Consider the following 144,179-nt stretch of genomic DNA (forward strand, 5'->3'; position numbering starts at 1 on the left):
AATACAATGTTGTTTCATATTGCATTGAGTTTCCAGGATACATTATGCTCAAACTCTAAAGAAACGTTTAAAGTCATTATTTTCTGCCTCTGGGGTGAATTAGTCAGCTCTGAGATCAGTGTTGATCTGCTGGTAAATACTAATTGCACCTTTAGGACATCAACCATCTTTGAATCAGCCTTGCAGCTCAAACTGAGTCACAACTGGACACTAGAGAGCAGTATGGCATAATATGATACTCTACGGAACAGGAGAAAGTGTGTATAATTAGTCCTAGAATGTTGTTAAGACTGTCATTAATTATAGTTATGCAAAACATTCAAATATCCTGGATACAGTAAACAAAATGGTGTCCAAAGGTTGTGAATACATATTTAAAATGTCAAAATATGGTGTTATTTAATTTGTCCAGCTCAAAAACTGCTAAATTAACACTTCCATTATTTTAATGATGTTTTCGTAACATCTTATCTATCATAAGCGTGTAGCCAATTTGTTATGTTAATAAAAATATTTTGCATTTATATAAAAGACAAAGAAAGACTTGCGTATAAGCTGGTGTTCAGAATCTTTTACACGTCACTAGCAGTTTAGAGGCAATTAAGTACTTTTGAAGTGAAGTAACATTTACAATGGGAAGATGGTGGCACAGTGGTAATAGCACTGGACAAATAATCCAAAACCCCAGTTTAGGACCAAATTAAGTAGAATCAATTTAATTGATTGTCAATTGTCAACTCTGATTTATCTCCACAGATACTACTAGACCTGCTGAGTTTTTCCAGCAATTTCTGATTCGGATTTACAGCAACCTCAGTTCTTTCAGTTTTAATTTAACTTATTAGTTTACTTGTGTCTGAAAAGGTTTAATGATTAATTTGCTAGTATTTTTGTAGCATGGTCATACCTTTTTAAAAATACAGTCTTAGAAAGATTGTTTTGGAGGTTAATGGAAATTTCTTTCCATTAGGATTGTTTACAAGGCTTTCAGATAGATTTTTCTGGAATTATTTTGGGGATAGGAAGCTTGGATATTTTTACTTTTAGTTTTGGGCAGAAGTTTTGCCTGAAGCTCGAAGTGCAAAACAGTTGCGCCTGCGAAAGGTAGGTAATTTAGAACTGTTGGGAAATAGGCTATCTTAGTCTAAACAGTTTAGTTTAAAGCTTGCAAATAACAAATATTTGTTAAAATGCTGAAGGGGTTATTTGACACTTAGAAAATTTAAGTTAACCTAATGAAGATTCTGGAAAAAGACTAGTCAGTTTTTCAAGACACAAAATTGAGGCCACAGTTAAATTAAACTCTATGGATGTGAAAGGAAAAGAAGTTCTCTCTGGTGTGAAGACTGTAGAGGAATGTTGTGATTAATGGATTTGTATTAACAGTATGTTTTGAAATCTTTAAATATGTGTTATATGCAAATAGTTTATTTTATTTTCATTACCTTTGCCTAATAATTGTCTGTTTTATTGTTAAATTTGAATCTGGAGCATCAATTGTTAATATTTCAATGGATGATCACCTTGTTAAAACCAAGAAACAATCTATTGAGCCAGATATCATTTTGATCTTAGTTGTCCCAGAATAACATTAGTTGGGATCATGTTAGTAGTTTTCTGTGGAGACACAACAGACATAACAGCTCAGTTAAATTAACAGCTTAGTTAAATAATATGAATAAGGTCTGAGGTAGCGAGTTTTGAGAAGATTTGTAGCTCAGGTTGAGGTTCTGGATGTGAGTTTGCTCGCTGAGCTGGAAGGTTAGTTTTCAGACGTTTCGTCACCATTCTAGGTAACATCATCAGTGAGCCTCCGACGAAGCACTGGTGTTATGTCCCGCTTTCTATTTATCTGGTTAGGTTTCCTTGGGTTGGTGATGTCATTTCCTGTTCTTTTTCTCAGGGGATGGTAGATTGGCTCCAAGTCAATGTGTTTGTTGATGAAATTCCGGTTGGAATGCCATGCTTCTAGGAATTCTCATGCATGTCTCTGTTTGGCTTGTCCTAGGATGGATGTGTTGTCCCAATCAAAGTGGTGTCCTTCCTTATCTGTATGTAAGGATACGAGTCTGAGGCCCAATTCAATTCATCCTTTGGTTTCTTACTTGGAGCGCACGCTCCATTTATGGTGATCATTTCTGTTCTGAAAACTGGTCTAAGTCAAGTACCCAAACTACTGTATTTTAAAAACAATTCACTGGTTATTTTATGTTTTAATACAAATTCTAACAATTACCACTTATCTGGGAGTTGGAGCAGAATCGGACCAGTGAAGGAGGTGAGGCCTACATTATTTACCTGGGAGTCAGAGTGGGATCTTTCTAAGCAGCTGAGCTTGGAATATCAATAAATGCATTGGGAGGTGAGAAACTATATTAGGGACTCTCTGTAAAACGTTTTAAATTAGAAAACTGTTTATTTTGACAGAAACATTCTAATTAATATCTACCAGGAATAAATGAAAGTCAAAGCCAAGATAATATAATAACATAAGTAAGCCAAAGATGAGTAAAAGAAATAGAATAGTATTAAAGTAAGGGAAGTAAGTTTAAGATATGGTGGTACAGGGGTTAGTTGAATGAAATAGGTAGTATGTAATATGTGGGATGTCATGGATCCTATCAGGGTCCCAGACGATCACATCTAGGAAGCGCTTCCAGCTGCAGAAACTTGACCTTTGGGTTTTCAGAGCTTGAGTGGCTGCTGAAGAGACTGTGGCACATCCACAAGGCTGAGAGTTGTGTAGGCGGCACTTTCAGAGAAGTGGTCACACTGCAGCTTAATCGACTGGAGGAAAGAAGGGAATGAGTAACCATCAGGCTGTCCAAAATAAACAGTGTCAGAATCCTCAGGGTCCTGCTAACAAATTGGTTTTCCATTTTAGAAGCTGATGAGGACATTCATTCCACAGTGGAATGCAGTCAGAGCCACATTGGTGGGGTGTACATTAACTTCAGATGGCATTTGATACAGTGCCACATAACAGATTTGAGAGGCCATGGACAGTAACAACATGGACACAAAATTGGCTGAGTGATAGGAACCAGAGGCTATTGGTCAATGGTTATTTTTCAGGTTGGAGGAAGGCTTGTGATGAAGCACCCTAGGGTTGGCATTGGGACATTGCTTTTCCTGATATGTATTAGTGATTTATGTCTTGATGTACAGGGGACATTTTCAAACTTTGCAGATAACATGAAACTTGGAAGAATTGTAAAGAGTGATGAGGGCAGTATAGAACTCCAGAAGGACATAGATGAGTTGCTGGAATGGTCAGATAGGAGGCAAATGAGTGGGTGGGTAAGTGGAGCTGAGTCCAAGAAAAGATCAGCCATGATCTTATTGAATGGCGGAGCAGGTCTGAGGAGCCAGGTGGCCTACTCCTCCTGTTTCTTATATCCTTAGATGACATTCAATGAAGAGGTGTGAAACAATATAAAATAGAGGGTACAATTCTAAAGAGGGTTCAGGAGCCAAGGGGCTGGGTGTAAATGTACATGGATTACTGAAGGCAGCAAAACAGATCATAAAGCAGACAGGCTTTATTAATAGGGGGAGAGAGTACAATAGCAAGGAGGTGATGTTGAGGTGTAAGATACTTCTAACCCTCAGCTAGATTGCTGTAAACAGTCCTTCCATTTTACAGGAAGGATGGGACCACATTAAGGAGAGTACAGTTGCAGTTTAGAAGAATGGTTCCATGGATGAGGAACTTCATTTAAGAGGATAGATTAAAGAAGATGGGGCTGTTTTCTTTAGAGAGTAAAAGGTTAAGATGAGGTCTGGTAGAAGATTTCAGAATCGTGAGCACACTGAATAGAGTGAGTAGGGATAAACTGTTCCCATTCATAAAAGGAATCAAGAACAATACAGCACAGATTTTGAGTGATTTGCAAAAGGAGCAATTATGATACGATAGAAAAAATTTCACACAGCATGTAGCTCGAGTTTGGAACCTAATGCCTGGAAAGGTGGAAAGGTTCAGTTGAAGCATTCAAGACAGCACTGGATGATTATTTGGCTAGAAATAAATTTGACAATATGGTGAAAAAGCAGGAGATTGGCAGTAGGATGAATTAGAATTAGCTTTATTGTCACATTACTCATGTGAATACAGTGAAAAGTTTACAAGTCACCACTTACAGCGCCATCCTAGGAACCAAAGTACAGATTCTTAAGAACAAACTTGCAGGGAAAACATTAGAAAAGTAAATAAATAAAAACTCCAGCAATAAATTAGAAAAATAGAGAAGTAAGAGTTCAGAATAACAGTCCTTCCAACCCAGACTGGACCAGGCTTCACCTCGAGCGCCAGGAGTCCATGCCGAGGACAAGGGTCCAAATCCACGCCTAGGCCAGGAGTTCACACTGCCTTTCATCCCAGATATTGCAGGTCAGAAGGTAAAAAGAAAAAGCAAGAAAACAAAAACGAAACGGACTGAGCGGATGAGTTCTAGCGCAGGAGTCCTACTCTGCCACCATCTTGGAAGCAATTTTCAGGCAATGATGCTCATTTGAAGCGCCAGTGCGGGGACAACGGGCCAAATGGCCTCCTTCCATGCCATAACACTTCTGTAATCCTTTGATTATTTTGTTTTCACATTAAATGAAATGGAAGACCATCAAAATTATTATCAATTTTTATTTTGCCTAACCTGAGGTAAATTTTCAAGCAAGTTCTTAATTTGTAACTTATTGTTGGAAACAATTAAAATAATGCTACACAGGGAGGGACAGCAGAGTACTTAGATGTTGCCACTGCCCTGGTACAAAAACTGACTGAAGTGTGAAAAATGAATCAGAAGTGGAAATTAATCAAAATTTTCACAATTCAACAGTTATTACTTTTATATACACCATCAATTTGCCGTACTGTGGCCATTCTAATGTGCGATCTTCTGAAACCTGTTCTCAAATTCTAAAAGTCAATAGGCAAGTGTTTTCATTACTGTTATTACTGAATTGAACTCGGTGCTACAGTAAAATAATTATCATAAATCCCTACCATATCATTCAAGGTAAGAGAGATAGAGAAAGTCTACTTTAAAATGTAATGCACTTGCACTTTGCACTGGTTTAATATCAATTTCCCAAAAGCAATATTCACATATAATCTTATTTGCATAAAAATACACATGTTTAGGGAACAAAAATTGCCTTAAATTCCAAGTTGAAGTGTTGGAAACAATTAAATAGGAGTAAATAAAAGCAGAGAAACAAAACTGGCTTCTGGCTTACATTAAAAAGTATCTCATCAGATATCTTTGCTATTGTGGGGATGGCATATTATTAAGAATTGGCAGACAAAAGAAAAAGGACCTGGAGATACATATGTCTGCAGATAAGTGATCATGGAACTTGGCTGTCTCCTTGCTAGTGCCAGAACTTGAAGTGGTGCTGCTGTCAGGTGGAATTTCGTTGTTCTCACCTATGGCTCTATCTTTGTTTTCAAGTCTTTCAGAGGATTTCCCTCTCCCTAATTTTGTAATGTCTTGTAGCTTAACAACATTCTCCCCCGCATTCCAATCACTGGATTTCTCACAACTCTGGCCTATTTATATTCCTGATTTTAATTATTTCCACAATTAGCAGATGTATTTTTCAGCTGAATGGCTCCTAAGGTCTGGAATTCCATTCTTATATCTTTGCCTCTCTATCTAACTTCCTTCTTGTAAGATCCTCCTTGAAAATCTACCTCTTTTGCCAAGCCTTTAAATCAACTCACCGAATATTTCCTTGTGTAGTTTGGTGTTAAATGTTATATAAAACAACTATAAAGCACATTAAGCTGTTTAATTATTGTAAAGGTGCTATATATATTTTCAGACCAAAATCCTGCAGATGCCTAACTGAAAATACTGTGGGAATACCTATTCCACAAGTAGGCAGCACACCACCATCTTCTCCAGTGCAATTGAAGGTATATAATATGTGTTGTTACATACCTGTCAGTAAAACCTATATCATGAATATTAAAGAAAAAGAACTATGGAGGAACAAGGAGATTAAGCATTAGCGTACACCAGTCACTTAGACCAGCAGACCCCAGAAATTGACCTTTCTGTCTACCTGGTCCCACTTCCTATAGAGGATTTTTCCTGAGGCCCTTCTGGTCTGCTGTGAAAATATCATCCCTTTCCTCCCGAACTCCTATACCTCAAACATATATTTAACTAGAACAGTTAAGGATAGCACCAAATTGAAAAACAATACTATGCAACGCATCAAGGATTGGTGGGAAGATACAGGATTGGGAAAAGTTTAAAAACCAATAAAAGATGACTACATAGTAATAAAGAGGAAAAAGTTATATTTTGAGGGCCAAATTGAAAATATTATCAAGGTGGACAGCAAGAGCTTCTTTACACATATGAAAAGGAAGAGAGAGTCTAAAGTTATAATCGGTTCCTGAAGAAGGCAACATAGAAAATTGATGCAGCAGTGGGTCATTTCGCCCTTCATGCCTGCTCCACAATTACTGAACAAAACTAGGAAATAATAATGGGCTCCAGGAGATGGCAGAAGAGTAGTATAAATATATTGCATCAGTCTTCACATTCTTCAGATACTGGTAGTATTTCAAAATTATGAAATAATCAAGGGGTAAAGGAAGAGAGGAAATAACTAGAATAACTATCACAAGTGAAAAGAGGCCAGGGAAATTAATGAGACTAGAGACCAATAAGTCCCCTGGACCTGATGTGATGCATTCTTGAATATTAAAAGGAAGTAGCTATAGAGATAGTAGATGCAGTGGTAGAAATCTTCCAAGACTCCTTGGATTCTGAATTCCAGAAGATTAGAAAACTACCAATGTCACTTTACTTTAAAAATTAGCTTATTGTCTGTCATTGAGAATTTGCTAGAATCTACCATTAAGGATGAAATGGAAAGCATTTTGAAACACATCGTATGATTAAGCAGAGACAGCAGGAAATAGGCCTGACAAATTTATTAGAAATTTTTGAGGCGGTAATAAAGGTGAAGTATTATATTTGCATTTTCAGAAGGCGGTTGATAAGATACCATGCTTTAGGTGACTTAATAAAACAAAAGTCTGTGGTGCTCGAGGTAGTACATTAACATTGATAGATAGGCAGACAGACTAATTAATAGAAGACAGAGGTTTAGGAGAAGGTGGGCATTTTCAGGATGCCAACATGCAACTAGAGGAGTGTCATGGAGAATAAATATTGGGGCCACAATTATATACAATATATATTAATGACTTAAATGAAGAAAATGAATATACAATAACTAACTTGTGGGTGACACAAAAATAGGTGTGAAGACAAATGATGAGAACGATAGAAAGAGTCTAAAGGGGGATACTGTCTGTACCTTCATGATCTCTCATACTCCGAGTCCCACACCAGATTGCCAGAGCCAGTGATCCACCACTGAAAGCTTCTTGATCACATGTGGGAAGTCCTGGCAATTTGCACTGTTCTTGGTGGCACTGCTAGTCCTGGAAGACCAGTGGCATCTGATTGGCTGGCAGCTCTGAGTGGAATGTCTTGTCGCTCATGAGTGGAAACTCTATTGCCAGTCTATTACAAGCTAATTGCCTGAATCTGGCTGTGGGCCAGCTGCTCTTCACCTGGGCTTCTACATTGGCACCCTGTAAAATCTATCCCTTGAACTAATAGCAGATAATTGTGATTGTTGTGCAGATTAGCTATGATCTAATTGAATGGTGGCAGCATCTTGAGGAGTTGAAAAGCTTATTCTACAAACCTATGTCCTATGCTCTAATATGCCTTAGTTAGAAATATGCTGTGTGAGAAGCCACCAACACAATTCACTTTATTCCATTGGTGTAAGTTATGTTGCAGGATTTGGATATTGCAGCACTGCATCACTCAAAGTGGTTAATCCTTAAACAAAACTGCAATGAGCTCTGCACGAGGACATTATTCTTATGTCAAACCCATTAATGAATGGAATATTTGAGATGCCATCTTGGAAAATAAATATTTGTATAACAAATGCAAGTTTTGTTTGAACATCTTGCACTGCCACTACACCCTAAACCATTCGAGCATACATCTTGTAATTCAACACCAACTTAATGGAAGGAACAATTGACAGTAGTAGCATTTTCTTCTATTGCTGCTTTTCAAAGTCACGCCAGCAACATGCACAACAAAATTCAGGCCCATATTCTTCAGTGCAAGGAATTGTGATTATCAAACACTATAACAATATTTATAATAATGGTCTTGTCTTTTTCACGCATAATATTTCTTGAATATAACTGCTCTTCATAAATGTTGTGAAATAAATGATTAAATTATGGAAAACGGACTTACTTTTAACAAGGTTTTTAACAGTGGAAAACAAAGCAGAAACAAATACCATTTAAAATGAAAATGCTGTTTAAGTGATCAATGATTCCTTTTCCAAATCAGTCAATCTTGCAAACTATCCCTGCATCCTCTGCATGCCCACAGTTGGTTTTTCCCCATCCTGAGAATTTGCATTGAAGAATTGTCTCCTCAGTTCCTGTACAAGAAACGTCATCCATCCAAATATGACCAGTGCCTGCAAATAATCAACACATTCCTCTTAATCAACCTGTTTTCATTAAAAATACTTAAACATTCTTTGCAGACCTAGAAGTTAATCAAAATGACTTGATATTTGCAAGTGAACAACTTCGATGATGAAACTATGTCTTTCAAATTTATTTTAAATTTACTGCCTGTATTCAAGTTTGTTATCTGTTGGTGTTCCCATGACATTTAAAGTTGTTGTTTCTGATTCCAAGTGCTGCTAGTTGCCTGGAACAGTAACTGTAACCGTGTGTGCCAGATTTCAGATACTAACATATTTGTCCGGAATATGATAAGCACTGAAGTGAGATAACAAAATGTAGAGCTGGATGAACACAGCAGGCCAAGCATCTTAGGAGCACAAAAGCTGACATTTCGGGCCTAAACACTTCATCAGAAAAGGAGGAGGGGGAGAGAGTTCTGAAATAAATAGGGAGAGAGGGGGAGGTGGATCGAAGATGGATAGAGGAGAAGATAGGTGGAGAGGAGACAGACAATTTAAAGAGGCAGGGATGGAGCCAGTAAAGGTGAGTGTAGGTGGGGAGGTAGGGAGGAGATAGGCCAGTCCAGGGAGGACGGACAGGTCATGGGGTCGGGCTGAGGTTAGTAGGAAGGAAATGGGGGTGCGGCTTGAGGTGGGAGGAGGGGATAGGTGAGAGGAAGAACACGTTAGGGAGGCAGGGACGAGCTGGGCTGGTTTTGAGTTGTGGTAGGGGGAGGGAAGATTTTGAAGCTTGTGAAATCCACATTGATGCCATTGGGCTGCAGGGTTCCCAAGCAGAATATGACTTGCTGTTCCTGCGACCTTCAGGTGGCATCGTTATGGTACTGCAGGAGGCCCAGGATGGCCATGTCATCTAAGGAATGGGAGGGGGCGTCGAAATGGTTCGCGACTGGGAGATGCAGTTGTTTATTGCGAACCGAGCGTAAGCGTTCTGCAAAGCGGTCCCCAAGCTGCCACTTGGTTTCCCCAATGTAGAGGAGGCCACACTGGGTACAGTGGATGCAGTATACCTCATTGGCAGATGTGCAGGTGGACATCTGCTTGATGTGGAAAGTTTTCTTGGGGCCTAGGATGGGGGTGAGGGAGGAGGTATGGGGCTAGGTGTAGCACTTCCTGCAGTTGCAGGGGAAAGTGCTGGGTGTAGTGGGGTAAGAGGGGAGTGTGGAGCAGTCAAGGGAGTCATGGAGAGAATGGTCCCTCAGAAAGCAGACAAGGGTGGGAAGGGAAAAATGTCTTCGGTGGTGGAGTTGGATTGCAGATGGCTGAAATGTCGGAAGATGATGCGTTGGATCTGGAGGTTGTGGGGTGGTACATGAGAACGAGGGGTATTCTCTTTTGGTGGTTATTGCGGGGTCGGGGTGTGAGAGATGAGTTGCGGGAAATGCGGGAGACACGGTCGAGGTCATTCTTGACCACTGCGTGGGGAACTTGCGGTCCTTGAAAAATGAGGACATCTGAGATGTACGTGAGTGGATTGCCTCCTCCTGGGGGCAGATGCGGCGGAGGCGAAGGAATTGGGAATAGGGGATGGCATTTTTGCGGGAACGTGGGTGGGAGGAGATGTATTCTAGGTAGTTGTGGGAGTCGGTGGGCTTGAAATGGATATCGGTTTCTAGTTGGCTGCCTGAGATGGAGACAGAGAGGTCCAGGAAGGTGAGGGAGGTGTTAGAGATAGTCCAGGTGAACTTGATTTTCGGGTGGAAGGTGTGGGTGAAGTGGATGAAGTATTCGAGCACCTTGTGGGAGGCAGCGCACTGTAGTGAATTTGTCCAAAGTTGTCCAAAATATGACCTTTCAGCATTTTAAGAAATTGCAGATTTTTCTATGATTTCAGCTTTGACACCAATGTAAGTTTCAGAACTTCATGCTTTCTGGTGAGCATTCTTGATTATTTTTCTGAAAGTAAAATGGGCTGATAAGAACTACGTTGTGAGTTGACTACATGTGAAAGAAGATCTTAAAAGTACATGATTGGAACTAGTTTTAGTTAATTAAGTTGAGACGATAGGGAACTCCAAAGTAGATCAGAACCAATAATTTGTATTATGCTAAATTTTGAGTATAACCCTGCATTGTTTTTAAGAACATTTAAAAATGACTTTTAAGATTTTGCCTCAATTTTAAAGGGATCAATTGCAATTTCTTTGATTGTGAAAAATACTGGTCCATTGATCTGGCAACCCTTGACCTCAAAGTAGTTCCAAGATAATGGAAGTAACATATAGATCTAATGTGGTCAGCCACACAAAAAAACCTGCAGCACAGGGCACACTTGTCAGGAGCTGTATTTGAAGCTGGATAGGAAACCAAATGCAGTTTAGAACTGAGATTGTGAATTAAACAGTTTTACTGCTGTTGCTTCAGCTTTGCCAGAACTCATCTGATCATTTAACTGGAAGTCTCTGGAGAATCTGTATCATCAAAACGGTCATGAACCAACAGGAGTGTGCCATTTGAGTGCTGACTATCTCAAGGGACTTTGGATGGACCACAACAATCGATATAATACAATGTTCAACAAAGCTATATTCTGGTCAAAAAGGATTTGATGAGAAGGTTGAACCATCAGTGGTAAACAAATGTGAGCATCGAGAGTATCCAATCAAAAATTAGAAATTAAAAAATGGTAAAAACTAGTGGTGGGCGAGAGGATTAGAATTTTTTTTAGAAACCGGCAGTGGATGACTAAAAAGCTAATAAAAGGGGAAAAAGCTAATACTGAAACTAAGTTAACAAGAAACATAAAACTGAACAGCAAGACCTTCTAGTTATCTATAAAAAGGAAGAGAACAGATAAAATGAGTGTTGGAACAAGAAATGGCAGATAAGTTAAACATATATTTTGCATCAGACTTCATGCTGCAAAACACTAAACGTTCCAAAGATAAGCAATGTGTGAATGAGAGGAAACATTTTATAGCATTCTCGAATACAAGGGACAAAATATTTGACAAATTAATTGGACTAAAGGCAAATAAGTCATTAAGACCTGATAGTCTGCACTTGATGGTTTTACAGGAAGTGGCTTTGGAGATAGTGGAGACATTGGTTGAAATATTCCAGTTCTCACTAAATTCTGGGAGGGCTCTGGCAAACGAGAAAACTGCTGATGTGATTGCCCCATTCAAGAAGGGTGGGACTCAGAAAGCAGGAACATACAGGCCGATTAGAAATGGTTAATGCAATCAAAGAGTCAATATGGTTTTGTTAAGAAGAAATCATGTTTTACAAATTTGCTCGAGTTCTTTGAAGATATAATAAGCAAAGTTAATAAAGCCAAATGGGGAAATGTATTTGGATTTCCCTCAGGCATTCTTTAAGCTGCCGCATAAAATGTTGTTGAATAAGAGAGCAGTTCATGATATTTGGGGTACTATATCATCATGGTTTGAGGATTGCTAAGACATAGAAGACAGAAATCAGATTAATGATTCTTTCAGGTTAACCTAGTGGAGTGCCACAAGGATCAGTTTAAGGCCTTTAATTATTTGCTGCCTATATTACTGACATGGAGGGGAGCGGGTGGAGTATAATATATCCAAATTTGCTGCTGACACAAAAATAGATGGGAGGGTATTTTGCAATGAGGGTGTAACGAATCTGCGATGGGATATCGATATGCCGAGTGAGTGGCCAAAAATTTGATGTTTAATATAGGAAAGTGCAAAGTCATGCACTTTGGTAGGAAGAATCAAAGGAAGACTATTTAATATCCAAAAAAGTGTAGCACAGATGGATCTGAGTGCTCTTATGTGTGAAAGACAAAAGTTAGCATGCAGGAGCAGCAAGTAATTAGGAAGGCAATTGGAATTTTGGTCTTTGGAATTTGGAGTTTAAAAATAGAAGAATATTGTTACAATCGTACAGGGTGATCATGAGTCCTCGCTTGGTACATGGTGTTTGGTAAGAAAAGATATATTCGCACTGGAGACTATTCAAAAGAGATTCATGAGGTTGATTCTGGAGATGAAGAGGTTGCTTAATCAAGAAAGGGTTATATAGGCTTTCCCTTTGTTCATTGCAGTTTAGGGGCGGCATGGTGGCTCAGTGGTTAGCACTGCAGCCTCACAGTGCTAGGGACCCGGGTTCAATTCCAGCCTTGGATGACTGTCTGTGTGGAATTTGTACGTTCTCCCCATGTCTGCGTGGGTTTCCTCCGGTGCTCCAGTTTCCTCCCACAGTCCAAAGATGTGCAGGCTAGATGGATTGGCCATGCTAAATTGCCTGTAGTGTTCAGGTGTGTGTTGGTTCTGGGTGGGATGCTCCAAGGGTTGGTATGGACTTGTTGGACCAAAGGGCCTGTTTCCACACTGTAGGGAATCTAATCTTTAGACAAATGAGGGGCAATCTTATTGAAATATCCAAGATTCTGAAGGGGCTTGACAGGGTAGGCATAGAGAAGATGTGGAATTTCAGGCATAGTTACAGAATAGTGGGAGGTTCTTTTAAAAAGTGTGAAAGAATTTCTTCTCAGAGGATAATGAGTGGCATTCTCTACTCAGAATTCTGGCGATGAAATCACTGAAAATGTATAAAAGAGGGTAGATAGATGTTTGAAATATTGATGACCTAGTATGAAAAGAGGAGGTGAGGCCTGCGGCAAATCATCCTTGATCTTACTGAAAGGTGGGGCTGCTTGAGGGGCTACATGGCACTGTTTTGCTCCTATTTCAGTAACCCTGACTCAATGGACAAGTTGATTAAATGGGAAAATGAAATATGCTATGAATCAGTTTAGTTTTAGTTTCACTTTTTATCCATGAGTTCCAAACTTGGAAACGCCCCACCAAAGAATGCATTTACTTTTGTAACCAATGCACCTCATAATTGAAGTCATCTCACTGAAATCCCGTCAGGAGTCACAAGATTCCGCTCTTTCCAACTGTCAGGTCGTAAGGTAATTCTGGAGTAGAGCAAGGCAGAGCTAAATTTATTTTATCAAAAGTTGGTGTATGGGTGCACCTGTTTAAAGTTGGTCAGTCAGCGGTGCCTAATTTTATGGAGGTGAGCTTAGTGTGGCAGAGAGAAGCACTTCAGTTCCTTCCAGGCAACACGTAGTGCATCAACGTCATACACTAACTCCTCCATAACTCCCCTCAACTGCCAGGATTCCACAGGCACAAGAAACCCAATCTTCAGGTATTAAATATTAAATTACAATGCAGGTGTTCATCCTCTTTAAAATACTTCAGTAGCTGACCTCATTGAATAGTCTTTCTCATAGAATCCTGACAGTGTCGGATGAAGCCATTCGCCCATCGAGTCCACATATCCCTTCCAAACAGCATCCCGCCCACATCCCTACCCTATTCCTGTAACCCTGCATTTTCTTGTGGCTAAACCCTAGACACTATGGACTATTTCGCATGGCCAAACCTCCTAAACTACACATCTTTGAACTGTGAGAGGAAACCGGAGAACTCATGTAGACAAGGGGTGACTGTGCAAACTCCATACAGACCTATCACCTTACAGTGAGTTCATTAACTGGCTCAGGGTAAATCAGTGCTGAGGAAGGATCTCAACCTGGGATTTTACCACTTTTCTTGCATTGGAAGTAGTCTAACATCTGCTTCAAGCATGCGCAAAGAACGCAGCCTCCTTCCATTAAATTCAGATGTGAATGAATTAAAGGTAGCTGGCTGTTATTTTTTTGAAAGTTTGTAGTGCCAAACCAACCTGGGTTAAACAGAAGCAGAAATTGCTGGAGAAACTCAGCAGGCCTGGCAGCATCTGTTATGCGAAATCAGAGTTAAGATTTCAGGTCCAGTGGCCCTTCTTTGGAACAGAAGAACTGAAAAGCCCTGCCCTGGGTTAAACCTCACTTTCACTTTGCGTGGCTTTTTTCTCTTCCAGTGATGAACCTAACTAGGTTGTGGTCTGTCTTTCGCTAGTTTGTTTTTTTTTCTCGACCAGTTATTCTTCTCAAGTCATTTACCAGCACTAGATTACTTCTTTCCCATATTGAACTTGAAAGACACTTGTCTAGAAGCAGTCCTGACTGCATTGTAAAAGTCCTACATGCATTACCTTTATTACAGCCAAAATGAAGAGGCTACAATACAATAAAGGAAAAATAAAATGGCATTTGGATTTTTAGCAAACTGTCAATCATCCATAAGTACCTCAGCAATTAATTTCTGCATTCAAGCTTCTTGTTGCCCACTTTTAAAAGGTACTGTGCATCTCTGACTCAGTTCACGTTGGTGCTGCATCTTCCAATTGATCATCTTCCACAGAGATCCTGGGGTAGATGCTTAGGCAGCATAGATTTTTTTAAAATGGGCACTATGTGACTGACTGTGGTCCCAAATGGCAATTTAAATGTGTGGCACTGTTCATATTGGGCAAAGACAAAAAAAAGGTTTTCTTTATCATGTCTGGCAACATCTGTGGAGGAGAAAACAGAGTTAACGTTTCAGGTCCGGTGACCCTTCCTCAGAACTCAGAGTTCTGAGGAAGGGACACCAGACATGAAATGTTAACTCTGTTTTCTCCTCCACAGATGCTGCCAGACCCGCTGAGCTTTTCCAGCAACTTTGTTTTTGTTCCTGATTTACACCATCCGCAGTTCTTTTGGTGTTCTGTATCATGCTTGAAGTAAATGTTATAACTTTGCCAAAGCGAGAAATGTGGTTAAAAACCCCTGCTTGAGATCCTCTCTCCAGCATTGACTTACCCTGAGCCAGTCAGTCCCTGCATTCAGTGAAGCAGTTCTACTGAATGCCTGTACAAGAGTCTGACACCATATTAAAGGACCCTGACGACTGCCTCCACTTCAGTCCTCAATTCCCCCTTGGCAAAAAGACCTCTGATCCCTCATTTTAAACCTGTACAGACCTGAGCTGCCCAGCTTTCCATCTCCCACTCTGTCCCACACCCCATCATCCCTCTTTGTCTCCTGATCTTTCTCCCTAATTACTCTAGGAATCACCCGTTCCTTTCCCTGCACCACCCACCAAACCCTGGCACCGTCTTCTCCTGCTTCTTGTACCTAATCCACTAACTTGAAGAAAGGTGCAAAATTAGGCAGCGGTGTGATATTTCTTGCAGTTCTCTCCAATCTCCAAAGTTGGCTGTAAATCCAGTCTTTGAGGTTCAATGCACAATTTCAAGGACAGCCTAGGTCTCAGTATTCTGATCTAACCATCTGACAGTCTTTGTTCTTTTCCACCTAATCAGGCTGACTTGAACAAAATGGAAGCAATTTTTAGCTGAAAGACATGTTTGTTAATTGAGAAAGCACCAACATGCGCAATTTGTTCCAGATCTGGAAGGCAAGCAAGTAAGCACTGGGATTTGAATTGACAACTGTATGATTCATAGTCAAGAGAACAGCCACAGCTAACGCTAAGACAGAGTCACTAAGCACTGAGAGCAGGAATTTACTTTGCTGATAGGCAGCCCAGCCTGCTGGCACATGTGGGTAATTGATGAGACATTTTGGGACACAAGCGCACTATAGCCTGCTGTGTGCGGCTTCGGTGTGAGACCCCCCATCAGCAACATGGCCAATCATTCTTAATAAGTCATGGCAAAACTACCAAGATATTTATGTAGGATGGTTCATGGTGTTTGGAAACATGTTCAAAGTCTCAATTAAATACAGACATCTGTCTTTAATCACAATTTCTGTAAAAGTCTTGGAGCCAACAAATATGTAGCCTCTCACCCTGACGAGCCCATCTGTATAACTAATGGATATCATTTTTTTTCTAAGGGATGTAAATTGTTTTTGTCGTTTTTAAAACAACTCACTTGTAATATTTCTTTGTTTTTTTTGTTTCAAATCAACGAAATTGAGCGAAATATTTGTAACGTACGCTTAAATAACATTGTTGTTTCCCACTTTGTAACATTTTCTAATTTATTCGTATTTGTAGCCCATGGGGGCAGTTGTGATGAGTTAGATAACTCCTGGTCTGATCGAAAAAAAATAATTTATTTCTTCTACATATAGAACAGATTGTAATTGCAATAAAATGTTAAAACAACAAATGTTGTACAACAAGGTTTTATTGCAATTATAATCTGTTCTATATGTAGAAGAAATAAGTTTTTTTTTCGATCAGACCAGGAATTATCTAACTCATCACAACTGCCCCCATGGGCTACAAATACGAATAAGCAGAAAGTATGAACTATATGGTATGTGGGAAGCTTTCAAGTGTAAATTCATAGGAACTCAGGACCGACACATTCCTGAAAAGATGAAGGATAAGGGAACCTTGGATAACGAGGGGTATTGTGAGCCCAGACAAAAAGAAAAAGCAAGCATTTGTCAAGGCTAGGAGGGTGGAAACACATGAAGCAAGAGTGAAATACAAGTAAAGTTGAAAGAAACTTAAGCAGGAAGCCGGGAGAGCTAAAAAGGGTCTTGAAAAATCATTGGCCAACAGGAATAAGGAAAATCCCAAGGCTTTTTATACATGTACGAAGAGCAAAAGGGTAGCCAGGGAGGGTTGGCTCACTAAAGGATAGGGAAGGGAATTTATGTGTGGAGCCAGAGGAAATGAATGAGATATTAAATGAGTACTTTGTGTCAGTATTCACCATAGAGAAGGACTTGGTGGATGATGAGTCTGGATCATGTTGAGATCAAAAGGAAGGAGGTACTGGGGGGTCTTGAAAAACAGTAAGATACAAGTCCCAGGGCCTGATGGGATACCCACATGTGCCAGCAGGCTGGACTGCCTAACAGCAAAGTAAATTCCAGCTCTCAGTGCTTAGTGACTCTGTTTTAGTGTTAGCTGTGACTGTTCTCCTGACTATGAGTCATACAGTTGTCAATTCAAATCCCCGTGCTTACTTCCTTACCTTTCAGATCTGGAACAAACTGCGCATGTTGGTGCTTTCTCAAGCAACAAACATGTCTTTCAGCTAAAAATTGCTTTCATTTTGTTCAAGTCAGAATACAGAGAGAGGAAAGGGAGGAAATTGTTGGGGTCTTAAGAGAAATCTCACTGGCTCCAGGGGAGATCCCAGATAATTGTACAATATTATTCCTTTGTTTAAGAAGGGTGGCAGGGATAATCCAGGTAATTACAGGCTGGTGAAATTATTGGCGAGGATTCTTCGAGACAGGATTTACTCCCGCCTGGAAATAAGTGGGCATATTCACCACAGACAACATAGTTTTATGAAGGGGACATCGTGTCTCACTAATTTGATTGAGCTTTTTTGAGGAAGTGGCGAAGATGATCGATGAGGGTAGGTCAGTGGATATTGTCAACATGGACTTGAGCAAGGCCTTTGACAAGGTCCCTCATGGCAGGCGGATACAGAAGTAAAGTTGCACGGGGTCACAGGTGAGCTTGTAGGAAGGATAAAAACTGGCTTGGTCATAGAAGTCAGAGGGTGGCGGTGGAAGGGTGCATTACTGAATGGAAGGCTTACTGGTGGCGTTCCTCAGGGATCATTGTTGGGACCTTTGCTATTTGTAATATACATAAATGATTTGGAGGAAAGTGTAACTGGTTTGATTAGTAAGTTTGCGGATGACACAAATGCTGGTGGAATTCCAGACAGCGATGAGGATACAGCAGGATATAGATCCGTTGAAGACTTGGGCAGAGACATGGCAGATGAAATTAAATACGGAAAAATGTGAGGTAATGCATTTTGAAAGGTCTAATCCAGATGGAAATTATACAGTAAATGGCAGAACCCTTAAAAGCACTGATAGGCAGAGAGATCTGAGTGTACAGGTACACAGGTCACTGAAAATGGCATTGCAGGTGGAGAAGGTAGTCAACAAGGCATACAGCATGCTTGGGCATTGAGTTTAAACATTGGCAGGTAACATTGCAGCTTTATAGAATGTTGGTTAGGCCGCATTTGGAATATTGTGTTCAATTCTGGTCACCACACTACCAGAATGAGGTAGTGGCTTTGGAGAGGGTACAGAAGAGATCTACTATGATGTTACCTGGTGTGGGGGGCATTAGCTATAAGGTTAGTTTGGAGAAATTTGGTTGTTCTCACTGGAATGATGGATGTTGAGGGGTGACCTGGTCGAGGTCTACAAGATTGTGAAGGGCATGGACAGACTGGACAGTCAGAAGCTTTTTCCCAGGGTGGAAGAGTCAGAGGGTTCTGGATGCTGGGGGAGGTGGTGGAAGCAGATACAATAGTGACTTTTAAAGGGTGTTTTGATAAATACATGAATAGGATGGAAGTAGAGGGATAAGGTCCCTGGAAGGGTAGGGGGTTTTAGTTGTGATGGGCAGCATATTGGCACAGGTTTAGAGGGCCGAAGGGCCTGTTCCTGTGCTGTAATTTTCTTTGTTCTTTGTTGTACAAACATTCATAGCAATCAGTTATATCCAAATTCTTTTATTTTAATGCCAAGTTCTCTTCAAGTCCAAAAAGCACAGCTGATCACCAGTAAATCAGGCACTAATTTAACAGGCTTTAACCCTCTTTCATGTTTCCACTGAATGAATGCAAGCAATGGATGAGTATTTAGAAATTAAATGCATTTGACTAGCCCTATCAGAACTGGATAGCAATTTCTGAAAAAGTTTAATCACCAACTTACAGTCTTTTTCACATGTTGTTTCTGGGATACGGACTGACTGAAAATTGCTGTTCAAAAATGACTTGCAACTCAATTTTTTTTCCCCTTGGAAAAGAACTGAAATATTAGTTTGTGGAGCTAAGACATCTGTATGAATTTTGCACTTCATAGATACCGGGCACGCAATAATGCATGATGATAGTTAAGTTTGTTGTGCTCCAGATCTGCAAGTGCATATAATGCAAATTCTTAAAAGATAGATTAATTAAATTACACTCCCTTGCCTGCTAAGATTGGAAATTTGGCTGTAATCTGTAACTTTCAGTGTATTAAAAATTTATAAAATTCCTGATATGCAACTGGAATTTGAATTCAAAAATTACCTACAACATGTATCATGTAACATATTGCACATTCATAGTTAATTTTTGGCTTTGCGGTGTTATTGTTAATAGAGTAATTGCATTATCTTGCTATAGAAAACCAAAGTACATTTGGAATGATTCTGGAAGAAACAATTGACACGGCATTATCTTTTATGTAAGTTAAATTCTGATACAGTAGATTAAAATATTGAAATGAAGTTTATCATTAACTCATTTTGAATCAAGGAGAAAATGCCACATGTTTGCTGTAAAATGCAGAAGTGGACTTAATCTAAGTGCTCTAACTAGCATTTTCCTCTCTTTATCATTACCATCAGGCCAGGTTATCGACCCTGATTAAAGGAAGAGTGCAGGAGGCCATGTCAGCAGCAGTACCCAACCTACTTAAAAAGGCGTAAACCTGAGAATCTACAACATAGAACAACTTGCATCCAACATGAGATCGATAGAGTTAAGCAATCCGATTACCAACAGACCAGATCAAACTTCTGCAGCCAGTTATGAACAGTAGTGGATAATTATACAACTAAGTCTAACAATATCAGAGGAAGCTGCACAAATGGTAGACTGGTTAGCAAGTTTAGATCACATGGAATCCAGGGAAGGCTAGCCATTTGGATACAAAATTGGCTTAAAGGTGGGAGACATAGGGTGATGGTGGAGGGTTGTTTTTCGGACTGGAGGCCTGTGACCACCAGTGTGCTGCAAGGATCGGTGCTGGATCCACTGCTTTTGGTCATTTACCTAAATGATTTTGATATGAATATAGGAGGAGTGGTCAGCAAGTTTGCAGATGATAACAAAATTGGTGGTATAGTGGACAGTGAAGAAGGTTATCTCAGAGTACAACGGGATCTTGATCAGATGGGCTGAGGAATGGCAGATGGAGTTTAATTTAGATAAACGTGAGGTGTTGCATTTAGGCAAGGGAGATCAGGGCAGGACTTATACATTTAATGATAGAGTCCTGAGGAACTGTTGCCTAATAAAGGCAATGCCCTTGGACTGCAGTTTCATAGCTTCTTGAAGGGGGAGTCACGGTTAGACAGGGTAATGAAAAAGGTATTTGGTGCGCTTGCCTTTATTGTAGTCAATGCATTGTGTAGGAGTTGGGAGGTCATGTCGATGTTATACAGGACATTGGTTAGGCCACTTTTGGAATACTGCTTTCAATTCTGGTCTTCCTGACATAGGAAAGATGTTGTTAAAATTGAAAGGGTGCAGAAAATATTTACAAGATAACAGAGTTCGAGGGTTTGAACTACAGGGAGAGGCTGAATAGGCTAGGGGTATTTTCCCTGGAGCGTTGGAGGTTGAGGGATTACTTTATAGAGATTTATAAAATCATGAGGGACATGATGAGGGTGAATAGTCAAGTCTTCTTTTCCAGGGTGAGAAAGTCCAAAACTGGAGGGCATAGATTTAAGGTGAGAGGGGAAAGATATAAAAGGAACCTAAGGGGCAACGGTTTCACACAGAGAGTGGTGCATGTATGGAATGAGCTGCCTGGGAAAGTGGTGGAGGTGGGTACAATTACAATCTTCAAAATACATCCAAATGGGTACATGAATTGGAAGACTTTAGAGGGATATGGGCCAAATGTTGGCAAATGGGATGAGATTAATTTAGGATACCTGGTCAGCATGGACGAGTTGGACTGAAGGATCTGTTTCGATGCTGCACCACTCTAAGACTCTGAATTTATCTGCATGACAAGTCCGAAGACAAGGCCTAAACACCAACCGAGAACAATCCAATGGCAAAAACGTTCAAGACAGTGAGTATGTCACTGCCGCAAGTAATATCACAGTCCTCATTGAAATTAGATAAATTGTTGTCATAATTCCTCCTTAATTTCAATAGGCAGCATCGATTGACAGGAAAATCACAGCAAGAATTTTAGGTATGTACATTCTCCAAAGTGAGTCTCACTAGACTGGAAACAAATGTTTCCTGTGATGTATTCCTCTAAGTATTTCTGATCAAGCCTCTTTTACTTCTCTATGTTTCTTCACTCAATAATACAGGAGGAAAACAGTTCTCATCCAGAAATCCTTCTTGGAATCATTGAATCCCTACAGAGTAGAAGTAGGCCATTCAGCCCATCGAGTCCACTTTGACCCCCTGAAGACCATGCCACCTAGACCCACCCTCCTCTATCCCCATAGCCCTGTTTATCCCATAGCCAATTCACATAACCTACCCATCTCTGGACACAATAGGCAATTTAGCATAGCCAATCCACCTATACTGCACCTTGTTTGGGCTGTGGAGGAGACCTGCACAGACACAGAGAGAATGTGCAAACTCCACACAGACAGTTGCCCAAAGCTAGGATTGCACCTTGTCCCTGGCACTGTGAAACGGCAATGCAAACCAATGGGCTGCCCCAATCCTTCACAGTACCAAATATTAATTTGTGCAATATTTGTTCTTATAATATCAGAAAACTTCTTTCATGAAGTAGCACTGAGCAAAATCTCAAAAATCACTGTATTGGGAATGCTAGAGAAAGATAGTTTTAGCTGAAATAAATGCACCCTTTTGTATTTATTATCCATCTAAAAGTTTCATTTTGCAATGCTCATTCTGGTAATTACATTTTAAAAATTGAATTAGAGAATTTATGGGGAAAAAGTACAAGAATTTGGCTGTGCTCAAATATTGCTCCCTCTCCCCAGTGTACATAGACTAGACTAGGTTAAAAAGAGGCAATTATGAAAACTAATGGTTTTGGAACAAAGATATTTGACCAATTTTGGGTGCTTGATTCTGATTCAGATTGTTACACCTCAAACCTCCCAAAATGGGCTGATATTTCAAAGGTAGAATCCTGTCCAACATTTTTAATGCTTGCAATAACATTGAAAACTCAAAAGTGAATTCCAGCCATGTGCAACAAATACGCTACGCTCATTACAGGCAAAGTTAAAAGGAGCCCATATGTCAAGAATCACAATGAACTCCTGCCTCTGAAATTAAATATTAGAATAACATACTGCAGCTTTTTTCTGTTAGGAAAACATACTGTGCCTATTTCCTTCTGCATGCAATAGAAAATCAGGAAAAGTTCTTAAATCGTCCTGCCAACTGAAATACAAAAATACTAAACATCAAAAGTACACTCATGTTTAACATGCAAACAATAACATGATGATTTAAATCCTCTCTCGACTATTTGCCCACCATGTCCCGCAAGCGCAATACTTTAGTAGCTTATTGGTCATTTTTGAAGTTGACTTCTCACCTACATGGGAGTCTGTCGTGAAGCAGGAACTTTGAGGCCTTTTTAAACATCTGAAGCTGTATGTCTGGATCAAATTGATACAAAATTATTGCACATATTTTTTGCAGATGCTTAGTCTAATCCATTTGTGTATTAACTGCTGTATTTTTCAGAAAAGGCAGCTTAGTATATATCAAATTAAAATGTATAATATGCACTCCAACTTATAAACTAAAAAAAACACACTAATTGCTGATTTTATTTTTGTTTTAGTACGTAAAATGTTGTAAAGAATTTCTTAGTCTCTCTACAATTTCATTTTATTTAACTAGATACTGGAAAATTATTAACTTATTTTGTACCATTATTTTTCTTCTTTTAAAACCCACTGGTCAGATTATTTAATTCACACCAGACAGGGATTTTTGAATACCTGCTAATGTAAATGTATAGTTCTGTGAAATATAAATCGTAGCACTGCTTTTGAAGTGGAAGTAGATATTAATATCCAAGATCTACTCAGGTATTGATTTGGGGACATTATTAATTCAAATGATCAATTGATTATTAATCAATTCTCTCTATCCCAAAATACACATTTAATAGAAGTTCCTCATGAAATAAACTTTGAGAACTTTAATGTAGAACTTAGTGGACGTATGACCAAAGCCCATTACTGCTCCTAATTTGGACACAACTGGGTTAATTATGTATCAGAGATAATGGGAACTGCAGATGCTGGAGAATTCCAAGATAATAAAATGTGAGGCTGGATGAACACAGCAGGCCAAGCAGCATCTCAGGAGCACAAAAGCTGACGTTTCGGGCCTAGACCCTTCATCAGAGAGGGGGATGGGGGGAGGGAACTGGAATAAATAGGGAGAGAGGGGGAGGCGGACCGAAGATGGAGAGTAAAGAAGATAGGTGGAGAGAGTGTAGGTGGGGAGGTAGGGAGGGGATAGGTCAGTCCAGGGAAGACGGACAGGTCAAGGAGGTGGGATGAGGTTAGTAGGTAGCGGGGGGTGCGGCTTGGGCTGGGAGGAAGGGATGGGTGAGAGGAAGAACCGGTTAGGGTGGCAGAGACAGGTTGGACTGGTTTTGGGATGCAGTGGGTGGGGGGGAAGAGCTGGGCTGGTTGTGTGGTGCAGTGGGGGGAGGGGATGAACTGGGCTGGTTTAGGGATGCAGTAGGGGAAGGGGAGATTTTGAAACTGGTGAAGTCCACATTGATACCATATGGCTGCAGGGTTCCCAGGCGGAATATGAGTTGCTGTTCCTGCAACCTTCGGGTGGCCATGGGCACCCGAATGGGCCCCAGCTATGCCTGCCTCTTTGTAGGTTACGTGGAACAGTCCCTCTTCCGCACCTACACAGGCCCCAAACCCCACCTCTTCCTCCGGTACATTGATGACTGTATCGGCGCCGCCTCTTGCTCCCCAGAGGAGCTCGAACAGTTCATCCACTTCACCAACACCTTCCACCCCAACCTTCAGTTCACCTGGGCCATCTCCAGCACATCCCTCACCTTCCTGGACCTCTCAGTCTCCATCTCAGGCAACCAGCTTGTAACTGATGTCCATTTCAAGTCCACCGACTCCCACAGCTACCTAGAATACACCTCCTCCCACCCACCCTCCTGCAAAAATTCCATCCCCTATTCCCAATTCCTCCGCCTCCGCCGCATCTGCTCCCACGATAAGACATTCCACTCCCGCACATCCCAGATGTCCAAGTTCTTTAAGGACCGCAACTTTCCCCCCACGGTGATCGAGAACGCCCTTGACCGCGTCTCCCGCATTTCCCGCGACACATCCCTCACACCCCGCCCCCGCCACAACCGCCCCAAGAGGATCTCCCTCGTTCTCACACACCACCCTACCAACCTCCGGATACAACGCATTATCCTCCGACACTTCCGCCATTTACAATCCGACCCCACCACCCAAGACATTTTTCCATCCCCTCCCCTGTCTGCTTTCCGGAGAGACCACTCTCTCCGTGACTCCCTTGTTCGCTCCACACTGCCCTCCAACCCCACCACACCCGGCACCTTCCCCTGCAACCGCAGGAAATGCTACACTTGTCCCCACACCTCCTCCCTCACCCCCATCCCAGGCCCCAAGATGACATTCCACATCAAGCAGAGGTTCACCTGCACATCTGCCAATGTGGTATACTGCATCCACTGTACCCGGTGCGGCTTCCTCTACATTGGGGAAACCAAGCGGAGGCTTGGGGACCGCTTTGCAGAACACCTCCGCTCAGTTCGCAACAAACAACTGCACCTCCCAGTCGCAAACCATTTCCACTCCCCCTCCCATTCTCTTGATGACATGTCCATCATGGGCCTCCTGCACTGCCACAATGATGCCACCCGAAGGTTGCAGGAACAGCAACTCATATTCCGCCTGGGAACCCTGCAGCCATATGGTATCAATGTGGACTTCACCAGTTTCAAAATCTCCCCTTCCCCTACTGCATCCCTAAACCAGCCCAGTTCATCCCCTCCCCCCACTGCACCACACAACCAGCCCAGCTCTTCCCCCCCACCCACTGCATCCCAAAACCAGTCCAATCTGTCTCTGCCACCCTAACCGGTTCTTCCTCTCACCCATCCCTTCCTCCCAGCCCAAGCCGCACCCCCCGCTACCTACTAACCTCATCCCACCTCCTTGACCTGTCCGTCTTCCCTGGACTGACCTATCCCCTCCCTACCTCCCCACCTACACTCTCTTCACCTATCTTCTTTACTCTCCATCTTCGGTCCGCCTCCCCCTCTCTCCCTATTTATTCCAGTTCCCTCCCCCCATCCCCCTCTCTGATGAAGGGTCTAGGCCCGAAACGTCAGCTTTTGTGCTCCTGAGATGCTGCTTGGCCTGCTGTGTTCATCCAGCCTCACATTTTATTATCCTGGGTTAATTATGTGTTTTTTTTTGCAGTAATTAAGATATGACTTTAACCATTAACTTATTCTGACTGCAGTTTACATGCAGCACAAAAGATAAGCTGCAACAAAAGTAGGTATTTCTGGTCTCTAAGGATGGAGCCATTTAGTTTGTAGGCTGGAATTTGCCCAGCCTGAAATAAATGGGAACAGAGGCAGGTGGCAAATAAGCTAGCTACTCAAGGAGGTCCCCACCTCTGTTTCCAAGCTGTATCATTTTCATGAGGGCTGGGGAAGGACCAAATACTCTATGGTTCTACTCCTTTGAACAAGCTCGCAAACAGAAGGTGTGCTCATTCAGAGCTCATCTCCAGACAGTCTTGTGATTTTCAGCCAGAAGTCTGAGGTCCAGAAACTCTTGAATTTACTACCTGTTTCATGGAAGCAAGAACAATTACAATGGAAACAGGAAGACTTTTAAAAGGCAAGTAAAATGGTCACAACTATTTGACGTTCAACATAAAATTACATATGTCTCCTTTAAGTTGAGTCACGATGGTGTTGTGAGTGGAAGATTTTACAACAAAGTTATATTTTCCAAATGTCACCCTGCCATTATTGAACACTGTTGTACAGTTGAATAATGTTGTATGTGACATGGAGAACAATTAACTGCTAACAATGAACAATAAGCTTGTTGCTGCACCTCTGTTTGGACAGTTGAAGAGTAATGCTTGGACATTTGCTTAACCATCTTTTGATGTGGAAATATGAATAGCAGCAGTCTACCTTACAACATGGGAGATTTTTTTCCTCAGGAAAGAAGTGAACATTAAATCACATTCTTTCTGGTAGCTATTTTGCATTCTGCCAACTGACAAGCTGCTAAATGAAAGATTGTAAATTATGAGATAATGGGAACTGCATATGCTGGATAATCCGAGACTTTTGTGCTCCTAGGATGCTGCTTGGCCTGCTGTGTTCATCCAACTCCACACTTTGTTATCTCTGTAAATCATGAGAACAGGTTTTTCACACATCTGACCAAATCAGGGCCGGTTACAAAAGACTTTCCATATTTGCTTTTTAGAGACAAGTTTAGTTCACAGGTCTGCATAATAATTAGTTTTTCTGAGGTGTGATAACCTTTGGTCTCAAGCATTAAATGAGCAGGTTCTTACCTATAATATAGGAATGGATGTGGGGGTTTTAATCTGCCTGCTTTAGAATCAGCCTGCCTCCAATCTCTGATCAGCTGTCAAAGGCAACAGCCTCATCTCCTGACCAATTAAGACCACAATCCTGGGAAAACCCACTTCTTTGCAGGCTGGTAGTAGAGGTGGAATGAGTGTCATCTGTTGATTCCACCTGCAGTGGGATAATCAAGTCCTAGGTACATGAGAAAAGAGGGTGTTGTTGAGTGTTTCAACATTTCCCATTTGATGTTCTGTTGAGGAATTTGGTGCCACATGTACCTTATGGTGATCAGGTCAGATAGGAGATGAACATTCTTCATATGCAGGATGGTTGTTAACCTCCGGAAGTCGCACATTGCCAGTTTTATTCTGTATTCTGAAACCTACTCCTAACAAATGATGAATTTTATCTGTTGTCTGGTTTAATAAATATGTGTTTAACTGTGAAATGTTTGAGTATATAAAACTATTTGATCTGTCAATTTTCATAATGTTGTGTTCAAATTTGGAAGGGAAAGAGCAAGGCAGTTGGACTAATTAGTGGCTCTTTCAGTGAGTTGAGATTAAAGGCCCCTATACTTGCTTTGGTTTTGGCAGACTAACCACTGGCAGCTTGTGGTTGGCATAGTTTACTGCTAACAACTGAGTCTTACCAAAAAGAGACTCTTATCTTAAATGGGATGAAGTTTATTGCATAATAATCAAATAAAAGTTGCATGAGTAAAGTAAACATTTTAACTAAGACTATGAGGGGACCTGAGCGTATAAATCTTTACTCCATGAAGTCCCAATTTGTTCTGTCTAGCTCTGATCTAAGCCTGCATGACATTATCAGATTGGATGAAACTTAATGCAGTCTCCAACATTAACCCTGTCAGAACCATTACCTTATTATACAATACTTCTGTTATATTTCCATGATTAAAAGATCCCATCTACCTAAAATCTGTTGAAAAATTGAAAATGATCAGAAATGTCATTTTTCATAAGGCCAAGTAGCATCTTTCTCAATGTTTTAATGCATCAGCATCCCAAAATATTTAACTTCTGTAGATTAGAAATGTGTCTGCAACAAATCCTGTGTACACAAAGTATGTTTTGTTGTACCACCTTACTTAAATAATCAGAGCTTACGACTCACTGTGACCAGAATAGTGATGACTGCATGCCCCCACTTGAGCTGTAAAAACATACAAGACCAAGACTTTTTACAGAATTGGATTAGTGTACCCAAAGAAAGTCATAAATTGTTTTGGGTATGAATGTTTGTACAACAAAGAACAAAGAAAATTACACCACAGGAATAGGCCCTTCGGCCCGCTAAACCTGTGCCAATATGCTGCCCATCAGAAAAACTGGATAGGACTGAAAATTTGAATTCCCACTTAGAGAGAGTAAGACACAAACTGGCTCAGGTTGCAGCCCCTCATGCCCGTCCTGTGACATTGGAGCCACCATTGACAGTCCAAAGGAAAACTTGTATTTCATGTCTCACACTATTTTTGTTAGGTCAGGAATGTGGTGATACTTTAAAGTATACTTCTGTAGTGATTGGAATCAAATGGACCTCATTCACTTTGAGGTTCTTGATTGAGGTTGTCAACCAGGGCCAATCAGGAAAACCTTGGCTGACCAATTAGAATCTCCTCAGTTGAAGCACTAACCCTGAGCTGGCTGGTCACAGCCAGTGTACTAGTAAATAAGGGTTGATTTGGTGACAGGACACCAGCCTCTGTGCCGTTATTTCAGTGGTGACGAGGAGAGGGATTTTGGGCAAATGATAAACCGCTTCTCGCAACTGGGGGAACACACAATCCCTCGTATAGAGGAATTGTACGCAAAGTTGGCAAGGGTCGGGGGAGTACCATTTATGAAGCTAGACATGAACCACACCTACCTGCAATTGTAGCTGGATGAGGAGCCCCAGAAGTATGCCACAATTAATACTCATAAGAGTATATGTCAATATACAAGACTGCCATTTGGGGTATCATCAGCCTGTGGCTTTTTCCAGCGGACCATGGAGAACATTTTACGAAGGCTATCCCAGGTTGCCATTTATTTGGGTGATGTACTAAAAACAGGGAAGGCCAGTGAGTAACACTTGGGGAACTTGGACATAGTGCTTAAATGTTTCTCTCAGACAAGCAATGCCTTAGACAGGAAAGAAATGTGTGTTCCAGGTGCTCCAAGTGACCTACTTGGGTTACAGAGTTGACTAAATCACGTTACATCTTTTGGAAGAGGGAGTGAGGGGGATCAAATGAGCCCTGGCTCCCACATCTGTACCAGAGCTTAGGTCTTCCCTTGGGTTAGTGAATTATTACGGAAAATTTATATGTAACCTGACATCCGTCTTGTCACCCTTACACCTGCTTACCGTGAAAGGGTCAACCTTGAAAAAGGTCGCAAAGCCAAGAAGTAGTCTTTAGGGAAGTGAAAAAGCAGCATCGTCATCTAAGGGAAACCGAAAGAACTGTGCATGCTGTGAATCAGGAGCAAAAACAAAATTGCTGGAAAACCCAGTAGGTCTGGCAGCATCTGTGAAGGAAAAAACAAAGTTAACGTTCGGCTCCAGTGACCCTTCCTCAAAACAGTTCTAAGGAAGGATCACCGGAACATTAACTCGGTTTTTTAATTCAGAGGTGCTGCCAGACCTGCTGAGTTTTTTCAGCAATTTTGTTTTTGCTCGTCATCTAAGGGTCTGGCCATCTAAGATCTGAAGCAGGAAATAGTGATGACATGCGATGCCTCCCTGTAGAGTATCAGGGTGATGTTGGCTCACGAGTGGCGAACAGGAAAACAATGCTTGATAGTGTATGCATGGCGGACTTTGGCTGATGCCAAATGCTAGTATGCCCAGATAGAGAAGGAAGGTTTGGTGGTCATCGTTAGTATGAGGACATTGCCAGTAGCTTTACAGATGGGAATTTGTCATAGTCACAGGTCACGAACCCTTGTGACGGCCACTGAAGGAAGACAAGGTGGTGCCACCCATAGCTTCCGGTAGAATTCAGTGTTGGGCCCTTATTCTCAGCACGTACAAGTGCAAGTTAGAACACCATCCAGGAAGCTAAGTGGCTAATGCAGATGGCTTGAGCCGCCTCCCACTGGCAGATATTCCACTGGTAGTGCCACCCCCGGAAATATTCGTTTTGATTTTTAAATTTCTGGGCTTCCTTCCAGTCAGCGGTGACAATATCCGACTGTGACCACAAAAAGTTCATGTCCTAATGAAACTGAAATATCTGGTGGCAACGGGAGAAACAAAAGGGCTGTTGCAATTGAAACCCTTTTGGACCCAGTGAGATCTGATCACCGTAGAGGACAGGACAACTGTAGGGAGTCAGGAAGATTGCCTCAAGTAAAGGACACGGCCAGATACTGGCTGAACTCCACCAGGGTCATCCAGGAGTTTTCAAGATGAAAATGCTGGCAAGAGGCTGTGTCTGGTGGCCAGGGTCTGATGCCAATATAGCTGCATTGATGGGCTGTGCCCAGAGTTACAACAAGGACAAAAATTGCCACCAGCAGCCCCCCCCCCCCACATTCATGGGAATAGCTGGGTAAACCCTGGACTCAGTTGCATGTCAACTATACCGGTCCTTTCACGGGCCCAATGTTCTTGGTCATCATGGATGTCCATTCAAAGTGGTTGGACATGCATAAAGTTTGTTTGGCAAACTCAGGGATGATGTTTGAGAAGCTGTGAGCATCATTTGTGATACACAGACTCCTGAAAGTATTGATCACGGACAGTGGGATGTCATTTACCAATAGAGAATTCGAATGTTTCCTAAACTCAAATGGCATTCGACAAATAAAGACGATCCATACCATCCATTATCCAATGGTTTGGCAGAAAGAGTGCTCCAAACGTCGAAACAGGTTCAAAGAAGCAGCCTACAGCGTCAATTGAGACCCAACTATCCGGTTCCTGTTTGATTATAGGACTGTCCCACACGCAACAACAAAAATAGCTCCAGCAGAGTTGCTGACTGGGAGAAGACTCCGCACCATGTTAAACCTGATATTCCCAAACCTTGGGATAGGAGGGTGAAATGGTAGTAGGAATGCAAATACTGGCCACATGCCACTTCCAATTGAGAGTGACAGTTTAATTCATGGAAGGAAGTTAGGTGCTGGAGCCACAGAAATAGACCGATTTGGGTACAAGGTGAGGTTGATGCAAGGTCAGGTCCCATCGTTTACAAAGTTTGGGCGGGTGAGGTGGTCCTAATCACCTGAAAGCTGTTACCTCGCAAACGGGGCAAGCGCAATACATACCTGGCCCCTCAGAATGGTTGTAGAGAATGGAATTCATCCCCCTAACTGTGCTGAAATTTAGCACGACTGCATTCCTATTTTCTTTCCCCACTTGAATGACTCCCCGTACCATAGTGCTACTGTTAGATTACTCATCCTCCCTACTGGCCATCCTCTCATTCACACAGCTTGCAGAAACCACTTAACTATTAGATATTTGCAGGGGCCGGGACTTCTTGAATGCTACACCCTGGGTCACCGTACCTGCCTCATTTTCAGTCATACCCTCCTGTCTCTGATTACAGAATAAATTTGAATTACCTCATCTGAGGGCTGTGACCATCTTCTGGAGCAAAGTGCTCTGGTATCTTTCCTCCTCCCTTTGTGACACAATGGCTGCAACACAGACTTCACCCCCTCAGCTTAGAGAATCCAAGCGTCCTTGAGCTGTGTACACTTACTACAAATGTGTTTGCTCTGGATCACATTTGTGTCCAGCAGCTCCCATATGTTAAAGCAGCAATATATGACCATATTATATCTCATAATATATGCCACCACTTCCATATTTTATTTAATAATGTAATAATTATGCTAGTTTCCCTATTCTCTGAATATTCATTGGTACTTTTTCCTTCTTTCAAATATCAATCTTACAATAATACAATCTATTTTAAAATAAAGTGATAAAGAAGGACTCGAGACCTGAATACAAATTAAAGCCCTTACTCTAAAGAGTAGAAATGCTCACCAGTTCTACTCACTAATCAGCTGCGCTATCTACAATCATGTCAATTGTGGTTCATTACACAACTGCTCCCTGGTCCCACTGTAGTTAGGTCTCTCCATCCTCCCCTTTTATTCTCTCCACTCACCTCTTACTCTGGAAACTTTATTTCTTGCAGTAAACCTGACAATGCATCTGATTCCTCCTCTACACTGAAATCCCACTTTGAATCAAATTCCCATATGTACTCCCTCATTCAGGCCAAGTCAGCCACTCACTATTTCCTTACTGAAGATCAGCAAAATGTAAAATCTGACATTTTACCGTCCTAGAGAACCAGTGATTGGCTTGAACAAATCCATTCTTTGAGCCTGATGGAGGGGATGGTTCTGCAATTGAGAGTCTAGCTGCAACAAAAGCTATATCATTCATTGACAAAAAAAAATTGTGGAGCAAGTTATTGCACAAATGGGAAATATCAATTCACACTGATTCAATAATGATGCTCCCATCAGTATGTTGCAAAGAGCTCTAGTTATCAGCAGGGAATTCATCAGTGAAAAATATAAAGTTTATCATTGCTAATAGCTCCAACACAGACAGTCAGAAGAAGAGACATACAGATAAATCTTTACTCATGTTTGTTATTTTTTAAAAACAGCAATGAAACCTTGAATTCAAACAAAGCTTCTTTGATATAAATAATTGAGGGAAATTAAAGAAAGGAAGGAAGCAGATGGAGCGTAAGCTTTATAGGTCTTCCAGCTTCCTAACATTGATCTTTGAGAACTCATGTGCAAGTGATGGAAAAGGAAATGATTTAACTGATGCTGAGGGTAGAATACATGGATCCGGTAGTTATATCAATGTGAAGGTAGTTATTGTAAATTAATGTTTGTAGAATTGCTCATGGAGAATATGAAACAGAGACAGCATAAAATACTGAGAGGTGGAGAATGAGATGGGGGTAAGGGCATTGGAGGACTGACAGAAGTAGGAAACAGGAAAGGAGTCACAGAAGGCAGCAGCCCACAAATGTATCTATTTTGCTCAGACCCTCATTTCGAAGCAACTGGGGGTCACCTTGAGTTAAAGTCCTACCTCCTCTTCTGATGCTGGCATTTTGGGATTGGAGGAGATTGTGGTTTATGGGGTAGGGTGGAAGGAGAAGTGAAGTGTCAGTGCTGCCTATTACAAGATTATATCATTAGGCCAGAAAACTGGCAGAGGTCTAAATGGTTCATAGAAATGGTGACAGAACTGAAGAAGGCCATTTGGCCTGTTGTATCCTTGCTAGCTCTCAGTGTAAACAACTTGGCTTGTTTTAATCCAAATTGCACCATGCATGCAGATTATCCTTTTCTTATGTTATGGAGATGCAATAATTTCTACCTCCAATTATTTCTGGTTGACAAGGAGTCAAGTATTATGGACAGGGTTTGGTCACATACGGAAAAATGGAATTGAAACCACAATTGATCAAGTATTCTCTTACTGAAAGGCAGAGTGGGTTCATAGGGCACAATCACCCCCGGTTGCTTCCAAATGAGGGTCTCAGCAAAATAGATACGTTTGTAGGCTGCTGCCCTCTGTGACTCCTTTCCTGTTCTCTACCTCTGTCAGACCTTCAATGCCCTTACCCCCATCTCATTCTCCACCTCTCAGTATTTTATGCTGTCTCTGTTTCATATTCTCCATGAGCAATTCTACATACATTAATTTACAGTAACTACCTTCACCTGTGCTCCAAAATCCTATGTTCCAATAAATTCAATTGGCAAATCTGCAGCTCGCAATCCAGCATATCATTTATTTTGATGACAACAGAAACCAGGCACTCATTATCATTTCCACTTTCTGAAAAAAAGATTGGTTACCTTGTCCAAATTTATTTGCTGCATGAATCTCATAAGCTTCTTTATAACCAAGCATCCTGCAGACCACATCAGCATCCTGCTTGTCCCATTTATCATCGCACACTGTTCCCCAGAGCTGGTCATAGAAAACCTCCACTCTGCCTTCATGAGGTCCCGATCCATTCACCAGTCTTACAACAGGTCCAATTTCTCCTAATGAAAAGATTGAGAAACTGGTGAATATCCAATCAAGATAATTAATCCGCAGAGTAGCCAACAAAATGTAGGTAGGATTTTTCAGTTGGCAGGAATTGGTGAGGCACTATGCCTGCCAGTTATAACAGACCAACAGGCTTTAATACTCCAAGGAAATTTGATTAGATGTTTGGTCCTCTATCTCTCCCTGACGGTTTAGCCACAATTAGTACGCAACCAACAATGCATTTGAACCTTTTATGCCTTTTCACTCTTGCCACTCCACACGGCTTCATTTTATGATTGTTCCATGACATTGTCTCTCCTCCCTGCGAGAAGTGGTTCTTTGATCAATATTGTCAAAACACCTCCTCTCCTATCCACCACCGCGCACCCCCATCTCATTTGAATACCCTATAGCCAGAAATGTTGAGCTTCCAATTCTGCCATCCATCAACCAACAACTAGTCAGTGTCTAGATATCAGACACCCAAGTGTCTATCCATGCTCTCAGTTTGTTTGTCTTATTCTTCAGGCTTGGTTTGGAACATTTCAAATATCTTTCCATTATTTGCAAATTATTGCAAGAAATGTAGAAACCAAACAACAATGGACTATCAATTTAACATCAGTGCAGGAAATCTACTCAAATCTTTCCTTGGAGACAGATCGACTGTACACTTGGAGAAGTATGAGCTGGGCGAAGATTCGGCATAAATCTGTGGTCTGACTAAACTATTTGTGGAGTTGCTAACACAAAAGATTCTTAGCCAAAATAAAAATGCACAGTCTTGGTGGTAACTTTGTAATGCAGATCCGTGTTAGTTGGAGGTTGAATATATGGAGAAAGCAGCTTTGTAGCTAATTACCCACAAAAGATCTGTGGCTAAAGAATGCAGAGAATGAACCGAATGTTAGAGTATAGCACTGTTGGAAGTGAACATTGCCATGCAATTTTAATTATTATGGTGTGGTCTCCACAGCTATATCAGCAGTGTGTGAGCCACATCAGAGGCTGCCAGTGTGTAAACATTTATAGGAATGGAGCTGCAAGCTGCTGCACCTGAAAAAATACAGTGGAGATAATGGAGTGTAATTTTCAACAAAAGAAACCTGTTTTACAGAGAGTCACAGAATAGCCATGAAGGATAATGGGATTAACATTAACTGCGTGCACATTGATGCAATGCTGATGTCAACATGTCACATGAAGAAATCATACTGGATTCAAAATGTTAATTCTGTTTCGTTCTCCACAGATGGTGCCAAACCCATTGAGTTTCTCCAGTATTCTCTGAGTTTGGTTCACATGATTATGAAATGGAGTGGTTGCTCTAACAGAGCCTTGAGAGACAGTGTGTACAAATCAAGCTGTAATTAGACTTAAACAAAGAAAGGACTAAAGCAGCAGTACTTTGAGAGACTAAACAGAGTTAAACACCACATACACAACAAAACAGGCTAAAGCATAGAAGACAATCATTTGGCCCAATGCATCTGCACTGGTTCTTCAAAGGAATAATTTATCTACTGGTCTTCACCTGGAGTCCTGCACATTCTATCTTATCAGATAATAATTCAATTACCTGTTAAATGTTTTAATTTAATGCACCTCCGCAATTCTCTCAGACATTCTCTGATGCAAATCTTTTACAACAAGAAAATATTTTTTCTCTCATGTCCATTGCTACTTTTGCCAATTACCTTTGGGCCCTAGGGAATATCAATTGTCAAATGTAATTTTACGTTATGGAGCATTAAAGCAATTATGATGTGTGAGTGCACACGGTGGGCTGAGTATTTGTGACCCCCACAGTGATGGAGCTGGAGGCTGAGGGAGTGCATGGAATTGGGCTAGAGCCTCATCATTAACGTCCTGTTTTTATCCATTCTTAGGAAAGCAGTATTGCAGGTAGGACCTGCATTTATTACCCTTCCCTAATTAGCTATAAAAGGATGGTGGTGAGCCAGCTTGCATGGCCAAGGTTTTGTGAATCTGTTCACCATCTTCAAAAGGTTGGCATGTGTAAAGGCTGGTATGGGTTGAGGAAGTCAATAGAATTATTTTGAATTGAGCTTACACTTGGCTCAAGCAGACGGGTAAAGGGTAAGAGGATCTGTTTTGGTGTTGTTGCGGGATGAATGTTCCTCTTTGATTTATAATCAGGGATTATATCTAGTAGAGTTGGCAAATGGAGCCTTCAATGACTGCCTCATTTGAATGGTGATATCTCTGAGAATGCAGTCCTGACTCAGTACTGCACTGAAGTACTTGCCTAGGTTATATCTGAAGTCTATGAAGAGGATTTAACACACAAAACTTTGAAAGTGCTACAGACTGAATCATATGACAATATTGTCAAAGGTGTACTTTTTATCTTTCCAAAACAAAAATTGAGATTTCTGGAAAGTTCAACAGGTCTGGTAGCATCTGTGAAGAGAAATCAGAGTTAATGTCTCAGGTCCCGTGACCCTTCCTCAGAACTGATGGTAGCTTGGAAAATGTTGGTTTATTTGCAGAAGACGGGGCAGGGGAGGGGTAAGGAGTAAATGATAGGTGAGGATAGAGCCCAAAAAGAGAGAAACAGACAAAGGAGTGGATAATCATCTGGCAGGGAGGGTGAATAGCCATTAATGGGAATAAAAACCAAAAGAACTGCAGATGCTGTAAATCAGGAACAAAAACAAAGTTGCTAGAAAAGCACAGCAGGGTCTGGCAGCACTTGTGAAGGAAAAAGCAGAGTTAACATTTCGAGTCCGATGACCCTTCCTCAGAACATAGCTGTTAATGGGGGCTGTTAGCGACCAACAATAGGTAGTGTGTAATGGCAGGCTATGTGGTAACAAGGCCTGGTGTGTGGGGTCGGGGGGTTAGGACATGGGAGAGTTCAAGCCCTAAAACTATTGAACTCAATATTGAGTCCGGAGGGCTGCAGGGACCCCAAGTGAAAATAAGGTGTTGTTCTTCCAGTTTGCACTGAGCTTCACTGGAACACTACAACAAGCCTGAAACAGAGATATTTGCCAGGAAACAGGGTCGTGTGTTAAAGTGGCAGGCAATGCCAACTTTAGGGCCTGAACTCTCCCATGTCCCAGCCCCCTAACACACACACCAGGCCTTGTTAGCACATAACCTGCCATTGCATACTACCCATTGTCAGCCACTAACAGTCTCCACTAACAGCTATTCACCCTGTGGCATTAGATCGTTATCCACACCTTTGTCTGTAGAACAGTTCTTCACTCTCCATGGGCTGTATCCCCACCTATCATTTACTCCTTACCCCTCCCTCCACCCTATCTTCTTCATATAAACCTACAATTTCCTAACCACCATCAGTTCTGATGAAGCGTAACTGGGGGATCCAAAATGTTAACTCTTGATTTCTCTTCACAGATGCTGCCAAGCCTGCTGAGCTTTCTCAGCAATCTCTATTTTTGTTTCTGATTTACAGCATCCTCAGTCCTTTTATTTGTTATCTTTACAAGCATGCTAAAGACATTGATGGAAGCATAGCCCAGGTTCCATTACTAATAGTGTAAATTTCAGTCCAATTCCTTATATAGAGCGAAATGCCATTATTATTAGAGCTGAATATTAGACAAATGCTGTGTGATCCATACTCAGTGTCCACACAAGAAGACCTAAATTGTAAATATAATTATTTTCTATGTATTGGGGTTCCTAGCAGTGTTTTACAGCTTGTGATATATGATTAACAGATGGTATTGTTACAAATACTTTCATTTACAAGTAAAAGCATACCTACAGGACCCCAATACATGATACCATACTGGAAAAATCCACATGCTGCCTTACAAATCCACTAAAGTGGCATTTATTTTTACTCATTCACAGAATATGAGCTTTGCTGATTCGGGCAGCATTTGTTGCCTGCCCCTAATTGCCTTTGAAAAGGTGATGGTGAGTTGTTCTTTTTGACTACTGCAGCACACATTGAATGGTATAACACACTGTGCTGCTTGGAAAGAATTTCAGGATTTTGACCAATGATCGAGATAATCAGCATGGAATTGTAAGAGTGAGATCATGTCTGACTAATTTACTTGAGCTTTATGAAAAGATGACTCAATATATAGATGAGGGTGAGCTGTTGATATGATTTACATAGACTTCAGTAAGGTCATTGATTGAGGTGCACTAAATTATGAGTGGCATGGACAGGGTAGGCCATGAGAATCCTTTCCCAATGTTTAAGACCAGAGGGTACATGTTTAAGGTGAGGAGTAAGTGCTTTAGAGGAGATCTGAGGAAACTTTTTCTCACGCAGAGGGTGGTAGAAATATGGAACATGCTGCCTGTGAGAGTGGAAACAGGTATTCTCACAACATTTAAGAAGAGTCTGCACAAGCATTTAAAACGCCAGGGCATAATCAGCTGTGGACCAAGTGCAGATAAATGAGGTTTGTGTAGTTTAGACATGGTAGGCTGAAGGACCTGTTTCTGTGCTGTATAACTCTAAGGCTGTAATAGCAAAGGAACAGCAATACATTTACTGCTTAGGTATTTAGTTTTGAGGGGAGTGTGCAGGTGGTTGACCATTATCCTTCTGTTGGGCAGAGGCCATGCATTTGGGAGATGCTGTCAAAGAAGCTTGTTCAGTTGTTGAGGTGGATCTTGTAGATTATGCAAGCATTACTGACATTTTTCGTTGCTGATGGAAGGAAAAAAAAATGTTTAAACTGGCAAATGGGCTGATGATCAACTTCGCCCTGGGTGATATTAAAATTTTTTCACGATTAGTGGCTGCTTATATCCAGGCAAGTGAAGTATATTTCATCAATCTCCTGACCTCTGTGTTGTAGATGGCCGATGTTTTGGGGAGTGAGGAGGGGTGTTACTCACTGCAGAATTCCTAGCCACTGACCTGCACTTGCAAGTGCTGTATTTTTATAGATGCCTTAGTTAAGTTCTTGGTCAATGTCAAACCCTAGGAAGTTGATAATGGTGGATTATGGAAATGAGATTGAATTTCAAAGGAAGATGGGTAGACTTTTTTCTTGTTGGCAATTGCCATTCCTTAGTACTAGTGTGGTGTGCTCTTGAACTTTAAATTTAATTAATAAACCTTGAATTGAAATGTTGTTTCAGTAATAGTGACCACGATCTATTGTTCACTCATGCTTTTCAGGGAAGGACATCTCCAGTCCTTACCTGATCTGGCCTACATGTGACTCTAGACTCTCAGCAATATAACTGACTGTTAACAGCTCTCTGAAAAGTCCTAGCATACTACTCAGCTCTAGAGCAATTAGGATTGGGCAACAGATGCTGGCATTGCCCATGATATCCATATCTCAATAAAGAATAAATAGAAGACAAAACAGACTAAGATTGTTGGGACTAGAATAGAATAGCCTTTATTGTCACATACACTGAAACAAGTGCAGTGAAAAGTTTGTCTTGTTGCCTTTTGGTGCCATCTGAGGTACAGAGGACTGAGGTACACATACTTTTAAGTATAGTTACAGAGTAAAAAAGAATATAGTCTTGTTACAGAGCAAAAAAAATAGATTAGCATGGGAACACTTGAAAAAGTCCAGAATGATAATAAGTAGGTTCCAGTCCATGCCCGCCAACCCCAGACCGTGAGACCATGCTGCCTCCTTGTGCCAGCCTCCATCCAGGACTTGCTCTATGCTGCTCTGGGAATTGCCCATTTGCTCTGCTCCACCTAGGGTATTACCCAGGGGAACTCCTGCAGCAACATCCTGGGGTCTGGTGATTGACCTCCAACAACTACAACCTGTGCTAGATATGATACCAACCAGTGGTCAATTTCCCCCTTTTCCCATTAATAAGTTTTGTTAGAAACCCTTGAACTTCACACTCTGTTAAAAGCTGCCTTGGTGTCATTGACAGTCGCTTTCGCTTCATGTACTGGGGTCTGCTCTTTTGTTCATTTGGGGACCTAGGCTGTAATGAGGTCAAGAGCTGAGGAACACTGGTGGAGTCCAAACTGAGCATTAGTTAGCATATTATTTTTGAGTAAGTGTTTTTTGTTAACACTGTCGATGACCCTGTCCTACATTGTACTGATGATGTCGAGTGGATGGGACAATACGTTTTATGAACAGGGCAATTTACCACATTGCCACACATATACCAATACTTGTGAGCTGTAAGTGAACAGTTTGGCTAGGATATGGCTAGTCTGGAGCACAAGCATTTAGAACTATTTACAGAATGTTGCTTGGGTCCAGAATCTTTGCAGTTTCCTTTATGGATGTTCTATAAATACAAACAGAACATGGATTAACTATCTTAATTAAAAAATGTCCAAAATGGAAGAATGATATAATTAAATCTTTAGGAAGGGTATAGAAATGCTTGTCCTTGTATAATATCTCTCAAGCAGGAAAACCACCAATCCCACCTCAAATATCTTAAAGCGTTTCTTTATTTCATTTCAATATCCTGTGCCATGCTTCCGGTAATAACTTTTCATCAGGTGCTGATCTTAAAAAGAGGTTACACGCAATAAGTTGAAGTGAAGACAATTATATAATTGCTAGTTAGTGCTCAAAAATTTTTAAAAATCCAGAACAGAAGAAAATAAATGCTAGCTCAGTTCATGATTTTGTGGCATCAGTAGCAGAGTAGAAGTTTCTACCGAGCTTACTAAAAAATCTTCTGTATCACCAGCCCATCTGGAATTAGTAAATTAGGGAGGGCCATGTGAGAAAATCAATAGTGCAGACATGATGATCTGATTCTGTGATAACATTCTTCAATTACATAGTGATACATACACATGTATGGATATGTAGTTTTAGGCAGTAACTCATATCATTACAAGTAAGGGAATGGAACGCTTTGCCTGCAACGGTAGTAGATTTGCCAACTTTAGGTACATTTAAGTCGTCATTGGATAAGCATATGGACGTACATGGAATAGTGTAGGTTAGATGGGCTTGAGATCTGTATGACAGGTCGGCACAACATCGAGGGCCGAAGGGCCTGTACTGTGCTGTAATGTTCTATGTTCTATGTTCTATGATTTGTTCAGTAACAGAACCTTTCAGATGCAGAGATAACAACATGTAGAGCTGGATGAACACAGCAGGCCAAGCAGCATCAGAGGAGCAGGAAAGTTTGACATTTTCGGGTCGAGATCCTTCTTCAGAAATGGGGAAGGGGAAGGGGGTTCTGAAATAAATAGGGAGATGGGGGAGGGGGGTGGAAGATGGATAAAGGAGAAGAAACGGTGAGAGGAGACAGGTCAAAGAGGCAGAGTTAGAGCCAGTGAAGGTGAATGTAAGTGGGGAGTTAGGGAGGGGAATAGGTCGATCCAGGGAGAACGGAGGCAGTTAGTGGGTAGGAGATGGACATGGGGCTCGAGGTGGGAGGAATGGTGAGGGAAGTGGGGACGAGCCGGGCTGGTTTTGGGATGTGGTCGGGGGAGGGGAGATTTTGAAACTTGGCTTGAACAACAGTTATCAATGCACCCTCTAAAACGCTATCAAATGCTCCAGGTGATGAGCCCTTGCTTTGAAGGATAAGCACAAAACTCTATTCCAGCATGTGTAATGGGCATTTGTTACCACAGTCCTTTTTCAAAAGAACAACTTTGTCACTCACCTCGATCACCTTTCTCCCCCTTTTCTCCTTTTCTTCCTCTCTCACCTCTACGACCTTTAAAATGAATCACAAAAATGCCCCACATATATTAACAAAGAAGATGTACATGTTGTAAACTGATTATGTAGTTGTACTTCCAGTGCTATAAACAGCAATTAAAACACATGCAAAAGAAAGAAAGAAAGATTTGTAAACTGCCACAGTGGTTAAATTTCTTTATCTTGGTTCGTATTTTGTCAGTGCTTGTGTTGGCTTAAAATGAAGCTTTATTCTGAACTATTACTTATTGTAAAATTAGAGCTCGACGTGTCCACAAAATGTGTTGAATATTGCCAGGAGTTGACTGGATTTAAAATGAAATAGCTTTAAAAGACACAAAATGTTTTATTTCATTCGAAAATAGCATTTAGTTGCACCAGTAGATTAGGAAGGGGGTGCACTTCTAGTTTCACGTGAGAATTCCAACCGTAATAGGATAGGTTATAATTTTACAATACTGATATTTATAATAATCGCTGTATTTCGGAACACGCTGTTTCAGTTAGGATAAAAAGGGAAACCTAAGACCTCTACTAAAGCCTTTCTACCGCCGGGCCTCAGTGAGTAGGGAAGTGTAGGATGTTTTACTGGGAAGCAGCTGTAAGCTGTTCACACTTAGACAATGGTAGCAGCATCTGTATTTACAGCCATTAGACTATCCCTGTCCAAAGTACCAGGAAGGTGTTGAGAATTGAGAGGTTACAAACAATTATATTTTAGACTGTGCATTTAATTCCAAAAATGGAATACAGTTGGGCCGTAAAGAATAACTGATCAAGTTCCTAAGGGATCCCAGAAATTCAGACAAGTTAGTCTGCCAGGATATGTGAAAGAGAGACCTACCAGAGGCCAAAAGTCTCTCTGGTTTGCTGCAAAGGAATTTGGGTACAAGCTCACATTCAGATGAAAAGACCAAACTCGTCAGGATTTGAAAAGAGGTTAGAGAGAGAATTTCCAGGGTAAAAACTCACTGTAAAAGACAGCACAGAATTTTCTGCTGCCTTGAGCAGCATGAGTAAGGAACAGAGATTTGGGAAAATAAGGCAAGGATCAAAAGGTCAGATTTTTGATACAAGAAAAATATTCCAATCATTCCCTGAGGGTTAAATGTCGAGTGATTGAATCTTGCTAATGAGTGGCGACTACTTTATGCATCTGCACTTCATTATTAGCTTATCTCGCCTCATTTCTGTGCAGTTCCCAACTTTTCCTTCTGTCCCCAAGAAACTAGTTGGTATAAATTTTGAATATGAAAAGCAGTGTGGTTACCTGGTGGTAGCATCTCACCGCTTGATTCTCCGATCTTTTGGTTGATTCTATCTTCACCGCCATCCCCTACCCAATCCATGAACACTATTCTCTTCCACCTTTCCACCATGAAAGTTGGCCAACTACCACATTATCACACTGTCATCATGACCACCTTTGGACCAATTTACACACTTCATCAACCCTTCAATTTGGAGCTCAGGAATATTTATGATTTGCATTTTTTTGTGCAGGGACACAGACATCTCACATTGGAGCAGGACTTGTGCCCAGAATTGGTTTCGGATAGGGTTACATCTGCCATGAACTTTTAATGTCAGTGGCTCATTTCAAGGGGTTAGTGGGGACCTTTGTGGTGTCCCCTATCCTTGGCCCTCAACTGCATCCAGAGTGTCACTGATGACATTTTCTCCACGTTACACTAGTTTATATCCTTCCCCCACAATGAAGCAAGTCAAGTAGCTCAGGCAGTGGGATTCCCCAACAACACTGGCTTCCCCCACCTCTGCTGCAGGGCGTTACACAGAGCACCCACTTTTCTTCAACAGTATCCTAACACCAAACTGCAGAGTTCATCAACATAATTCTATGATGCTCAGCTTATGAAAGACCATTGTTGTGAGTTTTTAGTGGCCTGTCTCAGATATTGTGGGAGTTACCATGATGTGTACATTTACTCACAGGTTCCTGTCTCTTTTCAAGGTCCTGAGGCCAGAATGGGATGGCTGATGACATCTTCACACAATCCTCGGACTGGTGCTGATCAGAGATACAACTCTATACAGGGCCAGAGTGAAACACTCTGCAAGCCTCCTCAAAATAAGGGTTTCAATACTAGGGCTGCTCCTGGGGCCTTGCAGTAAAGCCCAGAGAGAGGGCACCACAATATTGAAGTATGTTTTGCTCTTCATGACTGCAGCCTAAAAAAGCTACTTTATTATCCTTGATGCAGAGAAAATGTGGGATCAAATGCAATTCTGAAAATGAGGATCAAGACATTGACTGGATGGACATGCAGGAGACCGTGATACAGCAATGCATCATTGTGTGTGAGCCGTCAGACAGAGCCTGCACTTTACAGGTCCTCCTCACTGTTCAGGAAAAGGCAGCAATCAGCTGGACACAGCAGTAATGTTACATTGTGACGTCAAATATGGATGACTTGTGCAGCACAGGCATTTCCACAGTTGCTGAAAATTTGGTTTAGTCTCATCAAGTTCATCATGTTAAATATCAAGTAAGAAAGAATCAGGACAGTAATGTATTAAGGTGGCCTACTAAGGACATGGAAAGCTAATAACATACCCCATGATCCCTTTTGTCCTTTAACAGAAGATCCAGGTAAGCCACGTTCTCCTGGATCTCCTTTGAGGCCTGGCATTCCAGGCGTTCCTGTCAAACCAGGTAAACCTAAAATGCAAAATTGCGGTGTCTGTTGAGTGCTGTATTTCTAGTATCACAAAACAAATAAGCACAAATTTACTTCCCCACCCTCCTCCGCTAATTCTGCCTATCATCCCACCCCACAATTGTGCTCATGTACAACTTAAGAGTAAATATGTCTGAGTGTTCTTTGCTTTGCCTATTTCAAACCCACCCCACAGAATCACAGAAGTTTTCCTACAAGTGGCCATTCTTACCTAAGACTAGATGACCCTATTGGAACATTTTATCTTACGTTTATACTTTTAACAATTAAATTGAACTCATTACAAGAAATGGGCAAGTTACAATATCGGAAAATGCGAATATACAAATAAGGCGCAGAAGTAGGTCATTTGTTCCCTTGGCCCTCTTGTACCATTTAATAAGGTCATCGCTGATGTATAATAAGTTTAAAAGCATATTTATGGAATAACTCTCATTAAACAAATCTACCATTAGGTTATTTACTTGACATCTATTAAACATGTATCGACCGATTATAGTATTTCCTTTATGTGGAGGCTTTTATTACCAGCATTTCCATTGGATATCCACTTATTATCAATTATCATTAGAAGTGCCAAACAATCCCCCTTCTTTAATTATTTTATGGTATCATTTAAGGAAAATTTGCTTTTGGAACTTGTATGATCTTTTCAGTTATAAGAATTGGCCAGATCTTCTAAAGTAACTTCAGTATCATAATTTATATTTTGTATAGGATTCTTTGCTGAACTCACCTCTTTTCCCAGCTACACCACTGAGTCCAGGAAGTCCATCCAATCCATCATCACCCTTTTCACCTTTTGGCCCAGGAGGCCCTAAAATATTGAATAGTCGGTAAAGCAATTAAACTACATTTAACCAGCCTATGCAGGTAATTTTATTTCATTAGGGAATGCAGGTTGTTTTGACCTGTTAAGTTGTTTCAAAGATCACTGTACTTTGTCTTTTTGTTGTTTACTAAGTTCGTAGATTCTACAAATTACTGCTGAAAATCATGTCCAAAGAAATGAAAATTCTTATTAAATATATATTGTATAGCTCCGTCGCACAAGTGAAATCACACGTGCAGCCAGCACGTATCAAACTAAAAATAGAGGTAACAAAGCAGGGAGCTGGAGGAACCCAGATGGCCAGGCAGCATCAGAGGAACATGAAAGCTGATGTTTCGGGTGGGATCCTTCTTCTGAAGAAGGGTCCCGACCCGAAACATCAGCTTTCCTGTTCCTCTGATGCTGCCTGGCCTGCCTTGTTCCTCCAGTTCCACACTGTGTTATCTCTGACTCCAGCATCTACAATTCTTGCTACTGCAATTAAAAACAGGCATGTTTTCACTATTAACCCAATAAAACAACAAAAAAAAGATAGCTTTTTTTTCCCTTGTATTTTGGTTAAGATTAAGAATTGTCAAAACAAAAAATGTAGATTGATGGCAGCTTGAGGAAATTGTGATATGGTAGTAGGGCCTGCATGACATGTTCTGTTTTCTTCAGCTGTTTTTATTCATCTTACCAATGGGCCATTATTTAATGTTTTATCCATACCACTACAATTCTTCCCTGCATAATCTGATGCTGAAACTTTTAATCATCCAATTGTATAGTTTCCTCTCATTAACTACCACATGGGCCATCAGCTAACATATTCATTTATACTTTGTTATAGATATTATTTAATGAATTCATGGTGGAATCCTGTAGCGATATACTTTGTATTTCAAATGAACTGCTTCCCATTTGCAAAGATCATTTTACTATTTAACTTTGGCAACTCCTTAAGCTTTTCTAAACTTTTTTTTATTGCCATATATGTGGTTTCTCGAGAATTGTGAGATGTTGGGCCTCAACTTTTATGAAGTGAAATTCTATTACATGTAAAGCACTTGTACTTGGCTGTGTTTGTCACTAACAAGACACAAAGGAACAATATATGAACAAGTTAGTACAATAGGTGAAATTCAGTATGGTTTGGTTAAGCTCATGTGATATATGAGCATACAACCACAAACCAATGATTAAAATTCTTTCCAAAAATTAAAGGAAAGCCTCTTTTCATGTTTACATTGCTCTGGAGCATTGCAATATAGAGAAGGGTTTTGTAAAGGCTAAGGAATTCAATTTAAAGCAGACAAATAAAGAATTATCTCTGCTCATTATGTAGCTGATTTTAAAAGTTCTGATGAAGGTAGTCAGGAAAGTAGTTGCCTGCTCACAATCCTCAGTGAGTGCTCAAGAAGATTTAACACACAAGAATGTTTGAAAGAAATCTTAAAATAAAAGTCATATTCAATATCAATATAATAAATGTATGTACTATAAATTAAAACAAAATATGGTGCAACTTTAAAATGTTTAGTTCATGTAAAATGCTTTAGGAGTGATTTAGAAACCATTTGAATCTGTACTCATTTCACTGGCATACATCAGAGGCATCAAGTTGGCCAGTATGTGGTGCCAAAAGTGAATGTTTTGCAACAGACATTTACAACTAAGAGATCTAATATTGTTTGAGGATCGCATTGTTCAGAATTCAAGAAATATGGTGAACATATGGCTTGAATAACAATCTTCAAAAGGGACTGTGGAAGCCTGTCATCAAGATGATAAGCTTGTCAAAATTACTAACCTGAAAGCTCCTCCATGTTTCATTGTTAGAATTCATTTGATATACTCCTCCTCTGCCATTTGTTGACCACTGTAATTGGGCCCCTCCCTCCACATTGCCTCCCAACTTCCTCAATTGCTTTCACACTCTGCCTGTTTCCCCAAAGCTAGTTACCTCTGATATTTGTCTAATCTCCTGCCCCTGACTCCAGATGACCCACTCTCCCTCCCAATCAGCACCTTGAAGGCTAAGACTAGTGATCCAGCTGCTGTAAATACCAACCCTTGTACCGACAAGATGCCCAGGCATAACTAATGCTGCTGTGTGTCCACAGCTTGCTTGTCTAAGTAGATAAACCTCAAACCTGCTGGCTATGATGCAGGTATGATTATATGTGCCAGTTCATTTTGGCCTGTTCGCACAAAGTACATTCTAGATTAATGTTTCCCTAGATCAAGGATTGCTATCCTTACTGGACAGGCCTATGTCTGCCTCCAAGTTTTCCCCTCAGTCAACCTGCAGGTTCTGTAGCGTCATACCTTCAAAGTACTTCCTTGCAGTGATGCAAAATGTATTCTTAAATGTAGAGTTCTGTCTAAAAGGTATGTTATTTACACAAAATAGAGAAGAGAAAACAAAATAAAGAGAATGCTTCAGGGAAACAAAAATGATAGTAAAGTAAGGATATCATTCATTCTACCCTATTATCTTTCATCATATCTGTAACTTATGTTGCTTGGGATGTTATTAAAATGGAAGAAAAAAAGGGAGACAAACTTCGAGGTGTGTTAAATTACAAATTTTCATACCCTGCACTAACGTAAGATTTTTCAGGGTAATTGAATGTTCCCAGTCTTTCAGTTTCAGGTCTTCTGTGACATTGCTGAGTATGGCAACCTCATCCTTCAGTTGTTTCTCCATATTTTGCTGAACGACTTTCAAGATTTTTGCATCTTCTGACACATTTGCTACTTGTATTTGAAGCTGTTGTAGACTTTTATGGTGGATGCTTATATCCTCTGTGAAGGTGCCATTGACTGCATTTAGTGTCCAACGTGCCTCCTTTATCTGCCTACTAAGATTCCCTATGTTTGATGTTATTTGTTTCAAGTTTACTTGTTGGTGTCGCAGTTTACTCTGTGCACTGTTTATACTTATAGACAAATTGTATATCTCTTGTCTGTTTGTTGAACTGAACTGTTGTAAATCATCTTCTAAATCATTCATAGATGCATTAATGTCATCCATGCGTGTCTCAAAACTCTGCAACTTGTTTTCCAGTTTCTGAACAGACTGACTCAGTTGAAGGAATAGGATTGTGTGATTCTGGAAAAGCTCATGCAGTTTGAAAATATTATCCATGACGTCTTCTTTGGGTGCCTTCTGCTCCATTATTTGACGCATGTCTTTGAAGCCTTCGCCTAAGTTTGTAACATTGTCTGTTAATATTTTCCAATCAGAAGGTGGAGGTTGATATCTGGGAACTGAAATATATCAAAAGAAGCATCACTTGTAAACATCCTGCTGTCATTTGATCTTACATCTTTTGGATAAGGATTTCTTTAAACACTCAATAAAAGTGAACAATTTGCAATTCTTTTTACATCAATTCATTTACTCAAGTCAGAATCAAACTATGTATTTTTATACAAAACGGTTTAAAAAATATGTTGCTCTCTGCAAAAGATTCACAAAATTTACTGTACATATAATTGAGAACTAGATTATCGGTGGACATGTTCTGTTTGGATGGGCTTTAAAAAATATTTTTGACATATTGGATGAAACATAGGGTTAAGTCACCACAGTCCTATCAGATCAAAGGGCTGCTCTGTCTTTAGAGAGAGATGATTGGTGGTGGCAGCTTAGTTGAGAGTCTGAGGGAGTCCTTCGTGGTAATATTAGCTCGTACAGCAATTGAACCTATGCTGTTGGGATTATCCTGCATTGCAAACCAGCCATCTAAATTATGAAATGGTACATATGCTTGACCAAGTACGGGTGTATTAGAATTTAATTGTTCCTCAATAGAAACAGGTAATTATAACTTTTTTCTACAAACATCTGTTCTGATCAATGTAATGGAAAACATTTTGATTTTGTGAAGCTCTTTACCTTGTTTTACATGCTTCCTCTCTTAAGGGAGTGATTTGTACTGGGATTGAGTGTCATTAGTCCCTTCTGGTGCCTCACCTAGTGGCTGTATTCACAGAAGAACTTAATAATCAGCACCACTGAACATTATCTGTCCAGTTCTGTTTCATTTCAGTTCTTGTGAATCCTTTCATATTACCAGGAAAAGACAGTTTTATCTTCTAGTAGCCCCAGTGCTCTGTTGGCCAAGTTCATCTAACTGAACGTAAAATCATCATGTGAACTTCTTTAATTTTAAAGCATCTCTTCATAATGAATCACTAGAAAAGCCTCATTGCGAGAGTTCTTTTCCTAATTTAAAACAATTCAATTATGTCAAACAAATTGAACCATACAGGTAGAGGATGTTCAACCCATCAGGCAGAAAGCCACACAAAGACATAGGGCCAATAGTAGGTTGGAAACCTCAGTTGCAATTGAAATGGGTTTGTCTGTCTCTTTAACTCAGCCATAGTATTGACATTCTACCTTCACATTTCATGATTTATCACAGTAGAAGAATGCAATGAGGAATTAAGTGTGTCAGAGGAAGCGTTTCCATTTGAAAGAACCCAGGAGGGAATCCTAATAAGTGCTGCATACATTGATTATTGATAATTCACAATGTGCAATGCTAGAGCCATTCCCTAACTGGTGTCTAATATAATTCCAACAGAATTATGATGTTCTTATATATTTCAGATTAAAGGAAAGCATGTTGTGTGCCTTCTGACACTTTCACACTTCCGTCCTAACTATTGACCTACGCTGTCAATTTTGTATCATCTGCAAACTTTGCTCCTATACATCTATGTCTAAATCATTGGTATACACCACAAAAGGCTAGGGGCTCAGTACTGAACCCTACTCTAGGAACAACTTTCCGGACAGAAATATATTCTGTTTCGTCTCCCGAAGCTAACTCTGGATCCAACATACCATAATCCCTTGGATGCCACTTTTTTCATAAATGTGACTGACAAAAACCCAATTAAAATTCATTAAGACTATGTACAGTATGTTTCCCTCATCCATCCTCCCCATTAAGCATTCAAAAAGTTCAAATTGGTTAGTTAGATATAATGGGCAAACTGGTCTAGGGGCCACATGAACCATGGCAAGAATTGTGCAAGAAGCCTGATGAGGTCCATCTTGACAGTGAGAGCATCTCGCCCCACTTGTTATGCTTTTGCTGAGTTGCATAGTGAGTTTCTCTGTAGGTAATGGTAAGTTGCCAAATAAGAGGGATTAAAGCTTGTTAAAAGTCTTGCTAATGGCCCAACTCACCACAGTAGTATTCATCTTCCTAACTTACCAAATACATCATACAAGCTAGATGTCAAGAAAATGCAGCTAAGAAATAATCACAGCGAATGATATCAGCTTGCTGCATGCTCCATGCTGGACTTGGTGACAGTGGGTGAGGGGGGATGTTGCAGGTAATACTGAAAATGGTTGAGCATGAGCCTTTGTGGGAGGTGGGTATAGTAGCAGAAATAGAGTGAACATCAATTACCGAGGGAGAAGCTGGCAGCACTTACACTGGTAAAGTGGAGAAGGTCATTGATCCTCTTTTTATAGCGCTGGGTAGTCCTTCAGATGGCTGAGGCTACTCTAAACTGGTTGGTAGGTTTGGACTAAGCTGATATGACCTGGTATCGTGACCTGCTCCTGGGGGATGTGGAATTTCTGCCTCTACACTACCCCAGCCAGCAGGACCTCCAGATCCCTGTCTACAAAGAACAGTGTTGATTTCCCATCTAGTAACACCTGGGCTAATGTCAGGAGCCATGCAGGGTAGCTTCAGACTAACAGTGATTGTACAGATGTGACAATGTACTTTTAAAGATGGCACAAGCACAAGGGATACTGGTTAATTTGGGCTGTGATGAGTTGTTCGAGGAAGGACACATGGTAAGACGGGGCTGGAATCAGATGTGAGGGCACCATAGGCATAGAGTAAGTAGTTCATGAGGTAAGTTTCGATGAGGAAGCTTGTGAGGGCCTCATGGCAAAACACCATTCAAATAAACTAAATTCAGCTTGCACTTAGCCAAAAAAAGTGAAATTCATGCCAAGACCTTCATTAACGTTTTGCTTTGGCAAAAGACAATTAAGTTTGTAAATAGAATGAATCAAACAAAGACACCAATTTCTGTTTTTGCTTGTTTCAGATCTCCAGTATACACAGTTCTTGTTCTATTCTAAACAAACTGAATGATAGGTATGAAATTGAGACAAGACAGGAGCAAGGAATAATTTAAAATAATAAAAATAATAAGCTAGCTCCAAAATGAACAGCTACCAGCAAATAATTACCCTTCACTTGCTTCCATTATGTTTACTAGCCAGATAGAACTTCTTTAGACAAAACAGCAGAATTACCTTAGTAGACATGTATCACTTTCATTTTCCGATGTTAATAAAGATTTGGACATAGATATGTAAGGAGATACTCAAGTTTATGGTTGGTGGCGAACTGGGAGATGTGACAAAAAACCAAGAACAAGCCAAAGACCACAGGGGATTAATAGCTATGTGGCAGCTATCATTTACTGCAGAAAATGATGATATAATATACTTTGGGGATAGAGAATAAAAAATTTAAGTACGTTTTAAATTATAACTCTCAATAAATTGAAACAGCAATGAGATCCAAGCATGCAGATTCACAAATTCTCAAAAATATGTTTACAACCTTTAAAAAGAAAGAGAATGTTTTTGTGCATTTTAAGAACAACTGGAAACAAAAACACTGTAGTTAGGCCATTTCTGGAATGTAAGATATAAAATTACAAGCCAGAAACAGCATTCATTCCCAGTATATATACCTGAGAGGGTACTTCCAATTGCATTTCACCACCACATACAATTTTATGTTCCTCAATTTAGGAGAAGTATGATTAAATAATATTGGGTGACTTACTGATTTCTGATAGCAGAGGTTAAGGACCTAAGTTGCTGGTCCATAAATTGAGAGGATCTTTAAATGACATATCAAAATGACACAAATCTAGATGACTGATTCCCTTTAGAAGATGTAGCGAAGAAACCATAATCTCAAAAAACTACCTACCACCCTATTCCCATTGGTCATGCTTGCTATGATTTTGACCACATAGTTCAACTCTTGAACTCCCAGTGAGTGTGCACTACACCAATTCAATGCCCCTAGTACATCTGCCTGATGTCCAACACCAACATAACATCATTTCTGCAACTTTGCAACCCAGGCCAGACTAAAATTTCATTATCCTTTATCATTACATTTTGCATTTATCCACTAGATTTTAATAACTTGTGTGACTAGATAGCTCTGTTCCACCACAGATTCTAGTTTGCCACTACTCAGAAAAATCTTTAACTTGTCTACTTTTTAATGCAAAATGCATGATCCTACATTAAATGTAATTTTTTTTCTCGGTTTATCCCTCCGCTGGCTTAGTCTTTCCTTGTCCCTGTGGAACTTCCTGCTTTCATTCATGCTACTTACTGCGCATCCTAACTTAGTTTGGGTTAGATGATACATACAGTGAAAATTTGAGGCCCCAGTAGACACCTATTGAGAAATACCACATTCTAACAATCAGCTGAATTTTTTTTATCATTCTTTCAGGCAAGGCCAGGATGCATCGGCCATCCCTATTTGCCCTTGAACTGAATGGCTTCCTTAGCCTTTTTTGAAGGCAATTCAGAGGCAAATACGTTAACCATGGGTCTGGGCTCATATATAGGCCAAACCAGGTAAGGACAGCAGATGCCATTACACTTATTTTTACCTGTAGATATATTAATTGAATTTGAATTTCACCTCATGCTCTATGGGATTCAAATTCATGACTCTAGAGCGTTAGTCTGTGTCCTGGATTACTAGACCTGTGGCAATGCCACTGTGGCACCAGCGTCATGAGTGGTTGTTAAAACTTTCATGCTATCCAACTCAATTTCACACACACAGTGCACTGCCAATTCAATTTTTCTACAATTTTCATCTGTATGTTCATCTATTTTTTTTTGTGGTTTTATCTGATTATTAGCATATGCACTTCATTTCTTGTTACGCATCTTCTAATTTAGTTTTCCAAATGGAGCGAATCATCGGAATACGATTACATTTTTCTGTTTCAATCTGCCTCCAAATCTGCTGGCATCTGCAAACTTCAAAAATGCAATATAAATAAAAACAGGAATGCTGGAAATACTCACCACGTTGACCACTATTTTTGGAAGATAAAACAGAGAAAGTTACCAGATCAGATTAATAACAACATGACCTCAAGTGTTAACTCTGCTTTTTCTCTCCACAGGTTCAACTCTCAAATGTTTCTAACATTTTCTGTTTTTATTTCAGATTTCCAAGAACAACATTCTGCTTTTGCATGAGAAAAGATATTATTGTGCCACACAAAAAATTATTTCATTAGGACATAAAATAATATCTTTGGACAATTTTCTGAACCTGTGGAATGCCACTATCAATGTAATGTTCAGAGCGTAAACTGTTATACCTGGTGCTAGTGAATTTTATATTATCTAACATCATCACAGCATTGAGATGAGGTGTGTATAGCTACAATACAATAAGTTAGGGTTAGGGCCTCATGACTTGCACACATTAGACATAGTTACTGCTCCTGATCTCTTGCTGCTATTTCCACTTTTCCTATTTATTGCACGCTTATTTTTAGCAAGCCCTATAGAAATAAGACACTAAAATAGTTGTCACGGTTCCTGGAAATGTATTGTCTGCAAAAATCCGAGGGCAGCCTAAACAGAACTGGTTCTGGAAATCAGAAGCGGAACTGTAATTATCTCATTGGCAACAGCAACAACAGTATGCAATCATATAGATCTTTATTGATAAAATGTCGCAAGTTACAACAAAGGGTTGTTATGAAACTAAATTTCAAAACAACAACCTACACTGTATGACGAAAAGCAGAAAACAACAACATAGTTGGGAGGGCTGAGAGCTGAGGTGGGAGCAGGAAAGTCAGCTCATTATCTTTATAGAATAAATATTTAATAGTGTTGTTTATTTATCAATTACATCTCATTTTCAATTTTTGGAAATATTATTATTCATCAGAAGTAGAAATACCTCAATACCATTGTCTGTATTTTAAGACCCTTTGATGATGATGATGAACTCTTGAGTTCTTTGGCATGTGCCTCTCAGTGTCTAGAGGCAACACGAATCGTAATTATTTGACATCCTAAAGAGTCTTGGATGTGTATCTAACATTGCTGCTATGTTTCTGGGCAATATAACATATTCTCTATGCTGTATTTTAGCCTCTAAGTCATTTAACTTACAACTTATTTCCTTTGATTAACATAAAAAACCGTGAGCAAGTGACCTTAAGTTGTCCTTCTGCTGCCAATGCAATATGACAACTCCCTGCTTAAAAGCAAGCCACCCTGCACACATTATGTCCCATACTGCAGAAACATGCTGTGTTCTTCCCTTTGAAAATACACAAAACAGGAGTTTAAAAGCCTGTTTTAACAGCACTGAGTGCACTGTTGGGACTGAATATTCTTCTGTGCACAAGCTCATGTTTGAGCATTAAAATAATGTGAGGATTATAAAGGAGTCCCCTACATTGTAGGTTCAGGGACTCTCATGCCCTGCTACAAATTAATTAAAGATGGAAGTAGGATAATGAAAGGACTTTCTATCTCTCTCTAAGTGAGGGAATTCAATCACAACTGAAAGGAATCAAATCAATAGCATCTCAACCAAACTGCAAAATGAAGGATTGTGGAAATGGCTATTGAATGGCCAATGTCAACAATACCAGGAACGTCCACCACAATAGCTGCAATGTTCAATTCGATCTCTTTGCAAACAGATGATGCCAAGATTGTGTGTGTGTGTGTGTGTGTGTGTGTCTGTGTGTGTGTGTGTCTGTGTCTGTGTGTGTGTCTGTGTGTGTGTGTGTGTGTGTGTCTGTGTGTGTGTGTGTGTGTGTGTGTGTGTGTGTGTGTGTGTGTGTGTGTGTGTGTGTGTGTGTGTGCATTACTAACTTTTCTCACATTGAGCAGCGAATAAAATCACTTTTTAATACTTTGAGAGAGCTTGGATAACTTAATCCCTTTAAAGCATAGGTTTATTTCAGTTTGGGAGAAAATTATCCATAAGGAAAGAGATTTTTCAAAATTAACTTTGTTGCAACCAAACAAGGAAATGGATGAAAAGGGAAAGGGAGCCAGTTCATCCTTCCTTGCCCCGAGAGCTTAATGATTGGGAATACCCTCCTGGGGTTGTAACAAATTGAGGAAATTCATCCGGGGCCTGGTTAAAACAATGATTTCCTGCACTTTGCACAGATAAGTGGCACTATCTTCTGCTGCCTCATATTCACAGCTCTGCCATAGCACGTTCAACACATGAAAACTGATGGACAACAACTCTCTCTATTGCTTGCATCACACCCAGTCAAGGCCTCACACTCACCTCAACATCCAAAACTACTAACCCGTCCTGTTCTGAGTGGTTCTGATTTACTCACTAGGGACATCCCACCACTTCTGCTCATGCATGATCATTAACTGCTCTCCAATTCTGTTCCATCATATTGCATCCCTGTCTTTATCTCCTTACAGGAAATACTGGCCCATAACTGGATCATTAGGCACTATACATGGGTGGGTGGTGTCATCAGGCTCCTCATTCCCTTGTGTGAGGAAATAAATCTGAATATGGCCAGAGAAGAGCAGGACTGCTTATTTGGGGATGGGAAGGCACAAATTAACAACCAATCCACTGAGTTTCGTTATGCTACTCTCCTGTTATTACCGGTGTAAACAAATTCTTAATCTGCATTAACTTGTATCCTTTTTTCTACAACTATTCCCTCTCTTTGCTTTTACAGTCACTCCAGTGCTCAGCAAATATCTGCAAATAACAGGCCATTGCTGAAGATTCTCACGTGCACCTCCATCCCTAAGGAGGAAGCCACTGGATCCTTAGAGAATACACCAACAAGGCATTCATCAAAGCACCCTCCACCAGCTCAGAGAACTTCTGATAGTCTTGGTAGGATCTCCATCTAGATTCAATTATGAAAAAAATCTTTGGGCACAACACTGAGACAGCTCCACAACCATTTGAGGAAGAAGTTCCCCTAGATTCTAGCACTCAGAGGCCTGCCAGAATTCAGCCTCACAGAGAATTAATATCTTGATCAAGCTCCAGTGACAGGGGCATCAGGCAGGCTTGCTGGAGGAAGTCGATAACGTTGGTTTGAGGAGCCAATGTTCTTAGAATTATGTTCCCTCCAGCAGTTCTGTATTTGGCTGCTTCCACATAAAGTTTGCTGAATGCCAAGGAGACCTGGATCCAGCAAAGTGTCTGTCAGATACACACATGAACCTGCAATGCATCACTTTGGCCATTGGTGCTCAGCGGATGAGGACCTTGATCTTACTGAAATTGCCCTTTCTCTCAAGGTACGAGGCTGACTCAGCAGGTGCTCACAGGGAGGAATTTGGTGACATTGGTAATACACACCAGCTTTAAAAATACAGGGTAACCAATTCTAAATTGCTGAGTATATGGGAGAGTAACAATGTTAACACCAGTTTTATTGATATATAATGATTTTTTTGCAATCACAAAAGCTAAGCATTTTCAATGAGTGCAAGGCAACTCAATGAAGTAATTTTTCACTAAATTTAAGAGAGGGGGCATTCTTACTACACCTGAGACAAGTGGTTATGTTTCATACCAATGATGATACAGACACATTGATAATTCCACATTGAATTCAAAATTCATACCAGTTCTTTGAAACCTTATTAACATCTGCTATGCTAGCTGTACTCATTCACTAAAGGGATTTTGGAAAATAGCAGATAAACACTTCAGAGTGCAGTAATTCTAAGGAACAGAAAGAGTCATTACACACATGTCCATTTACTCTGGAGTGATGGGAATGTCAGGTCAGATTACCAAATAAAAACAAGGGAACAGAAATTATTTTAAAATTAAGAAATGAAATGCCAAACAAAATCACTCGCAGATGATAGCAACACAATACATATACCATCAACATTCTGCTGAATCTCAGCCTTCTGAGATTTATTGCTCCTTTATGCTTGGACACACAAACTGTGCACTGTAATCTCCCTGGTGCCTGAAACATACCTTGTATAACTTTCTTATTGTTTTATATCTGGATACTGTATGCTCCATATTAATAAAGCTCAAATTCTATTAGTCTTCTCTTGGGTTCATTATGCATTTACATTTTCAAAGAAGTTTGTCAGAGAAATTAGATTACATTGCTGCTTGATAAATACATATGGATCATTTTCAGCACATAAATTCTTAGACTCATTTTAAAAGTTTATGTCATGGATATGAGCATTGCTGTCCAGACCAGCAGCTATTGCCTGCTGCTAATTGCCCTGGGGAGATGATGATGAGCTGCTTTCTTGAATTACTGCAAATTGTAACAATGCCATTAAAAAGGGCAAAACACTGACCCAGTGGCACTGAAGAAACATCAATGCGTTTCCAAACTAAAATGGCATGTGCCTTGGACAGGAATTTGCAGGTGGCAGTATTTCCAGTTTCTGCTGCTTTTAACTTACTGTGTGATAGAGTTTGCAGGTTTGGACGGTGGTGCTAAAGGACCCTTGCTGAGTTGCGACAGCGAATCATGTAGATGGTACACACAGCCTCACTTTGCATCAGTGGCGGAGGGAGCAAGTATTTAAGATGGTGTGTGGGGATGTTGATTAAGTAGGCTACTTTATCCTGGCTTACCTCAAGCTTCTTAAGTGTTGTTGGAAATGCTTAACCAGGATAGTGGAGAATATGCCATCTTGCTTCTGACTTATATCTTGTAAATTGTGGACAACTTAGGTACTCAACAGGAGAAATATTTGCTATTATTCCTAACTTCTGACATGGGCTTGCAGCCACAATATTTATATGGCTGATCCAGTTCAATTTCTGAAAAATGACCACCCCAGGCTGTTGATGTTGGGGATTCAGGGACGAGAATGCTGTTGTACATCAAGGTGAAATGGCTAGATTGTTCCTTGTTGGAGATGGTCATTGCTCAGCATTTGCGTGACACAATGGTCATCTGCCAGTAATCTGTCAAAGAATGACTACTGACCAGATCTTTTCACTTATGGGCATGGACTGTGTCAGTGTCTGAGGAGTTGTAGATACTGCTAAGCAATGTGTAATCATTGCCAAACCTTCCCATTTCTGACCTTATAATAGAGGGAAAGTCATTGATGAAGCATCTGAAGATGTATGGACTTAGGACAGTACCCTAAAAAACTCCTGCAGTAAAGTCCCTAGTCTCAGACAATTGACTTCCAAAGTCAACAACCATCTTGCTTTGTGGTGGGCATGACTCTGGTTTCATCCCACAATCCAAAGGTGTGCAGGTTAGGTGGATTGGCCATGCAAAATTGCCCATATTGTCCAAGGATGTGCAGGCCAAGTGGGTTAGCCATAGGAAATGCAGGGTCACGGGGATGAGGTGCTCTTTGAAGGGATTGCTGTGGACTTGATGAGCTGAATGGCCTGCTTCCATAGTGTAGGGACTCTATGATCTATTGAATACATATTAAGGGGCTCATATTAAGTAGGAAGTGAGTTGAGTTAGCAGCTTGTTTAAGATCTCATGAAGAAATATTAACTAAGAAAAATAGCATTGGGTGAATACAGAAATTTTCCATAAAGAAACTGACTACAATCAGGCCAGCTGAACAAGGAGCTTTAGCATGCAGACAGGGGAGACCTCCTCCTGAGATTTGAGTGTCTGTCTGGTTGTGTTATGGTTTTAATGAGATTGTTACAAATGGTTATTCTACAGTATAATCGTACAGTGCAGTATATTAGACAGGGTGCATTTTTTCCTTTGTGTAATAAACTTAAAAAATTTTTATATTGGCAGCATTTTGTGAATGTTTTCAGTGACTGATCACAGTAAAAACTAAAGGAAAAATAAAACTTATGGTCTATCAAATTAGCTCTCATTCCATTACCATCACATTGTCCTTATTTAATCGCTCCTGAGAAGATGTTAATGACCCATCTTCTCCGACACAAGGATTTTGTGGCGGGGGCAATGAAAAAGTGCACACTTACGCTATCCACAGTTTATAAAACAAAGAAAATCAGGGTTGATCAGACAGAGATATCTCAGAAGGAACATTAGATTTCACAATACTACAATGATCAGCTTTATCTCCAGCATGAGATTAGAGCATGCAGCCTCATCTGTCCCCTCTAGTTATCTCCTACTGCTTCTGAATATGTTATCTTGCTCGGCAAGAAACAGGACTGTTTATTAGTTAGAATCAAGCAATCTGTCTGATTGATGTGACTGGCAAGATAGAGTAGTTGGCAGTGATTGCAAATTGTAAAATGTTGATGTAAATCTTTCAGCAGTGATGATGATGTGAAGTAGCGATCAATGTTAGATAGGAGTTCTGATTGACTGAGTTTGTTGGTGGGTGTGAGCTGTGGATATAATGAATCAATCACACTAACTGTGTGGTTGGTGGGTTATGGTCTTTGAAGATGCACTCACAGACCTTGACCATTTATGTGAATCATTGAACTTAGAATATTAATTCAAGCTCCTCAAACTTGACATATGGGATTATTGTCTCCAGCTATCTGCTCCCAATGTCTCTGAATGTATGCCTGAAGAGGCTCCTGACTCCCAGCAGGAACAGGACACTTATCCTAATCGCCTTTAATCAATGTCTCCAATGTATTTCTGAGAACGGTGGAGTTGACTGTACACCATTTTGAGCCAATCCTCAGTTTCTCAGGTCAGGTTTACTTCCTATCTGGCTGTATATTTGCCAGCGTCTGCTACAGCCTTAATGCAGTTACCACTTAATTAGTGCAAACTAGTTAGTACGGTGCAGGTTAGATTTAACTGGTGCTGGCAAGTTGCAATTTTGGCACCCTGCTAATCCGTGCAGCCAATGTATAGTGTGGTTAGTGTGGCTGCCTGCAGATATCCTTCAAATGAGCAGGTTGTCCAAAGCTGCTGAGCTGCTTATGTATCATTGAACTTGTGTATCATGGGTTACTTGCTCATTGCAATCCCACATCTGTTTTGGTCAATTTAGTAACCAAGAAGTTTTAGAATTCAGAAGAAGGTTACCTGGCCTATCCTACATTTCCAGTCTTCTGAAAGGACGATCCATTTATTCCCATTTCTGTGGGTCCTTGTATCTGCGATAGTTTTACATTTCCACCTCACTTCTATGTTAAATTTGTGACTTTAGTGATTGAGTTTTGAAATGACTGGGTAGAAGTTTCAACTTTGCATCAATAATGCTATCTGTTGGTTTGACTATTGGCTTCAGTTCTTCAGTGAGATTATCATATCCCATTGAATCTGGTTTAACAACAAAGGTCCAGCTTGTGCCAACTAGTACTGATTTGATTTATGATTCAAAAGCTATGACTCATTCCTCTCAACGAAGTGCAGCCAAATTTTCATCACTGAAAAGATATAGCTGTCTAGTTGAGAAAAGCAGCAAATTGCATGTCACAAGCGACTCACAAGTAATAAACTTTCAGGGTCTAATAAACTTGTCTAATTAACCATATTAAAGGTTTGTATAGATGTGCACAGGACAATACTAACACAAAAAAAATCAATGAGATGCTCCAGGAGGGACGTTTAGAGTGAAGATTGACACAGTTGGTGACACCATCCTCCTCCAGTGCCTCTCCAGGGTTATCCAACAAGATGGAATGTCTATTTCATCCAAGTTAGCAAATTATCTACAATGGCTTCTCTTTCTACTCCTATTTCTTGTATCGCCAAATGCTCCATCCTTCCACCTCCAAACTGTTATCTAAATGCTGCCTCTTTGCAATAGCAGTAGAAAACAGAGTCAGTTTTCACATTTACACTAAAAACAACAAATACTCAACTACTGTGATCTCCAACATTTGTTGTTTCCACAACAGTTTGCAGCATCTACAGTAATTTGTTCACATAAACACTGATCGTACCCAGTTCTAGATCACCAGCAGCTGCTTCCAACCCTGCCACGATCTCTAAATGAGTAGAATGCTTGTCGATCATTGAGTAAGGAATGAGCAAAAAAAAGGTCAATTAAGACTCAAGCCAGAACTTTAGTCTTTTGCTATCAACTCAATCCTTCATCCTGGCAGCTGGGTGCAATTGAACTAGGTTGTTCACCAGGTTGTTATAGAGTCATAGAGCTGCAAAGCATGGAAACAGACCATTTGGTGCAGTCAGTCCATGCTGACCATCATCCCAAACTAAACTAGTCCCACCTCCCTGCATTCGGTGCATATCCCTCCAAACATTTCTTATTCATGTACTTACCAAGTGTCTTTTAAACTTTGTAACTGTACCCGTATCCACCACTACCTCTGGAATTTCATTCCACACATGAACTACTGCCTGTGTAAAATAAATTGCCCCCATGTCATTTTAAAAGCTTTTACCTCTCACATTAAAAATATGCCCCCTAGACTTGAAAACCCCACTCTAAGAAAAAGACATGTCGGTAAAATTTAGTCCTGAGATGAGATTCCACCTACAACACCATCGCTAAGATTTCCAACATCATAACATCACCCTACTCCACTCCCATATCAGGTCTTCTGTTGTTTCTAATATGGCTCATATATGGTATCATATTTTGTTTTATATTTGCCATGTAAATCTCCTTGGGCCTTCTTAAAATGTTTACTGTGCTTTATAAATGCAGGTTTATTTTGACAATAGCCTCAACCTATGCCAATATTTTCAACAAAATTGAATACAGAGCCACACAAGAAGATATTAGGGCAGATCCAAATGCTTGCTCAAAGAGGAAGGTTTTAATTAGTGTCTTAAAGGAGGAAAGATAGGTAGAGAAGCAATGGCATTTATGGAGGTAACAAAGTGTAGAGCTGGATGAACACAGCAGGCCAAGCAGCATCAGAGGAGCAGGAATGCTGATGTTTCCAGCATAGACCCTTCTTCAGAAGGTAGTTTCAGAGTTTGTATAAATCTGCACTGATAAAAGGACGATCTTCAAAACGATTTAAAGAAATGCTTTTTAAACTTCTTAAAAGCTCAAACATGATCATTCTCTCTTGTTGTAGATGACTCATTTCTCAATAATCTTTTCAAGACACAATCATCTGCAAACTCCACAGAACTTGAAGGAACAAGAACATGTTGCAAGTAATTTATTTTGTTATCATACCAAACTCTGAGAGCAGTAAGAACTGAAAACTCATTCCAGTTAAACATGTTTGACTAGTTGGATAAGGTATAGATTGATTATTTCTGCTTCATATCCTCTTGAAGCATGAAGCTAGAGGACAGATTTCACCTGCTTTTGAATCTAATCTTTGATTTTGATGCATGCTCATTTCCAACAATTAAAACTAGACAACATAGCCCTGAGAGAAACAGCAAGCATTGTCAACAATCATTGTATTCCAGATTCCTCATTTCCCTTGAGATTTGAGCACAGGAATCACAGCTCATTTCTAATGTTGAAAACTCCAATAAAGAATATTTCACTCCAATTGCAACACTCTGAACAATCTGTCACAAAATTCAAAACATTTGTTTGATTATACATGCAAAGCTTGTTATCAGCATTGTTTCCATGTTCAGTCGTAAGTTTTCAGGGCAGTACAACTTTGTTGGTACCAAGCAGACGGTAAGAGGTGCGGACTAGATGAGTTTCAGCTATTACACATCCACCATGTACTTTATGTGGGTTTGTAGTAATTTTGTGGTAATTTGTGGCTCTGCGCCGAATGTATTAGGCACCATGATATGAACAGATCAATTTGCTAGATAGGCTGGATGACGTTAACAAGTAGATTATATGTGACCTCCAGGTTGTGGATTGGAGATTCTAGCCTTAAGGAAAATGCTAGTGGCACATCAAGCTGATAATCCTGTGCAGAGCATGACAGCACATCACAGCAAGGTCAATAGAACAGCTTTTGTAGTTCATTGGAAGAAAATGTGTCTGATTCTGTCATTAGCTCATGAACCTTTTCGGAATAACCGGCTTCATAAATGCTCAATTTATATATTTCGAAAGCAGGAAATTGCGATTAAAGTTGAATTGCTACAAGCATTAGAACATGGCTGGGTGAAGTTTTCATAATGCTATGCACCTGTTGAAGGCTACAAATCCTTTTTTGTAGATCTTTTTGGAGAAATAGTTCTTTTAATAAAAGTTAACCTGCATTCACTGTTTCACTAAATCTGTGTAACTTCAAATGCACATGTTATTGATGCATAAAGGTTGATTGTTAAATGTTCATAATGCTGTAGCTGCATTACCTCTCTTACACTTTCAACTTTACTAAAAAATGGGGAGGTAAAATCTAAGATGGTAACTCCCTCCACTATCAAAGCTGAGTTGAAAAGTGTCAAGTCAAGGAAATGAGTGAGATTTATGAACAAGTGAGACCTACTGCAATTGCATTTGCTGGATTTATTTTTCAGGATGACTTAATAATTTAGAATGTTAAACTAAGATAAGTAACAATTTGCTTGTAGAGATAAAAAAAAGTAGCAATGGTAGGGAATATTTTGGCAAGTTAGGCACAGAAATCATTGCTTTAGTCTTTTTTTGTCCTGCCATTTCAATCTGTAGCAGTAAGTAAAATCAAAGTTAAGGCCCCAATACCAGTGAATGAAGCTAGAATATTTTTATAAACACCGAAAAGGCTAGATTACATTTGAATCTGGTTCGATCTATAGAAGACATAGAACTTAGGGCAGCTTTACTGGTGCTGATTTTAATTGTTGACCTCTACATTCATCTTGCTGTTCTATGAACCTAAATTGCACTATAAGTAAAGGGTCTCAGCAGTGGGAGGGAGGAACTTCAAATAAATACAGGCTCATAAAACTACGACTGTCTAATGCAAACATACCATGGGATAACAAACAAATAAGTAGCAGCTGTTTCCTCATGAAGAAAGCTTTGCTGTTGTGCACCTATAGCAGTGCTTTTACTCTACAGGTAACAGCCTCAAACCCTGGATGGCACACTGCAAAACTGTACACGAGAGTTACATGTTAGCTGCCTTTCTTATATATTTGACTGGGAAGGTAGTATGTGTTTGCAAAAGTGGTCTTCATTTCTTGTCTTAACAACAAATGCTTAGTAATGGCATGCATTCTTTCTTAACATTAACAGAATGAAAAATAATTTATAAGCATCTCAGGAGGTTTAGTGGATTACTTAGGGATTTTAAATTTGGGTTTTACACTGTAGTTATTCTACAACAAGAGCTGACTCTGTCACATGAGACTACAGCTACTCTTATTTTTGTGTGTTCGGGAGTCAGATGCCTAATCTAATATGTATGTCATTCTGCCGCCATTGCTTTGCTGAACACTCAATATCAGGCCACATCAACACAAAAGTGATCAGATTACAGCAGCTTTAGTTGAACTTGAAAGTATCAATATGTTTTTAACATCAAGATACTTATAAAAGATAAATACCATTTCTTATTCCAAAACCGAAAGAACTGCAGATGCTGTGAATCGGAGACAAAAACAGAATTTGCTGGAAAAACTCAGCAGTTCTCGCAGCATCTGTGGATAGAAATCAGAGTCAACATGTTAGGCCAAGTGACCCTTCCTTAAAACATTTCCTCACATCAGTTCTGAGGAAGGGTCAAGACCAAAATGTTAACTCTGATTTCTCTCCACAGATATTACCAGGCCTGCTGAATTTTTTCGTTAATTTCTATGTTATATTTTATTTACTAACTGCGCATTCCATGCCACCCAAAATTTGATGCATTATTAAATTTATGTTTAAAATGAAACCTGTTCTGGATTTCATCCCTAGTTAGAATTGACATGTTCTCATCTATATTGCTATGACCATGGATCATAATTCTGGATCACTTATAGACATATTAAACTTTAAGGGCAATGTATATATATTTTTTTAAAAAGGGTATGATACAGCTAAATGGCTGCAAGTGTAAATCTAATAGCTGACTGGACAGGAACTTTGGAATTCCACTTCCACAGTTGTCAAAGAATTTCAAAGGGATAGAAGAACTATAAACTGAACTGGACTCCCCTCTTAGCATCTCAGACTGCGAACATGCTGGTTAAAAAAACACAACAGTTTGGGCGAGAGATATATTTGTACTTTCCCCTCCTTAGAATACACAGGGAAGGCTAGCTTCAGTCCTGGTCTGTGTATTGGTGACCAGATGTACTAGTATGTGTAGGGTAGCGTGCTATGAAGGTTACAGCTTGGCAGCATCTATTTAACACCTCTACACCACAGGTGAAGAAAGGGAAAGGCCCTCTCTTACTGTAAATGCTATCAGGACAATGGAATTTCAATTAATTTACAGAGCCAAGAATCATGAAATTCACTGTTTAATTGCCAGTGCCAATGTTACTGATAACATTCACTATAATGGTCACAACTTTAAAATTTGCTTCATGAACAATCCATTGAAATCAATCCATATATATTTAACTTGCTTTCCTTTAGATCACTTCACATTTCTAATTTGTATACTTGTGTGTAGCATTATTATTTTTTCTCACATTTTGTTATTAATAAACTCACTTGTTAGTTAACTCGGGAAAGTTTGGCTAAATTGGCTTCTTTTAAAACAAATTAATTTGGGTCTAGGAGAAAGGTATCCACAATGGAGAGGATTTTTATGAATTAACATTTTTGTGACCAGTAGAGGCAACAACTGAATAAAAACTTGGAGTAAATTCATTCCTTATCTCCATGGAAATTGACAATTTTGAGTATTCCTTCTGGTAACATTGTAACTTAGGAAACCTCGCCCAGGACCCAGCCACAATGATAGACGTGAGAATTATTTTAAAAATGACCCTTCTGCATCATCTAAGCAACTCATTTGAATAAGTGAGGAAAACATCTGGCTTATGGCTGAGCTGAGATTTTAACAATGCTTGTTTATAATACCTGCCACTTATGGCAACAGGGAAAAACTGCCCTGTGGAAACAGGATGTGTTACCTGCAACAATGATAATTCCAATACAAATAACGAAAATGAGGAGATACAGGACTACTATCGCACACTTCATCCCTGCCATTGAGTTCCAGTGGTTGCAGAAGTTGCTTGCTGTCCCTCGCCTTCCAGCTGGTCCTTAATAAAATGGAATAAACAGTCAATAGTTGTTCTTTTTTGACTAGCCACAACTATTACGTATTGATACATTAGCAAAAGTACTGCACAAATCCTGTTAGCAGTGTGAAATTATCAACTTAAAAATACCTTTAATGTCACCATTATGGAATGAATCTTAAACATGTAAATTTTACTTCCAATTCCTAAAGCCTCCTTATTTGTCCAATTCATGGCAGTACATTTGTGTCTGTAAGTGTCCAGGGGCGTAACTACAATGTATTGTGAAGGAAAATGTATATTTATATTTTATAATGTTTGCTTTAGCAATAGGTCCAACAAATTGAAGATTTTAATGTAAAAATATGTTTTGTGTCAATGTTTGCAAGCTTAGTCATTACAAGGGGTAAACTCTAAGCAGAGGTTTCTCTATTTCCACCCCGAATCATTTCAGAAGACTATTGGAAACTCTGGAGCAACAATGAAAACACCTGTTTGTGCCATTTTATTCTGCTTATTGTGCTAATCTTGCACCAAAGGTTTTTCAGATGACCATGCACAAACAAGTGGTGAATGTGTATTATTGGATATTCACATAATTGTGCAGTCTGAGAAACACCATTGGGTAAGAATTGGTTAGCCACACACCCAAGTGTTTAAAACAGTGTGCATTCACATCCAGTGTGTGCTTCTGTGTATTTTCTTGAAATCAATCATAAACAATTAGAAAAATAATATAATGCTGGTTATGTTCTAAACCCTAATTTGGATTCCCCAAATAAAGTTAGATAGAAGGAAATATTTATATTGTGTTTTTCTCAAGTTCTCTCAAATATTTTATATCCAATGTAGTTTGCCCTCTGTTATATGGATATAAAAGACAGAGACCAGGACTACAATATAAAACTGCTGTAGAGACAGTTTACAATGGGGACAGTGATAATGGGAACTGCAAATGCTGGAGAATCCAAGATAACAAAGTGTGGGGCTGGATGAACGCAGCAGGCCAAGCAGCATCTCAGGAGCACAAAAGCTGATGTTTCGGGCCTAGACCCTTCATCAGAGAGGGGGCTGGGGAGAGGGAACTGGAATAAATAGGGAGAGAGGGGGAGGACCGAAGATGGAGAGAAAAGAAGATAGGTGGAGAGAGTATAGGTGGGGAGGTAGGGAGGGGATAGGTCAGTCCAGGGAAGACGGACAGGTCAAGGAGGTGGGATGAGGACAGTTTGGTCTTGACAATTGAAATTTTTGCCTTTGCACTAAAACATTAATTATCCAATAATCTGTATTAGGGTGCATTAAATAATGTGGAAAAGATTAGTCTAGTATTGAAATATGGAATTGTCAGATAGATATCTTTAAGTGGCTATGAATTGAGAGTGGGCTGCATCAGATATCATATTTACTTAGATAGAATTTAACACACAACTGGTTTATACGAATATTTATGTTACACATGAACCTCCTTCCATAATTTGAATTTAAATTTATTAGTATGTCATTCTCTTTCTTTCTCCTCATTTGTTTTTCTAGCTTCACAATTAATATACCTATCCTATTCACTTCAATTACTCAGATTAGCAATTGTTGGGGAATGGTATTTCTTAAGGGCCAATGCTAGTATACTGATCACCATATTCATGAACTATTTGGGCTTAGGAATTGGAAGTACAATTTTGAGTTGAAGATGACATTGAATTGAGCTGTACAGCTATTGCAAAGAGGAACTGTGATGAAATACAGGAAAACATGAATAAACCTGCAGCAAGGTCAAATAATTCACAAATGAACTTCAATGTCAATAGAGTGAAGTATTGTATTTTGATAGGAAGGATGAGGAGGCGCATGTTCCGCATGGAGCAAGAGTTAAATTTTTGGTGGTCTCCCTGAAGACAGTAACGTTGCCAAGGGGCCTTGAAAATACCAGCATTAAACGGCATTTTGATTTCAAGGTACAAATTTCAGTATCCCTGCAGTTCAGGCCAGTGAAGATCGAGCAAATGCTCCTTTAGATTTTATTGAAGGGACAGGACAGAATAGTTAAAAGGGAGAGTAGGTTTTAGAACCTTTTAGATTGAGAATCATGCAGGTGAGGCAAGTACACAGTGAGAAGTGTGTGCTAGCATTGCTCCAGCCTCGTATGAGATTCAGCAGGGCAGACAGGAACTGGACACATGAAGAAGAAAGGAATAAGCAGATATGTTGTTGGGATTAGCTGAGGAGAAATCTCAACTGGAGTACTGTAAAAGGATACAATGATCTGAACAAGCTTATTCTGAGGTTTGACTTGCATAGCACCCAATATCATGTTGTTATACGTAATTGTTAGGAGAATAGTTTAGAATCTGGATGGAGTAAGGCATGAGGGTTTTCCTCATGCTCTCCATAAATGAAGTCTATCACATAACTTGTAACTTCTAAGCAGTTGTGAACTACAATAAATTACATGTTGCTGAAGATGAATGCCTCTTTTTGTTAGTGTCAGTGATATTAATTTAGCCACACACTGGAGCTTTAGACCTCAAGGTAAAGAGGCCTTATTCATGATATCACGGGGAGCCAATGCTGACAAAAGGTCAGATCCATTGTCTCCACAGATTACAGAAATATAGTAGTTTTTATACAGGAACAAGCAACTTACAAACACATGAGCAAGCACGTACACACATTACCACACCCCCTCAAGGCCAGCCACCTCTCGTGATCTCTAAACCTGTAGTTGCTGAGTTGTTATTGTTAAGCGGAACTAACTTACTTAAGGGGCAACATTGAATAATATGATCCAATGTTTTCTGCAGTGTCTTGCAACAATTTGTCATGCATATCTTACTGGACCTGTTTTCCCATCATTCCATCCTCTAATTCTAAACTTTGGCTACATTCTGTCTTTATGCTTTAATTATTCTTCCACAGTTAGACTGCCAAGTAGTTTTTCTTTACTACACTAGATCAACTAAGCACTGTACACGCCTGCCAGGAAAGAGGATGGCTGCAGTCAACGTATGTCGTTCATACACGTTGAGTAGGAGTGAGGATTCATCCCATAACATGGTGGTGAATGGTGCCACTGACTCCGTTTAGCTCCCTCCCTGGCAGACGTGGAGATGAGAAGATTTCTTCAGTCACAGCTTTAATAAGGCTGTTTATGCAGACAATGAGCTGCCGAATCTATATACAGTTAAGGGTATAGTTGATATATGAGAGCTCACTAAGCATCAGATACTTTTGAAGAAGTAGTGAAAGCCTTTGACAATGACTTCAGCCTCAGAATAAATAGACTTCTTGAAGGAACAAGATTTAACCAAAGAATTCAGCATCCAGGGCAATCATATTCTAATTCCATTAATAATCTCTACAGGTTAGTGTAAAAATGTGGTTATGGAAATTTAAAGTCACAGTTCAAAAAGACTGAATTGTTTTAGGAACTGTTCATAAGGTATTTATCCAATTTATTACAGTAAAAAGAAGATCTAGTTTCAGAGAAAGCCATTCAGACTGTTAGTGAAGCAGACATCCAGCAACAGCAACACAGATTAGTTTTAAGAGAACATTGTTAACTTTATCACAGGAGTTCACCAGAATCCATTCAGTTCTTGAGGTATAAAACTCCTAAAGATATATGTGAGAAATCAGTGCAATGAATAGGACAAGCACCAGATTGGATCCTGACTGGAAAGTAGGAAATATAGACACTAAAGATGGGAGAGAGACAGCAAAATACAATCTATTGGCCAGTTAGCATGACATGTGGGAAGGTGTTAGACTCGATCAGTGAAGAAATTATACTTGTGTATTTTTAACAAAATTCATGGTAATCAGGAAGAGTCATATTTAGTTATTTATTCAGAGATAGTAGGAACTGCAGATGCTAGAGAATCTGAGATAACAAGGTGTAGAGCTGGATGAACACAACAGGCCAAGCAGCATCAGAGGAGCAGGAAGGCTGACATTTTGGGCCTAGACCCTTCCTCAGAAATGACCATTTCTGAAGAAGGGTCCAGACCCGAAATGTCAGCCTTCCTGCTCCTCCGATGCTGCTTGACCTGCTGTGTTCATCCAGCTCCAAACCTTGTTATTTTAGCTATTTATTGTTGACATTTGAAAGAGTAATGTGCTGTGAATAAAATGTAGGCATGTTGTACTTGAATTTCATAAGATGCCACATCTAAAGTCATCGTAGAAAATAAAAGCTTGTGGCATAGAGGGTAACAAATTAGCCCAGAGAGAAGATTGGCTGGCTAGCAGGAAAAAATGAGCCAAATCTTTTTTTGTCTAAACATTAGTTTTGTCAAGTTTCATGGAGGACTCCCCTCTGTGATGCGTAGCCAGTTCTCTCTATGTGTCATACCAAACTCATCTCATTAGCTGCATACCGCATAATATAACATCCTCTCATTCAAATCTAGTCCCATTCTACCACTGATTGGACCCAGAACAACTTTCCACTGCTGGAATATCATGGAATGTAGCAGCTTTCCTGGCACAGGGACATTGTTCAAAAGGCCATTGTGCACTTGGACAAACTCTGTCAGACAGAGCATACCCTGCACAATTCCTGACTTGTGCCCCAGGCATGACATAAAAGAGTAAATTTACATCTTGCTTTACAGGCAGGGTCATAAGGTCCTGGTCATGCATAGGCAGGATGTCCTCTTGCCCAGGATCAGCAGAGGAGTCCATGATACCAGACCACGCCAGCCAGGTCCAAGTATGCCAACCAAGTCAAAGCAGTCTCCACTAGCTGGAGGAAGGCACAGCACTTTAGGAAGAAGGGCAATGACCCTGTCCACTCTGCCAGCATTAGTGCCTCCAATGTGCCTCCAATTCTTCAAAATCACTCTACTACTGTAATCAATCCCACCAAGGCTCATGCTCAATTGCTCTCACTATTGCATGCAACATCTTTGCTCACGCACTCTCATTCACCTAATTTGTTACCCTCTATACCCCTGGAACCACTAACACTGCAAGCCCTTTGCATTGCTAACTGAGGAGCCAATTGTATACCTCAATCAAAAATAACAACTATGCCACACACTTTCCTCCTGCCTAAAACTTGTTTTCCTCTCATTCCAGGAAGAAAACAACCCATAAAAGGCAGAAAGAATCATGACAGGTGATGTGCAGCCCGACATTTGGTCCCTTATCTCTCATGAATAGAAGATCCTGACTCTGACGGCCTCAGGTGGCTGATTGACTGTGTACATGTCCCTGAACCAATATCAGATGCTTCTTTTGACCCACTGTGCAGATACACCCTGACTGTCTCCCCTGAATTTATGGGAAATCTTGATATCTATGATATATGTCTTGACTTTGTGCTTTCGCTAAATGGCAAGGCAGTACAGCAGTACAGTCAGCCTGATTTCTAAAACCGAGGGGGCAAGGTGCAAAAAGACAATGTAAGCCAAGACTAGGAGTGATTCTGTGAGTTTCTAACTGGGCTCAAAGTGACTGAGCACTAAGAGTATGTCAACAGCCCAGAGCTGCCACAGAGCAAAGTGGAGCTCTGACGTGCAGCACTGAAATGTAGGTGGATTTCATTGTATTGTATGTTAATGGATTGGAGTTGAGCCAAGAGGCTTCTTAGAGGCTGGCACATTTCGAATGCTAATGTCCACAGACCTGGGGTACATGTGCCCGGTGTCCATGGAGCATGCCTGTGATGATGTCGCAGTGGCCTAGTGGTATTATCACTGGACTGTTAATCCAGAGGCCCAGATAATGTTCTGGGGGCATAGGTTTGAATCCTGACATGGCAGACAGTGGAATTTGATTTCAATAAAAATCTGAAATTAAGGATCTAATGATGATCATTGGCAATTGCCAGGAAAAACCAATCTGGTTCACGCATGCCTTTTAGAGAAGTAAACTGTCATCCTAACCTGGTCTGACCTACATGTGACTCCAGACCCACAGCAATGTGGTTGACTCTTAATTGCTGTCTGGACAATTATGGATGGGCAATAAATGCTGCCTGGCCAGTGACATCCTCATCCCATCAGTGAATAAAAAAAAACAAACATGGACATTCTTTGTAGTGAGTGGCAAGCTGAAATTGGCAAGTACTTGCTCTGACTCCCATGGCAAGAATCCTTGGCATCCCTATTTTTCTTGAATCAGATTGTAAGATAGAATTCAGTACCAGTGACTAAGATCTTGCCAAACAAGAAGCAATCCTCGAGTAGCATGACTGATGAAGGAAACATTTTGGTTTCAGCAGTACTACAGTCATCAAAATCAAATGAAACTGTCCAAGTTCAGCAACAAGTAGAAGAATAGACTGTACACTTCAGAACAGATTTACTAGCCAATTAAGAATAAAAATTTGTTCATATGAATTGTGGTGTTCACAAATCCATGGAAGTCACTACTGGATGGTGAATGGTGTCACAAAACGAGAAAATTGTATTGCTCAGAGCTCCTGGATACTTAACAAAGAGTTTGTTTCATCAAGACAACTGTTCTCCATGGAGGAAAGTAATGAGATCCTCCAGGCACTTCAATGGAGCAATTGTCTGTTTCAGCAGGAACGTGTCCCTAGTAAAGGAAATCCAAGAGATAAGACGTTCTCCAGTGTAAAGGGATTCACAGACTGTCAGGAAAAGATTCATTGTCAATAGTCTTCACTGGAGAGACCTACCAATCTTCCAAGACTGAAGAGAATGCATTCTGAGAAAATAGTCCAGACCAGCTGAAGTTGAGAAGTGAGACCTTTGGAGGAGATGTTGTACAGGACTTAAAAGCCTGAAACACTGAAGAGTGCTTTAAGTACCATGATGATGTCATATGGAACTGGGGTGGTGGGGGTGGGGGGGTGGCAGGCGGGGGTAAGGATGAACAGTTTAGGATCTTGAGAAATGCAACCTATCATCTGGATCTTACTCAAAGTGTCTGAACCAATGACTATCTTATTAATATAATTGATAGCATAGTTGCCATAATGCAATAAACTAGATCTTTTTAAAGCCAAGAGCCTATTCCCATTAGATTACCAAATAATTTTCCCCTACTATACTAGTTGAACCAGGCCCTGCTGATCCTGACCACGAAATAGAATAAACTTACAGCTGTATCATACAACGTAATGCGCAGTAGTCAAGATTCAACTTGTAACATGAAGTATAAATGCTAGGCTGGACCTGTATGGCTAAATAGACTATTTATATGCTTTTAGTATTTATACTACTTTCTAGCTACTCCACATTGCAACAATTTCCACAGTGAAACCACTCTCTAGGTAAATGCATTTCTTTGGAATAGCTTATTGTATTAGTGCATGATTACCCATTATTTGTAATTCCGACTGACATTTGCGATTTTGTTTTAATCGTGTATGGTTTTCTTTTGCAGAAATAGATAGTTACCACTGCTGAAATATTTTATATCTTTTCTTGGGCATGGTGAATAGTTGTTATTCAGTTAAAGCAGACTGTTAGATACATTTGATGTAAATTAAACTGCTGCCATAATAACTAACCTTCTTTAATCAACGGATCAACATTAACTCCAGACCGTACTGTCAAGAAGTGCTTTCAATGCAACACATTAGTGTTAGATGTATTTGTGGTGGAATTCGAGAACTTCCTCAAAATAAGTTATGCCACAGTTGCATCGTTTAAAATGCAGAATCACCACACAGTAGTCCAGAGAGGGAATTGAAAGATGGATTTCCTGGGTGCAGTCATTAGAGTAAAATACAAATGAAACTATCTAGAAACATTAGCAACAGATAGGGAATCAACAGATGAGATGAAAGGTGCTTGGTTCTTTCACTACAGTTGGAAACTCTCTAGTTAAATGCCCTAAGCTCTTCCAAAACAGGCACCTCACGCTTTCTGGCAGCTGCTGCATTTCTTAACCGCAGCTACTGTTTATTACAGCATAACCTTAGGAAAATTGCAGCTGCTGCACATGACTCTCACTATAATGTATGCCTGCAACACTGGTGGAGAAATGAGTAATAGTTCCACAGCAAAATGGTCGCATGCTGGACTGACAATAGCGCTGACTGAAGGGCAATAAATGCATAAATGATGTCCTTGTCAATGACGTCCACATTCAAAGAATGGACTTACTTTAACTTCAGTCTCACTTGGAAGGTCGTAACTAAAGAAGTATACTGAGACTATTTTCATTTTAACAGGGCTTGAACAGTTCTAAAGCAGGATTTGACACTCAAAAAACAGCAAACTTAGGAACTCATTCAGCCTACCACATTTATGAAAATTACTTTGAGTTTCAAAATCTTAATTGTCGAATAATAATTCAAACAACAGCAAATATGAAAGAATGGAAGACCATGAATCCTTCTATGAAAACGTAGATACTTTGCTCTCGATTTCCAATTCTCTTCATGAATAATATACATACTTTCTTCACAAAGGTTCAGCTTTGAGAGATTCCTTCCGTCAAACTCAAGCGATTCTTCATACATTGACCCATTCTCCTGAAACTCATTTGCAATGAGAGGCAGATCTTTGTTCTCCATTTATTCCGAGCTCTGAAGAGTTCACCTATGAAGAGCACAATTCAGCTACTCAGTTACAGAAATAAAGATTTTGTTTCAGATACTAAGTCAATAATCTTTTAGTTAGCTTGATTCAATCAGAAATAATTTTAATAAATTGGATTCAGTTAATATCAATCATACTGCATACACTTAATATTCATTCGTTTTCTTAGCAAAAGAAAACTTTCTCCCCTTTATTTGTCTGTGCATTGGTTGACAGGTTAAAAACCATGGCTCAGCAATAAGAATGGCCAACATTCATTTTACAACTGTCCAACAGAGAAACTTTGTACAACATAAGGAGATGTGTGTTTAAAAATATTCAGAAAAATAATTAGGAGGGATGAACAAAAGCATAAATGAAGAAATGATTTTTAAAGAATAGGATAATGGACTGTTTGAAAGTAATTGAGAGAATTCCAAACTGTGCTTGGCTTAAGGTATAGCCACCAATTTGCAGCCCAGAACTTGCAAGAGTGCAGTAAGTCATGCAACGGTCTGTCTGCCTCCATGGGCACATTGGTGGCTACTATGGACAGACATGTCCAGAACCCTCAGGATCTGCTGGAGAGGCATAAATATTTGCATTCCATCACCCAAAACATTGGTTTTCAGCTCTGAAGCCAAGGTGACAGTGGGATGGGTAACCTAGCACAAAGTCCGGGTGCCGCTTTATCACAAGGATAAGGTGCAGTGCTAACAGGAAGAATCACACACAAACCCCTCAGAAGTCTCCAAACAGAACACTCCAATGCCATTTTGCCTGTCCCCCACTGCTGTTTGGATATGTGTGCCGAGGTGGGCCAACTTACTAAGTTGACAAAAAGACCCTCAGTGTGTCTGTTGCACGCTCACTCAAGCCTCCCTCAGGGTTGTCTGACCAAACCTCCAGGATAACCAGAACTTCCAGGTTCCACTTCTGAGCATGATCCCTCCAGCCCAGCAGCAGAAACAATGATTACACCAAGATGTAATGGAAGGAAGAAATGGATAAAAACTTATTGAGGACACTTGATTGCAAGAGTAACAATGTACAATATATCATTCTGCACTTTCTTTTAGTAAATATCGTTAATTTCTCCTTACATCTGGTTCCTTGTCTCAAGGTGCCACACCAAAGGCTGCTACGTAAGATAAAGTTGCACGGTATTAGAGGTAATGTATTGGCATGGATAGAGGATTGGTTGACCAGTAGAAAGCATAGAGTAGGGGTAAATGGGTGTTTTTCTGATTGGTGGTCAGTGGCGAGTGCTGTCCCGCAGGGATCAATGTTGGGGCCAAAATTGTTTACAATTTACAGAGATGATTTGGAGTTGTAGACTAAGTGTGGTGTGTCAAAATTTGCAGATGACACAAAGGTGAGCGATAGAACAAAGTGTGCAGAACACACTGAAAGTCTGCAGAGGGATATAGATAGTCTAAGTGAGTGAGCAAAGGTATGGCCGCTGGAGTACAATGTTGATAACTGTGAGGTCATCTATTTTGGTAGGAATAACAGCACAATGAGATATGTTTTAAATGGTAAAAAATTGCAGCATGCTGCTGTGCAGAGGGATATGGGTGTCCTTGTGCATGAATCACTAAAAGTAGGATTGCAGGTGCAGCAGGTGATTAAAAAGGCAAATAGAATTTTGTCTGTCATTGCTCGAGGGATAGAGTTTTAAAAAGGGGGGCTATGCTGTAGCTGTTTCGGGTCCTGGTAAGGCCACACCTGGAGTACTGTGTGCAGTTTTGGTCTCCTTACTTGAGAAGGGTTATACTAGCACTGGAGGGGATGCAGAGGAGATTCACTTGGTTGATTCCAGAAGTTGAGAGGGTTGGATTATGAGGAGAGACTGTGTAGGCTGGGATTATACTCATTGGAATTCAGAAGAATGAGGTGAGATCTTATCAAAACATAGAAGATTATGAAGGGAATAGATAAGGTGGAGGCAGGGGAGGTTGTTTCCGTTAGCAGGTGAAACTAGGACTTGAGGTCATCACCTCAAAGTAAAGGGAAGCAGATGTAGGACTGAGATCAGGAGGGACTTCTTCACCCAAAGGATTGTGAATCTGTGGAATTCCTTGCCCAGTGAAGTGGTTGAAGCTACCTCACTGAATGTTTTTAAGGCAACGCTAGATAAATTTTTGAACAGTAAAGGAATTGAGGGTTATGGTGAGTGGGTGGGTAAGTGGAGCTGAGTCTCAAAAAGATCAGCCATGATCTTATTAAATGGCAGGGCAGGCTCGAGGCACCAGTTGGCCTACTCCTGCTCCTAGTTCTTATGTTCTTGTCTCCCCGTGTGGCCCAAATGTCATTAATTTAGCATGAGGCATTGTTTCATGGCCACAGACAATGTCCCATGGATCCATGTGTGTCTTGGAGACAGCTGTTTCTTCTGGGAGTAACTGGGACGAAACACATACAGGGGCTCTGAGAGCTTGAGATGCCTTAAGCCATCCTTGTAAAATGTCCCTATTAGTTCGTGGCCCCGATGTCAAAAAGTGCTGCAGTGAACGAATTGGTCACTGATTTCTGGGAATGTGCAATGCAAACAGCGATCAGTGTATTATGATGGCCAGAGAATGGGAACCTCATATATTCTGTACAGTATCCTGCACAGTGCATGGAACTGTGTGCAATGTTCGTTTTAAAAGCCTTAGTGGGCCCTGCTGTCCCATCCCTCAAAGCTCGAGACACTCACCCTGCCCACTCTGAGAGTGAATGCCGCCATTTCTCTCCCTGTTTTGCATTTTTAGTTGTCAGCACAGAGAGGTAACAGAGAGAACTCTTTGCCCACTGACTTGCAGGCTCAACATGTTTGTGTGCCTCTCCCAATATCCAAATCTCCATTCCATAAACCTCATCACCTCGCTAGAGCCTCCCAACCTGCCCACAGGGGCCAGCCTACCTTTCTCAGCTAGCCCCTGACATATGAGGTGACAATGCTAGCTGGGCGTGGTCTGCCCCTCTCTCCCCACATTGAGGTAAGCCTATTCCTAAATGTGGACAAACCTCCTCCTGTGTGATCACCCCTTTCCTGTCCATTCTTTACTGTATCCTCCCTTGCAGATACACTTGAACCCCACTATCGCAACTATCATTCTTCCTTCCCCTGACCAACTCTAGGGCCCACACCCCAGAAGAATAACGTGATGAATCTCTTTTCTGTGGCAGTGGCTGCATTGTGCTCTCCCAAACCTTCTTTCCCTAAATTTCTGTGGAAAGACCCAAGAGACTGACCATGGCCCACAGTCTGTAGTAACAACAGGATGACACGTCTCGAGAGACACCCCTCCCCCTGCAAGGAGTGGCTGTCCTGTTCCCTGACTGCATTAGCCCTAACTCCAGGACTGTCCACAGGAATGACCAACGCTCGCTCCCTGGTCTGCAGAGGCATGGACCCCATCACTAAGACCATACAAACAGGTTGCCTGACCATGAAAAATCTCCTGGACAGGTATCGGAGGCTACTCTTGACTTTCTGCATTGGGGCCTCCCTTGATTGAGAGGTGCCTTGGTGGACTTCAATGAGGACTTTCTCCTCTTAAGATACAACTGCCTGCTTGCTGAACAGACAGTGTGTTTGCCAGGTAAACCACTGGCATACAACATAGGTGTGACACCAATGCAGCGCACTGCCAGAGAGAAAGATGAATGCCGCCTTGCCTGAAAACAGCTGACCAGAAAGACAGGCTGCATAGCTGTGACACTGCACTCATTGGATTAGTTAGGCAAGGAATGAATTGTATGAGCATGCATATAGGCACTAAATGAGTCATCAAGCAGCCTTAAGATGCAGCTTGGTTTAATCTATGAGATGGGTCGCTGCCTGTGTGTTCAAATGTCCTTCAGGCGGCCTTACAGTGCTTATTCCTGGTGTAGTTTGCATTGTGAGCCTGTGCTTCCTGAGTGACCTGCAAGTATATTGGAAAAGGTGTTTTGAGACACATGGCAATTTGACAAATATCAAATGTCAACATCCATGGACAAAGGGTACATGTAGCTGATGTATGTGGACTGTGCTCCACGATGCAGGTTAACTGCTTGCAAGATGGAGGCCATTCAGAGCAAGCAGGGAGCTGAATTTTCCAGGCACACATTCTGATCTCCATGTCTGGTTTTCTCAAACTCGGCTGCCTTGTACACTTGGCAAGACAGAAAGCTGAATATTAATAAAGCGAGTTGCTGCATTAACAAGGCATTTAACAAGCCATAATCCCTGTGAATTGGCAACATGTCACTGACTAGTGAGAAACTCACCACAGTGCTTGGCAAATGCATAAAAGATAGATTGAGAGGCTCCCAACATTGAGATGGGCTTGGCTGGAGTTCCCGTCTAATCATGCCACAAATCTCAACATAGGCCACATCACTCAGGCCCCTGTAGGATTTTGATCAGTGTTTTCTGGCCGTCTTGGCTGATGACCAGATAAGAAACAACACAAGACAGCAAGCATCCTACCGCAGGACAACTAGCAGAACTTGATGCCAAAGTCAAGAAATGAAAAGTCAGCCTGAGCAGATACTGTTAATATGACTTCAGGAAAGAGGTGACTAAGGCAACAACTTAAATCAGAAGAGTCAACTGAGAAGATTTTGGAACAGAATCAGAAAACACATCACTCAAACCAGCTCATGTTGGTGGAAAATGTGCCAATCTGTAAATATGCCATGTGCATAAAGAGACTGACAATAGAGGGACTGACACGTGTGAACAGTTGTTTGCATATCTGGGGAACTTGTGTAACTCACAGGGTAAATAACAGTGTGTGCATTTTATTTTTGTTTGTGTGTGAAGTAAGATTTTTGCATAGAAACTGTACTAAACTGCTTCCTGGTTTGTTGTAGCCATCTTCTTTCACAACGTTTTTCTTCTTACTTTAAATTACTTACCTTCTGTAGACAGATCAGCAGCTTTAAGGTGACCAGCAGGTCTGAGGCAAGGCTTCTTCCCAGCAGCTGCAGTGAGGGAGTCGACCTCAGTGTGGCACCATGGAGATGGAGTCCGGCACGGGGGGGGGAGTGAGAGAGCGAGCCCAACATGGAGGAGATTGAGCCCAGTGTGAGGGAGAGCGAGCCCAGCATGGCAGTCATAGGTCCCCTGTGGAACTGTGGGCTTACTACGGCTAAGCACTTAGGAAGGACTGTAATGTGAAATTTTTAACTTGACTTTCATGTTGAATTTTTACCTTTATCTCCTTACTTTTCTACTTTGTACCTAAGATTTTGTATCGAGCTACCTGTTACCTAAGATGGCGCTGGCAATGGCAACATTGCACATTTTCCACTGTATTCCTGTATCCCTGTAGTTAAGTACATGTGATAATAAAATATGATTCTAATTCTAATTTTGACCTATTGCCAGTAGCCATCTTGCAGATCCTAATAAAGGCAAGGTGCAAACCCCACGGGACTCCATGAACCCTGAACAAATGTGATCGAATAGAAATAAGTGAATCTTGTCATAGTAAGGAGTCAGACCCAGCAAAAACACTGCTCCTTCTTCAAATCAGGAAGACAAAGAGGGGATATGAGATAGCAATAGCAGATAAGGTTAAGGACAATGCAAAGAGATACTACAAACACATTAAGAGTAACTGGGTAACTGGAAAGAGGGTAAGGCCCCTTAAATATCAAGGAGGCCATCTTTTTGTTGAACCTCAGGAGCTGGGGGAGATATTAAATGAATATTTCATGTCAGTTTTTACTGCAGACAGAGAAATGGAGTCTAGAGAATGCAGGGAAATAAACTTTTATATTTTAAAATAGTTCACATTACAGAAGAAGTTCAGGAGGTCTTAAAGAATGTAAAGGTGGAAAAATCTCCAGGAACTGATCTAATGTATCCCAGAGTATTGTGGGAAGTAAGGAGGAAATTATGAGACCCGTTGCAGAAACGTATGCATTATCTATAACTATGGGTGAGCTGCCTGATGACTGGAGGGTGGCTAATGTTGTACCTTTGTTTAAAAAAGGTTGTAAGGAGAAACCAGGGAACTATAGGCCTGTGTGTCTGACTTTGCTTGTGGGTAAATTATTGGAGGTGATTGTAAAAGTTAGGATTTATGGACGTGTAGAGAGGCAAGAAATGATTAGGGATAGTCAGCATGGCTTTGTGCGAGGGAAATCATGTCTCACAAAATTGATTGAGTTTTTTGACGAAGTTACCAAAAAGGTTGATGATGACAGTGCAGTAGATGTTGTTTATTTGCATTTCAGTAAAGACTTTGACAAGGTTCTGCATGGTAGACTAATTAGTAATGTTAGGTCACATGGGATTCAGGGTCAGCTTGCCAATTGGATACACAATTGTTTTAACAGCAGAGGACAGAGTGGTGGTGGAGGGTTGCTGTTCGGACTGGAGGCCTGTCAACAGCAGTGTTCCATGGGTATTCTGGGTCCTCTTTTGTTTGTTGTTTTATATAAATGATGTGGATGAGAGTATAGAAGGCATGGTTAGTAAGTTTGTGGATGACGCCAAAATTGGTGGCAGGTAAACAGTGAAGAAGGTTTTCTAAGATTACAAAGGAATCTTGATCAAATGGGTCAATGGGCTGAAAAATGGAAGATGGAGCTCAATCTGGATAAATGTGAGGTATTGCATTTTGGTGCAACCAACAAGGGTATACGATTAATGGCAGGTCGTTAGGTCGTGTTGTAAAACAAAGGGACCTGGGCCTGCTGGTATATAATTTTTTGAAGTTTGGATCACATAGAAACAAAGTGATTAAAAAGGCATTTCACACGCTTGCCTTCATTGTTCAGTCCTTTGAATATAGGAGTTGGGACGTAATGTTGAGGTTATACAGGACATTGGTGAGGCCTCTTCTGGAAAACTGTGTCCAGTGCTGGTTGCCTAGTTATAGGAAGGCTATAGAGGGTTCAGATGAGATTTACCAGGATGTTGCCAGGTATGGAAGGTAATAAAGAAAAGCTGGATAGGCTGGGACCTTTTTCACTGGAATGTAGGAGGTTGAGAGGCCACCTGATAGAAGTTCATAAAATAATGAGAGGTATAGATAGAGTCAATGTTAGTTGTCTTTACTTAGGATTGGGGGTTTAAAGACTAGGGGGACCATTTTTAAGGTGACAGGAGAGAGACTTTAAAAAAAATGAGAGGTAAATTTATTACACAGAGGGTTGTTCTCAGGTGGAATGAACTTCCTAAGTAAGTGGTAGATGTGGATACAATTGAAATGTTTAAAAGACATTTGGATAGACACATGAGTAAGAAAGGTTTGGAGGGATATGGGCCAGGAGCAGGAAGGTAGGACTAGCTTAGTTTGGGATTATGTTCGGCATGGACTGGCTGGACTGGGGTGGGGTCTGTTTCTGTACAGTATGGATCTATTATTCTAAATACTTGTTAGCTTGAACTCATTCTGGCCTCTCACTGCTTTGCTGCATCTGTTTAGGTATGCAGCCTTCCAACAGCACGTACTGCCCTTATCACTAACACCACAGTTTGGGCCTAGTCCCTTTCTGAAGAAGGTTCTAGGCCCAAAACGTCAGCTTTCCTGCTCCTCTGATGCTGCTTGGCCTGCTGTGTTTGTCCAGCTCTACACCTTTGTTATCTCAGATTCTCCAGCATCTGAAGTTCCTACAATCTCTGCAGAAAATATCGTTTATTAGTTGGGCAGACCTACATTGTACAATCCCTATTCTAATAGACAATGTGTTCGAGTCCACCTGAATGGAGGTGGAACCTATCCACACTTCTCAGCATGAGTAGAATGTTTCATGTTCCTTAGTAACAACATTACAATTTTATTTGTTGAAGTCATTGGCATTCATTGCAAAGAAAAGAACATATTGCAGCTCTTCATTGGAACAGTAACTCAATTGGTAAATAAAAAAAAGCTCAAAATGTTTTTTGCTAAAATATGGAATATTTTTATAGCAAGAAATATTTGCTGTGGTTGCCTTCATAAATTTATGTGATGGTGTTGTTGTGTTTATCACATGTTTGAATAAAAGAAAAAAAGATACAATCTGTCATCTACAATAAAAAGCACTTGGAAAATTACATCAAAAAGGCAAAAGAATTCCTGTTAGATCTTGGTGTAAAGCACACGGTAGCATAGACATTTGCTTTGTGATAATCCCTAACTGCTAGCTTGTAAGTGTTTAGCTTGCCTATCTATTTAAATAGTTCATGGTAAATAGTCTTCTAAATAAAATTAGTTCTCCTTCAATGGAGAGCTTTTATTGAGCATTTCAGTCTGCCACTATTCATTGCTTATTTTGAAATGCCACTGGAATGGCATAAGAGAGTGATATGCAAAAGTAACTCCCTTCCCAATAGCATGTGGGTTTACCAAAGTACATGGACTGCTGCAGTTCAAGGCAGGCTGTTCACCAACACCTTCTCAACGACAGTTAGGGATGGACAACAGATTCTGGCCTTGCCAGCAACACCCATACTCCATTAATAAAAAGAATAAAAGCACTGCTGCCGTGAGTATTGCAGAAGAACATTTACTCTTGACCAGGCATTCGACCCTTCTCCAAATGTGCCTTGGGTTCTCAAATATCTTGGCAAACAAGCAGTTGATGAAGATATGATATGGATGATTTCCCTTTTACTTGTGAAAACACAAAGTTGTTCATTAGTTCCTGTCAGTGAGGGGATTTGCACACTTTGCTTTTTTTCACAATCAAGTGTGGTCTTGCCATTTTTGATAGGAGATTGAGATATTCTCAGTTCCTCAAACAACAGTGAGATAATAGCATCTGCGCTCCCTAATGGTTTAAAGATTTTATGGACAAGATTGCAATAAGATGTTGGACCATGGTCAGAAATACCATTTCTTCTTGGCCCCTAAGGCCACTCCAGTATTCTGTTCACAAAAATATCCCAAGTGGAATGGCCACAAACATTAGTACATTCCAAGTTTTAAAAAAAGCTTATTTTTAGCTTTGCTTCATGCTTAATTTATGAAAGAAAATTGGTTGTTAATCATATTTGAACAAAGAAATATTTTCCTGTGACAAAAATTCTGTTAAATTCAACAACTTTTATTACTCGGCAACATGAGGAAATATTTGATTAAACAGTAAATGAGCAGGATCTGGAATGCATTGTCTCAGAATGTGGTACAGGCATAATCAAAAGGGAACTGGATAATTATCTGAATAGAAAAAAAAATTGCAGGGCTGATGATAGGGGAGTGAGATTGTTAGAGTTGCTCTTGCAAAAAGCCAACAGGAACGTGACAGGCCAAACAGTGTATTTCTGCGTGGTAATCATGGTAACAAAGCCACATGAAGAAATATCAGCACACATAAAGGTCAAAGAGGCAAGTATTAAGCAGTAACTTAAAGGAAGGAATGGGTAGAGTGAAAGAAACTTTCAGGGATGAAATTCCAAAGTTAGGGTCCGAGACTGCTGAAGGCATGGCCACCAATGGTATACACAAAAGGCTGGAATTGGGGGACTGCAGGGCTGAAGAAACTTTCAGAGACAGCAATGCTTATTAAAAAGGGTCACTGGACCTGAAACATTAACTCTGATTTCTCTTCACAGATGCTGCCAGACCTGCTGAGCTTTCCCAGCAATTTGTGTGATTCTTTCTGATATACAGCATCCGTAGTTGTTTTGGTTTTTATGAAACAATGCTTAGAATTGCCTTTCTTAATTACATTCCTGAATATGGAAGTCATCTTCTTCTTAGATTTCCATCCTATCCTACTCTGTCTCTTCACAATCCAGTGACCGCTTAAACTTCCAATGGATAGAACTCTCTAATTTCGCAACATCAGCCTCTTTTATCTTTTACTGTCACCAGACTTAAGTAATCATCCACAGCTTCTTCACAATTTCAGGACTCTTCTCTCCATAGCCTGTTCTTTGTAACTAGCTTTGCATTTTTGTGAAAAGCTGGTCACTTTGAACATTTTCCAGTTTTAATGATGTGTCGGCCACTGGAAGCATTAACTTTATAACTCTTCTTCCATTGGTTAATTGTTGCCACTATTTTCAGTTTTAATTTCTGAATTTATTTTTCCTAGTACAGGGTAAAATGCTACAAAGTTACTGCTATCTAGCTAGCGTTAACAAAACAAGTACAGGCCAAGGATCATACCTTGAAAATTCCAGGGAGGTTACAAATTCCTCTGATCACTAGTTCAGTGACATTTTAAATGTGTTTGTGAAAAATTCTTGCACTTTCTGTTTGTAGTGAACCTGAAAATATTCTATTTTCAAACAGGTTCCGTCTTACATTGGCAAAAGCTAGCAAAGCTTCACAGACATCATTTAAATGTCACTGCGCATAATACCCAAAGGAATTCTCACCTCTGCTTCGAATGGCTCAATGCCACCACATGTGCTGCATTTACCCACTAGAGTGATTCCAAGATTCCTTGATTCCAGCAGGGAGCCACATTCTCCGTGAATGCAGGCTACAATGCTGCACCTCAATGCCCAGTGCTTGTTTCCTACATTTGTGATTTGCCTGCTAGAAAGTACAAGATTAAGGAAGAATCCCATCATAGAAATCACGGTGTTTTAATTGTTATAAATTAGCAAAATCCTCATGTACTTGATAGTTATTTTGGTTAATTTTTTGAAAACAAAGTTATTTTTAATGCATCGTGCCTATATAATTTTAAAGCAGCAAAGTTTAGACACTGATTTTCACCGAATTTATATAACAGTCACGAAAAATTAATTATAACAAGATTAAAATGACTTACCCTTGTGTTAAAGAATCTTTTGTGTTTTCTCCTTGCAGTTACAGTTAAAGCAATATTGCGTCATTTACACTGAAGTACATTATGTGTTAAAACAATTAGGTGCTTCACATCATTTTACCTTTTGAGCATTTTTGTATTTCCAAAAAGTGGCAAGAACATGGTCTCCCATTAAATACAGTGCATGATCCTACAACAACATTGTATCAATGTTGTCACTAGAATGGTCCTGTTCTTAATCCAAAATACTTTTCCAGAGAGGAAATTGTGAAATAATGGGAGGTGGAAAAGCTTAAAGGGAGGAGACAGAATCTGCATTAGGCCTGTGTTCCAAGAGTTCTGTAATTCAAGAAGTTGTTATTATTGCAAATGTTAAAATGTCTGCTCTTTGAGTGGGGATGTAAGGATGGGCTTTGATGCTCCTAGTTGATGACATTTGTCATCAATATTTTATAGTCATGTTAAAAGTCAACTAAAATGTTATTTGATTCAGGTACGTTCATAATCAAATGCTGCTGCATTCTGTTTTACTGGAATGCTGGCACCAAAAACCACTGCTGGCAAAAACAGCATATTATTAATACAGACTGCAAAGTTAACCTCACAATTTATCCAGTGTTCATAAAATTCGCTGAACATGTTGCTGTTTTCTTGATTCTTTTAGTGATAATGGTTTTGATAGAATGTCCTCATAGTTGGAGTAGCTTTTGTTGTGTCTAACTGCTACATAACTTAACATTTTTCCCTCTGTACCTGAGGGTGGTACATTCTGTCTTTAACTTCCACCATCTGTTATTTATTATTTTTTCTTTCTTAACACTTCAAAGTCAGGAATTATGAAATAGAATTGTAACAGCTATGATAGCAGCTATCATTCATAACACATATTTCTACCAGTTGAGGTTCAAACTGTTGCTGTTGACAGATACTAAGTTTGTCCATTTAATATCAGTTATGATTTGTATAGTATGTTTCATAAACTTGCTCACAGCTGTTGATTGCAACCTAGTGTAAAATCAGACATGCACAGTTCAGTATCCATGTGAATTAGTGTTCTAATTTGCCATAAGATATCATCTTGCCTGTTTACAGAACAAGGTAAACAGAATCACTGCTTCCCGAGGGATTAAAATTTCACCAAGTACCCCCCTTCCTTCTACCTCCTCATTTACAGGTATTACTAGAATTTTTTTAATATTCTTTAGTGAAGACAAAGCAAAATATTTAATCATCACATTTACTACACACTTTAACTCCCCATTCTTAGCCTTTGGCGGTCCAAGTATACTTTATTTATTCTTCTTTTTAGATACATGTAGAAACATTTTCTTGCCGTTTTTATGTTCGTAGCTATCTTTCTCTCAGGCTCTAGTCTATCTGTTCTGATTCAGTCATTTTCTGCTATTCTATGTATTCTGACCAGTAATCTGACCTGCTATTAACATTTGTACAATTATGTGTTTTTTTCCTTAAGTTTACCACATTTCTTAATGTCTTGAGTTAATGGTGGACGGTGGGTCCTCCACTTGGAAACTTTCTTTACAGCAGAAATATACTTATTCTGAGCATTCTAAAACATCCTGTTAAATGTTTGCAACTGCTTCTCTACTATCTAACACTTTGCCTAATGTCGCTGCTCACGTCAGCAAGCTCAGTCTTCATGATCGCGAAGTTACCCATTTTTAACTTGTGTCGCTCTATTAAACACCAGATCCTGCTATTGGATTTGTTCCCGAATGTGCTGCCCTAAGAAACTATCCTGAAGTATTCCACGAACTCTACATCAAGGCTACTACTGCCAATCAGATTTTTCTTATCTATATATTTATAAAATCATCTCTAATTATTGTTATGCTTTTATCACAAGTATCCATTATTTCTTCTTCCGTATGTCTGCTTACATTATGGTTACTGCTTGGGGATTTGTAGATGTTCCCATAAATCATTGCTTTCCCCTACTTTTTCTCATTTCCACCTAAACAGGTTCTACCTACTAATCTCCTGAACCACTAATCGGAACTTACAGTTAATTTTTATTGCCTTGACTGCTTGTATATTCTTAGGTTTAATTTCCCCCTGCCATTCTCCGATCTTCATGTGCCAGTTTGGTAATTTAGTCTCTTGTTTCAACTACGTCCTTTGATTTGTTATATTGACCCAAGCTTCATCCTTCACCCCAACTTCACATCTAGTTTAAAACCTTCTCCTTTTCCCTAGGCATGCTGCTCACAAGAACTCTAGTCCCAGCACACAGTCAGGTGTGGACCATCCCTGTGGTACAGCTCCAACTTTCTCCAGTATTAGTGCTGGTACCCCGTAAACGGGAATCTATTTCTCCCACAGCAGTCTTTGAGTCATGCAGTCACTTTTCTAATCTTATGTAATTTATATTAATGTGAATGTGGCTCAGGTAGCAATGCCACAAATATTATCTTTGTGAAGTGCTGGCTTTTAATTTATCTTTTTGATTTAACAGAACTTCTCAGACACCCTCAGTAGAGCGTCTTTTCTAGACTTGCTGGGATTGGAGGGTTTGAGCTGCAGGGAGATGGTTGGGGTGCTTTTCTCTGGAGTGTTAGAGGCTGAGAGGTAGTCTTATAAAAGTTTCTAAAATCATGAGGGTTTTAAGGTGAGAAGGGAAAGATTTAAAATGGACTTGAGGGACAAATCTTTCATGCAGAGGGTGCTGTGTGTATCGAACAAGCTGCCAGAGGAAGAGGTGAAGGTGAGTACAATTACAACATTTAAAAGCCATCTGGACGGGTACATGAGCAGGAAGGGTTGAGAGGGATATGAGCCAATGCTGGTAAATGTATTAGATCAATTTAGTATATCTGATCAGTGCGGACAAGTTAGATCAAAGAGTTTATTTCCATGCTGTATAACTTTATGATTCTATCTACCTTTAATATTGGTGACAACATGAACACCGATGATGGATCATCACCTTCTCACTGAGAGTTCTTCTCCAGCCGTGAGCAGATATCCCAAACACCGGCAATAGACAGTCAAACAGCTGTCTGAGCTTCTGTTCATAGCTGCAGTGGTTAATGTCAATTTCTCCGTCCAGTACTCTTCCTTATATGCCATTACGTACTTCTTACTCCCCTCTTTTGATTAGCTTCCTGTGCCAGTCAGTTTGCTTATCTACCCTCCTACCCTCACTCTCATCCAAACAAGCTAGGAAAGCCTAAAACCTGTTGGATAATTGCATAGTGTGAGGCTCCTAAATTTCTGGCTTCTGCCTCAAATCTTTCTGTCGATGACCACTGGGCAAATCAGAAGGTCCTCCCCCAAAGGGTGTGATTGCCTCCTAGAATAAACTTCAGGAACGAACCCCGTTCTTTGCTGCGCTACAATGCCTGAAGCTCAGCCTCCAGTTAGATAATTCTGAACTGAAATTTCTCCAGCCACAAGATTTTACTGAAAATGCATTTGCACTGAATTATGCCAACATCCTGAAGCTCCCACATTCTGCACCTGCTGGGCAGCGATTGCTTTGCCATCACCAATATGTGTTAATTAGAGAATACTAATTAATTAATTTGTAATTAATACACATGCACCTCCCAAAGTGTTTATATTGGAAAAAGATTGGAAATCAAATCCTGAACTAAAAAAAACTGTAGTGGGAAGAAAATCCCTCTTCCCACATTTTATCAAATCCCTCATTCAGCACACTTTACTTTTTGCCATAAACCTTACTTAAAGCACTTCTTAGATAACAAAATGTGGAGCTGGATGAACACAGCAGGTCAAGCAGCATCTTAGGAGCACAAAAGCTGACGTTTCGGGCTTAGGCCTAGGCTCGAAACATCAGCTTTTGTGCTCCCCAGATGCTGCTTGGCCTGCTGTGTTCATCCAGCTCTGCACTTTGTTATCTCAGATTCTCCAGCATCTGCAGTTCCCATTATCTCTTAAAACACTTCTTTTCCTCTTTGCTGCGAATTCCCACCTTGAATCAAATTCCCAAATATCCTCACTTTGCCTCTGTCTCACTCAAGTGAAGTCTTCCTCACTCAGATCACACTCCTATACTATGATCAGCACTGAGGCTCCAAAGTCAGGTGTTCTAGCAACTAAGGACAATAATTGATTTTTTTCCTAAAAATGTACAAAAATTTCAACATCTTCCAGTTTATTCACATAGCCCAAATGTGCTTATTCCCAATATGCCTCCACCCTTGTGGAAATGAGAAGTCATCAGAAATAAGAGGCAGTATAGACATTGTGGGATATATGGGACATCTCAGTCATGACAATTCTAAAGTTGTGTTTTATCATGTTCACCTTTACACTATCCTTGTATAGTTTCTTGCTTTCACATATATTAGCAACCTCAATTAATCTCACCATTGGTGCCTACTGTGCTCGCTTGTTAACATTTCCTTTTACTCAACTGTGACTTATCACTGACATTAGCTATGCCTAAATTTCTTGATAAAAATTCTCATGCTATTCATGCACTGATATTGCTGTAGTAATATTTTAAATGCTTTAGTCTGTAAAGAGAACCGATAGCCCTTACCAAGTCTAAAGTGGAGTCGAAAATGTTTTGTTTTGATTGTGCATCAGTGAAATTCTTTACAACCTTCTCATTAATAATAAGCTGAAGTTAATTTAGATAAAATGGCACTTCACTAATGTTTGGTAATGCATAATTGATTATGGGTTAGAAATAAAGTGGAACCAAACATGCCAGATCAGTTTGTTAATACTTTCCTCGCACATTTTAGCACTTTGAAATAATTATTTACCTTTTACTGTTAAAATTAACATAGTCAAGAGTTTTAATTGCTCTACGATTTAACAGTGATAATTATAGAAAATAGCAATAACACCTGAATATTTGTACCTGTGAACATTTTCTAAGTTCATTCCAGTAGAAGAGATGATTTTCACTTAAAGCTGAGTTAATCCGTTCCATGCGCATACCAATATAATGGTGCTAGTATAAATGCACTTTAATTGAATCAGTATGTGTGTGTGGTTAGGGAGAAAGGCAGCAGCTGGTTTATGTACTGAAAGGAGAAATGACAAGCCAAGGTTTACAGTTACTGATTTTATTTAACTCTTTTGTTGCTCTAATACACTTTGTTTCCACTCCAATCAAGTCTATATTGTTGTCTCCGTGTTTTTTTTAAACTGCTTTTAATGAAGGGTCTTACCTTTAATGTTGTATTCTAGAGGGCACCTTCAGCAGAGTGGTTATTGAAACATCAAATGCAGTTGCTTCAAATGGCAGCTTCAAATATTGATGACTGTTTTCTTTATAATTCACAAAAAGCGAAAGATGACTGTTGAGAAGAAATCTAGCAACTGTAGCCAGACACCTCTTTTCAGATGAACTCCTTTCTGGACAGAGCAGTAAAGTTGTTGTCAATTGTATCACATTTAATTGAAGACAGACCTTTTAAACTACATCTGGAAAATCTGATGTTGACTGATTCTATAATCCGAGCGCTTGCCCTTTGGCCATGGAATGAATGAATTTCACCATGTTATCATCTCTTAGGCAGCAGGTACTAAATCGCCTGGTGTGAAGCAAAAGCAAACTTTTGTTGGCTGCTTTGACTTCAATTCAACTTCACTGTGTTGAGGGTTTGTTCGTGAAAGGAGCCTACACATGTTCAAAAGAATCATGCTGTAATTAGCCAGAAAATAACACTAGCTAGCTGAAACAGCATTTCCTTTTATTCCTTCCCAAAAGACGGAAGATTCTTCAGCTTCTGTTGTGAGTGAATAAGCACATCTGAGAGAAAAAAAGGAAATGACATCTTTGTCCCCCTTCATCTGGAATGTTGGATTAAAGTCTCAAATGCAAGACGAGAGGAGGGCAAAATGGCAACGAGAACAAAGGAAACTACAGTGGATCCTATAATTTCTCAGAAGATGCATTCCCTAGAGACACAAGAAACAGCACGCAGACAACAAAAATATAACACCATCTGCACTTGTCTTTTTGCTAACACTGGATCAACCCTGCGGTTCTATGACTAATGTGTTTTATGTAAATCTATTAAGCCCAGTGGAATTTAATGCTATTCAGGCTGGGTTGCTCAAGTACTTTACCTCAGTTTTGATTCTGCTTGGAAACATTATTGTTAATTTCCTGCTGGATAGCTTCGTCCTGTCCCATAATCCTTCCACTTCTGCTCAGCACGACAACTAGTCTGTGATCATATGTACAGAATATCCCAATAGGTTTGACATCCAAATGAATTAGATTTGTAATTTGTAGTTGCTATAAATCTACAATAAATTGTTGTATAAGGTTATGTTCCCGGAGAGGTTAATGTTCAATGGCTCTACCTATCCTAAAGATGTCAAACAGTCTGTGGGTGGAGACAACAAGTTTAGCTCTCATTTTCAGATGAAGCAGATGTATCTGAAACAGCTCCCTAATGTCCTCGTACTTATGCCTGACTGAATGTAACATTACATATTGTCATTATACTGTAATCCTAGGTAAAGTTTTTGTTGTGCACTGGTAGCCCAGATAGATCCAGGTTCAAGTTGCACTCAAGATATGATAGCCACAGAAGTGTATCATAGCACATTCAAATGGGTTGATTGAAATAATGACTAATGCCTCTTCTGTAGATACTCTATGGTGCTGTATGTTGTACCACTAATCACTAGATAGGCAAAAGCAAAATAATGGCAAAGGGGGATTGATGGCAATGAATTATTCCAAAATAACCCTTACCCAGATGTTGAGGTGCCAATATCAGAGGCATTAGGCCAGTCATCTGGTCATCTAGAAAAATACTACATGGTTGCAGCGATACAGATCGGACCTACACCACAAGGAGAAGAAATCCAGGAGACCTAGAAGAAAAATCTAAAAAACCAATTATGTGAGTTAATTATTTTAAGAGAATTAGTATTTTGCAAAGACAGTTACTGACAGAGAAACGAAACAGCATCCATTGAAGTAGCAAAAAGGCAATCTCAGAACTTCAATGACAAAACCTCTTTTGGATGCTGGTAAGAGGTGCTGGAGCAAGGATGCCAAAAATAGAGAAAAACCAGCCGCATTTCAAAAATGTGCACTTTGAAAGCAAAAATGAAGGCTCAGGGAACAAAGTTAGAGATTGCTAAAGGAAGGGTGAAAATATATAACATTTGAAATTAACAAATATAAAAAACAGTAAACTACCACAGAATAGCCTGCAATACAATTTAAAGCTTTGATAAAGAACACAATATAAAGCAATTAAAAATTCTGACAAATGAAATGAAAAATTACTGCAATATTGCTGTGATAGAGTCTAAAGTGCTCTATAGTTGTTTTATTTAAAACAACATTGGTAAATACAAGAATACAAGTTTAAAGGCCTACAGATTAAAAGCAACTTTGAAATGACACAGATTTAAAATATCTTTATAGTCAGATTAATAAGCACATTGCAAAGACATTCAAAAAGATATACTACTTCCTAACAGATTCAGAAAAGAGAGTTTGGAAAGCATACCAAACACAGAAGTTGCTGGAGAAGTTCAGAATGTCTGGCAGCATCTGTGAAGAAAAAAATCAGAATTAACATTTTGGGTCCAGTGACCCTTCCTCAGAACTGGTTCTGAGGAGGTATCACTAGACCCAAAAAAAATTAACTCTGATATTTTCATCACAGTTTCTGCCAGACCTGCTGAGCTTCTCCAGAAACTTCTGTTTTTGTTCCTGATTTGCAGTCTCTGCATTATCCTATCTACCTGTAACTCTTCTTTCAAGGAACTATGAACCTGCACTCCAAGGTCTGTTTGTTCATCATCACTCCCCAGAACCTTATCATTAAGTGTATAAATTAATTGTTTGGATTGAAGATGATATTGTCAACAGGCAAAACATCAGATTACATACACATCTGAAGATGTCCTGAATGCCTTTGGCAATTACTTCAATTTTAGAACAAACAAAATCCTTAAGATTTCAAAAGAGTTAACCTTCCAAGAGAATCCACAACCAATATTATGTAACTTCTGATACAAGCAAGTCAAACACAGTGCAAGCTCCACTGATAATTCTAAATTGGTTGTCAGCGCAATTTGTTGCACACTCAGCTGAAGTTCAAGGCAGAGAAATGTAAACTGATTCATCTGGTAGGCAGAGCTTGGAGAGACAATTAAACAAAAGGATACAATTACAAATGGTTTGCCAGAGCAAAAGAATCTAGGTACATATGTTCATTGCACATTGAAATTAGTAGCACAAGTTAAGAAAGTGCTGAGTAAAACACACAGTACCCCAGGTTTTATTAAAATGAGAACAGAGGTATGGTGAACTTGTGTAAGACATGTTCAGTCTCAGTTTGAATATTTCATCCAATTCAGTATTTTAGGAACAATGTGAAGTCCTCAGAGACAATACACAAAACAGTCCTGAAAAGAAATTAGGATTTTTTTTGCTGGAGAAAGAAAGATTAACAGATTTGATAGCTGTATTTAAAGTGATGAGTGATGTAGATAGATAGGGGAAACTGCCCCCACTTATGAAATAATTGAGAATGAGAAGGCACAGATTTAAAATAATTGGCCAAGAAATAAAATCGTCATGAAAAAGACTTTTCACATGGCGAGTAGTTGAGGTCCGGAATGCACTGCTTCAGGGTCTGATGGCAACTGTTTCCACTGAGACTTCGAAAGGACTGTAACCTAAAAAGGAAGGCTATATGGGAAGTATATGGGAGAAGGTGGGACAATGGTAATAGTGGAATTGCACATTTGGGTAGTTGTTGCAGATACAATAAGCTGAATGGCATCCTTTTGTCCCGGAATAATTCAGTGATTCTGTCATAATAGTTTGGTCAGAAGGTAACGCCTTGATCACTGACCATGCCAGAGACTTGCGTGAGATTGCGTGAGATTATCAACCAGGTCATTAGCACAAGAGTACTGATCACAGATGTTACACGCTCCTGGAGCACAAAAGCTGACGTTTCGGGCCTAGACCCTTCATCAGCTTTTGTGCTCCTGAGATGCTGCTTGGCCTGCTGTGTTCATCCAGCCTCACATTTTATTATCTTGGAATCTCCAGCATCTGCAGTTCCCATTATCTCTCTTACACGCTCCTACTGCCTTTGTAGTGTCTGTGTGGAGGGTCTCTTGGCCTTCTGTAGAAGTGGACCTCTTTCTTCCGGTCCACCCCCTACACCACACAGGAAAGCCTTGAAGTCTGATCTCTACCATGCTGTACCACTCTTGTATCTTTCTAGATCAGTCTGAGTTGTAGCATGACCTTCCAGCAGCTGCTCCTGTCAAAATACACCTTCCCCTTTAAGAGGGGCAGGCTTGCTTGAAGTTGTACTATCACAATTTTGTATTCTCTGCTCAAAATATAGACACCAAACAGTGTAATTATGATTAGCTCAGGCTACACATAGAAATTATGGGCAATCATCATTGTACAAGATTATAAGGTGGTAAGAAATGGAGCAGGAGTAAGCGATTCAGCCCCTCAGGCCAGTTTCATCATTTGATATGAGAATGGCTGATCTCATCTTCTTTTCACCTCCACCTTCCTGCCCATTGTCCATAACCTTTCAACACATTACTAATTGAAAATCTTTTCTATCTCCTCTTTAAATTTCCTCAATATCCATCAAACTCTGGAGCAGTGAATTTCACAGATTCATGATCCTTTGAAAGAAATAATTTCTCCTCATCTCTGTTTTAAATCTACTACCCCTTATCCTAAAACTGTGACCTCTTATTCTGGGTTGGCTCACATGAGAAAACACCTTCCCTAAGTCCGTTTTGTCAATCCCTTTTAAAATCTTATATACTTCAATTAGATCTCCTCTCATCCTTCTCTATTCTAGAGAATGTAAACTTAAACTGTTCAATCTCTCTACCAAGACAAAGCCCTCATCTTTGGAATTGATTTAATGTATCTCCTTTGAATTGCCTCCAAAGTAGCTCCATTCCTCTTCAAGTAAGTGACGATCAAAATTGTACACAATAGTCCAGATACGGCTTTGTGCAGTTGCAGTAACATTTCTGATCTGCTGTATCTACATTCTAGTTTTCTATCATTCTTGTATGAGACATCCAGATCTATCTGCACCAAAGCACTCTGAAGTTTCTCTCTACTTAGATAATAAGTTGCATCTTTATTCGGTTGAATAAAATGAAAAATCTCACATTTATTCATATTATACTCCAGCTGCCATATTTTTGTCCATTCCCCTAAATGATCCATTTCCATTTGTAAATTTCTCATTTCTTTATTGCAACTTACTTTCCCATTTATTTTAGTATCATCTGTAAATTTGGCTATTGTACCTTGCCACTTCTTTAATATAGAATGTAAATAGTTGGGGCTGAGGACTGAACTCTGTGACATCTCACTAGTTACATCTTGCTAACCAGAAGAGGACCCTTTATCCTGACCCTCTGCTTTCTGTTTGTTAACCAATCTTCTATCCTAGCAAATGTAGTCTTAACCCCATGTGATCTTACCATGTTTAGAAACCTCTTTGAATAAGAGCATTTTATCAAAGTTTTACAATTCACTGGAACCTTTTCCACTTCCAGGAAATTTTGGAATATTAATACAGATTAATCGCACATCTTGCAATTAATTATGGAGACTATTAAAATGCTTTCTGGAAGTTCAGATATACTATATCTATAGGATCCCAATTATCCATTTTGCTTGTTACACCTTTGAAAAACTCTAGCAAGTTAATCAAACATGATTTATCCTTCATATAACCATGCTGTCTCTGAAGGCTTGCATTTTGACTTCCTTATTATTATTTCGTTAATAATGGATTCTACAATGTCCCAATCACAGATCTTAAGCTGTCTGATCCATAGTTTCACACATATTGCCTTCATCCCTTTTCAAATAAGGGGATTATATTAGCAGCTTTCCAGTCCACTGGAACCTTTCCTGCATCCACAAAATTTTGGAATATTAGTGTAGATTAATTGTGCATCTCACACCCATTTCTGGAGGCTTTCGATTTTGTCCCCTATGTCTACTATCTTTTATCTCCTTTTATCTTTTGTTGCGTATTGCCATACTGTAGAAGCTAAATTAAATTATAATTACACTAGTGAGTTTTGAGAAGATTTGTAGCTCAGGTTGAGGTTCTGGATATGAGTTTGATCGCTGAGCTGGAAGGTTAGATTTCTAACCTTCCAGCTCAGCGAGCAAACTCACATCCAGTATAATTACACTAAATTTGAAGTATTCTGTGAACAAACCCACTTGAGAAACAGCTCGAAAGAAATATGTTTATTTTCAGATCTTTAGTTTACAAGTTAATTATTCTTAATAAGAAAACAGCAGTGCCTCACTGAAGGAAAAAGGTAACCAACAAAGGAGGGAATAAATCCAACTTAATCTTCTGCCAAAAGCTGAGTCCAGCATAGTGATTCAAACCAACACAGCTAACAATTAGATCAGGGAGAACCCTAGTACCACCAACTCTGGCCAATGTAACTAGACCCAATGGATGTGCAGGTATTTCTGCTACAATGTGTGTTTCATTAATGTGAATTGGCTGTAACACAATTGATAAATAGTGGATACTATTTGGATAATGTGAACTTTCTGCTGTGCAATTTTCTATAGCAATTTCCCTATAACATGATTTTCTCTGGCGCGAGGTCACACAAGAATGCAACTGTCGCTTTATAGGAGAAATACCTGTAACTGTAGAGGAAGGAGTTGAGTATGACTTTATAACTACTAAGCATATGGAAGTAGAGTTAGAGTATAGTGTTCATATGGAACAGGAACCTGGTTCTCTGCAGGATAACTTTATTTTTATCATGCCTTGTTATAAATCGATTCATATCCACTGAAAAGAATGTAAACTTCATAATCCCACAATAACTGAGCAAATAATGTACACTTTTTTTTCAGCAAGTTTGCAGCCAAGACAAACAGTTTGAGTTCTACAAGTTCATGTTTGGTGAGTGAAGAAGTCAGTCAACCATGTAACATTTCATTGCTTCAGAGTCATGAGCAACAAAGTGAGGATCTGTGCCAAGTTGAGGCCAAACCACTCTCCTTGACAGATGACAGAATCCATGACTGATTTGTCATTGCACCTGGCATCAGCATTGTCCTGTATGCCATCCCATTGAAATTTCAATCTGATTCTCTTGCAGAAGAACACACCCATGACCTTACTTTCTGGGGACCTGTTACATAGACTATCTCTTTCCTTGATCTCATACTCAGTAATTCACTTCCTGAAGATCACATGTCTGACTTTTCTGCCAAAGTTCATTTAGCATCAAAATTGAGCTGGTGGCTACAAGCATCAAATGAATGGTGATGCTTTTTCAGCAAATATGTATTATCTTTAGTGCCCTTCAATAGGAGAATACATTGAATAACCAGGAAACAGTTTTAGGTATCTGAAAGCAGAAATACTTAAGGGAGGAGTTGAGGTAAGGGAATGGAGGCTAAGGTGAAAGGCCAGATATTACATGTGAGATTTAGCATCAGGCATGAATACACTACCATCTTGAATGATTTCAACAAAACAGCTTGAAATGGACTGAAAGTATAACGTCCACCAAGGGGCTCAGCAAGTACAGCTGCATCTGTCCCCTGCTAGGTCTCAATTGCCCCTTCTTGTTATGTCCTAAATTTGTCCTGTAGGAGATGGGGAAATGTGCCAATGAGTGTTTTGCAATATGTCTGGGTGATGAGTCTGTTGAAGCGGACTAACTGGCTGAGTGTAGAAGCTGCAAAAAGTGGGTGTGAGCTTTGAAGTTGTATTACATGTGTTCTGAGGCAGATCATTTAAATGTTAGGCACGGGCTCTGATTATTAGAGGTTGCTGATGTGTGAGTGCTAAATCTTTGGTGCAATGAGCTATCTGTGGCATTGGAGATTCAGTTGGTACAGTGTGGTATTTGACATGTTTTCTGATTTTGCCCATTCATGTAAAATCATTAAAGGTTTTGCAACACCGTGGCCACCTCTTTATAACAATTCCACGTTGGCTTTTGTGACAATAAGCTCCTATCCCCTTCACAGTGAATGCCTGGAATGGCCCTGCCTTACTGTGGAAGAGTGGCACTTCCTCTTTTTGCCATTTTTATCACTAATGCCACCAGCACTGTGTCGCAGAATCTGGGAACATTCCCTCTGGCCTGCTATTCCATTGTTTCACTTTCTTCCGAGTGAAAACCAGTGACAGGAACCAATTCAACATCCAGAATGCACTCTGTTCCCCTTTAAGAGGCAAAAGGTTGCTTTAAAAACTTTGGGAGAGCTTTCACTCATGCGACCCTCTCCCAAACCTGGGCCTCTTGCTGAATGTGTAGCCTCTCAGCAGTGTGTTTTGCACTGGGCTTCATGCCACAGTCATGGAGAAATTTCTTTGCTGCCTGCATCACCTCAATTGAGTTCAGGGTAATCATACATCATATCCCTGAGCCTGCAAACCAGCCATAACAAGTATTTAGCTCTGGATTTCCTTTGATTACAATTCTGCTTGCATGAAATTCTTTTGTAAAATACTTCAACACAGGCATAAACACAATTTGTTTTAAATGGATTAATGACTGTATGAAGTCACACACACAAGCATTTTGTGAGAATTTAATCAGAAACTACCACAGGAAAGTCTTCTCTTTTCAGATAGGAGCAAGATTTTCTGTGCCTGTTCTTGCCAACCCCTCAATTCACTGTCACAATTTATTTAACTAGACAGCAAGCACAAAACAGAAATTAATACCTAAGTTGGGGGCTAGATTGGACATTCTTATGCAGACTGAGTGATGAATGTAAAAAATTTATCTTTGTTAAAAAACTGAATTCGGATGTTGGGATTTGCACCCACATTTACTAGATTATTAGTTCAGTCCCAAGGCAACTGCACACTGTCGAATGTTCTTATTAGATTCGCAATCTGGAGTAGAATTTTGAAAGTGTTGTAGCCATTTTACGGATAGCAGGACACTCAGTAATGGTATTGCCATAGAACGTCAAGGGGCTGTATTTAGATTGTCTCTTGTTGAAGATGGTCATTGTCTGACACTTGTGAGGCATAAGGGCTACTTGCTCCTTTTCAGCCAAAGCCTGGATGCTGCTTATGTCCTACTGCAATTGGACACAAACTTCTTCAGTATCTGAGGAGTCATGAATAGTGCTGGACATTTCCAATTGTCAGCAAATATGCTGATTTCTGATGTTATGATGGAAGGAAGGTTATTGATGAAGTAGTTGAAAATCAGAGGGAGTTGATGGTGTCTTGGTAATGTAACTTATCCGGTAATGCAGAAGCTCAAGCTAAAGTCCAGTGAGGAGCTTTTTCCTGTATTTATTCCAAACAATTAAATTTAAGTTCCACCAGTTGCTGTAAGGGGATTTGAGGTCACACCTCTGGGGTATCAGTAAGAAACTCTGGATTACTTGTCCAGTACTGGCCTAGATAGTCTGCAGAGTGACAATATCCTTGTATTCCCACTGTAATTGAAATTTTGCCTGATCTAACAGTGCTGCACATTCCTGGCTGACTATTCCAGTCTGGTTCCTTCAGGAACAAAGTCTGTAGAGTCCCACAAAGAGCTCTAGCAGTGTCCTGTGTCTTACAGAAAAGTCAGCAAATGCCAACTTTCAACAGCACAAGCTGCCATAAAGTACATAGAAACGCTGAACGTGAACATCAGTGATTAAATAAATGGATGAAGATTTGCAAATAGGTGAATGGTGTGTGAACTATTGTGTGAAGGGGTGAGGTGGTAGCTGAGCAGGGTGTCAAGTAAGTGACATAGGGATGGGTGAGAGAGCAGGGTGAGGTTGGTACGTGGTGAGTGGGTGACTGAGCCGGGGTTAGTCTATGTCAGGAAGGGTTTCGAGTCAGTTCATGAGAAGGTTGTTGTTGGGCTAATTCAGTCTGGTCACAGTGGAGTTGTATGCGGGTACAGTCAAGTCTGATCAGGGAGGGGGTAACAAAGTGATCAGCGCAGCAGTTAGGTCAGGATGGGTTGTGGAATAGTTGGGGGTATCAGGCTGACAGATATTAATTTGGGCGTTGAGGTGATAAGGTTGAGGGGAGGCAATACAAGTGATGGAGGTCAGTTGTGTCACTGCACAGAAGTTAAACAAGGGCTTTTTCATTGAACATTTCCTGGGTAAGTACATCCAATCTGTCCAAAGCCTCTGACAATACCTTGGAGTTGAAGAGTTTTGCAAATGGTCCTGAGGATCAGGGGATTTACTCTTAAAAAGTTTAAGCTTTCCGGGTACATTTCACCGAGGTAAATGCTTTGGATTTTGAGGGTCTTAATGCACATCTTGTGTCATAGTCTGATCTCGGACAACCCAGAGAGTGGAAGATCTGCGCCAGGATAATTGTACTGCCATAGCCATTATGGGAATAGTGCAGGAAGATGATGAATGGTGATTTATTGTCACCTATACTCTACAGTGAACAACACAGTAAAATACAGTGAAAAGCTTCATCTGTCACCACAATCCAGAACCATCTGAGTATTTTAAAAATAAAAAGAGTGAAAAGATAAAGCTGAAAGAAAATCCATTACGCAGCCTCCACCATGCAGCCCGACACCTGATCCAGTTGACCAATGAGCCCTGCACTGCCGCTTGCACCAGACCCGCCAACGTTGGAGTCATCACTGTTCAGATGCCATCTCTTCCCTGTGGGTGCACCATGCCAACAGGCCTTCAGTGCTGGGTCCCATGCTAGACCCACACTCATGCTGCAAACAGGAGCCCAGGGCTCCACTGACATTCCAACTGCCTCACCCATAACCAGGACACCCCATCCCCACTGCCTCACCCATAACCAGGACACCCCGTCCCCACTGCCTCATCCATAACCAGGACACCCCATCCCCACTGCCTCACCCATAACCAGGACACCATCCCCCCACTGCCTCATCGACAACCAGGACACCCCATCCCCACGGCCTCACCCATAACCAGGACACCCCATCCCCACTGCCTCACCCATAACCAGGACACCCCATCCCCACTGCCTCACCCATAACCAGGACACCCCATCCCCACTGCCTCATCGATAACCAGGACACCCCATCCCCACTGCCTCATCGACAACCAGGACACCCCATCCCCACTGCCTCACCCATAACCAGGACACCCCATCCCCACTGCCTCACCCATAACCAGGACACCCCATCCCCACTGCCTCATCGATAACCAGGACACCCCATCCCCACTGCCTCACTGATAACCAGGACGCCCCATCCCCACTGCCTCACCCATAACCAGGACACCCCACCCCCACTGCCTCACCCATAACCAGGACACCCCATTCCCACTGCCTCACCCATAACCAGGAGACCCCACCCCCACTGCCTCACCCATAACCAGGAGACCCCATTCCCACTGCCTCACCAATACCGAGGACACCCCAACCCCACTGCCTCACCCATAACCAGGACACCCCATCCCCACTGCCTCACGGATAACCAGGACACCCCATCCCCACTGCCTCACCAATAACCAGGACACCACATTTCCACTGCCTATTCCATAGCCAGGACACCCCACCCCCACTGCCTCACCCATAACCAGGACACTCCATCCCCACGGCCTCACCCATAACCAGGACACCCCATCCCCACTGCCTCACTGATAACAACAACACTCTGCCTTCAGGTCTATGGCAACCAGGAGCTGCCACCACCATGACATTGCTGCCGTCACCACCTCAACAGAGTTGAGGGAGAGATTCGGCCAAGATCATATCCAACACTAGACCAAGTTCAAGCTACAGAATAGCCTATTCCAATTCCTATTAGTTTTGTTCTTAACATCTTTCTTTATTCTCTCTTATCCCTACTTTTGTTTTATCATTTCATTATTGTTATTACTTCAATGTCTGCTGTTTTTTTTTTCAGTTCATTTAATAACTAGATCCAATCATCATCATTACCTTTCCTGAGGAGTATGTTAACATAGAAACACAGAAAATAGGAACAAAGGTAGGCCATTCAGCCCATTGAGGCTGCTGTGCCATTCAGCATGATTGTAGCTGATCTTCAATCTCAAGCCACACTCCTGGTCTCTCCCCAATCCCCTTTACGCTTTTAGTATCTAGAATTATTTACTTTTAATCTCTTAAATATATTCAGTGAATTTAGCCTCCACAACTTTCTGTTGTAGGCAATCCCTCAGTTTCATCACCCTCTGACTGAAGAAATTTCTCCTGAATTCAATTTGAAATGCTTTACTGTATATCCTGAGATACCGAGCCCTTGTTCTGGATCCACCAGCCAGGGGAAACATCATTCCTAAATCTAGTCTGTTCTGCTCTGACAGAATTTTATACATTTCAATCAGATCCCCTCATGTTCTTCTGAACTCCAGTGACTACAGATCCAGTTGACTCAATCTTTCCGATATAACAAACCGTCTTCCCTGGAATCAGTCTGGTGAACATTCTCTACACTCCCTCTCTGGAAACTATATATTGTCTTAGTTAAGGAGACCAAAACTGCACACAATGCTCCTGGTGTGGTCTTACTAAGATTCTGTACAATTGCAGTAAGGCTTCCTTTGTCCTGTATTCAGTGAATGCCAATATTGACTGAGGATCATGCCTTTTGGGAATTTTACTCTCTTTTACACGCTGATCGATCATAATTTACTCGATTTTACTTATCTCTATAATCTGACTTCAGAATTTGTTTTTGATTTCCTTTACACAATCTAAAGTTTAATCTTTTTACATTCACTGTCTACTAAATATTTGAATCTTATTGACACAGCCTGTGTACTTTCATTATCTACATCAGCTATCTCCATAGCATATATTCTGCTTTCAACATTTTAAAAAATCTTTTCCATCCTAAACATTTTGACCTGAATTTCCCAGTGACCTGTAACATTGTAATGAGGCAGCTACAACACAGAGGCTCTCAGACCACAAAACAAAAGTAGAAATTAGCAAATAAGTTCCACTATTACTCACACTATATTTGTTTGGGACTTTGGCATGTCTTTGTTGTTGCTTTGCCAAAAACAGAGAACCAAATTCCCATAACTGTCCCTCCAATTAAGTCAATGCCAATTCTGATTTTCCAGGCTAAACTGTTGGTTTCACAGCAAAGTGACTCATCACTCCTAAACTGATCCTTTTAAAAGTATTTTCAATGCCCACAGAAAATTATCATCAGATTTAGCAACAGCAGTTAAGCTGGAAGCACAGCATTTGCATTGAGGAAACAGCGTTCTGGAGTGCATAAGCACCAATTTCGTTAACCCTCTCATAATCAAGATATCCTAATACAATGTCATCGCTGCTATCCTCACTCGAAAGACATATTCAAAATGCAAGTCAATTGTATTAAGGTTGGCTTCAATGATCCCTCGAAACATTTTAGGAGAAAAAGAGAAGTAAAGAGGAATACAAATTCTTTAGGAGCAAATGTAGCAAGGTGATAACAGATAATAGGGGAATGACAAACTTGCAGAATTAAACATTTTCCCTGTTTTTGCAGCGGAAGAAGATGTCAAAATACCAACAGTAGAGGGGAATCTAAATCTTTGTCAAAAATAATAACCTTGTGGATTTAATGCAGCGTACAAACTGGTAATGGAAAAAAGTTATGGGACTTAAGAAAGCCAAAAACTGTCAACTGAAGTTATAGTAACTGATGGGGAGAATACAAGAATGCAAAATGTAAGGTTTAAGAGCCTCAATAGATAAATCAGCCCCACAAGTTTGCATTTTATAAGATCAGGCTCATCTGACTATGGCCTCATCTCCACTTTCCTGTCAGCTCTCTCAATAACTACTGATTCCCTTGTTGATCAAAAATCCATCCAACTTAGTCATGAATCTATTCAATGACACAGCCCCCATTGCTCCAAGGATGTAAAACTGCATACAGTGTTCAAACTGCAGGCACATTGTAGTAACACATTCGTTCTTTTGTACTTAATTTCCCTTGCAATAAATTCCAACCTTCCACTTGCCCTCCTAAAACTTTCTGTGCCTGCATATTAACTATGTGTGAATCATAGACCAGGGCACCCAAATCTCTCTCTACTTTAGAATTCTATCTCTCTCCAGTCAAGGAACATATCACTTTTCTAACTGACCTGCCATAATGGACAAAGTCCATACTTTCCTATATTTTACTCCACCTGCCATCTTTTCTCCACTTATTAATCCATCTAAATCCGTTTATACAGATGGCTCTGCAATAACACGTGTTTAGTTAATGCAAAGTGGCTGTAATGTGATTGATGAATAGTGGACACTGTTTGGAACAACGCGAACTTTCTGCCGCACAGGTAAAGTGATTTCTCTATAATGCGATTTCTAAGGCAATTTCCTCTAGTGTGAGGTCACGCAAGAACATAACTATTGCGTTATGGGAGAACTACCTGTATGTTCATTATGCCCTCTTGACAATATACTCCCTATCTTGCCTATCTTTTCGTCATCAGTAAATTTAACAATCGTACATTTTATTCCACCATCAAAGTCATTTATTTAGCCCATAAGTAGTTGAGGTTCCCACACTGATTCCTGTGACACACTGTTTGTTACAGTTTGCCAACTTGAAAATTATCTACTTAGCCCTATTCTGTGCTTCCTGTTCACTATCCAATCCTTTATCCATGCTTATACATAACTGCCTACATAATGAGCTTTATTTTTTGACGTAACTATTAATGTGACACATTATAAAAATGCACTAGATCTGCAGGTTACTTGTATTTACTTTGTTTATTACTTTGTCAAAAGATGTTAATAAATTGGTAAAACAATTTCCCTTTCGCAAAACTGTGTTAACTCTGAATATATAATAATTTTAGAATGGCTATTACCTTATTAATAGCATTTTCCCCATCACAGATATCGAGTGAAATGGCCTGTAGTATTGTGCTTTCTGTCTCCCTGATGTCTCCAAGTGATACATTTTTGTTTTTCCCAAATCCAAGGAAATTTTGAAGATCACAACTAATGCAACATTTAGTCCATGAGCAGTTCTTTCAATTGACTAGTATACAGGCTAACAGGCTGTCATACAGTCTCTCAGCCTTTAATATTATTAGTTTTCCCGCTATCTTTTCCCAATTGGAACAAATGTTTTAATTTCCTTCCTCCCTTTTACGTACAGATTTTCAAGTATTCTTGGGATATTTTGTGCACCCTGTAGAATGAAGAAATAAGAAAAAATCTTGGCAATGCTTCCTCATTTATTTGTTTCATGTTATTTAACTGGCTAGCCTCACCTTTTACGTAATCAACAATCATTTATTTACTCTTTTCTCTTAACATAATTGTACAACTCTTACTATCTGTTTTTATATTTCCAGCTCGCTTTCTGTAATGTCCTAATTTATCCATTTGTTTCAGTCATGTTTTGCTGGTTTCAAAACTATGTAGCAATCTTCTAACTGACCCCTAATCATTACAGTATTCTATGGCATTTATTTCAATTTGATACCATCCTTAATATCTTGAGCTCACTATGGGTGGTACATCTTTCTCACAGAATCTGCCTTAATCAAACGTATCTATGCTGGAAGTTATAAAGATCTCCTTCAATAATTACCACTGTTAGTTGACTATCCTCCCTCTTAATATATATTTACTGGGTTCACCTCAGGCAACTCTGTCTTCATCCCTTATAATTGCTGTTGGTTAAGTTTAAGTTACTAGTCTTAGGCTCACAATTCTTACCCTCAAATGAATATAAAATTCTATCAGGTTGTGATCACTGTTGCCTTCAATCTCTTTACCATGAGACAATGAATGGCTCTTACTTCATTATAGTGTCATGATAGTGTCTCGATTGATGTGGATTTCTGAAGGTTGTGGAATGTCAGTGTCACAACCTCCCTGTTTTCAGTACAGGGTCAGCGCAGCACTCTGGTTGGCATGGCTAAGTTATATATTACACTGGGATGAGGGGAAGGTAATACTGCTTAGGCAGGGTTCTAAAATGGGATGACACTAAAGATGGGTATCCTTTATAGCTTGGCTCCTTTATTGCAATAACTTTATGAATGTATTTGTAATGAAATGTCAGCCATGGAAGCATTATGCCGAGAAGCATTTTATTTTGTTCCTTTCTCAGGAAGTATATGTTGCAGGGTAACTGTGTTGGCAGTTCTTGGCCTGATACAGTAGCTTGGCTTTAAAAACAGCACTGGCAATCGTGGGAGGTGCCAGTGGTGAGTATTTTGGCCAGTGGTGAAAGGGAAGATAAGATGAGCAGGGTGCTGCGGAAGCCAGGTGCATAGGAAATGATGTGAGCTTTGGAGAATAATTTTATAAATCTCTGACAAAATGAAACTTTGTGGAACTAGCCAAGAATGATGCTTGGATGATTTCTGACAAAATTCACCTCATAATTTTTAAAACTTTTTAATGATGTTGCACCTTCATGATAAAATCAATGCTACACAAAAATCTGTTGACATGTAGCTCATGTTTGTTTATTTAAGGGTAGTGTCTGTCAGTCTTCTTTGCATGTCTGAGATCTCTGGTTTCCATGTTGAACTTCCCAGCTCAAGGGTGGGAAGCAGGAGAAAGGCAACTCAAGATTCAGAATGAATCAGTCATGAGGGATTGAGTGTGAAGTCGAGTCAGAGTCACAGAGAATGGGAAGAGGACTGCAAGGTTGAGTAGGGTATTTGGGTGAGTTAAGTCAGAGGGTGCTCTGGGTATAGTGAGGAGTGCTGAAAATAATCAGTCAAGGTTAGAAATTTAAGGGTTAAAACAACAGTGCCAGTACTAAGATAATAAAATGTGAGGCTGGATGAACACAGCAGGCCAAGCAGCATCTCAGGAGCACAAAAGCTGACGTTTCGGGCCTAGACCCTTTATCAGAGAGGGAGATGGGGAGAGGGAACTGGAATAAATAGGGAGAGAGGGGGAGGCGGACCGAAGATGGAGAGTAAAGAAGATAGGTGGAGCGGAGAGTATAGGTGGGGAGGTAGGGAGGGGTTAGGTCAGTCCAGGTAAGACGGACAGGTCAAGGAGGTGGGATGAGGTTAGTAGGTAGATGGGGGTGCGGCTTGGGGTGGGAGGAAGGGTTGGGTGAGAGGAAGAACCGGTTAGGGAGGCAGAGACAGGTTGGACTGGTTTTGGGATGCAGTGGGTGGGGGGGAAGAGCTGGGCTGGTTGTGTGGTGCAGTGGGGGGAGGGGACGAACTGGGCTGGTTTAGGGATGCAGTAGGGGAAGGGGAGATTTTGAAACTGGTGAAGTCCACATTGATACCATATGGCTGCAGGGTTCCCAGGCGGAATATGAGTTGCTGTTCCTGCAACCTTCGGGTGGCATCATTGTGGCAGTGCAGGAGGCCCATGATGGACATGTCATCAAGAGAATGGGAGGGGGAGTGGAAATGGTTTGCGACTGGGAGGTGCAGTTGTTTGTTGCGAACTGAGCGGAGGTGTTCTGCAAAGCGGTCCCCAAGCCTCCGCTTGGTTTCCCCAATGTAGAGGAAGCCGCACCGGGTACAGTGGATGCAGTATACCACATTGGCAGATGTGCAGGTGAACCTCTGCTTGATGTGGAATGTCATCTTGGGGCCTGGGATGGGGGTGAGGGAGGAGGTGTGGGGACAAGTGTAGCATTTCCTGCGGTTGCAGGGGAAGGTGCCGGGTGTGGTGGGGTTGGAGGGCAGTGTGGAGCGAACAAGGGAGTCACGGAGAGAGTGGTCTCTCTGGAAAGCAGACAGGGGTGGGGATGGAAAAATGTCTTGGGTGGTGGGGTCGGATTGTAAATGGCGGAAGTGTCGGAGGATAATGCGTTGTATCCGGAGGTTGGTAGGGTGGTGTGTGAGAACGAGGGGGATCCTCTTGGGGCGGTTGTGGCGGGGGCGGGGTGTGAGGGATGTGTCGCGGGAAATGCGGGAGACGCGGTCAAGGGCGTTCTCGATCACTGTGGGGGGAAAGTTGCGGTCCTTAAAGAACTTGGACATCTGGGATGTGCGGGAGTGGAATGTCTTATCGTGGGAGCAGATGCGGCGGAGGCGGAGGAATTGGGAATAGGGGATGGAATTTTTGCAGGAGGGTGGGTGGGAGGAGGTGTATTCTAGGTAGCTGTGGGAGTCGGTGGGCTTGAAATGGACATCAGTAACAAGCTGGTTGCCTGAGATGGAGACTGAGAGGTCCAGGAAGGTGAGGGATGTGCTGGAGATGGCCCAGGTGAACTGAAGGTTGGGGTGGAAGGTGTTGGTGAAGCCAGTACTGTCCATTTGTTTCTGTCTCTTTGTGTTAGGTAGCAGAATGCTTCGATGGTTTTGAGTTTATCTGCAAAATTTCAAATATCCCTGCAGAGAGTGATTTCAGACAATATGAAATTTAACTTTGACATCTTTGCCATCTTTGTGCTCATGGTCTGGCCTGGGGTCAAAGGTCTAAGCTATGAGGCAAGATTTGAAAGGCTGGGGTTTTCTCACTTGGAGTATTGAAGGCTAAAAAAGGATGTGGTAGAGGTGTATAAGATTAGAAGGGCTATAGATGGGATGGATAGAAAAGCACATTTTCCATTAGCACAGTGGTCAATAACCAATTAACAAGGTTGATAGAAGGTTAAAACAAGAGTTGAAGAGAATCTTTTCAACTACAAAGTGTCGGAAGTCTGCAACTCACTGCTGCAAGTGTGGCTGAGTCAGAAATTCTTGAAACTTCTAAGTAGTATTTGGGCCAAAAGCTGGAAAATGGGATTAGTATACTGTAGTTAGATCTTTATTGACCAGTATGGACATGATGGGCCAAATGGTCTCCTTCTGTGCTGTAAACAATGTATGAATCTGTCCTTTACAATGCATGGAAGAGTTGATACTGCAAGTTTAGCCAAGTCCCACAATTTGAAAAGTACGATATGATGACAAACATGAATGTTCACTAAGAAGGGAACACGAAAATACGCTGTTTCTTTTGTGATAAATAAATGTCACTAACACATCTGTAAACACCAATGTGAGCCAAGCATGAGGCACACCAGTACATTTAGCTCTCTGGCTAAGCTAGGTTCAACAAAGAGCCATGACGTACACATGAAAAATGTGAAAATAACGTGAAATAATTGCAACTGAAATCTAAGGTTGATGCCTTTGCCATTTTTGTTCTCTCAATAAGACTTACGGAAGTGGCATTGGAGTTTGGCAGGAATGTTGTGGCTGTGATAAACAGTCGCCCTGTTTATCCAGGAGGCTGTGGCCCATGAAGTGCTGCTGCATTGGCAACCAATGGCTCATTTCAAAACTGAAAATCTAATCCACATTGTGATTGCAAGTGTTTCCTGCGCACGTTGAATTTTAATTGAAATTGCATGGAAACCAGCATAAAACAAAAACGAGGAAGTGATGCTCATGTTGCTGTTTTGTTATTGAGAATGGAATACCACAATAAAAATTTTGTTAGTGACTTTGTTATTTGGAACTGGCTGTGTAAACTTCCAATGTTTATATCTGAGCCCTGACTTTGGCTGTCAGCAAGTTACCTCTTTGCAGGGAGGCTCGTAAGTAAAACATAATACTTGCATTTATATAGGACACTCCACGACCACTGGATTTCTTCAAGTGATTTATAACCAAATAAGTATTTTTTGATAAAACAAAGAACTGGGGATGATGGAGATCTGAAACAAACAAAAGCAAGATTTGCTGGAAAAGCTTAGCCCATCTGCTTGCTCATGTGGAAAGAAAACAAGAATTAACATTTGAGTCCAGCAACCCTACCTAACATGTATTTTTTGAAGAGTGTTCACTGTTGTATTATTTGAAAATGATCAGATGACCTATTTTTGTGATGTTGATTGCGAGACAAATGTATTGACTCAGGCACCAAACTGACTTTTATTCCTCCTCCTAAACATATTGTCTTTCAATCTTTCCCCTTGGTGCTCCCACAATAGTACTGCACTGGCCAGTCACTGTCAACATTAACTGTTGGGGATATTTACTGCCTCATGACCTGCATTCTTTCCAGTGCTTATTATCTCATAGCTACTTGAGTGCTTGGAGGTGAGATTTCTGTCTCATATTTGGCAGAACTGTCAGCTGTTGGGACTGAAACGGTCCTGAGATTCTAAGTCCCAGAACCAGAATGTGGGAAATTTCCCAGCATCAATGCAAGAATACAGGGGCAGGGGAGGGAGTAACTTGAGGGACAGGCTCGGAAATGGGGTCAGGGAAAGATGTCCATATCAAAATACTGACTATGGAAGTGCCATGCTGTGTTAATACATCTAATGACGTTGCTCAAACAATTACTAAGACACCTGATGTTTCTCATTCAAAGAATTTATTGACTTTTCCAAGCAAATAGTTCTCTCCCTTCATCTTAGCCACTCCCCTGCTTGTACCTCATCACAGATTAATCAATTAACTGTCATTACTTAGATCCCTCCTAATCTGAGATATTTGTTAGACTAACGTACCCTGTGTGCCCAACAGCTGAGTAGTGCTTCCCCCTATCTTCTTCCTTCTACTCACCAGTTGTAAAAGTTGAGGTGGCCAAAAAGCAGTTCTTAAGGGCCTTATCTGTGAAAAGGGCAAATACATCCAAGAGTCGATTTCGAACCTTCTAACTCAGAAGAGGGAGTGGGAACAATTGAATTTACAACAGGAGCAGCCAAGCCTGTGCCTGCCACAGCAGACACCTTCCAGTAGAGGTCATTGTATAATGATTCTGAAAATGTGCAGTTAACCTGTTCTTATTGGTCTACAGAAGCGGAACAAAAGGGCCAACTGCCACTGTCTGCAGCTCATGTTGACAACATACAAGATAATATCTGATACTTCGTTTTTAATCAGACACAACATCCTTCCTTTACCTTTCATTCCGAGAAATCACTGAAAAAGAAAAATGAAGGATAGCAAATGAGCAGCTGTGCTTCGGTTTCACTGCATTCCAGCATGTACCAGCTCAATCAGACCTTCTGTATACTTCAGCATTACAATACAGTTCTCTTCCAGAACCAGAGCCAAGGAAATAGAACAAAGACAAAATAAATCTGAAAATGAGCTGAATAAAGGCTGATAAAATTCAGCGAGTGTATGGTACTGACAGTGCACTGGGGTCAGTTAGCTTACTTGGCTGGTTGTCTCGTTTGCAATGCAGAGTGCCACTAACAATGTGGATTCACTTCCAGCACCAGCTAAGGTTACCATGAAGGACTTGCCTTTCAACCTTTCTTCTCTCATGTTTGGTGACTTTCAGGTTAAACTGCCACCAGTCAGCTTTTTCCTGGTGGGCAACCCTATGGCCCTCTGGGACTACGGCAACTTTACAGTACTGTAGAATGAAACAAAAATATAGCTGGTCTATATCTTCTATAAATGGCATTCAACAGCAGCAAAGGAAAATTGGGAGGTCTAATGATTGTGATAGACAAGGCAATAAAGATCAGATCCTGACGAAAGGTTTCAGCCCAGAACTTGACTTTCCTACTCCTCTTGCTGTCTGAATGGCTGTGCTTCCACAGCTCCACATTTATTGACTCAAGGCATTGAGGATGTCTGCTCGCTTCACGTAGCAATCACAAAAGTAGCCAAAATAGATATATTAGTAGATTACAGCCATGTTATAACTCCACATTAGTTATTGATATATTGTACTTTTAACCAGATAAAGCACGCAACCCAAAGATGTGTGGGATGGTAAGTTCTGAGGCATAATTCAATGCACGTAAGGACAATTCCTGTGTGGGTTGTACTCAGCCCCAATACACATTATGGGCAACAAGGCTTCAAAGTAAAAGATGCAATGCAGAAACTGAACTATAATCAGGTAATGGAGGTCAGTTACCACCTCAGCGCAAACCACATAAAGGGGAAAGTATTTCTCTTTTTCTTCGATTGCTGCAACTTACAAATCAAAAGGATATGGGGTTAACTAACTGCTGAACCAAGAATCTCCAGGCCCAGCTACTCGAATGACACTAGCAGAACTACCCACTTAATGTCATAATCTTTCAGCATTTACTCCTCAGGGAAAAGCCAAAGATTGACTGGTAAAACTTTCTATCTAACTTTTGTGTATTTCCTTACTTCTCACTTTTAAATATTTCTCCTTCTTAGTAAACTGATTGCTTCCTTAACATAAGAAAGGCTTAAATCGGTTATTTTAAAACGTAAATATAATGCAATAGGGAAAGACATTGATAAGGGAAGGGATCATTTGTTAAAACCAAAAGAACTGCGGATGCTGTAAATCAGGAACAAAAACAAAGTTGCTGGAAAAGCTCAGCAGGTCTGGCAGCATCTGTGGAGGAGAAAACAGAGTTAACGTTTCAGGTCCGGTGACCCTTCCTCAGAACAGGATCATTTGTGTTAAGTTAGGCATGCTGCAACTAACTGAGTTTGTGATGAGTGGGTACAGAATAAAGAACAGGAGTCGGATTCCCCATACTCACCCTAAGTAGAATGATTTGTTTGCATGTGTCAGGAATTGTAACAAATTGGGACATTCTCTGGGGCCCAGCCTAGATTCACAGAATCCCTATGCTATGGAAGCAGGCCATTCAGACCATTAAGTCCACACTGACCCTCTGAAGAACATCCCACTCGGATTGAACCCCTACTCTATCCTTGTATTTCCCATGGGTGATCCAGCTAACCAGGACATCCCTGGACACAATGGACAGTTTAGCAATGACTATTTAGCATCAACTTAAGCTGCACATCTTTGGATCACTGGAGGAAACTGCAGCACCTGGAGGAAACCCACACAGACAGAGTGAGAATGTGCAAAATCCACACAGAGAGTCACCCAAGGCTGCAAGCCCCTGGCACTGTGTGGCAGCAGTGCCAACCACTGAGCCACCGTGACACCCAGAAACCTCAGGACAATACCTTTTACCCTCACCCAGATGATAAGAAGGTTTTGCTTCCTATGTAGAAAGATACTCATTTCCATTTAAATGCGTGTAATCTTAAATTTCACCATGTATTTCTCCAGGTTTTGTAACTGGTCACCCAATCTCGGGAAAGGACAGTGAAACATGATCTCTTCAAGTTAGAAAAGAGCTAGTTGAAGAGCTAGATTCTGAAGCTTTTATGGAGGTTATGGAAGTGTAGTCGTTATATTATTTACCTAGCAGTTTAGAGGCCTGTATCACTAAATGTGAACTCATAAATCCACCATGAGAATTTAAATTCAGTTTAAAAAAAATGTAAATATAAAATTGAATTCAGTAAAAGTGGTTAAAAACTGACAGATTCCCATTAGGGAATATCCACCCTCAGACCTGTGTTTGGCCACATGGAACTCCAGGCCTATTCCAATTTGCTTGACATTAAAGTGCCGAAAAGTGGATTAGCAACTCGGTCACACAGCACGGAAACAGACCCTTCAGTCCAATTCACCCACGTCGACCAGATTTTCCAAAGTGATCTAAGATTTGGCCCATATCTCTCTAAACGCTTCCTGTTTACATACCCATCCTGATGCCTTTTAAATGTAATTGTACCAGCCTCTACCACTTCCTCTGGCATACACGCACCACCCTCTGCATGAAAAAGTTACGCTTAGGCACCTTTTAAATCTTTCACCTCATATGGCCCTCTAGTTTTGGACAGCCTCTAGTTTTGGACTCCCCACCCCCGGAAAAGACCTTCGCTATTCACCCTACCCATGACTCTCATGATTTTATAAACCTCTGGGGTCACCCACCACCACCGCACCCCCTCCAAAACCTCCGCTGCTGCAGGGAAAATAGGCCCAACCTATTCAGCTCTCCCTATAGCTCAAAACCTCCAGCCCTGGCAACATCATTGTAAATCTTTCCTGCATTCTTTAAAATTTAACAACATCATTCCTATAGAAGACTGAGCAGAATTATATGCAGTATTCTAAAAGTGGAGTCACTGATGTTCAGTGCAGCTTCAACGTGACGTCCCAAATCTTATCATGACCAATAAAGGCTAGTACACCAAACACTTTTGTCATGACCCTGTCTACCTATGATCCCACTTTCAAGGAACTATGCACCTGCGCCCCGAAGTCATATTGCTCAGCAACACTTCCCAGGGCCCTACCGTTAACTGTGAAAGTCCTGCCCTGCTTTGCATCCCCAAAAGGTAGCACTTCACATTAAGTTCTATTAAACCCAGAAAAGGCCCAGCAACACTTTCTTTGAGCAACCAGATATAGACTAATTGCTTATCTATATGCCTGTTTGCCAGCATTCACCGCATTCTGCGAACGATCATTTGGAGAACTTCTCAAGGAAAACGTAAATGATGAGCACAAGCCCTGATGACTTCTTCAGGAACGATCAATACGCAGATTGACTGTCTAGGTAGGCTAATTGGCAAATATCTTTACATGACATTCCTTCAGAATGTATCATGTAGATGGAGGGATGATGAGTACTGATTTGTTTTGCAACTGAAATATTTGATATTTTAAATCAGTTTTTTTAAACAGTTCTTGAAGTAGAATGCAATGTTCACTATTTCACTGCAATTTGAAACCAAAACACCATACAATATAAGAACAAGTTTAAAAAAGTCACCACAGTCTTACAAGGCCACAGGGCTGTTTGCTCATTAGAGAGAAACTACTGCTCGTGATCACACGGTGTGGAGCTGGAGGAACACAGCAGGTCAGGCAGCATCAGAGAAGCAGGAAAGTCAATGTTTTAGGTCTGTACCCTTCTTTAGAAATGGGGAAGAGAGCACAGAAATAAATAGAGAGCGGAGGGTTGGGACTAGGGATGGTCGTTGGAATGGCGATAGGTGAGTGCAGGTAGGGAGTGGTGGGGTTTGGTCAGTGAGGTGGGAGGGGCAGATAAGCAGAAGAGAAAGTGGGCAGGTTGTGTCAAGGTCAAGGAGGCGGAATGAGAGGGAGGGTTGGTCATGGGATGAGGCCGGGAGTGGGAAGATTTTAAAACCAGTGAATTCCATGTTTAGGCCATCAGGCTGTAAGCTCCTGAGGTGGAATATGAGGTGCTGCTCCTCCCGGTTGCAAGTGGCATCATTGTGACAGTGGAGGAGGCACAGGATGGACATGTCACCCAAAGAGTGGGACGGGGAGTTCATCCCATGACCAACCCTCCCTCTCAGCCCTGCCTTCTTGACAAAACCTGTCCCTCCTCTCTTCCACTTATCCACCTCTCCCACCTCACTGACCAATCCCCACCACTCCCTACCCGCACTCACCTATTACCATCCCACCTACCTCTCACAGCCCCACCCCTCCTCTCTCTATTTATTACAGAGATCCCTTCCCCCTCCCCATTTCTGAAGAAGGGTCCTGACCTGAAATGTCAACTTTCCTGCTCCTCTGATGCTAAAGAACAAGGGAGAGGCTAATCAAAAGATATTGAAACAGCTGAATCCAAAGATGATATAGGGATGAATAAGAGGTTCAGAATAGAAGGACTGAAGTAGGAATTGGGATGGATGACATCACAGAGGTACAAGCAAAGAGGACTTTACATGAGAAAGCATTGCAAGTTTGAATTGGTCACTATGCTTCCAAATAGTCTGACTCAACCTGAGACATCCACTAGAGGAGGGACAGAATCGATGGTGAGGATACAACATTATTGGTGAATGTCAATTTCTGGCTTCAGTTAAATTGTGAAATGTTTAGCTGAACACTTAACTCACAAAATTCTGCTTTGAGGTGTTTTGTGAACTTTCAAAACCTTATGTTGCCAGTATCATTGGAATTTGCACCTTGCTACCTTTCAGATCACAGTAGCATTCACAGTGGGCAGGATAAATATGAGGGTACCTGTGGGTTTGAGGAGTGGGGCACTGTCATTTTCCCTATGGCAGTTACAATGAATTATTGTAAAGGGGTATCACATGATGATATTAAAATTTCTGAAAAAACTAACTTTGAAAATTCAGTAAATTTCTACTTCAATCTGTGGACTGCTAAAATGGCATTGGCTTCTTCTGCTAATTTTTCTGCCACTTCAAGCATGGCATGTTTGCACTGGTTTTCATAGAAGGTTGTCTCTTGCTACCATGAAGTATTATGGGTCTGATCAACACATCCAGCAACTTAATTTTGAGATTTGTATTTGGAAATAACAATATGACCAGGTAGCCTTGTTGAAACCCTTTCTCTGTTTTGGCAGTCCTTACAAGTTTGATAAGAGGTACATTTACTGGGATTAAAGGTGAGTTACTCATTGTCAAATTGTCAACAGCCATTGACAAAAAGCCTATTCCTGGCTACTGATAGCTACCAGATTTAGAGATAGTGTTAGATGAAGTAAAGTGGGGGGATATTTTTTTGTGGACCATAAGTGAAGGCAAACACCAATGATGGAAGTGTAACTGTACTGTATGTTCTACATTAGCTCACCTTTGAGTCTGGTGTTCACCTATTGAGCCTTCCGTCTAACAGCAACATCATATAAATATTTGATGTCATATTGTGTGACTAAAGCTGATGTAATGTCTATAAGTTAGAACATTTTCTCAGCATGCGAGCCACATTTTGGATCCATAGTTACCATATAAATATTTAACATACAATATTTTAAAGGATTGTTAAATGCAATGTGCAAATTGCAGCTTCTATTGCTGAAATGCTTGTTGTAAAATTATAATATTCTTTGTGAACAGTAAGTTGTACCACCAACTCCTTGTCAACGTTGTAAGTGAAGTGCACGTCTTTGCTTCATTGATTTCATATTATTTGCACAGCTGACTTGACAACTCCATACAGTTTTAATTAAAGAAAATCAAATCTTTATGTTTGGAATGTATTTTGCTTCTCTCTGTAAAATTCATTCATTGGGAATATCTTTTCGACCCTTTGTTATTAATGCACTAGATTGACATGGTACAATAAAAACAAATCCATAGAGACAGTTTAAACGCAAAAGCTCCTTACAAAAAGAACCATATTTTTCTGTTTAAACTGATCTGCCATGTCAACCGTCCAGAACCATTTGAAAACATACTTTCAAAATTATTTGCAATGTGTTGCAATAAAAAAAACACAAAAAGTCTCTACTCCCACAAACACTTTTAAATTAAACTTACAGTATAAATCTTTGAATTTCCTCATTGATATGTTTTAAATGTAATTATCATAATAACTTAAAAGGTGACAAATAAGCTACATTAAGTGAAGAGGTTTGTTACAAAGTTGACTGAATACTTGACTGAAGGGTGGTTAGGCTTCATCTGCAATTATTAGTACATATATATATAAATTTGCACCATTTGGTAGAAATATTCTAAATAATCTTTACAACAACCATGGCCAGGTACGCTCAAGACTTTCAGTGGAATTGGATTGAAACAATTGCTATTGATGATGAGTGTGGTCAGTCTGAGATTTATCATTTCATTGAAGGAATATGTCATGTGAGTTTTCTGAAAACACATCCCTTTGCACTTGCCAACAAATGCACAGATGCCAGACTGAAATAAAAAGCCAACACTGTTTTCTGGTCAGATGTTCATCTCGTTGTTTCCTTTTAAATCAATGCCCAAGCTGGTAAACTGCATGGGGAATTATTTCCTTTCAAAATAAACAGGGCAAGGATTATGAATGATGCATGACCAGCAAATAAAAATGTGGCTATGTTGCTCGGTTAACATTTCCAGCTAAGAGACTGTTGTAAAAACCATAAGAACTGCAGATGCCATAAATCAGGAACAAAAACAGAAGTTGCTGGAAAAACTCAGCAGGTCTGTTGTGGGGCCCTTGTTTCAAAAGGAAATAAAATGTAGCAGTTACAGAATATTATATTCTCATCCAATTAGAGAAGACCTTGTTTTAAAATACTATTTCAATTTTAATTTGTAAATAATTTATTATTCATTCATCAGATGTGTGTCACCAGCAAGGCTAGCATTTATTGAAAAACTGTAATTGCCTATTTGTCCTTGAGAAAGTGGTGGTTATCTGCTTACTTGGGTGGCCGAAGTCTACATATTGTGGGTAAACCTGAAGTTCTGAGCAATATCAGTGCATCAATCCTCTTGTCAATGGCTCTAAGTGAGAGATCAGTTGTGTGGGTAATCAAGGGCAGGAAGTAAAGAAGTAAAGAGCAAAGAAAAGAGAGAATGATTAAAATGGCAAAGAGGCAAGCCTAAATGCTTCAAACTTCAATGCGTGAAGGATTCGGAATATGGTAAACAAATTGGATTAGCAGGATTTTGCAAAGACATGGCTGGTGATAATTCCTTTGGGAGTTGTGATGAGTGCTATACATTATCCATATCTCTGATACGTGCAGATTAAGAGGTAACACGACTGACTATGGAACCTAAGCTGAGAAGTATTTATTATCAATCGCTCTGTTTCTCAAAGAGCCAAAGACTGCACTGGCACTACGAAGGATGGGGGTGGAGGTGGGGTGGGGGAGGTGGTGGAGGTCAGCTTCATTGGGCACAGCCCACATTGTTTAACATGTACATAAAAGTGCTTACCTGGATGTCCCCTGTTTATGACAGAAGGAGTGTTACCATAACAATATCACATTGTCCTACCGATGAGACTTCCACACATATTTAGACTTGGCCTTTGGGTAAGATCAAGTGTAGTGTCTATTCTTATCAGATACTTAACTTGCAGGGGAGAGCCCATGATCATGAAGGTCGGTCTCCCAGGACAAGTCTGCTCCAACAGCCTTAATCATCATCAAAAGATCATGAGATCATTGCTGGATTATGATTGTGAGTAGAACTTGGAGGATCATTGGTTGAACATAGATCATAGACCATAGAAAAGTACAGCACAGCACAAGCCCTTCGGCCCACGATGTTGTGCCGTGGATTAATCCCAATCCAAAAATAAAATAACCCAACCTACATTCCCCTCAACTCACTGCTGTCCATGTGCATGTCCAGCAGTCGCTTAAATGTCACTAATGACTCTGCTTCCACGACTACCACTGGCAAAGTATTCCATGCGCTCACAACTCTCTGGGTGAAGAACCTCCCTCTGATGTCTCCTCTACACCTTCCTCCTAACACCTTAAAACTATGACCCCTCGTGGCAGTCAATCCTGCCCTGGGGAAAAGTCTCTGGCTATCGACTCTATTCATGCCTCTCATTACCTTGTACACCTCGATCAGGTCATCTCTCTTCCTCCTTCTCTCCAGAGAGAAAAGTCCGAGCTCAGTCAACCTCTCCTCGTAAGACAAACCCTCCAGTCCAGGCACCATCCTGGTAAACCTCCTTTGCACCCTCTCCAAAGCCTCCACATCTTTCCTATAATAGGGCGACCAGAACTGGACACAATATTCCAAGTGTGGTCTCACAAGGGTTTTGTAGAGCTGCAGCATAACCTCGCGACTCTTAAACTCGAATCCCCCTGTTAATGAAAGCCAAAACACCATATGCTTTCTTAACAACCTTATCCACTTGGGTGGCAACTTTGAGGGAGATATGTACTTGAACACCAAGATCCCACTGTTCCTCCACACTGCCGAGAATCCTGCCTTTAATCCTATATTCAGCATTTAAGTTCGACCTTCCAAAATGCATCACTTCGCATTTATCCAGGTTGAACTCCATCTGCCATTTCTCAGCCCAGCTCTGCATTCTGTCAATGTCTCGCTGAAGCCTGCAATAGCCCCTGATACTATCAACGACACCTCCAACCTTTGTGTCATCAGCAAACATACTAACCCACCCCTCAACCTCCTCATCCAAGTCATTTATAAAAACTACAAAGAGCGAAGGCCCAAGAACAGAGCCCTGTGGGACACCACTCAGCACTGACCTCCAGGCAGAATACTTACCATCTACAACTACTCTCTGCCTCCTGTCGGGCAACCAATTCTGAATCCAGACTGCCACATCACCCCGAATCCCATACCTCCTGACTTTATGAATGAGCCTGCCACGGGGAACCTTATCAAATGCTTTGCTGAAGTCCATGTACATCACATCCACTGCTCGATCCTCGTCAACCTGTCTTGTGACTTCCTCAAAGAACTCAATAAGATTTGTAAGGCATGACCTACCCCCTCACAAAGCCATGCTGACTCCCTTTAATCATGCTATGCTTTTCCAAATAGTCATAAATCCTATTCCTCAGAATTCTTTCCAAAACCTTGCTGACCACAGATATAAGACTGACTGGTCTGTAATTTCCAGGGATTTCCCTATTCCCTTTCTTGAAAAGAGGAACAACACTTGCCTCTTTCCAATCTTGCAGTATGACTCCCGTGGAGAGTGAGGAAGCAAAGATCTTCGGCAGCGGCTTAGCAACCTCCTTTCTCGCTTCCCAGAGCAAACTAGGATAAATCTGGTCTGGCCCTGGGGACTTATCAATCTTAATGTTTGCCAAAATTTCCAGCACATCAACTTCCTCAATCTTGATCTGTTCAAGCCTGTTTTCCTGCTCCTCAAAGTTCTCATTCATAACAAGATCCCTTTCCTTTGTGAAAACCGAAGCAAAAACTAGGCTTCCCCTATCTGCTCAGACTCCACACGCAAGTTCCCTACGCTATCCCTGATCGGCCCTACATTCTCCCTGATCATTCTCTTATTCCTCACGTATGAGTAAAATATCTTCGGGTTCTCCCTAATCCTTCCTGCCAAGCCTTTTTCGTGCCCCCTCCTGGCCCTCCTCAGTCCACTTCTGAGCTCCTTCCAAGCAAGCCTGTAATCCTCTAAAGCTGCGCTAGGCCCTTGCTTCCTCCACCTTAAGTAAGCTGCCTTTTTCTTTTTGACCAGAAGCACCTCTGTTCCCATCATCCAAGGCTCCTTAATCTTACCCCTTCTTACCTGTCTCAGGGGAACAAATTTATACATCACTTGCAACAACTGCTCCTTAAACAGTCTCCACATGTCTGTTGTGACCTTTCTGTGGAACAATTGCTCCCAATCTGTACTTCCCAACTCCTGCCTGATAGCGTCGTAGTTTCCTTTTCCCCAGTTAAATATCTTCCCCTGGTAACTGCTCCTTTCCCTCTCCATGGCTATGGTAAATGTGAGGCTGTTGTGGTCACTGTCGCCAAAGTGTCCTCCCACCACGAGATCTGACACCTGTCCTGGCTCATTGCCGAGCACCAAATCCAAAATGGCCTTCCCCCTCATCAGCCTGTCCACACACTGAGTAAGGAAACCCTCCTGAACACACCTGACAAAAACGGCTCCATCCAAACCATCTGCACTAAGGAGGTTCCAATCTATATTGGGAAAGTTGAAGTCACCCATAACAACAACCCTGATCCGTTTGCACTTTTCAACAATCTGCTGGCCAATGAGTTCTTCGATCTCCCTACTGCTATTTGGGGGTCTGTAGAAAACCCCCAATGAGGTGACTGCTCCTTGATGTTCCTAACTTCCACCCATACTGACTCAGTCGATAAACTTCCGCGGCAACCTCAGCCCATACCACCTCAGTAGACAAGTCCTCATCAAAAGTTCTTTCAGCCACCGTTATACTGTCCTTGACCAACAAAGCCACACCTCCCCCTCTTTTATCACCTTCCCTGACCTTAGTGAAAGCTCTAAACCCTGGAACCTGCAACATCCATTCCTGACCCTGCTCTATCTATGTCTCTAAAATGCCCACAACATTGAAGTCCCAGGTACCTATCCAAGCTGCAAGCTCACCTACCTATTCCGGATACTCCTGGCGTTAAAGTAGACACACTTCAACCCAGCTTGCTGTCTGCCAGCACACTCCTGTGACAGTGAGGTCCTGTCCATGTCCTCCCTACGTTCATCCTCCTGTGTACTAGGACTACACCTCAGTTTCCCATCCCCCTTCTGAGCTAGTTTAAATCCACCCGAATAGCACTAGCAAATTTCCCACCCAGGATATTAGTGCCCCTCTGGTTCAAGTGGAGACCGTCCTGTTTGTAGAGGTCCCACCTTCCCCAGAATGAGCCCCAATTGTCCAAGTACCTGAAGGCCTCCCTCCTGCACCATCCCTGCAGCCACGTGTTCAGCTGAAATCTCTCCCTGTTCTTTGCCTCGCTATCACGTGGCACGGGTGACAAACCAGAGATAACCACTCTGTTTGTTCTAGCTCTCAGCTTCCACCCTAGCTCCCTGAAATCCTGCCTGACATCCCTATCCCTCGTTCTACCTATGTCGTTGGTGCCTATGTGGTCACCCTCTCCCTTCAGGACCCCAAAGACACGATCCGAGACATCACGGACCCTGGCACCTGGAAGGCAACACACCAACCGTGAGTGTCGTTCGTTCCCGACAAACCTTCTGTCAGTCCCTCTAACTATTGAGTCCCCAATGACTATCACTCTCTTCCTATCCCCCCTTCTCTTCTGTGCAAGAGGGACAGACTCTGTGCCAGAGACCTGCACCCTACTGCATGCCCCTGGTAAGTTGTCCCCCCCAACAGTATCCAAAATGGTATTCTTGTTTTTCAGGGGAACGACCACAGGGGATCCCTGCACTGACTGCTTTTTCCCCCTTCTAACAGTTACCCTGCTTTCTTCACGCTTAGGAGTAACTACTTCCCTGTAACTCTTGTCTATCACTAACTCTGCCTCCTGAATGATCCGAAGTTCATCCAGCTCCCGCTCCAGTTCCCTAACGCGGTCTTGGAGGAGCAAGAGTTGGGTGCGCTTCCTGCAGATGTACTTGGATGGGACACTAATAGAGTCCCTCACCTCAAACATCATGCAGGAGGAACATTCCTCGACCTGCACTGCCATCCCTGCTAATCACCTAAACAGAAAGTAAAAAAAAAGCTTACCTTGATTTGTCCCTGGTGTATAAGGTTAGAGGAGGTGGATGGGTGGGAGGCCCCACAAGGGTAGGGTCTTGGTTTACACAACTATCACTTATGTAGCTGAAGGATATAAAAAAAAGTCACTCCCTTCCCAGAAACCTCTGCTCCCAGACGCTGCTGCTGCAACCAGAAATGGAAGGCTCCAACGTTTGAGGTAAGCTTTTTAAAGATTTAATATCTCTGACTCATCGGCTTACCGACAGGCCCCTGGTCCAAGCTCCCGCTGGCCCTGCTGCTACAACCAGAAATGGAAGGCTCCGAAGCTTGAGGTTGAGCTGAGCAGTACTTGGTAGATCTTTCTGTTGGCTTCAGTGTAACCCCCAATTCAGTGAGCAGCCAACCAGAACGGTGGCCTCTGCAAACACGCATGCCATAGGCCGGGGGTTTGCAACACAGCCAGGGCAAATGTGAAGAAGGTGGAGGAAGGATTGTTGGTTGATTGAACCTCCTCTGTAATGAAAGTAATCTTGAATTGCGGTGGGTTCCAACCATCAGATACTTTTTATCTGCGGGACATCCCCAGCAGCAGCTACTTTGATGTGACTTTCAGGAGTGCGAAGCAGTGTGAGCACTTCCTGAAGGTATTAAAGGAGAAAGGAGGTGAGGGTCCCCTCTCTGTCCTGTCTGCAGCACTATTGTTCATTCTCCCTGTAGGCAGAGCTGGGTTGTAACAATCCATATGCACAACCCCCATGTCCCAGTAGCATATATCCGGACCATTCTGGGAGGTATGTACGTGTTCGAAGGAGGCAGTACAGACGTAGTTGATCCCTTTGAAATTTGGACCAGCAAGCTGCAGGTCAAGGTGATCCTGAAGGTGGACACTGAAGGGAACATCCTCCGCCCAGCTTCCAGCTTCGTGATTGGAGGGAGCTGAGGCTACCTGATGTTCAAGGGGCAGCCTACAGTCTGCACAACCTGTGGGAGGTCATGACACATAGCGGAGGACTGCAAAGTGACTCTCTGCAAGACCCAAGAAGTCAGCGTCAATAGAGAAGGAGGAAACAATCGAGCCAAGGGAGTGGATGTCGGTGAGAAACAATGGGAAAAGGAATTTGCGTCAGGCCCCCACAGACCCACAGGCAAACAGAAAGAGGTGACTTCATGATAGATGCACCACCAGCTCCTCTGATGATAAAGAGATGCAGAAGAATGGTCATCAATGAAGAAAGAGGCACAGCACCACAGGGAGATGGAGAGGAGTACCCTCCAACCTGGAAACGCTGGATATCCCAAAGGTCCTGGTGAAACCTAACTTCCAGCCATTGGGAAACAAAGGGTATCCATTGCACTACAGCTCTGGGTAACCAGGAGCAGCAACATTCCAGATCAGGAGGAGAACACCTCAGTTCCTCTGTCAAACTCCAAATCAGACAACACAAATGCTACACTTGCCCCCACACCTCCTCCCTCACCCCGATCCCAGGCCCCAAGATGACTTTCCACATTAAGCAGAGGTTCACTTGCACATCTGCCAATGTGGTATACTGCATCCACTGTACCCGGTGTGGCTTCCTCTACATTGGGGAAACCAAGCGGAGGCTTGGGGACCGCTTTGCAGAACACCTCCGCTCAGTTCGCAATAAGCAACTGCACCTCCCAGTTGCAAACCATTTCCACTCCCCCTCCTATTCTTTAGATGACATGTCCATCATGGGCCTCCTGCAGTGCCACAATGATGCCACCCGAAGGTTGCAGGAACAGCAACTCATATTCCGCTTGGGAACCCTGCAGCCCAATGGTATCAATGTGGACTTCACCAGCTTCAAAATCTCCCCTTGCCCCACTGCATCCCAAAACCAGCCCACTTCGTCCCCTCCCCCTACTGCACCACACAACCAGCCCAGCTCTTCCCCTCCACCCACTGCATCCCAAAACCAGTCCAACCTGTCTCTGCCTCCCTAACCGGTTCTTCCTCTCACCCATCCCTTCCTCCCACCCCAAGCCACACCTCCATCTCCTACCTACCAACCTCATCCCACCTCCTTGACCTGTCCGTCTTCCCTGGGCTGACCTATCCCCTCCCTACCTCCCCAACTATACACTCCTCTCCACCTATCTTCTTTTCTCTCCACCTTCAGTCCGCCTCCCCCTCTCTCCCTATTTATTCCAGAACCCTCACCCCATCCCCCTCTCTGATGAAGGGTCTAGGCCGGAAACGTCAGCTTTTGTGCTCCTGAGATGCTGCTGGGCCTGCTGTGTTCATCCAGCCTCACATTTCATTATCCAAACCAGACCTTCCTGGTTCTTCCTCATCCCAGTAACACTGATTGGGCCAACACCCCCAGTGATGAAAAGAACAACTACTTCAGTGCTGATTATGTCCAATTGATTGCCCACACCACAGCGATACAGGGACTCCCCGAGTGCCAATGCCATGGGTGAACGTACATTGGGTCCAGGGGTAATTCTGTAAACTCTCAATGGGTTTTAAAATTGCTAATATTAATATGCGTAGCGTTCAATCTATTACATAATGTGTTTCCATGCTGGCTTACCTGGCCAATATCAAAGAGGATCTTCTGTTTCTGGAGGATTGTGGGATACCACACCTCCGCAACCACAGGAAAAGGTCAATGTTTGTGGGCTCATGGGCCTTCACTTTGGTCAGGGGAAAACAATTGCCAGTCCTCCTGCCTGGGTATTCTGCCACGAGGAGACAACATCATCATCTCCCAAATTAAAAGGGATGGTGGGAGGACACCTCCTCGTAGCAGCCGTTAAGTACAGAAATGCTTTCCTGAGACTAATTAATGTATATGCCCCGATGATAAAGAGTGAGTGCTTGACCATCCTTCAGCAGCTCCCACTGCTGCTGGCAATATCCTAACCAGTCGTTCTGGCCAGAGACTTCAACTGCTTCATTGATGCGATGGATGATCTGGAGGCACTGACAGCAAACTGAATGCCTGATGAAAATGGATAACATTTCCAGGCTGCACAGCATCTTCAGGCCTATTGTGAATGCAGTGCAGCACTGGTATACCTGGTTGCGGCCACACTGGTTTGTTTGCTCAGGGATAAGTTTCCTGTTTGTGTCCCAAATATTCTTGGTCAGATCCACCAATGTCAGGCTCATCTTCTTCTCTGATCACTGCCTCTTGCTGGCCAACTCTCACTTACAGGATGACCAGCAGACCAGCAAGGGAACATGGAGGCTGAATGTGAAACTGTTGACGCCAGAACACATCAAAGAATTCAAAACGGACTGCACCAGTTGTAGAACTGTGAAACTCCTCTTTCAGTCTCCAGCAGACAAGGGGAAAATCAAGAGGCAAGAAAGAGAGACAGGGAAACCTGTCCAAACTCCAGAAAGGCATGCAGAACCTGCAGGCTATATGGGTTGATGTCTTGGAGGATCTCCAGGAGGTAAGGAGCCAACAAGCCTTGCTCTTGGCCTCAAAGGTCTCCAAGATAATCTTCTGGCCCCAGGACTGCACCAGGCAGTAGGATGAGATGTGCTCCCATTTCTTCTTCCTGAAGGTACACAGGGAGATGTCTGTGATCAGCAGTCTGAAAGAAGAAGATATCTCATTAACGCCATCTTAATTTGGATCAGCAAATCCTTTAAAGCAAGAGCATATGACACAAAGTCCACAGGCAGTGTGGCCTATCAGTCAGCCCTGTCATCGATCACGGAGGTCTTAGATAACAGCATGGGGGAAGGGCTGGACCAGCCATTATCTGACCAAGACCCTCAAGTGCTTAAAAAAGAATAAAACTCCTGGAAGCGACGGCTTACCAGCTGATTTGTATTCAGAACTATGAGACCTGATTGGCCAGAATCTGCGGGGAGGTGTATGCTCTGGCAGGTAACACATGTGAATCCATGAGGAAAGGTGTCATCAACCTCATCTACAAGTGGGAGAGGGAGGAAATTAGAAACTTTCACTTTGGAATGCAGATTACAAAATCCTGTGTAAGGTCATCGCCAATCTGGTCAGATCTGCTCTGGGATCAATGATTCACCCTGACCGCACCTGTGCTGTATCAGGAAGGACAACCTCTGAGAACCTCACGTTCCTAAGGGATATAATCCCCTACATTCAGGACAAGGGTTGGACCCATGCCTCATCAACCTAGGCTAGGAGCAAGTAATTTTCAGGCTACCGCACACCTACATGTGGGATGTGATCTCCAAACTGTGTTGTGGGGAGGGAATCCGCAAATGGACCCGACTACTCTACATCAACATCATCAGGGCAATCTCAGTCAAAGAGTGGGAATCAGAAGCTTCCTATTCAGATCTGGAGTCAGGCAGGGCTACCCACTCTCTCTTGCCTTGGCTGTTTTATAGAGCCATTTTCTGAGTCCATCAGGAAGGATGTCAGCCTGAGAAGGATGACTATTCCAGGCAGTAGAGGTCTGCAGATCAAAGCTTCCCCGTATATGGGATGACACCGCTGTTTTCTGCTTGGTTTCGCTGTCAGTGTGCAGACTCATGAGCAACTACAACCAGTTTGAACTGGCCTCAGGAGCCAAGCTAAATCAACAAAAGAGCAAGGCCATGTTCTTTGGGAGCTGGGCTGAACGATCCTTTATCCCCTTCACTGTCAGGACAGATTACCTGAAGGTGCTGGAATATGGCCAGCCCGTGTGCAAAAACTTGGGATGTGCATATCGCTAAGGTGAGGCAGAAACTGGGCTTTCTAGAGGAGGCAGGGTGTCGAGACTGTCACACACCTCCTGCTGCAATGTGATCAGAGATAATGGGAACTGCAGATGCTGGAGAATCTGAGATAACAAAGTGTGGAGCTGGATGAACACAGCAGGCCAAGCAGCATCTTAGGAGCACAAAAGCTGACATTTCAGGCCTAGACCCTTCATCAGAAAAAGATGAAGGGTCTAGGCCTGAAAAATCAGCTTTTGTGCTCCTACGATGCTGCTTGGCCTACTGTGTTCATCCAGCTTCACACTTTGTTGTCTGAAGAAAGATGCAATGAGTTTTGTTGAGGTTTGTCCTGAACAGCTCTGTGACACATTTCTCTTTTCCCCGTGACCCATACTGAGACAAATTTCAACTGTAACTGGAAGACCATCAACTTGGTGAAAGACACTCTTTGGTCTCCCTGAAGCTTGCTAGTCTTTCAGAGCAAAGAGTTGACCCCAAACGAGGATGGCAGACAGGCAGATTCCAAGGTCCAGGAATACGTGCTGACGGACACACTAAAGTTTGGGGCAGCTGCTGCTGAGGCATTGTGGGGAAAGACCACTGTCCAAGGTCTTTCTGCCAAAGTACAATGGAGTCCATTAAGTTATTGAACCTTGCCAGTACCTCCGTTATTTGTAAATAGTAACTTGCATAATTAAGAAATGTCTTGGGTGTGCTCGATCTCTATAAGCTGTACAGAAGATTGTACAGAACCAAACTGCTTCAGTGACAATGCATGTATATAAAGATTGTTTTATGAATAAAGCATATCTTTGAAATTGAAAAAAAATCCACACACATTTAGACCATGGACCACTTTATTAGCGTAAAGGAGCTCTTTACTCCTTCTGAGGTTACTGGTGTTGAACAAGGTAATTGTTCAGAGTGAGTTGACATTGAAATTGCATTAGCTCTATTCCATCTCTTGAATGATTTTATTGTCATGAGTATTTTGCAATGCGTGATATAATAAAACACAGTGAAAAGCTTCAATTTGTCACCATGATACAGAGCCATTCTGATAGTTTTAAGAACAAGCAAAAAATGATACTATTATGCAAAAAGTATATATTATTATATATGGCAAGTGCCTTTTCTTGTCAAGACTCTTTAGTGATCTATTTTCTGCAGCTGATCATTAGAAAAACCTGTAGTCTCAGCATACATGGGATGATCAATGGCAGCTCACTACTCAAGCCAATAGCTGGTACCCAGAGCCCAATAGGACAAATGGCAGTTCCTATGTTCTGAAAGCAGGAACTCAGAGGGGCAGGTTGTGGTGAGGCATGGCATGTATCATAGAGTCACACATGTGGAAACGGACCCTTCAGCCCAATGCGTCCACAGCGACCCTAACCCATCCAGGCCCAATAACCCAGCTAATCTACACACCCCTGAACACCATGGGCAACTTAGCAAGGCCAACCCACCTAGCTTGGACATCTTTGGGCTGTGGGAGGAAACCCTCACAGACAGAGGGAGAATGTCCAAACTCCACCCTGACAGTCACCTGAGGGTGGAATGGAGCCCGGCTCCCTGGTTCTGTGAGGCAGCAGTGCTAACCACTGAGCCACCATCCTGCCAGTGCAAGAGGAAGTAGGCAGCTTGCTTATTATGCCAGTTTGTAGGAAGAGCGTGAACTGGTAGTTGAGAAAGCGCGTGAAGTAGTTATATACCATCATTCTCAACATTCTCAGAGATGTAAGATGGCATGGATTCAATTGCAGTTAATTTCATGCTACAAAGAACCAGGTCCTTCAGAGGGATCAGGAGGTGCTAGCTTCCCTGTCTCCTTCTGTTTCTGCAAGGCTCACTTATATTGTGTTCAACTTTGCCTTGCAAGAGAGGTGCAAGTATGTCATTGATTGTGTAGTTGTGCATTTAGGTAATGAACCTGCCAAAGTTGATTAACAGAAGGTATTTGCACTCAGTGAGAAGTGAGTGAGGTGGAGTATCTAAATCCTGCAACTTGAGGGCATGGGCGTTCTGGTGGCTGAATGATTGGAAGTAGTGCTTTGAATAATTGGAGAAACCAGACACGACAGTTAGGAGGCGTGTTGTGAAAATACATTCACACACGTTGACCACCCATGAGTTTGTTGGTCTCTTGTGGCAGTGCTGCCCAGTCCTCAAAGCCAGGCTCTGGGAATTAATCTCCCTAGTCTCTCACTGAGAATGGTCCATGGTCTCTCAGGGAATAATGTCAACTCTCCTCCTGTACATCTTCATGCCTCTAACGGCATGCCCATGACTCTAGAATACTACATCTGCCGTAGAGTAGTGATTTCCTTGTTTCAATTGAAGCATAATGTCCGAGAGCCTCCAATAATAATGTCTATTCCCTTTGTGAGGAACAGACCACCTTTAGGAACAGAAGATAGTCTGCACCAACGGAATACTGGTGTGCACTGCTCAGCCTTTTGCTGAGCACAGAAGTAGTTGATATCGAGGGAGGTATTTAGCCTATATCGCAAACAGGTAAACAAGTTTGCAGCAGCACGCTGTGCATCTCTCCCTCAAAAGGGCAGGCAGATTACCTAGTGACTAGATTAGTCTCTTTTACTGATGTAACTCCTTGCAAATATGAAGGTCATGGGACTACTGACAAGGGCGCTGCATAGTGAGCACCATTTCAGAAATGATCCATGACTGCAAAGTGCATCAAATGTCAACTGATGTGCTTGCCGTTTGATCTTTTTTCAAAAAAAGAACTCCATTCCTTAACTTCTCTTCATAATCCAAATTATTGCTCCCTGGAAAAATCTCCATTATTACCTCAGCACCATCAAGGGCTGTAGTGTCTTTCTAATGATTAGAAAACAGAACAATGCACACTATTCTAACTATCAAATGTATTCACCAGCACATTGCTTTAAACTTAATAGAATTGCTGCTGTGTTAATAACATTTGAAAAATAAATGGAGACATTTCTAGAACCTGAACGCAATGAAACCAAGATACTTAATTCAGCATGAACCAATTTAGCACTAGGTTGGAATCCAATAGTATTATACAAGAAAACAGAACCGGTTTACATAGTGTGTCACAAGCCGTCCTGTTTCAATTTACTGTAACTACTTTTACATTTTGTTCAAAAATGAGGAAGTCCAACATACAAATTGTTTATGTTGTTATTTTTCCTGTTTAGCCTGTCTATCATATCAATCTTTTTCTCCACTCTTTTACTGGTAATGTTGAGAGATGTATGAGGGTGCAATGGTGATTCAGTGCCTCACTTTAAGATTTTAAAAAGCAGCTTAAAAAGAATTGTATAGTGCACTTCCTCATTTTTAAGCAATACGTAAAAATATGTCACATTGGAACAGGATATGCAGGAGGAGGACAATTTAAAACAGTTTAAGTGTGCTTGTGTAGGAGTGCCCCAAGCAAGATATTGTATTCCATCCCTGTACTAATAATCACCAAGATTCCAAGCAGGAAACAGGTCAAGGATGCTCTGCATTATAAAACATACAACCTTATCTAATGTTATGGAAATATTGAATTGGAATTTTGAAACTTAGTCGGGGTGAGAACAAAACTAAAAGAGTAGTGGTAGCTCAACAATGGCTTACAGAACAAATTAGGCATGCTACAAAATTCAAAGAGGAAACATATAAAATTACCCAGAAAAACAGCCAGCCTGAGGACTGGGAGCAGCTCAGAATTTAGCATGAAGAGGACAAAAAAGATTGACCGAGAGGGGAAAATGGACTGTGAAAGCAAACTTGCAGGGAACAGAAAAAGCTTACTGTAAGATTATGTGAAGAGAAAAAAGATGAATGAAGATAAACATAGGTCCCTAACTACCAGATCTGTGGGAAAACTACAATGGGGCCAAACAGATGGCAGAAGAACTGAACATATTTTATTTCAGTTGTTACAAAAGAAGATACAAGTGATTCCCCAGAAATCTTAGGGAACCAGGACCATGAGAAGAACATAAAAACTAGGAACATATCTAGGCCATTATAAGGGAGGTGATGGCCTAGTGGTATAATCACTGGACCATTACTCCAAAGACCCAGACAATGTCTGGGAATCAGGGTTCAATCCCACCACAGCAGATGGTGGAAGTTGAATCAAATTTTAAAAAATTTGGAATTAAGAGTTTAAAGATGACCGTGAATCCATTGCCAATTGTCGGAAAAACCCATCTGGTTCACTAATGTCCTTTACGGATGGAAACTGTCATCTGTACCTGGTCTGGCCTCCATGTGATTTCAGAGGCACTGCAATGTAGTTGATTCTTAACTACCGTCTGGACAATTAGGGAAGGGTAATAAATGCTGCCTGGCCAGTGACACCTTCATCCTGTGAATGAATAAAAAATAAATCAGCCACTCGAGCCTGCACCGCCATTCAATACAATCACGGCTGATCTCAGCTTGGCTTCAACTCCACTTTCCTGCTTGCTTTCCGTAACCCTTCAACTCATTATTAATTGAAAATCTGCCTATTTCCTTCTTAAATATGATCAATGTCCCAGCATTGCCCACACTCAGGGGTAATGATTTCCACAGATTCACAACCCTTTGAGAGAAATAATTTCTCCTCGTCTCTCTTTTAAAATCTGCTACCCCTTGCCTTAAAACTGTGACCTTTTGTTCTAGATTGCCCACCTGGGGAACATTCTTTCTCCATTTACTTTGACAATTGCTTTTTGTATTTTAAGTACCTCAACTTGATCTCCTCTCCTTCTTGTAAACGCCAGACATTCAATCTCTTTTCATAACATTAACCCCTCATATCTGGACTCAATCAAAAGAACCTCCTCTGAACTGCCTCTAATACATTACATCCCTCCTCAAGTAAGGGAATCAAAATTGTTGGCAATACTCCAGGTGCAGTACAACTAATGCCTTGTACTGTTAAAGCAACAATTCCCTACTCCTATGTTCTGTTCCTTTATCCATAAATGCCAAAATTCCATTTAACTTCCTGCTGTACCTGTACACTAGCTTTCTATGATTCATGCATAAGGGCACCCCAAACTTTCTGCAATAAAGCACTCTGATGTTTCCTGCTGGTCAAGTCTTCAGAAGCCTTTTTATTCTTCCAACCAAATGTTGAATGCCATCTAGGTGAGATTGTGAGTTATAAGGAAGCTTCAGGGTATCGAGGCAGGTTGAGTGTCACAAAGACATGGCACACGCAATATAATGTGGATAAATGTGAAGTTTTGCACTTCATTGTGAAAAACAGAAAGGCAGAGTATTATTTCACTGGTGATATATTGGAGGTGGGCATACAAAGGGACTTGGGTGCTCCTGAATGCCTGTCAATGAAAGTAGCAGGCTGTACAGCTATCAATTAGAAATGCAAATGGTATGGTGGCCTTCTCTGTGAGAAGACTGAATTCAAAAGTAGGGATGTCTTACTGCAGTTATACAGGGCCTTTGTGAGAGAACACCTGGGGTAATGTGTGTAGTTTTGATCTCATTACCTAAGAGACGATATACATGCCTTAGATGGAGAACAGTAATAGTTCATTAAGTTTATACAGGAGCTGGCAGGACTGACACATGAAGAGAAATTGGTTCGACAGGGCCTGTTTTCACTAGAGTTTCAAAAGTTGAGAGGGGATTTGATAGATTCATATAAACTTCTGACAGGGATAGATGGTTTAGACTTAGGGAGAATGTTTCCCCTGGTTGGAGAGTCTAGAACCAGGGGACACAGTCTAAGGATATGGGGTAAGGCATTTCCTCATCGAAGGGTGACCCTGTGGAAATCACTGCCACAGAAGGCTGTGGAGGCTGCACCATTGAGCCTACTCTCAAAAGAGACAGCTACACTTTTAGATATTAAAGACATCAAGTAGTGCAGAGAATACGAAGGAATATGGAGGTGAGATAAAGGATCAGCCATGATCATGCTAAAAGGCAGAGAAGACTCGAAGGGTTGATTGGCCTGCTTCTAACCTTCTGTGCTCCTATGAATGGAGGAGTCAAAATTCCTCAACCAAAGACCTACCAATATTCTGGGCCAGAAGAAAAAAATGCGTTCTAGAAGAAGCATATAAACCTTCCAGCTTGCCTAAATTTGTAAAGTCAGACTTGGGATGCAGTAGATATATATCTAGCGGTATACCTGAATGTATAAATATGAACAACTATGTTGTACAAAGTAGTGGTACTGAAAGGGTTAATATTGAATCTGTCTTCCGGTCCACCCAATCTAATGATGTCACAGGACTTTGGATGGAGAAGTAGTCATCCAGCACTCATGTCCCTCAGTCTCATTGGAGACAGATATGCCACCTTTTGGCTCCTCTTCATGTGTCTTTGTAACAATGTCTAAATAGCCATTGTACCTTGTACAAATTACTATCATATAATAAACTTAAAAACCATGAACATAATCACTTGGGAAGACATATGATCATCAATTGTTACAGCAGAGAGGAGGCTATTTACATAAGATCATGTCTAATTTGTTTGTTTTTCAAATTCCACTTTGCAATCTAACGAGCTGCCAGAGGAGTAGGTGGAGTTGGGTACAATTATAGCATTTAAAAGGTATCTGGATGGGCACATGAATGGAAAGGGTTTAGCGAGAGATGTGGGCCAAATGTGGGAAAATAGGACAAGATCATCTCTGGTCAACGCGGACGAGTTGTGTTTCCATTTTGTATAACTTTATGACTTGATAACCTGCCTCGCAATAAACTAGCCACTTCTGTCTTAAAAGTAAACGAATGACCCCATGTCTACGATCTTCTAAGGCACAGAGTTCAAAACTCACATTCTTCTAAGAGAAAGGAATTTCTCCTCATCTTGGTGTGATCTCTAATTTTAAAATAGTATCCCCTGCTTCTGGGCTCATCCACAAGAGTAAACATCCTTTCAGTGTAAGTTCATGATCTTACGCACTTTAGTCAAATTAGCCCTTACTTTTCAAAACTCTAGTGAAAGAAAGACGAGAAAAAAGTTCATTGTACATCTTCTGTCTCCAATAGGCCACTCCCACGGAGAGTGTAAATAATTTCTAATACAATGCATTTGCTTCTTACTGAGATGAAAGGAGAGGTGGAAACTTGGAATTCCCAAAATGAAGCTGATAGAGGCTGTCAAGACGGAATTAACAAATTTCTGAAGAAGATAAAATGGAAAGAATTTAGGAACTTGGCAGGAAAACAGAAGCTAATGATAATTGTTTTAGAGAGCAGGTGCAAAGAAATTCAATGTAAATGGCATCCTCTGTGCTGTAATTGTAAATCTTCCTTAATGATTCTAATTGCATGTAGGTTTTTTAAGACTAAGGTCTGGCATCAGTTATTTACATCTTATAAAAATATCATTAAAATGATAAAATTATGCAAGTGACTGGACTTTAGGAACGACAGAGAGAGATCAACTGGGTATGACTGATCGGCACCATTTAACCTCCCTGGGTCCATTTCTGCCTCTTCTCTGTACTGACTGTGGAAGAAAACTATCTCTTACACTTAGATTCATATTTTGTTACAACTGCACTTTGGAAGTCCCCAGCCTTTAGCTCTCTATTTACGATAGTATTTCTGAATTACCGATTTGCTCTACTCCCTTCCACTTTTGAAACTCCAGTTCCTCAAATAAGCCAATGCTCTTCCTCCCCATCTTGGCTATTCCACCAGTACAATTACCATCTATGCTATCTTAGTGCCAAGAATGCAGATTTGAGCAGATGTGGTCTTGTAATCTGCTAGCCATCTATCACCAAATCTAGTTGAACCACATAAAACATTCTGATATCCTGATGTCATCTGTTAAAACAATGTGTTCTTTCACTAAGACCATAGAATGCATAGATAGCACACTGTTTCTTTTCTCTTTACTGCGAACTGTACTCTTAGAACCCTCTCTGTCTTCCATGCTCCCTTCCAATGATAAGCATAACGAGCTCACAGGCATCTTTACCACTAAGATTGAGACAGTCTGTTCAGCTCCTGCTTCTCCACCCTCACCTTCCACTAATGCACTTGAATAAACTTCACTTAATTCTTCCTACAGTCCGAGCCTGAATTTGCATTTATTTCCGTATAAGTCGACTCATTAGCGCGAGAGTGGTCGGAAAACTAAAGCCATCGCTCCAGCGATGGAGCACGGCAGGGGCTGGGGTCTAACATGAGGCCGGATGGCAGCAATCGGTGGGCAGGCGGCCGCAATGCGGCTGGGTGGGGCTGAAGCCTTGCAAGCGAAACATGGCATGTCCAGTGCGCATGACGGCATACCCAGCGCACGTGAAGCGCAGATTGAGCATGAACCATCTTGGAGAAAGCCCAGCTTGGAAAGGACTGTACCGTTTAATATTTTAACTTCATTTCTTTATTTTTCAACTTTTATATTAAGAATACTGTAGTGCTGAGCTTTTTAACTTATTTCTCTATTTCTGTTGGTAAGATTTTGAACTAGGTACTTTGTACTTAAGATGCTGCCAATGGTGGCGACAATTTTCACTTCTTTCTGTTGTATTCTTGTACGCTGTACATGAATACATGTGACAATAAAACCTAATCCCAAAACTAAGTCTAGAGATGCTGCATGTGTCAAAAGTTGGTTGAACAATTATTTTCTAAATGATGTTGGAAACCTTTTTGTTGTCAAATACTCCAAAAAGAAATAAGTTAACAAAGTAAGTTCTGTCAAAAATGAGCTAGGGGAATTAGTAACAAAATTAATAAAGAAATGGCAGACAAATTGAAGAGAACAGGTTTTTTCATTGATAGTATACAAGTGATATCCTGAAAATAGCTGTAAATCAGGAATTGAAAGGGAGGGAGGAACTCAAGAAAATTACCAGGGAAGTAGTACTGAGCAAATTGTTGGAACCACAAGATGACAAGTCCCCAAACCCTGATGGATTTTATTCTTGGGCCTTAAAAGAAACAGCCATTGAAATAATTGATGCATTGGTTTTAATTTTCCAAAACTCAGTAGATTCAGGGAAGTTTCTTTTAGATTTGAAAGTGGCTAATGTAACTCCTTTTATTCATAAAGGGAGGGAGGCAGAAAACAGGAAAGAACAGGCCAGTTAACATCTGTCATAAAGAAAATGTTAGAAGCTATGATTAAAGACATTTCAACAGAGGATTTGGATATATTTCAGGTGGTCAGACAGAGCCAAAATGGTTTGTCAATGGGAAATTATGTTAACTAATATATTGGAATTCTTTGAAGAAGTAACTTGTGCTGTGGATAACAGAGAACCAGAAATGTATTTTACTTAGATTTCCAGAAGGTATTGGATAAGGTGCCACATCAAAGTTGTTGCAAAAATTAAAAGCTTATGGCGTTGGGTAAGCATATTGGCATGGATTGAAGATTGGTTCATGAACAAAAACAGAGTGGGAATAAATGGGTCTTCTTCAGGCCAGCAGGATATCATCAGTGGCATGCCACAGGAGTTGGTGCTGGGACCTCAACTGTTCATAATTTTCATAACTTATTTAGATGAAAGGACCAAAGGTTTGGTAACTAAATATGCTGATGATCCAAAGATAGGTAGGAAAGTTAGTTGTAAAGAGAATATAAGGAGCCTGCAAATATTAAGTGAATGGGCAAAGATCTTACAAATGGAGTATAATGTGACAAAATGTGAAACTGTCCATTTTGGCAGGTAGAATTTTTTTTTAAAAAAAGGTATATTACCAAAATAGAGGTGTTGTAGAGCACTGAGATGCAAAGAGATCTGAGTGTTCTAGTGCAAACGTTAATCTGCAGGTACAGCAAGTAATCAGGAAAACCTATAGAATATTATATTTTGTTGTGAGGGAATTGAATGCAAGAGTAAGGCATTATGCTTCAGTTGCACAGGGTATTGGTGAGACCGCATCTACAGTACTGTGTACAGTATCGGACACTGTGCTAGGAAAGATGTTAATGCACTGGAAGTAGTTCAGAGAAAGTTTACTAGACTAAGACCAGGAGTGAACAGATTACCTTATGAGGAAAAGATAGCCAGGCTAGATCTATATGCTGTAAAGTTCAAAAGAGTCAGAGATGATGACTGAAACATATAAGATCCTGAGGGGCCTTGACTGAATGGATATGGGGAAATGATGTTTCTTGTTGTGGAAAACTTAAAACTAGGTGCCATAATTTAAAGGTATGGGAAATATCCATTTAAGATGATAAGGAAAAAATATCTGTCAGGTTTTTGGAATTCCATCCTTGAGATGGCAGCAGATGCAGAATCTTTAAATATTTTTAAGATATAGTTGGATAAATTTTTGATTACCATAGGAATGAAAGTTATCGGGCCCATGCAGGATTGTAGAGCTGAGGTTAAAATCAGAGCAGCCATGATCTTATTGGATGGTGGAGCAGACTTGAAGGGCCGAGCGGCCTATTCTTCCTTATTCATATGTTCCTAAAAATAAACTCTCTTACAGCAGCCCAACTCCTCCACATATGAAATCCCTCTGACTTTTGTCAAGTGGACATTCATAGATTCTGATTGCTTTTTTAAGCTCACAATGGAGACTAATGCAGAGTATGTATTCAACTCCTCCCCCACAAACTGAAACCCACAATCCAAACGCCAACCTTTGAGGCATGTATTAACTCCTTGACTCAAAACAACAACTACTTTGCATGATAATGTACGTTTTAGGGACCCTCATGGTGCAGTGGTAGTATCTCCACTCTGAGCCAGGAGGTCTGGGTTCAAGTCCCACCTGCCCTAGATAACAAAGTGTGGAGCTGGATGAACACAGCAGGCCAAGCAGCGTCTTAGGAGCACAAAAGCTGATGTTTCGGGCCTAGACCCTGCCCTAGATATGCATAATAATAACTCTGAATGGGCCGATTAGAAAATATGTAGAATTAATTTAAATGTATTTGCGGCAAATCTATACAAGATGCAAATTTAAACTGTTCCATGTGGTATGTTGTCATGCATGTTCTGTTTCAGTTGTCTGTGACTTTTTTTTTGGTTTTTGCTGAAAAATGAGGAAGTACAGCATAAAATATTTAGGCTTTTTTTTTCTGTTAAACTCGTCTATTGGTAATTCTTTTTCTCATTTATTGTTCCTGTTGGTGCTGATTCTTGTTGAGATGTGAGTGAAAGGTGCTTCACTTTAAGACGGAAATCCCTTGATGATAAATCCAGTCAGTAGAAAGGTCTGGAGAATGTGCTGCACACCTAACGTTACGGAGATATTAGGTTGGATTTTCAAAACTCAGTACAGGTGAGGTGGGCAGTAAAAGCTCTGTGAGGGTACAGCATCTTTCTGCCTCCAGGCCGGTTACAGACAGGGTGGGTCAAAGACATTATGACTACTCGCCTTCAGGCAGTAACTAACTAATTAAAGCAATTAAGCAGCCCAGAAAGTCACCTCTCCTGCAGAAACTGGAATTTACCAGAAGGCACTCCCACCCCAGGTTCAGCATCATCGCAGTGACTAAGAAATAAACATTGAAGGGAGGCTGCCTCTCATGACAGACTGAAGGTCAGTACTCAACAACACTTTCTTTTAATACCACATTTCCCCAGACCTTTCCTTGCTACCAGCTCACAAATAATCACACAGTTTTTCTTGCAGGCTGGCCTGTCAGGGTAGTTTCCCTTCATATTGTCAGTATGGCAGCTCTGGTCATTTTTGATTTCTTAAAATACCATGAGTGCACTTCCATCTTGGGCTCTGTCTCTCTCTCTCTTTCTTTCTTTCTTTCTCCCTCTCTCGCTGTCGGTCACTCGATCTTCTGTGCCTGGCAGGTTGCAGTTGTTTCAGAGCTATAGAGGTTTCCAATAGTCTTCCAGTGTTGGGAGCCCACATACAGTTCCAATTGGATAGCAAGCATTCCCTCTGGACATCATGGACCAATCCTGAAAAAAAAACTGTATGTCTGTTGACTCTTGTCAACAAGGCATGGGACACATACCTGATCCTGAAGGCATAAATGTGGACATAAATTTATAGTAAGAGATACAATAAAGTTTCAGAAGAGATCTAACCGGGAACGTTATCACAAAGACAGTGGTGAGGATTTGGAACTCTGCCTAAATGTGTGCTAAAGGCAGAAACACTTAATTCATTTCTAAAGTCACTGGGCGTGAACTTGAACTGCCGTAATCTGTCAGGACTAGGAAAGTGAATTAGGCTGGTTATCTACTTCTTATTAGTGAAACTCATTATCAATTGATGATGGTGCTGTTGGGTTCTGAAGGAGACTGCTGAACTGAATGAAAAGCTCTGAATCATGACCAAAACTTTGCTGCCAAATGCCAGGGCACGAGTTCTACAATGCCTGCCCTGGTTCGCTATGTCCTGATCAGTCTCTGTTTGCTCCTGCCTGCTGCTGTCATTGAGGGCTCTGCGGCTGAGTGGCAACAGGTTTCTTTATTTTCATTTAATTGTGTAATGTGAGCATCTCTATCTAAGCCAGTACATATTGCCCATCCTTAATTGCTGTCGAGCAAGTGATGGTCAATTGTTGTGTTATCTCCTCCTGTCCCTAAGTTCCCAGTGACATTGAGTCTATGAGAACTTTAGAACAATTCCAGAGATTAACCTGTGCAAAAAAGTCTGAAGTTATTATGGGGATATGCATGTCCATGAACTTGACCTGAGTTGAGCTGAGAGACTATTAATTCCTTTTTAGAAATTCATATTATCCCCCAAGTTGTCCTTGAGAATGAGGTAATGGGCTGCCTTCTTGAATTGCTGTAGTCCACGTGCCGTAGATAGACCCACAATGTTGTGGGGGATGGAGTTCCAGAATTTTGACTCAGTGTCACTGAATAAGTCGTTGGGATGGTGAGTGACTTAAAAAGGAATTTGCAATCGTAGTGTTCCAAAGGAGGAGTAGGGCCTGGGTGGGAGCACATTCTGAGCCTGTGATTAAAGAGCGGCTGAGGCGCCGGGACTTTCACTTACCTTCAGGGGCCAAGAGGAATGAGAATTTTGTGAGACCCCTCACAGGAGCTCCTCAGAGTGAGTACGAGAGCACAAAAGTCAGGAGTTCACTAATTATTTAGCAGTTGCGGTTGGGGATTGTATTTTGAAATACGTAAATTTCATAACAAGGATAAGGAAAGTATGCATTTATGAGCAAAAAAGAGTGAGCCAATTTCTCAGTAAGGCCATAGTGTTCTGTACTAGTCTTTAGTTAATATTAGAGTTAATAGTACAAGAATCTTAAACAATTTTCTACTTGGGTTAAGAGAGATAATGGGAACTGCAGATGCTGGAGAATCCGAGATAACAAATTGTGAAGCTGGATGAACACAGCAGGCCAAGCAGCATTTTAGGAGCACAAATGCTGACGTTTCGGGCTTAGACCCTTCATCAGAGAGGGGGATGGGGAGAGGGTTCCGAAATAAATAGGGAGAGAAGGGGAGGCGGACCGAAGATGGATAGAGGAGAATATAGGTGGAGAGGAGAATATAGGTAGGGAGGGGATAGCTCAGTCCGGGGAGGATGGACAGGTCAAGGGGGCGGGATGAGGTTAGTAGGAAGGAAATGGAGGTGCGGCCTGAGGCGGGAGGAGGGGATAGGTGAGAGGAAGGACAGGTTAGGGAGGTGGGGACGAGCTGGGCTGGTTTTGTGATGCAGTGGGGTTGGGGGCGAGCTGAGCTGGTTTGGGAAGCATTGGAGGAGGGGGAGATTTTGAAGCTTGTGAAGTCCACATTGATGTCATTGGGCTGCAGTGTTCCCAAGCAGAATATGAGTTGCTGTTCCTGAGCCCAGCTTATCCCCTCCCCCCACTGCATCACAAAACCAGCCCAGCTCGTCTCCGCCTCCCTAACCTGTTCTTCCTCTCACCTATCCCCTCCTCCCACCTGAAGCTGCACCTCCATTTCCTACCTACCAACCTCATCCCACCTCCTTGACCTGTCTGTCCTCCCCAGACTGAACTATCCCCTCCCCACCTATACTCTCCTCTCCACCTATCTTCTCCACTCTCCGTCATTACGAACTTCCTGAATTTGCCTTTTGTAATGCCTTTCAAATGCTGACTGCAGTAGCCATGAGTACAAAGGCACAGTTATTGTTCTACACTGTTTCATTCGGGAGGATTCAGCAGAGTGTGAGGTTTGAAAGATCAGCTTGGGACAGTTGGTAGCACCCTCACCTCCAAATCATCGACTTGTGAGCTAAAGCCCCACTCTAGATTACTGCGCCGAGTCTGAACCTGAATTAGAGTATTGGAGGGGTATAGAGAATGCTAAACTGAAGCCCCTGTTTAGTTAGTCAACAACCATGAAAGATCCCCAGCTCTTCTCAAAATCTATATTTTTTTCTCTAAACCAATTACCTGGCCTTGGGCTCCTTGATGATTCATTGTGCGTGCAGTGTCAGTATACAATAAGAAAGAACGTGTTTCTTATTTTCCTTGGCAATCTTAGAAGAAATGTAGAAGGAGCTATTAAATTACATATCTTTCTGCGATTACATCAGTTATAACTGAAGCAAGCCACAGAAGTATCATGAGTGTGGGTGTTGTCTTGGCAACACCCCGAGTCTTCACCCTTGGCAAATTTGTACCAGGTAAGAATTTTCTGAAATTAGTATTAACTAAAGGGTGGTTGCTGGCTCACAAGTCTGTGGATCTTTGTTATTAAGGGTGGGAGAGAGAAATCAGATAACTTCAGGTCTGTCAGTTTAATGTTAGTTTTAGGAAAGCTACTAATATTTGATATAAGGAATAGACAGACTGAACAATTGAACAACTTTTTTTTCATTCAGGAGGACAGCAAAGCATTGTTAAAACTTTGTCAAATCTAACTAATCTATTTGATTTTTTTTTAATGTTACTAACGATATGGACAAAAGAGAATCCACGATGTTGCCAAATGCATTTCCAAAAGGTGTCCAATAGGGTTGCAAACAAAACTTAATTGTTAACAATAAAAATGAATGACTTGGAAAAGAGTATGTGCTCAGATTGGCAGGGTGTGACGAGTAGAACTCCCCAGGGTGCTCCTCTGAGGTCTCACCTTTCCCCTTTATTAATGACTTGGATGAGGAAATGCAAAGTTATGAAATAAGAGCTCAAGTAGGTCATTTCACCTCTCGATCCTGCTCTGCAATTATCTGTTTGTGCTTGAAATCTTATTTTCCCATCCACTCCTGATAACGTTTGATTTTCTTGCTTAACAAGAATCTATCTACTTCTGTATTAAAAGTACTCAGTAACCCTGCTTTCAATGCCTTCTGAAGCAGGGAATTCACATCCCTCTGAGAGAAAAAACACTTTGTCCTCATCTTAGTCCTAAATAAGATTGTTGAGTTGCACGTATAAATTGCCACCTGAAATTGAGATGCTGTGGTGATAAAATAGACCTGTCAACGAAGGATAGGACTTGGTGTTAAAAATGTCTAGATACAAGGTAAGAAAGGAAAGGAAGAAGACAGTGAGGGGTGGAGGTATTGGCTAAGGAGAGTATTGAAATGCTGGATGAAGGGAATGTTGCAGATGATTCAAGGATAGAACCAATTTGGCTAAAGCTAAAGAACAAAGAGTAGTAATTACATTGCAGTGCAAACTGCAGGCTACTGACTAGTTAGAAGTATGTAGAGGAACAAATCTTCAAGAAAATTACAGATGTGTGCAAACTTTGGAAAATTAGTTACAATGAGCACTTTAATTATTTAGATAGTGATATTGTAAAGCGCAGAGAGGGGCGAACGTTCCAAAATTATGTTCGGGAGACATTCCTGCAACATTACAGGCTGAATCTTACCATATTTTGACAAAAGTGACATTTTCATCAGGTTTCGTGGAGGTTTTTTCTCTGCAAAGCCTCTTGCATGATCCACCCCAAACTTGCCTCATTTACCACCTACCCATCCTGATGTCACCCTTCTGTTCTGATGCTAGCCTGATTCCACCGCTTGATGTAATCAGATTAACTTGCTATTATCGGGAAGCCTAGCATTTATGGGACCATGACACCAGTAACATTGCACTCCAGGACAAATCTTGGCATTCTGGAGATAGTCTGCAAGGCTGTACACACTCTCTTAGACACAATGGGAGACAAAGGGAAATTTCTGCCCAGTTTTGTAGACAGGAACCGTGAGGTCCTGGTTGATTGGGCATTACAGAGGAAAGCCATTCTCTTCTCTGAGGACTGCCAGAAGAGGCTAAGCCACCAGATGCTGCCAACTAGTGTGAGGTCACCATCCCGGTCAATGCACTGCCTAGGAATAGCTAGCACTGCTTCAAGACCTTGACAACACTGCAGGAGTAAATTCAACCTTCTGCTTTCAGCACCCACCTTCCATCGAGGCTCATGCTCTACCACACTCACCGTTCCATGCAACATCTACCCACATTCACTCTCACCCACTTAACATCCCCACCGCACTGATTCTGCATGGCCTCTGTGCATTTAATCACTCAAATGGGGCACCCACCTGCACCAATGCTAATAACTGCACCACTCACCTTCATCACACACAATCCCTCCCTTTCTCTCATTAGAAGAGAAAACAGCTCACTATAGAGCCAAAAAGGCCACAGGTCTTTGGTTTCCCAGTAGTCAGCTCTTCATTCTATTTGAGGAAAGGACCCTGACTCACTGAGAAGGCCTGGAATGCTCCTGTGGAGATCTATGTCCTGCAACTAATTGAGAAGCATCGCCAATTGTTGTACAACTTTCCCACTGCCCCTATTATGAACTGTTTTCTTAATGTGCCGCAACTTACAACTTTGGTGCCAGTGTGTTCTCTTGTTTGTGTCTTGTG

General features: G+C 41.0%; 1 protein-coding gene across 7 annotated transcripts; it reads right to left on the reverse strand.

Moving 5' to 3' along the window:
- Window positions 1-3,570: 3,570 nt before the first annotated feature.
- scara5 (scavenger receptor class A, member 5 (putative)) lies at window positions 3,571-90,940 on the reverse strand. 7 transcript variants are annotated; one of them, XM_048531833.2, is made up of 9 exons: window positions 90,386-90,940; window positions 74,401-74,543; window positions 65,917-66,048; window positions 47,566-48,240; window positions 44,890-44,970; window positions 44,030-44,134; window positions 41,417-41,470; window positions 33,640-33,831; window positions 3,571-8,544 (listed from the first exon to the last, which is right to left on the reverse strand). In XM_048531833.2, the coding sequence occupies exons 2-9, from the start codon at window positions 74,516-74,518 to the stop codon at window positions 8,408-8,410; spliced, it is 1,494 nt and encodes a 497-aa protein (XP_048387790.1). In that variant the 5' UTR covers window positions 74,519-74,543; window positions 90,386-90,940; the 3' UTR covers window positions 3,571-8,407. The 7 variants fall into 7 exon arrangements, with proteins under 7 accessions (XP_048387790.1, XP_048387789.1, XP_048387788.1 ...); XM_048531832.2 differs by lacking the exon at window positions 90,386-90,940 and adding an exon at window positions 90,073-90,179; XM_048531831.2 differs by lacking the exon at window positions 90,386-90,940 and adding an exon at window positions 85,221-85,445.
- Window positions 90,941-144,179: the final 53,239 nt, after the last annotated feature.

The sequence above is a fragment of the Stegostoma tigrinum genome, chromosome 4 (genome assembly GCF_030684315.1).
Source record: "Stegostoma tigrinum isolate sSteTig4 chromosome 4, sSteTig4.hap1, whole genome shotgun sequence".
Classification (NCBI taxonomy): Eukaryota; Metazoa; Chordata; class Chondrichthyes; order Orectolobiformes; family Stegostomatidae; genus Stegostoma; species Stegostoma tigrinum.

What these genes read in the sequence shown, in the direction of transcription:
- scara5 (XM_048531833.2), bottom strand. Translation starts at nt 74,518, where the DNA reads ATGGAGAACAAAGATCTGCCTCTCATTGCAAATGAGTTTCAGGAGAAT. An exon ending in GCTGAACCTTTGTGAAGAAA is followed by an intron (nt 66,049 to 74,400) that starts GTATGTATATTA and finishes CATTTTATTAAG; the next exon opens with GACCAGCTGGAAGGCGAGGG. An exon ending in AAATCTTACGTTAGTGCAGG is followed by an intron (nt 44,971 to 47,565) that starts GTATGAAAATTT and finishes TCAATATTTTAG; the next exon opens with GGCCTCCTGGGCCAAAAGGT.